This window comes from Nerophis ophidion, unplaced genomic scaffold (genome assembly GCF_033978795.1).
Source record: "Nerophis ophidion isolate RoL-2023_Sa unplaced genomic scaffold, RoL_Noph_v1.0 HiC_scaffold_67, whole genome shotgun sequence".
NCBI classification, from domain to species: Eukaryota; Metazoa; Chordata; class Actinopteri; order Syngnathiformes; family Syngnathidae; genus Nerophis; species Nerophis ophidion.
Genome location: NW_026906989.1, coordinates 19,777 through 150,000, shown reverse-complemented (window position 1 = coordinate 150,000; position 130,224 = coordinate 19,777). Strand labels below are relative to the sequence as shown.

The 130,224-nt window shown below is 38.4% G+C and overlaps 2 protein-coding genes across 4 annotated transcripts; one reads left to right on the top strand and one right to left on the bottom strand.

Annotated features, from left to right (window-relative positions):
* The first annotated feature begins 9,065 nt into the window (after positions 1 to 9,065).
* LOC133547134 (oocyte zinc finger protein XlCOF22-like) lies at positions 9,066 to 57,898 on the top strand. Of its 2 annotated transcripts, none has more exons than XM_061892958.1 (3): positions 9,066 to 9,517; positions 18,052 to 18,306; positions 57,592 to 57,898. In XM_061892958.1, exons 1-3 carry the CDS (start codon positions 9,415 to 9,417, stop codon positions 57,828 to 57,830), a joined length of 597 nt encoding a protein of 198 aa, XP_061748942.1. In that variant the 5' UTR covers positions 9,066 to 9,414; the 3' UTR covers positions 57,831 to 57,898. The 2 variants fall into 2 exon arrangements, with proteins under 2 accessions (XP_061748942.1, XP_061748941.1); XM_061892957.1 differs by lacking the exon at positions 57,592 to 57,898 and adding an exon at positions 42,465 to 47,340 and having other exon boundaries at positions 9,070 to 9,517.
* On the bottom strand, positions 54,442 to 63,456 carry LOC133547137 (gastrula zinc finger protein XlCGF52.1-like). Of its 2 annotated transcripts, none has more exons than XR_009805347.1 (2): positions 56,419 to 56,706; positions 54,442 to 55,858 (listed from the first exon to the last, which is right to left on the bottom strand). XR_009805347.1 is itself a non-coding variant. In XM_061892963.1 (2 exons), the coding sequence occupies exons 1-2, from the start codon at positions 63,141 to 63,143 to the stop codon at positions 54,753 to 54,755; spliced, it is 1,293 nt and encodes a 430-aa protein (XP_061748947.1). In that variant the 5' UTR covers positions 63,144 to 63,456; the 3' UTR covers positions 54,442 to 54,752. The 2 variants fall into 2 exon arrangements, 1 of the variants encoding a protein (XP_061748947.1); XM_061892963.1 differs by lacking the exon at positions 56,419 to 56,706 and adding an exon at positions 62,957 to 63,456.
* Between the last annotated feature and the right edge of the window lie 66,768 nt (positions 63,457 to 130,224).

Genomic DNA, 130,224 nt, shown 5'->3' with positions numbered 1-130,224 from the left:
TATATATATATATATATATGTTAAACATGTATTTAATATTTATACACTAAACATGTATTTGATATTCATATATTAAACCGTTTTTTAATTAATACTTATACACTAAACATGTAAAGGAGGAATTGGAAGTCTGGGACACTAAATAAGGCACACTTGGAAGTAATGAATTACTTTGTGTGTGCAGTTGCAGCAGAAGTCCACAGGAGGGCGCACGTTCCCTCTTCATAAGTCCGGTTCTCTCTCTCTCTCTCTCTCTCTCTCTCTCTCTCTCTCTCCCTCTCTCTCTCTCTCGCTCTCTCTCTTTCGCTCTCTCTCTCTCTCTCTCTCTCTTCTTTCCCTCTCTGTCTCTCTCTCACTCTCTCTCTCTCTATATATATTTATATATATATACATCCATCCATCCATTTTCTACCGCTTATTCCCTTTCAGGGTCGCGGGGGGCGCTGGCGCCTATCTCAGCTACAATCGGGCGGAAGGCAGGGTACACCCTGGACAAGTCGCATGTATATATATTTAATCTATATATATCAATTATTTATACACTTGTGGAGGAGGATTGTGATTAGCGCACAGTTAGAGTGGAAGTCAGCGACCCCGTCTGGGTGACTGGAGACAGTGCACCCTCAGACGGGGGCGTGGCATGTGCTGGCTGAGAGACACAGCTGTCAGATGATTAGTTGGCGCAGGTGGTACGTGTTAGACTAATCATCTGTTGTCCTTAAAAGTGAGCGGCCGAGTGCAGCAGTGGAGTTCAGACTGGAGAGACGGAGAAGTCAAGAGAACTGTGTAAGACAAAACTGAGCGACTGAAAAGTGGCTACTGACCTGTATTGCAAATTGTGGGATTGAAAACTTCTCTCAACCCGAGCAACTGGCTTCCAGCGGATCTATGTGAGTAGAAAGCTTACAACACTAAACAAGTTTTCAATATTCATATATTAAACAGTTATTTAATTAATACTCATACACCAAACATGTTTTTAATATTCATATATTAAACAGTTCAATGAGCTCAGAAATGATCATGTAGGAAGCTGGAACGCAAATGGCGCACGACTAAACTTGAGGTGCACCATCAAGCATGGAGTGATAGTTTAATAACTTATAAACGCATGCTTACCTTAGCTAAAGCTAATTTTTACTCAAATCTCATCAGCCTTAATAAAAACGATCCTAAATTTTTGTTTAGTACAGTAGCATCGCGAACCCGACAAGGGACTCCTTCCAGGAGCTCCACTCACTCGGCAAATGGCTTTATGAAGTTATTTGAAAGAACATTTAACTTACTAGAAGGGAGATTAAAGACATTGCGTCCCAGCTACAACTGGGTTCTATTAACATAGATACGACTGTGATGTTGAATTGCAAGATGGGAAAATCCAAGATGGCGCCAGTGTGTGCTGTGGCCTGTCGTCTCTCGCTGTCAGCTCTGTTTGTTTTTGTGCTGTTCACGTTTTTTGTTGTCCCTGTCAACTCACTGTTGGTGTATGATCGCCAAACGCTGTTGGATCTGTGTCCCTCTCACACGGACATGATCATCTTGGACGTTGGTTTTTCGACGTCCAAGTTAGCGTTCTCACCTGGCCGGATTCCTCCTTTCCTTTTTCGCCCACTGGCTCCTCCCACCCGGCGAAAGCGCCACCGGCGCCCCGGCAAACGTGGCGGCCAGCTGGTGAGAGTTAGGGCACTCCTGGCCCGCCTTTCCGTGGCTTCCCGAAGGAAGTATGGTCCGGTACCTGGTCTCTTCCTGCACCCGCGTTCGCTGGATCCCCCCGGGTCCTGGATTGTGCCTGTTGTCGGTCTGCAGAGGGAAGCTCGCCCGCCTCGCTCCTGCTGGCCCCGCCCCCGGAGACGCGGCGTGAATTCCCGCCACCTGCGGGCTCTGTGTCAGGCCCCACCTGGATTAGCAGCGGCCTTGGACGAGCCGGCCCCCGTTAAATTCGGTCTTGTGAACGCAAGATCCTTGACCAACAAAAAATTTATCCTGAAGGATTTATTGGTCTCCCGCGGACTGGACCTCCTCTGTTTGACAGAAACCTGGCTGAGAGTCGGTGAGTCCGCCGCTCTTAATGAACTTCTGCCTCCGGAGTGTTCCTATTTTAATTCTCCGCGGTCGTCCGGCCGAAAAGGAGGAGGATTAGCAGTGGTTTTTAAAAATGACTTTAAATGCCGTCAGATCCGCCTGCAATCCTCCTTTTCAAGCTTGGAACTATGCATGTTTGAACTGGGTCTTTCTGGTGTCGTCCTGTGTGTCGTCGTATATCCACCACCCAAATACCACAAAGACTTTATAAATGACTTTTCTCAATTTCTGGCCGAAATCCTGCCCAAATATGATCGTGTCTTAATTGTTGGATATTTTAATATTCACACCTGCTGCCCAGACGAACCTTTATCCAGGAGCTTCCTGAATGTCATTGACTCTTTTAACTTTGTACAGTCTGTGTGTGGTTCTACACATGAACGCAGGCATACACTAGACCTCGTACTGTCTTATGGTTTTATTGTTGACAATGTTGTTATTGGTGATGCGGTGTTCAGTGATCACAGTCCTGTTATGTTTCATTTAACTTTTGAACCTGATGTAAACCCGCTTGCCGTGCGTCATGCGCGTGTTATTAGGTCTGACACCGCAGCCGCCTTTTCTCCTTTGTTTACTGAGTCCATGCAGAGTATATCACACCCTGCAGACACTCAACAATTGATGTGCTCTTTTCTTTCGACATGTTCTAAGATTCTGGATAGTATAGCGCCCCTCAGAGCTATACGTCCCAAACTAAAACAGGAGCCTTGGCTCAATGAAAGCACACGCACAGCTCGGCGTGAGTGGCGAAGGGCGGAGCGCAAGTGGAAAGGGGATCACTTGGAAGTCTCCTATCAAATTTTAAAAGAAAACTGTCGAAATTATCCAAGTGTGGTTAAAGCTGAGAAAACAAAATATTTGTCAGACTTCATTTTAAATAGCATCAGTAAGCCACGTGTTCTTTTTAATACTATTAGTAATGTTCTTAAACCGAATCCAGCCACTTCACTGGAGTTGACAAGTGAAACTTGTGAAAAATTTCTCTCCTTTTTTAATCATAAGGTTGCTTCTATTCTGGCAAATCTTTCTCGTTTTCCATTAAGTTTTAATGTGGCCACTCAGTGCTCGACTGTGTTCTGTCACTTTGAGCCTGTGTCCATGCCTGAACTTACAGGAATAGTCGGCAAGCTAAAACCCTCGTCATGTCCCACAGACTCAGTCCCCCCTCGCTTTTTTAAAGAAATCTGGGACACTATTGATTTGTCTGTTAGGAACATCATCAACAGCAGCTTGATTTCTGGCTGTGTCCCCTCCCTTTGTAAAAGAGCTGTTGTTGAGCCTTTGATTAAAAAAACAGGTCTTGATCCGACAAGTTTGTCAAATTATCGGCCCATTTCCAAATTACTTTTTGTGTCAAAGATTTTGTAGAAATGTGTTCTGGCACAACTGCAGCCTTTTTTAGATGAAAATAGCACTTTAGATCCATTTCAGTCTGGATACAAAGCTTTGCACAGTACTGAATCTGCACTTTTAAAGGTTTTTAATGACTTGCTTTTAATGTCTGATTCTGGCAGCTCTGCCATTTTAGTGCTTTTAGATCTTACAGCTGCCTTTGACACAGTCCACCACACAATTCTTTTAGAGCGCCTGAGAGACTGTGTGGGTGTCAGGGGGACTGCGTCACAGTGGTTCAGATCTTACCTGTCTGAGAGGTCCTTCTCTGTCAGGCTGGGGGACGCCACCTCCTCTTCTGCCCCGCTTTACTGTGGTGTCCCCCAAGGATCTATTTTAGGCCCCATCCTGTTCGCTCTTTATCTCCTTCCTCTTGGAGATATTTTTAAGAAACATGGAGTGTTTTATCACTTTTATGCAGATGACTGCCAAATTTATATGCCGATTTCAAAAGGCCACGGCCCCCTGACACCCCTTCTTAACTGTCTATGCCACGTCAAGGCTTGGTTAGCCCAGAATTTTTTAATAATGAATGAGGGAAAAACGGAAATTTTAGTTTTTGGTCCGGCCCTCACTGACTTGGGACCATCGGACCTCATCCAAATTTACACTCCTGCGCGCGCTCTGAGGTCCGAGAGCCAGTTCCAGCTCGTGGTGCCCAAGACCAGACTTAAGACAAGGGGAGACAGGGCCTTTTCTGTGGTCGGCCCTAAGCTCTGGAACACTCTGCCCCTCCATGTCCAAACTGCTTCCACAGTGGAGTGTTTTAAGTCTCGTCTTAAATCCCACTTTTATTCTTTGGCTTTTAAAACTACGTGAGTTGTGTGGTCCTCTGTCCTCTGTTGTCCTCTGTGTTTTTTATACATTTTGATTTCTATTTTACTGTTTTAATTGCTTTTACCCTTTAAAATTGTTTTTAATCATATTTTGTTTTTATATTGTTTTTATATTGGTTTTATATTTATTTATTTTGTGTTTTTATTCAGTCATTGGTGGAACATAAAATTGTTTTTTTAATATTGTTTTTAACATGGCTGTGCAGCACTTTGGAAACGTTCTTGATGTTTAAATGTGCTATATAAATAAAGTGGATTGGATTGGATTGACAAAGATTGAGAGAAAAGTTGAGAATAAAAGTATAAAGGGGAGAAAAGGAGAGAACGAAGGTGAAAACAGATAGAAAATGAGAGAAAGAAGGTATAGAGTATGAATATTAAATACAATCAGGTGAGCAGATACCTCAGCTGGGACGAGTTATCTAATCACCTGTTTCCTTTATCAGCAGCGTTGGAAACCATGAGAGGGGCTGGCGATTGAGGAGTGAGAGCCAGACGAAGGAGATCAGGAGAAACGCATGTCATTGAGAGCTGAAAAGCTGAAAGAGACATTGAGCACAAAAATAAATTGTAAAGAAATAAAAAGTGTGTAACCACTGAACCAGGCGTGGTGTTTCCGGGGAGGGAATGGAGGATCCAGGACGAGGATCTCCACAGGGCTATATAAATAAACATTGATTGACATTGATTGATTGATATTTGTAGTTGCTCAGATGGATGGTGGATGGACTGTGTTGGTAAAGCTTGGCTTGACTGCTGCTGTGTGAGGGGTTGATAGTCTTGAGCCTGGGGGTTGAGAGTGACTGCTGGTTCCTTGGTTCTTTTTAAGTAGGAGCTCATGCCATCAGATGCTGTGTGTGAGGAAGCATGAAGGCTGGAAGCTTTTAAAACTGCTAATTTTGCATCAGCAGCTGCCAATTGAGCATGCAGGTCCATCATTTCCTTTTTCTTTCTGATTCTTTCCCTCTCCTCTTCATATTTCTTTTTGATCTTTTCCTCCTCCTCTTCCAATTTCCTTTTAATCTGTAGTGACTCTTCTTCCAATATCTTTTTTATCTTTTCCTCCTCCTCTTCCAAGGCAGCGAGGGCAGCCCTGTCGGCCTCTGCCTGTCTGCGAACTGAGGAGGTTCTAGAATTACTAGAACCAGACCGTGTGTGACTCCCATGTGATTTGTGACTTATATTACTAATGCTGTCATTTGGATTAATTTCGTTTTGGAAATCCTCCACATTTTCCAGGGTTGGTGTTTTTATCCAGGTGTTAACATGCTCAATGAATTAATGTAGATTGATTAATTTGGCTTTGTACCATATGTCGTGATTGATTTGGTCCTCTGTTGGTAGAATTGGTAGGAGGGATGTGTGTGCACTTGCGGTTTCCTTTATAACATTGAGATATTTGGTGAAAGCAGATTGCACGTCCATTTTGTCCTCTCCATTTTCCATCATTTCCATGATATGTTTCTGCATGTTGCTTGCCTTGTTTAATTTAGATCTCCTCTCCTTCTCAAGTGTTTCAATTCTGTGCATTAGGGCTTTTGGTGTCATTTTCACCGTGCGTTTTTTTTTTTACATCAGATGTTTGATCTGTGTCATACTTGCCAACCTTGAGACATCCGATTTCGGGAGGTGGGGGGTGGGGGTGGGGGGGCATCGTCGGGGTGGGGCGTGGTTAAGAGGGAAGGAGTATATTTACCGCTAGATTCATAGATTTACCAAGTCAAGTATTTCATATATATCAATCAATCAATCAATCAATCAATCAATCAATGTTTATTTATATAGCCCTAAATCACTCGTGTCTCAAAGGGCTGCACAAACCACAACACAAAACACCACATATATATATATATATATATATATATATATATATATATATATATATATATATATATATATATATATATATATATATATATATATATATATATATATATATATATATATATAAAATACACACCACTTGAATGTCAGTGTTCATTTATTTACACATTTACACACACACAACACTCATCTACTCATTGTTGAGTTTAGGGTTGAATCGTCCATCCTTTTTCTAACCATATGCATGTACAGTAGATGGCAGTATTGTCCTGTTTAAGAGTTTCACAACAATGCTGTTTGGCAGACGAACTGCTTTACGGTAGACGAAAATGGACTGCTGTTGTTGTATGTTGTTTTACCGCGCTGGGAGGACGTTAATGAAACTGCCTAAAAATAAACCCACATAAGAAACCAATAACTCGCCCTCGATCATTTTACAGTTATAACATCATTGGGCAGACACGCTCTTTATACACGTCACTCAGGTCCGCATGGAGCTGGAGGGGGCGTGGCCTCCAGCTACGCCTGAATTTCGGGAGAAAATTGTCCCAGGAGGTTTTCGGGAGAGGCGCTGAATTTCGGGAGTCTCCCGGAAAATCCAGGAGTGTTGGTAGGTATGATCTGTGTCCACCTGTTTTTCCATCTCTGCAGGTTGTGACTGATTTTCAATCATTTCTGACAGTTCAGCCTGTGAGGGTTCCATTTGACCTTTAATTGTATCACACATTGAATGCGTTACTTTTGATTCCATTAACACATGATCATGCATTTCCAAAGCATTGTATTTTCCTTTCCCAGGATCCATGATTATGCACAACCCACAATTCTAAATCAGATCAAATAAATGGAAACCTTGTTAATGTCACTCAAAACACCAAACATCAAAACCGCAATTATTCATTTGCATTTGTTCAAACCAAAACCTCACCCACGAATGGGCTTGCACAAGGAATCATAAAACACCACCTTGTATTTTAAATGTACCCACGAACTGGTTGCAATCATTCACAACATCTCCTGGAAAATACCCACTAACCACCAATGCATTGGATTTTTTGTTGCTGTCTTTGTGTGCACACACTGTTATATGGCCATATATTACATACCTTTACTTCATGCTGGCCTGTGACTTTGTTCTTGTCTTCAAAAGATTTTCTTCGAAAAGAGTTCCATATCTTTGAAAAGAGTACACAACTTCAAACAGCGCTGCTCAGCTGTCGCTCCAAAGTGATATCTGTTTGTCGAGACATTATGTATTTTGCATCTAAAGGTCGGAGGTTCTGATGATAGTGAAAGCTAAGAGATGAACAATGTCTCCCTCGTTCAGAATACGCAAATTCACACTTATTTAGTTAGTTCTCGAATAAAATTGGAGTTTTTGACCCATTTGAGAAAAATCCCTCAGAGTATTTTACTATTTCTTTTTTTTTAACTTAAGTGAAATGCTTTGAAAATAGAATGTGAGGTTACAGTGCACTTGACCTTAACATATATAATAATCATAGTTTGAGTTTGTGCCAAATTTGAGGAAAATCTATCAAATAATTCTTGAGATATGGCTTTAACAATGTGCTAAGTTAAGACAAAATAATAAAAACAAATATATAAAAAAATACCCAAGACCTGCTGTCACATTGTTTTGTTCATGTAAACATTGTTTTATACCATATTGTGTACAGATTCTAAACTGTAATGCAGTTTTTGTTGTATTTCCATTTTTCGTCATTATTCGATATTTTGATTGTTGTCAGCCATTTTGGGCCAAAGTGTTCTTTATTTTATTTTATTTCTTTACTTCCTCTTACAACAAAGTATCTGCTGAAAATTTTAATGTATAAAACATTATTGTTAAGCAAAATGTACCATGTGTATGTTCAATTTTACAGGTTGCTATTCACTTACTTTGAAGCATTTTTTTCATTTGTTTTATATGTTTCATGGTTTAAATTTAAATTAAAGTATACCAATGCTAAAATACCTGTATCAAATGTTAGGTACATGCATTAATGTCAATTTGTTAGAGAGAGTCTGTTTCCAGAATGAATGTAAATACATTTACAAGAAAAAACAGCTGCATAAGATTTTCGTTTTTTTTATCATTCCTATTTTTATACATTTATGGCTCTTAAAAAAACTGCCAGGATATTTTGCGGAGAACATTTAACCTAATGTCCACAATGGCATTGTGTAGGCAAAAAAAGAGTAGTGCCCAGACGTGGGAACGAAAATCACTTTCTAGCCACTTTTTCCTGGTTCACCTTATGGCCTATAACTAAGAGTTTCCCGCTTGTCTCCAACCTTTCCTCCATGCATTTCTGAGAGTGTGTGCCTCACCGACACTCTGCTGTTAACAGGCGGCCTTTGTCTTTTGAGGCCTCCAATAAATACTAAAACAAAAAGGTATTCTCTGAACATTTCTTCTTAAATAGATTATTACATTGTAAAACAACAGACACTTTACTTTTGTGTGTCCTTATATCCCTGCAAGATGATGTTACGTTTTGGACGCATGGCTGCAATGGTTGTGATCTCTCGAATGAAGAATTTTAGAATAGAATAGAAAGTACTTTCTTGATCCCTGGTGGAAATTCAGCACCACAGTTCGCTCACAATAGGCAATAATAATTTACACCAGTAAAACCAGCAAACCAGTGATTACAGTCTGCAAATTGTGTTGTTGTTGAATGATATTTATCAGATTTAAAGTCAAATACAGTTGATATACATGTCTGTCTATCTGTGTTGGCCCTGCGATGAGGTGGCGACCTGTCCAGGGTGTACGCCGACTTCCGCCTGAATGCAGCTGAGATAGGCTCCAGCACACCCCGCCATCCCTAAAGGGACACACAGTCGATAAAGGGATGGATGGATCATTGGTGGCCGTGATTTTTTGTGTAGACACCATGAAAACATACATTTAGATTGAATCGTTCATGACTTGCCCATCACGATGACTCGTTGGCCCCGCCCCTAAGTGACGCATGCGTGGAGGATATGTTCTTCGCAGCAAAGTCCTCCTTTACTCCACACACGCTTCTAAGCCTCGGCACATCTACTAACTACACTTTATTCATCCTCCGTGTCAGCATCAACTCCACTCGTCTCACTCAACTTTGGACATTATTGGGCCCGCTTAGATTGCTCCTTGTTTGAGCGCGCTAGTTAGCTTAGCATGCTAGTTAGCTTAGCTTGTTAGCCGCTAACAAAGAGACGCGGATTTGATCAACACATCGCTTAGTTAAGATCAAGTGTGAGTGTAAAGTGTTGTGATTGTGTGGAAATGTGTGAAAGAACCATAGCAGAGTACGAGGAGGAACTTTGTCCAACAAAAGAGGAGAAGGAGCGACCACATCAAAAACCTCAAGTTGTGTTACACAGAACAGGTTTGTTTACTTCTTACTCTCACATCTTTAGTAACTTTATATTTCATCATTAATATGACGTGTTTGATTAATAATTTATCAATAGGTGTACTCAGACACATGATTGTTATTGTGTTATTAATGTGATTATCAGACAGCAGTCATTTCCATTAGATAATGTTCAAATATAGGTGATTTGGCACACTTATAATCAAAAAAACAAAAATAATGTTGTTTTTCATCAGATATGTAGTAGTATTGTATATGTGGATGGGGGCCCTGCTTTGGAAATAATGTGTACCCCTTTCAGAGATCACATTTAGTTCCACTTCAAACATTCACATGTTGCACAATGAGATGAGATGGTATAACGTGAACAGTTCTGGAACTTTCTAACTCGGGGGAAAGAACGGGATCTCGTTGGAAGCGCGATGTATGAGCAGACGCTGTTTGGGTATAACAAAATGGTGTCTGCCAATTTAGTTTACAACTTCACTACATCAGTAGTTGTCAAACCTTTTTCACCAAGTACCAACTCAGAAAATACTTGGATTTCCAAGTACCACCATCATGAACAGCATTAAAATATAGTAGCATAGTAGGCCTTAATTATTCATTAATAACAAGGAAGACACATTATTTAACAAGTATATTTAATATTTTAGTTACTGTAACATTACACACAGTTTGAACAGTAACACAGTGTTTGCATGTTGGAAAATAAAACAATGTACATAAAAAATGAAATAATATTTGGCGTACCATTAGGTGATACCCGCGTACCACTAGTGGTACACGTACCACAGTTTTAGAATCCCTGCTCGATCGGTTCAAGAAGACATGATCAATGCCCGCGTGTGCAGAGACAAGGTCACTTCCATTTTTTTTGTTTTACGTCAGTTATGTTCCTGCATGTTGTCACTACTATAGTTTTCTTTTTTGCAATCTTTATTTGAATAACAATTTCACATAAAAGATGACATGCTGATCATTTAAAAAATTACAGAGCTCCTAAAGGGACATAGGTAAAATTTTTTTGAGATATGTATCTTGTGCGCACCAGAAACTATGATGCAGCTTCCTCAGTTGACCTCTGACCTGGTTCACAGAGATGACTAATGTTTGCGTAGAGGTGGTGGAGGAGGAGGAGGAGGAGGAGGGGGTTGCAACCATGGCTGGGGCGGAGAAGAAAGGGGAGTGGATGCAGTGAGGAGTGGGGGGTGGGGAGAACAGTACTGGTTAAACCGGTTGAAGAAGGTATTCATCTCATTGGCCCTCTCTATTGTCCCCCCTACTGCTCTGGTCTTTGTCTTGTGGCCTGTGATGGTTTTCACACCTTCCCAGACCTCCCTCATGTTGTTCTGCTCCATCTTCTTCCTGTAGCTGTCCTTAGTCTTCCTCACGCGTCCTTTCACCTCCCGCTGTGCTGCTCTCATTGCCTCCCTGTCTCCACTCCTGAAGGCAGCTTTCTTCTTGTTGAGGACAGCTTGAACCTCCTGTGTTACCCAGGGTGTGTTATTAGGGTAGCACTGAACAGTCTTAGCAGGGCAGGCCACGTCTGGCAGAAGTTGAGGTAATCCGTAGAACAGTGAGTCTGACCATCAATGTCCTCACCATGTGGAAACTGTGTTCCATTTGTCTGTCACAGAATGACATCACACTAAGATGTTCAGTGACAGTTTTCTTTAGCTATTTAGCATTTTTGTTCAGTATCAATCAATCAATCAATCAATGTTATTTATACAGCCCTAAATCACATTTGTCTCAAAGGGCAAAAAAAAGGCAGTACACATCTTCCAAACAAAGTGTTTGCGAGCGAAATTTTCTGAAATGTGTAGGTATATTCTTGCTATCGTTTACATTTTCAGAATGTATAATATTGTGTTTTAGAGAAATGCTTTGACATTCTTGTCAGGTTCAAACACCGATGACATCTATTTGACAAGACAAGAAGCAAAGAAATCAAACAGAGACAGGATTCAATTTAGCTCATGAGGAGAAACGTCTGGGCTGCAACTTTGTACAGTTTCCCACCACGCTTTAAATAAATAAATGATAAATGGGTTGTACTTGTATAGCGCTTTTCTACCTTCAAGGTACTCAAAGCGCTTTGACACTACTTCCACATTTACCCATTCACACACACATTCACACACTGATGGAGGGAGCTGCCATGCAAGGCGCCAACCAGCACCCATCAGGAGCAAGGGTGAAGTGTCTTGCTCAGGACACAACGAGGTTGGTACTAGGTGGGATTTGAACCAGTGACCCTTGGGAGAGTGCGCACGGCCACTCTCCCAATGCGCCACGCCTCCCTTTGACGAGGGAGTTCCACGCTTCCTCTTTTATTTGGGCCTTTTCTGATTACATAGCTGCAGCTGTTTTTAAAGGGATGGGGGGGGGGGTCGTAAGCAGCTTTTGCACTCGGTCGTAAACAGTTTAAAGAAATGGTCTGCTTTGTAGATCTCAGGTTAGGAAAAGGTCTTCCTGTGGCTGTCAATAGATCAAAGAAACCGACACCTCCATGTTGCATCCCATTGCAGACAGTGGAGTTTTACAAGCCTTTTGTTTGATAAGATGAAAGACAGCTTTGGTCTTCTCGCAGGGGACCTGAACTCAATGGAACACAAAGTTTTTTCATAACTTCCATCCATCCATTTTCTACCGCTTATTCCCTTTTGGGGTCGCGGGGGGCGCTGAACTCATATACAATTATTCTGAAAATTTTGTTATTATTGTTAATATCATATGGAATCAATAATTGGTCGCAGTAAAGTGGCAAATTGGGTACTTTTTAGCTCTAAAAAGGGTATTTCAACAAGTAAACAGTACAGTAAACAGTACAGTAGGTACTTGATTTTGATAGATGTAATGCTCATAATGCTCATAGGGACTGCGTGGCGTAGTGGGAGAGTGGCCGTGCGCAACCCGAGGGTCCCTGGTTCAATCCCCACCTGGTACCATCTTCGTCACGTCCGTTGTGTCCTGAGCAAGACACTTCACCCTTGCTCCTGATGGGTGCTGGTTTGGCGCCTTGCATGGCAGCTCCCTCCATCAGTGTGTGAATGTGTGTGTGAATGGGTAAATGTGGAAATAGTGTCAAAGCGCTTTGAGTACCTTGAAGGTAGAAAAGCGCTATACAAGAACAACCCACTTATTTTATCATAAGGGTATACTAGTAAACTATACAGAGATGAGATTTTTCAGTATCAAAATATTACTTGAAATCAAATTTTGGCAGCAGCAGAGTGGTTGTTTCGGTATATTTTAGCTTTGTAAAGGGTATTTCTACAAGTATACAGTACAGTAGGTACTTCCATCTTCTTCCGCTTATCCGAGATCGGGTCGCGGGGGCAGCAGCCTAAGCAGGAAAACCCAGACTTCCCTCTCCCCAGCCACTTCGTCTAGCTCTTCCCGGGGGATCCCGAGGCGTTCCCAGGCCAGCCGGGAGACATAGTCTTCCCAACGTGTCCTGGGTCTTCCCCGTGGCCTCGTACCGGTTGGACGTGCCCTAAACGGGTGGCATCCTGACCAGATGCCCAGATGCCGAACCACCTCATCTGGCTCCTCTCCATGTGGAGGAGCAGCGGCTTTACTTTGAGTTCCTCCCGAATGGCAGAGCTTCTCACCTTATCTCAGTAGGTACTTGATATATATATATATATATATATATATATATATATATATATATATATATATATATATATATATATATAATGCTCATTAGAGTATTCTAGTAAAATAAGCAGAGATGAGATGTGTCAATATCAAACTATTATTTAAAATACATTTTTGGCAGCAACAAAGTGGCCATTTCGGCAGATATTTGCTCTAAAAATAGTATTTCAACAAGTAAACAGTACAGTAGGTACTTGATATTGATATATCTGTGAATTGTGAATTATATTATATAGCGCTTTTTCTCTAGTGACTCAAAGCGCTTTACATAGTGAAACCCAATATCTAAGTTACATTCAAACCAGTGTGGGTGGCACTGGGAGCAGGTGGGTAAAGTGTCTTGCCCAAGGACACAACGGCAGTGACTAGGATGGCGGAAGCGGGAATCGAACCTGCAACCCTCAAGTTGCTGGCACGGCCACTCTACCAACCGAGCTAATGGTCATAAGGGCATTCTAGTAAAATGCGTGTGTGTAAATATGCGATGTGTAAATATCAAAATATTACATCAGATCACTTTTTGATTGAAGATTCAAGATTGTTTATTGTCATATGCACAGTTAAACAGACAATTTGCCGTACAATGAAAATCTTACTTTGCTAGTCCACCCTTCAACAAGTCACACGGTACTTAGCTAAAAATAAAAATGTATATACAAGGCACAGTAAGTAACATAACATTATTGCACATTCTGATTGACAGTCAACAGTATAAATATGGAGGTGACCTTGGGTCACAGCAGCAGTTAAAGTGTCTTTAGTGATCAACGGTGAAACGTGTCTACAGTGATGGTTCACAGTTAGGGGGTGGTCATTGTAGCTGTCTTTTGTTCAAAAAGACAAAAGTAAAGGGTTGGGGGGGAGCTGGCATTCAAAAGTTAGCATTCACAAGCCTGATGGCCTGTGGGTAAAAACTGTTTGTCTGTCTGGTAGTCCTGGATTTCAGGCTCCTGTATGGTCTGCCTGATGGTAGGAGGCTGAAGAGACTGTGTACTGTCCTTGATGATGTTGTGTGCTCTCCTGGTGGCCCTGGTAGACTACATGTCCTGTAGTGAGGGGAAGGCTGCTCCTGATATGTACTGAGCAGTTTTAATCACTCACTGGAGTGCCTTCCTGTCCTTAGCAGTGCAGTTTCCATACCAGACCGTGATTGAGCTGGTAAGGACACTCTCAACCGTACTTCTATAGAAGTCGCTGAGAATTTTGGGTGGCATGCCAACTTTTCTCAGCTTTCTTAGGAAATACAGTCACTACAGGCCTTTCTTTATTGTTTGTTGGGTGTTGTGATCCCAGGTGAGGTCCTCGCTGATGTGAGTCCCGAGGAATTTAAAGGTTTTCACCCTGTCCACCTTTGTCCCACCTATGTACATCATCTCCTTGGTCTTGTCTGTGTTCAAGGAGAGATTATTATCCTGACACCAGGCCACCAGTTCCGCTACCTCCCTTCTGTACGTAGTATCATCTGCAAACTTGATGACAGTGGTGTTTGGCAGTCGTGTGTGAAGAGGGTGTACAATAGGGGGCTCAGCACGCAGCCTTGGGGGGTCCCAATGCCTAGAACCTTTGTGCCTGATGTCTGGTTGCCGATACTGACTGACTGGGGCCGGTTTGTGAGAAAGTTCAGGACCCAGTCACAGAGAGTTGGTGTCAGACCAACAGTGAGGAGTTTAGCAGTGAGTTTTTGTGGGATGACCGTGTTAAAAGCAGAGCTGTAGTCGATGAATAATAGCCTGGCATAGGTGTCCTTGCCCTCTACGTGGGTGAGGGTGGTGTGGATGACGGGGTTGACTGCAACCTCACTGGACCGATTCTGCCGGTAGGCAAACTGTAGAGCAGGGGTCACCAACGCGGTGCTCACGGGCACCAGGTCGCCTGTTAGGACCAGATGAGTCGCCCGCTGGCCTGTTCTAAAAATAGCTCAAATGGCAGCACTTACCAGTGAGCTGCCTCTATTCTTTAAATTGTATTCATTTACTAGCAAGGTGGTCTCGCTTTGCTCGACCTTTTTAATTCTAAGAGAGACAAAACTCAAATAGAATTTGAAAATCCAAGAAAATATTTTAAAGACTTGGTATTCACTTGTTTAAATACATTCATTTATTTTTTTACTTTGCTTCTTATAACTTTCAGAAAGACAATTTTTTGAAGAAAAAAAACTACCTTAAAATTTATTTTAGGATTGTTAAACACATTCACCTTTTTACCTTTTCAATTCCTTCCTCTTCTTTCCTGTCAATTTAAATCAATGTTCAAGTATTTTTTTTTTATTGTAAGGAATAATAAATACATTTTAATATAATTCTTCATTTTAGCTTCTGTTTTTTCGACAAAGTATCCATCCATCCATTTTCTACCGCTTATTCCCTTTCGGGGTCGCAGGGGGCGCTGGCGCCTATCTCAGCTACAATCGGGCGGAAGGCAGGGTACACCCTGGACAAGTCGCCACCTCATCGCAGGGCCAACACAGATAGACAGACAACATTCACACTCACATTCACACACTAGGGACCATTTAGTGTTGCCAATCAACCTATCCCCAGGTGCATGTCTTTGGAGACAAAGTATATTAGTGAAATATTTCTTCAAACTTATTATGATTAAAATTCAGAGAAATTATTCCGGCAAATCTACAAAATCTGTAGGATCAAATTTAAATCTTATTTCAAAGTATTTTGAATTACTTTTAAAATTTTTGTTATGGAAAATCTAGAAGAAATAATGATTTGTCTTTGTTAGAAATATCGCTTGGTCCAATTTATTATATATTCTAACAAAGTGCAGATTGGATTTTAACCTATTCAAAACATGTCATCAACATTCAAAAATTAATATTAATTAGGAAAAATGACTAATGATGTTCCATAAATTATTTTTTTAAATTGTTTCAAAAAGATTCAAATTAGCTAGTTTTTCTCTTCATTTTTTTCGGTTGAATTTGGAATTTTAAAGATAAACTGTTTTTAAAAATTGTATTTTAATTTTTTTCGTGTTTTCTCCTCTTTTAAACTGTTCAATTAAGTGTTTTTTCATCATTTATTCTCTACAAAAAAAAACTTCCGTAAAAAGAAAAAACATTTACGACAAAATGATAGACAGAAATATCAATTTTTTATATATATAGATTTGTTTATTAAAGGTAATTTGAGCAAATTGGCTATTTCTGGCAATTTATTTAAGTATGTATCAAACTGGAAGCCCTTCGCATTGATCAGTACCCAAGAAGTAGCTCTTGGTTTCAAAAAGGTTGGTGACCCCTGCTGTAGAGGGTCCAGTGTGTCTGGGATGGTCTTCTTGATGTGTGACATGACTATCCTCTCGAAGCACTTCATCACTATTGGGGTGAGTTGTCTAGTATGTTTACTATTTTATTTAGGAAAAACTTTCAATAAGAATCATATGTTTAATGTACCCGAAGATTTTTTGTTAAAATGAAGCCAATAATGTACTTTTTTGTGGTCCCATTTATTTAGAGAAGTATTGAAAAGTATCAAAATACATTTTGGTATAGGTCCCGGTACTATAATATTGGTATCGGGACAACACTAGTAAGAACAGAATTCATTGGTTGATTCTTTGACCACCTTAGTAGTAATTTTTTCACTGGAGAGATTAGTCTCTACGATGCAGCTAAGATAGGTAATCTCATTTTTGTTTGTTATTATATTGTCACCCACTTTGACTGTGAAGTTATCTACTTTTCTGAGGTTAGGAATTGACCCAAAGACCTGTGTACTTGCAAGTACCGAGGCAAGTCTTATTTCGGCAGTTTGTCATTGAAAGCCTTGCTAGTCTAGGTCTTGAGGATTCTAGCTTCTCTTGTTTTGTGGCCGTTAGCCTCGGTTCTGTTCTTCATGGGTACAGAAAATGATGGAATGATCACTTAAGCCGCACACAGTTGTTCCACTCGTGGTGATCTGAGACTGGTCAGAAGTAACAAGGAGGTCTATGAAGGTTTAAAAGGACTCACTCACCCTGGTAGTTTGCTTAATGAGCTAAGTGAGACAATGTTGGTGGCACAGCTTAGTGAAGGTTTTAAAAATGGGTGCATCCTTTCAGGACATATCTGTGTTCCAGTCCCCAAGAAGTAAACCTGTATCAACATGTTTACATAAAACTCACACACTCACTAAATACATTTTATAATGTAAACAAATCTAATTAAAGTTATAATTTCACTTCCTAAATCTGACTTACAAGTATCAATAAGTGAACATAAACAATTATTTTCAATAACTAAAGTAGTCAAAACTTGAATTATTAAGGTGACTGACTTTCCTTCAGCGTGTCGTAGATGGTCTCCAATTCCTAAAGAGGAATTGTTGATGAAGATACTCCATAAAACAGCACATAGTAAAACATGTTTTTGTGAAAGTTCCTTTTGGCCCAGGCAACAAAATGACCACCAAAAAATATTTTGCATGATCACAAAAACACACCATGAATGTTTTTGCAGTGATTTTGGAATTAGATTTTTTGAATTTCCATGATATTTTAGTTATAGTAATAACTATGGCATTAAAAGAATATGTTTAAGTTTACAGATAAAGTTTAGGTGTCATAGACCGTATACACAATACAATTTTTACACACTTTACATCAGTGAAGTTAGTAATTGCTTCAATCAATGCTGCCTCGTACTTATAAAAACTTTTCAAATTGCCCCTCATCAAATTTCCAAGTCTGTTTTTGTACTCACTGTTCCACTTTTGAATTAATTTTAGGAACCAATTGGGTATTTCCTGTGTTTTTATTGTTTGTTTTGCTACACACTTTTAACACAACACACGGAAGAACACAAATAATGTAATTGTGTCAACAGTGTCAGTTCAAAACTATTTCTATTCCCTCTTGATCTTATTTACTTATTTACCCAACAGATGTCCAGCAGCCCCCTCACATTAAAGAGGAAGAGGAGAATCCACAGCCCCCTCACATTAAAGAGGAAGAGGAGAATCCACAGCCCCCCCACATGAAAGAGGAAGAGGAGGAAGTGTGGATCAGTCAGGAGGGAGAGTGTCCTGTAGGGCAGGAGGAGGCTGATGTCAGCAAGTTTCCACTGACTGTTGTCTCTGTGAAGACTGAAGAGCATGAAGACAAACCACCTGAGTCCTCACAGCTTCATCACAGTCCAAGTAAGCACAACATTTTATTCTCAGGGCATTCAATCCATCACAACTGGACTCTTCACGTTGTCTTACAAGACCTTTGTCCTCTCATCCAAGTAGGCTTCATCACTTCATGCTCATACACTTCAAGTCTTAAATCTAATCATTGGAATTTAGAGGGGAACCACACTTTTTGGGGGATTTTTTCTATTTTTCACAATCATTATGAAAGACACAACGGTTGATATATTTACACACAAAAAATCCCATTCTAACTGGGCTGGGCAATATGGCCTTTTAATAATATCTCAATATGTTCAGTCCACATCACGATACAGCATATATATGTGGATATTTTGCCTTAGCCTTGAATGAACACTTGATGCATATAATCACAGCAGTATGATGATTCTATGTGTCTACATTCAAACATTCTTCTTCATACTGCATTCATATATGCTACTTTTAAACTTTCATGAAGAGAGGGAAACCACAACTAAGTCAAATTAGCAAAAGTGTATTTATTAAACAGTTATTAAGCAGTGGCACAAACATTCATGTCATTTCCAAAGCAAAAAGTGCAAGATTGTCAGAGACATTTTAAAACAAGCTATGAGTGCACTTTTGTGCATGATGTCACTAAGATGACATAGCAAAACAACACTATATTAAAGTGCACCTGTTGTACAGAACACCACTACAATAGTTTAAAACAAATAAAGTGCACTTTTCTGCATGATGTCACACAAGATATTTCAATAAGTGTCAAATAAAAATATGCTGCATAATAGGAAATCAAATAGTGTATGTCCTTCGCTATGTGGTAGGTTCCTACGGACGTTATCTCCTTCTGTTGTTGACCAGTTTTTTCATATGGGGTTGATGTGGAAATGGTTGTATGGGCATTTTGTGGGTGTGGCACCAAACTGAGATGTTGACATGCAGAGTTTCAAGCACTCCTCATTCTCTAGCGGGTGACTTTTCAAATGATGCTACACATTAGCAGTGCTGCAACTTTTTGTAGCAACGCTTTTGCCGCATACTTGACATATTACGGTTGTCTTTTCAACATCTTCCCTTTTGAAACCAAACCACCGCCAGACAATGGACTCTGTGCTGCTTTTCTTGGGAATTAATTATTCCTTCATTTGTTACCAGACTAGCACCTTCTTTCTCTCGTATTACCACTAGCACCACCCCGTTAGCACCACAGCTAACGTTATAATGCCGCTACCTGTCTGCTCTGCGAGGGCGTATGACGTTGCACACGCGACAGTATGTGACGTATGTGAGAAGGTGCGCTTGTTTTATGTCTCTGTGAGAAGGAGAGACAAGAAAGAGTGAGAAGATGATGTAGTGTAATGCCCGCGGCTAAAAGCAACTGAGTGAGAATCTATACTCCAATACTGACAATATAGTCATTTTCTATAGCGCACAGAGACAAACCCACAATATATGGAGTATATTCCATATATCACCCAGCCCTAATTCTAACTCATAAATGTAAATAAAAGTCCACTTGCAATGGAGCCAATGGGAGGTCCTCTCTAATCATCCAAAAAACGCCAACCAAGTATTGAGTTGAGTTGAGATGAGTATGACTTTATTTGGAACATGCAAGCATACAACATGATACATCACACATGCATGTATACAACATGATACATCACACATGCATGCATACAACATGATACATCACACATGCATGCATACAACATGATACATCACACATGCACGCATACAACATGATACATCACACATGCATGTATACAACATGATACATCACACATGCACGCATACAACATGATACATCACACATGCATGTATACAACATGATACATCACACATGCATGCATACAACATGATACATCACACATGCATGCATACAACATGATACATCACACATGCACGCATACAACATGATACATCACACATGCATGCATACAACATGATACATCACACATGCACGCATACAACATGATACATCACACATGCATGTATACAACATGATACATCACACATGCATGCATACAACATGATACATCACACATGCACGCATACAACATGATACATCACACATGCATGTATACAACATGATACATCACACATGCATGCATACAACATGATACATCGCACATGCATGCATACAACATGATACATCGCACATGCATGTATACAACATGATACATCACACATGCAAGCATACAACATGATACATCACACATGCATGCATACAACATGATACATCACACATGCATGCATACAACATATACATCACACATACAACATGATACATCACACATGCATGCATACAACATGATACATCACACATGCATGCATACAACATGATACATCACACATGCATTCATACAACATGATACATCACACATACAACATGATACATCACACATGCATGTATACAACTTGATACATCACACATGCATGCATACCACATGATACATCACACATACATGCATACAACATGATACTTCACGCATACAACATGATACTTCACACATACAACATGATACATCACACATGCATGCATACAACATGATACATCACACATGCTTGCATACAACTAGATACATCACACATGCATGCATACAACATGATACACCACACATGCATGCATACAACATGATACATCACACATGCATGCATACAACATGATACATCACACATGCATGTATACAACATGATACATCACACATGCATGCATACAACATGATACATCACACATACAGCATGCATACAACATGATACATCACACATGCGTGCATACAACATGATACATCACACATGCATGTATACAACATGATACATCACACATACAACATGATACATCACACATGCATGTATACAACTTGATACATCACACATGCATGCATACCACATGATACATCACACATACATGCATACAACATGATACTTCACGCATACAACATGATACTTCACACATACAACATGATACATCACACATGCATGCATACAACATGATACATCACACATGCAAGTATACAACATGATACATCACACATGCAAGCATACAACATGATACATCCCACATGCATGAATACAACATATACATCACACATACAACATGATACATCACACATGCATGCATACAACATGATACATCACACATGCATTCATACAACATGATACATCACACATACAACATGATACATCACACATGCATGTTTACAACTTGATACATCACACATGCATGCATACCACATGATACATCACACATACATGCATACAACATGATACTTCACGCATACAACATGATACTTCACACATACAACATGATACATCACACATGCATGCATACAACATGATACATCACACATGCTTGCATACAACTAGATACATCACACATGCATGCATACAACATGATACATCACACATGCATGCATACAACATGATACATCACACATGCATGCATACAACATGATACATCACACATGCATGTATACAACATGATACATCACACATGCATGCATACAACATGATACATCACACATACAGCATGCATACAACATGATACATCACACATACAACATGATACATCACACATGCATGTATACAACATTATACATCACACATGCATGCATACAACATGATACATCACACATACATGCATACAACATGATACATCACACATACAACATGATACATCACACATGCATGCATACAACATGATACATCACACATGCTTGCATACAACATGATACATCACACATGCATGCATACAACATGATACATCACACATGCATGCATACAACATGATACATCACACATGCATGCATACAACATGATACATCACACATGCATGTATACAACATGATACATCACACATGCATGCATACAACATGATACATCACACATACAACATGATACATCACACATGCATGCATACAACATGATACATCACACATACAACATGATACATCACACATGCATGCATACAACATGATATCATGTTGTATGCATGCATGTGTGATGTATCATGTTTTATGCATGCATGTGTGATGTATCATGTTGTATACATGCATGTGTGATGTATCATGTTGTATGCATGCATGTGTGATGTATCATGCATGCATGCATACAACATGATACATCACACATGCACGCATACAACATGATACATCACACATACATGCATACAACATGATACATCACACATGCACGCATACAACATGATACATCACACATGCACGCATACAACATGATACATCACACATGCATGTATACAACATGATACATCACACATGCACGCATACAACATGATACATCACACATGCACGCATACAACATGATACATCACACATACAACATGAAACATCACACATGCAAGCATACAACATGATACATCACACATGCACGCATACAACATGATACATCACACATGCACGCATACAACATGATACATCACACATACAACATGATACATCACACATGCATGCATACAACATGATACATCACACATGCATTCATACAACATGATACATCACACATACAACATGATACATCACACATGCATGTATACAACTTGATACATCACACATGCATGCATACCACATGATACATCACACATGCATGCATACAACATGATACATCACACATGCAAGTATACAACATGATACATCACACATGCAAGCATACAACATGATACATCCCACATGCATGAATACAACATATACATCACACATACAACATGATACATCACACATGCATGCATACAACATGATACATCACACATGCATTCATACAACATGATACATCACACATACAACATGATACATCACACATGCATGTATACAACTTGATACATCACACATGCATGCATACCACATGATACATCACACATACATGCATACAACATGATACTTCACGCATACAACATGATACTTCACACATACAACATGATACATCACACATGCATGCATACAACATGATACATCACACATGCTTGCATACAACTAGATACATCACACATGCATGCATACAACATGATACATCACACATGCATGCATACAACATGATACATCACACATGCATGCATACAACATGATACATCACACATGCATGTATACAACATGATACATCACACATGCATGCATACAACATGATACATCACACATGCACGCATACAACATGATACATCACACATGCATGTATACAACATGATACATCACACATGCACGCATACAACATGATACATCACACATGCATGTATACAACATGATACATCACACATGCACGCATACAACATGATACATCACACATGCATGTATACAACATGATACATCACACATGCATGCATACAACATGATACATCACACATGCATGCATACAACATGATACATCACACATGCACGCATACAACATGATACATCACACATGCATGCATACAACATGATACATCACACATGCACGCATACAACATGATACATCACACATGCATGTATACAACATGATACATCACACATGCATGCATACAACATGATACATCACACATGCACGCATACAACATGATACATCACACATGCATGTATACAACATGATACATCACACATGCATGCATACAACATGATACATCGCACATGCATGCATACAACATGATACATCGCACATGCATGCATACAACATGATACATCACACATGCAAGCATACAACATGATACATCACACATGCAAGCATACAACATGATACATCACACATGCATGCATACAACATGATACATCACACATGCATGCATACAACATATACATCACACATACAACATGATACATCACACATGCATGCATACAACATGATACATCACACATGCATGCATACAACATGATACATCACACATGCATTCATACAACATGATACATCACACATACAACATGATACATCACACATGCATGTATACAACTTGATACATCACACATGCATGCATACCACATGATACATCACACATACATGCATACAACATGATACTTCACGCATACAACATGATACTTCACACATACAACATGATACATCACACATGCATGCATACAACATGATACATCACACATGCTTGCATACAACTAGATACATCACACATGCATGCATACAACATGATACACCACACATGCATGCATACAACATGATACATCACACATGCATGCATACAACATGATACATCACACATGCATGTATACAACATGATACATCACACATGCATGCATACAACATGATACATCACACATACAGCATGCATACAACATGATACATCACACATGCGTGCATACAACATGATACATCGCACATGCATGTATACAACATGATACATCACACATACAACATGATACATCACACATGCATGTATACAACTTGATACATCACACATGCATGCATACCACATGATACATCACACATACATGCATACAACATGATACTTCACGCATACAACATGATACTTCACACATACAACATGATACATCACACATGCATGCATACAACATGATACATCACACATGCAAGTATACAACATGATACATCACACATGCAAGCATACAACATGATACATCCCACATGCATGAATACAACATATACATCACACATACAACATGATACATCACACATGCATGCATACAACATGATACATCACACATGCATTCATACAACATGATACATCACACATACAACATGATACATCACACATGCATGTTTACAACTTGATACATCACACATGCATGCATACCACATGATACATCACACATACATGCATACAACATGATACTTCACGCATACAACATGATACTTCACACATACAACATGATACATCACACATGCATGCATACAACATGATACATCACACATGCTTGCATACAACTAGATACATCACACATGCATGCATACAACATGATACATCACACATGCATGCATACAACATGATACATCACACATGCATGCATACAACATGATACATCACACATGCATGTATACAACATGATACATCACACATGCATGCATACAACATGATACATCACACATACAGCATGCATACAACATGATACATCACACATACAACATGATACATCACACATGCATGTATACAACATTATACATCACACATGCATGCATACAACATGATACATCACACATACATGCATACAACATGATACATCACACATACAACATGATACATCACACATGCATGCATACAACATGATACATCACACATGCTTGCATACAACATGATACATCACACATGCATGCATACAACATGATACATCACACATGCATGCATACAACATGATACATCACACATGCATGCATACAACATGATACATCACACATGCATGTATACAACATGATACATCACACATGCATGCATACAACATGATACATCACACATACAACATGATACATCACACATGCATGCATACAACATGATACATCACACATACAACATGATACATCACACATGCATGCATACAACATGATATCATGTTGTATGCATGCATGTGTGATGTATCATGTTTTATGCATGCATGTGTGATGTATCATGTTGTATACATGCATGTGTGATGTATCATGTTGTATGCATGCATGTGTGATGTATCATGCATGCATGCATACAACATGATACATCACACATGCACGCATACAACATGATACATCACACATACATGCATACAACATGATACATCACACATGCACGCATACAACATGATACATCACACATGCACGCATACAACATGATACATCACACATGCATGTATACAACATGATACATCACACATGCACGCATACAACATGATACATCACACATGCACGCATACAACATGATACATCACACATACAACATGAAACATCACACATGCAAGCATACAACATGATACATCACACATGCACGCATACAACATGATACATCACACATGCACGCATACAACATGATACATCACACATACAACATGATACATCACACATGCATGCATACAACATGATACATCACACATGCATTCATACAACATGATACATCACACATACAACATGATACATCACACATGCATGTATACAACTTGATACATCACACATGCATGCATACCACATGATACATCACACATACATGCATACAACATGATACTTCACGCATACAACATGATACTTCACACATACAACATGATACATCACACATGCATGCATACAACATGATACATCACACATGCTTGCATACAACTAGATACATCACACATGCATGCATACAACATGATACATCACACATGCATGCATACAACATGATACATCACACATGCATGCATACAACATGATACATCACACATGCATGTATACAACATGATACATCACACATGCATGCATACAACATGATACATCACACATACAGCATGCATACAACATGATACATCACACATGCATGTATACAACATTATACATCACACATGCATGCATACAACATGATACATCACACATACATGCATACAACATGATACATCACACATACAACATGATACATCACACATGCATGCATACAACATGATACATCACACATGCTTGCATACAACATGATACATCACACATGCATGCATACAACATGATACATCACACATGCATGCATACAACATGATACATCACACATGCATGCATACAACATGATATATCACACATGCATGTATACAACATGATACATCACACATGCATGCATACAACATGATACATCACACATACAACATGATACATCACACATGCATGCATACAACATGATACATCACAAATACAACATGATACATCACACATGCATGCATACAACATGATATCATGTTGTATGCATGCATGTGTGATGTATCATGTTGTATGCATGCATGTGTGATGTATCATGTTGTATACATGCATTTGTGATGTATCATGTTGTATGCATGCATGTGTGATGTATCATGCATGCATTTATACAACATGATACATCACACATGCACGCATACAACATGATACATCACACATACATGCATACAACATGATACATCACACATGCACGCATACAACATGATACATCACACATGCACGCATACAACATGATACATCACACATGCACGCATACAACATGATACATCACACATGCAAGCATACAACATGATACATCACACATGCACGCATACAACATGATACATCACACATACAACATGAAACATCACACATGCACGCATACAACATGATACATCACACATGCACGCATACAACATGATACATCACACATGCACGCATACAACATGATACATCACACATGCATGTATACAACATGATATCATGTTGTATGCATGCATGTGTGATGTATCATGCATGCATGCATACAACATGATACATCACACATACATGCATACAACATGATACATCACACATGCACGCATACAACATGATACATCACACATGCACGCATACAACATGATACATCACACATGCACGCATACAACATGATACATCACACATGCACGCATACAACGTGATACATCACACATGCACGCATACAACATGATACAACATGATACATCACACATGCACGCATACAACATGATACATCACACATGCACGCATACAACATGATACATCACACATGCACGCATACAACATGATACATCACACATTCACGCATACAACGTGATACATCACACATACAACATGAAACATCACACATGCACGCATACAACATGATACATCACACATGCACGCAAACAACATGATACATCACACATGCATGTATACAACATGATATCATGTTGTATGCATGCATGTGTGATGTATCATGCATGCATGCATACAACATGATACATCACACATGCATGTATACAACATGATACATCACACATGCATGCATACAACATGATACATCGCACATGCATGCATACAACATGATACATCGCACATGCATGCATACAACATGATACATCACACATGCATGTATACAACATGATACATCACACATGCATGCATACAACATGATACATCACACATGCATGCATACAACATGATACATCACACATGCATGCATACAACATGATACATCACACATGCATGCATACAACATGATACATCACACATGCATGCATACAACATGATACATCACACATACAACATGATACATCACACATGCAAGCATACAACATGATACATCACACATGCATGCATACAACATGATACATCACACATGCAAGAATACAACATGATACATCACACATGGAAGCATACAACATGATACATAACACATGCATGTATACAACATGATACATCACACATGCATGCATACAACATGATACATCACACATGTATGTATACAACATGATACATCACACATGCAAGAATACAACATGATACATCACACATGGAAGCATACAACATGATACATAACACATGCATGTATACAACATGATACATCACACATGTATGCATACAACATGATACATCACACATACAACATGATACATCACACATACAACATGATACATCACACATGCAAGAATACAACATGATACATCACACATGGAATTATACAACATGATACATAACACATGCATGTATACAACATGATACATCACACATGCATGCATACAACATGATACATCACACATACAACATGATACATCACACATGCATGTATACAACATGATACATCACACATGCATGCATACAACATGATACATAACACATGCATGCATACAACATGATACATCACACATGCATGCATACAACATGATAGATCACACATGCATGCATACAACATGATACATCACACATGCATGCATACAACATGATACATCACACATGCATACATACAACATGATACATCACACATGCATGCATACAACATGATACATCACACATACAACATGATACATCACACATGCAAGCATACAACATGATACATCACACATGCATGCATACAACATGATACATCACACATGCAAGAATACAACATGATACATCACACATGGAAGCATACAACATGATACATAACACATGCATGTATACAACATGATACATCACACATGCTTGCATACAACATGATACATCACACATGCATGTATACAACATGATACATCACACATGCATGTATACAACATTATACATCACACATGGAAGCATACAACATGATACATAACACATGCATGTATACAACATGATACATCACACATGTATGCATACAACATGATACATCACACATACAACATGATACATCACACATACAACATGATACATCACACATGCAAGAATACAACATGATACATCACACATGGAAGCATACAACATGATACATAACACATGCATGTATACAACATGATACATCACACATGCATGCATACAACATGATACATCACACATGCATGTATACAACATGATACATCACACATGCTTGCATACAACATGATACATCACACATGCATGCATACAACATGATACATCACACATGCATGTATACAACATGATACATCACACATGCATGCATACAACATGATACATCACACATACAGCATGATACATCACACATGCAAGCATACAACATGATACATCACACATGCATGCATACAACATGATACATCACACATGCAAGAATAGAACATGATACATCACACATGCATGCATACAACATGATACATAACACATGCATGTATACAACATGATACATAACACATGCATGTATACAACATGATACATCACACATGTATGCATACAACATGATACATCACACATACAACATGATACATCACACATACAACATGATACATCACACATGCAAGAATACAACATGATACATCACACATGGAAGCATACAACATGATACATAACACATGCATGTATACAACATGATACATCACACATGCATGCATACAACATGATACATCACACATACAACATGATACATCACACATGCATGTATACAACATGATACATCACACATGCTTGCATACAACATGATACATCACACATGCATGCATACAACATGATACATCACACATGCATGTATACAACATGATACATCACACATGCATGCATACAACATGATACATCACACATACAACATGATACATCACACATGCAAGCATACAACATGATACATCACACATGCATGCATACAACATGATACATCACACATGCAAGAATAGAACATGATACATCACACATGGAAGCATACAACATGATACATAACACATGCATGTATACAACATGATACATCACACATGCATGCATACAACATGATACATCACACATGCATGTATACAACATGATACATCACACATGCAAGAATACAACATGATACATCACACATGGAAGCATACAACATGATACATAACACATGCATGTATACAACATGATACATCACACATGCATGCATACAACATGATACATCACACATACAACATGATACATCACACATGCATGTATACAACATTATACATCACACATGCATATATACAACATGATACATCACACATACAACATGATACATCACACATTCATGCATACAACATGATACATCACACATGCTTGCATACAACATGATACATCACACATGCATGCATACAACATGATACATCACACATGCATGCATACAACATGATACATCACACATGCATGCATACAACATGATACATCACACATGCATGCATACAACATGATACATCACACATGCATGCATACAACATGATACATCACACATACATGCATACAACATGATACATCACACATACATGCATACAACATGATAAATCACACATGCATGTATACAACATGATACATCACACATGCATGTGTACAACATGATACATCACACATGCATGCATACAACATGATACATCACACATGCATGCATACAACATGATACATCACACATGCATGCATACAACATGATACATCACACTTGCATGCATACAACATGATACATCACACATGCATGCATACAACATGATACATCACACATGCATGCATACAACATGATACATCACACATACATGCATACAACATGATACATCACACATACATGCATACAACATGATACATCACACATACATGCATACAACATGATACATCACACATACAACATGATACATCACACATGCATGTATACAACATGATACATCACACATGCATGCATACAACATGATACATCACACATGCATGCATACAACATGATACATCACACATGCATGCATACAACATGATACATCACACATACAACATGATACATCACACTTGCATGCATACAACATGATACATCACACATGCATGCATACAACATGATACATCACACATGCATGCATACAACATGATACATCACACTTGCATGCATACAACATGATACATCACACATGCATGCATACAACATGATACATCACACATGGATGCATACAACATGATACATCACACTTGCATGCATACAACATGATACATCACACATGCATGTATACAACATGATACATCACACATGCATGCATACAACATGATACATCACACATGCATGCATACAACATGATACATCACACATGCAAGAATAGAACATGATACATCACACATGGAAGCATACAACATGATACATAACACATGCATGTATACAACATGATACATCACACATGCATGCATACAACATGATACATCACACATGCATGTATACAACATGATACATCACACATGCAAGAATACAACATGATACATCACACATGGAAGCATACAACATGATACATAACACATGCATGTATACAACATGATACATCACACATGCATGCATACAACATGATACATCACACATACAACATGATACATCACACATGCATGTATACAACATTATACATCACACATGCATATATACAACATGATACATCACACATACAACATGATACATCACACATTCATGCATACAACATGATACATCACACATGCTTGCATACAACATGATACATCACACATGCATGCATACAACATGATACATCACACATGCATGCATACAACATGATACATCACACATGCATGCATACAACATGATACATCACACATGCATGCATACAACATGATACATCACACATGCATGCATACAACATGATACATCACACATACATGCATACAACATGATACATCACACATACATGCATACAACATGATACATCACACATGCATGTATACAACATGATACATCACACATGCATGTGTACAACATGATACATCACACATGCATGCATACAACATGATACATCACACATGCATGCATACAACATGATACATCACACATGCATGCATACAACATGATACATCACACTTGCATGCATACAACATGATACATCACACATGCATGCATACAACATGATACATCACACATGCATGCATACAACATGATACATCACACATACATGCATACAACATGATACATCACACATACATGCATACAACATGATACATCACACATACATGCATACAACATGATACATCACACATACAACATGATACATCACACATGCATGTTTACAACATGATACATCACACATGCATGCATACAACATGATACATCACACATGCATGCATACAACATGATACATCACACATGCATGCATACAACATGATACATCACACATACAACATGATACATCACACTTGCATGCATACAACATGATACATCACACATGCATGCATACAACATGATACATCACACATGCATGCATACAACATGATACATCACACTTGCATGCATACAACATGATACATCACACATGCATGCATACAACATGATACATCACACATGGATGCATACAACATGATACATCACACTTGCATGCATACAACATGATACATCACACATGCATGTATACAACATGATACATCACACATGCATGCATACAACATGATACATCACACATGCATGCATACAACATGATACATCACACATGCATGCATACAACATGATACATCACACATACAACATGATACATCACACTTGCATGCATACAACATGATACATCACACATGCATGCATACAACATGATACATCACACATGCATGCATACAACATGATACATCACACTTGCATGCATACAACATGATACATCACACATGCATGCATACAACATGATACATCACACATGCATGCATACAACATGATACATCACACATGCATGCATACAACATGATACATCACACATGCATGCATACAACATGATACATCACACATGCATGCATACAACATGATACATCACACATACATGCATACAACATGATACATCACACATACATGCATACAACATGATACATCACACATGCATGTATACAACATGATACATCACACATGCATGTGTACAACCCGATACATCACACATGCATGCATACAACATGATACATCACACATGCATGCATACAACATGATACATCACACATGCATGCATACAACATGATACATCACACTTGCATGCATACAACATGATACATCACACATGCATGCATACAACATGATACATCACACATGCATGCATACAACATGATACATCACACATACATGCATACAACATGATACATCACACATACATGCATACAACATGATACATCACACATACAACATGATACATCACACATGCATGTATACAACATGATACATCACACATGCATGCATACAACATGATACATCACACATGCATGCATACAACATGATACATCACACATGCATGCATACAACATGATACATCACACATACAACATGATACATCACACTTGCATGCATACAACATGATACATCACACATGCATGCATACAACATGATACATCACACATGCATGCATACAACATGATACATCACACTTGCATGCATACAACATGATACATCACACATGCATGCATACAACATGATACATCACACATGGATGCATACAACATGATACATCACACATGCATGCATACAACATGATACATCACACATGCATGTATACAACATGATACATCACACATGCATGCATACAACATGATACATCACACATGCATGCATACAACATGATACATCACACATGCATGCATACAACATGATACATCACACATACAACATGATACATCACACTTGCATGCATACAACATGATACATCACACATGCATGCATACAACATGATACATCACACATGCATGCATACAACATGATACATCACACTTGCATGCATACAACATGATACATCACACATGCATGCATACAACATGATACATCACACATGGATGCATACAACATGATACATCACACATGCATGCATACAACATGATACATCACACATGCATGTATACAACATGATACATCACACATGCATGTATACAACATGATACATCACACATGCATACATACAACATGATACATCACACATGCATGCATACAACATGATACATCACACATACAACATGATACATCACACTTGCATGCATACAACATGATACATCACACATGTATGCATACAACATGATACATCACACATGCATGCATACAACATGATACATCACACTTGCATGCATACAACATGATACATCACACATACATGCATACAACATGATACATCACACATGCATGCATACAACATGATACATCACACATGCATACATACAACATGATACATCACACATACAACATGATACATCACACATGCATGCATACAACATGATACATCACACATGCATGCATACAACATGATACATCACACTTGCATGCATACAACATGATACATCACACATACATGTATACAACATGATACATCACACATGCATACATACAACATGATACATCACACATGCATGCATACAACATGATACATCACACATACAACATGATACATCACACTTGCATGCATACAACATGATACATCACACATGCATGCATACAACATGATACATCACACATGCATGCATACAACATGATACATCACACATGCATGCATACAACATGATACATCACACATACATGCATACAACATGATACGTCACACATGCATGCATACAACATGATACATCACACATGCATGCATACAACATGATACATCACACATACAACATGATACATCACACATGCGTGCATACAACATGATACATCACACATGCATGCATACAACATGATACATCACACATGCATGCATACAACATGATACATCACACATGCATGCATACAACATGATACATCACACATGCATGCATACAACATGATACATCACACATGCATGCATACAACATGATACATCACACATACAACATGATACATCACACATGCATGTATACAACATGATACATCACACATGCAAGAATACAACATGATACATCACACATACAACATGATACATCACACATGCATGTATACAACATTATACATCACACATGCATATATACAACATGATACATCACACATACAACATGATACATCACACATTCATGCATACAACATGATACATCACACATGCTTGCATACAACATGATACATCACACATGCATGCATACAACATGATACATCACACATGCATGCATACAACATGATACATCACACATGCATGCATACAACATGATACATCACACATACATGCATACAACATGATACATCACACATGCATGTATACAACATGATACATCACACATGCATGTGTACAACATGATACATCACACATGCATGCATACAACATGATACATCACACATGCATGCATACAACATGATACATCACACATGCATGCATACAACATGATACATCACACTTGCATGCATACAACATGATACATCACACATGCATGCATACAACATGATACATCACACATGCATGCATACAACATGATACATCACACATACATGCATACAACATGATACATCACACATACATGCATACAACATGATACATCACACATACATGCATACAACATGATACATCACACATACAACATGATACATCACACATGCATGTATACAACATGATACATCACACATGCATGCATACAACATGATACATCACACATGCATGCATACAACATGATACATCACACATGCATGCATACAACATGATACATCACACATACAACATGATACATCACACTTGCATGCATACAACATGATACATCACACATGCATGCATACAACATGATACATCACACATGCATGCATACAACATGATACATCACACTTGCATGCATACAACATGATACATCACACATGCATGCATACAACATGATACATCACACATGGATGCATACAACATGATACATCACACTTGCATGCATACAACATGATACATCACACATGCATGTATACAACATGATACATCACACATGCATGCATACAACATGATACATCACACATGCATGCATACAACATGATACATCACACATGCATGCATACAACATGATACATCACACATACAACATGATACATCACACTTGCATGCATACAACATGATACATCACACATGCATGCATACAACATGATACATCACACATGCATGCATACAACATGATACATCACACTTGCATGCATACAACATGATACATCACACATGCATGCATACAACATGATACATCACACATGCATGCATACAACATGATACATCACACATGCATGCATACAACATGATACATCACACATGCATGCATACAACATGATACATCACACATGCATGCATACAACATGATACATCACACATACATGCATACAACATGATACATCACACATACATGCATACAACATGATACATCACACATGCATGTATACAACATGATACATCACACATGCATGTGTACAACCCGATACATCACACATGCATGCATACAACATGATACATCACACATGCATGCATACAACATGATACATCACACATGCATGCATACAACATGATACATCACACTTGCATGCATACAACATGATACATCACACATGCATGCATACAACATGATACATCACACATGCATGCATACAACATGATACATCACACATACATGCATACAACATGATACATCACACATACATGCATACAACATGATACATCACACATACATGCATACAACATGATACATCACACATACAACATGATACATCACACATGCATGTATACAACATGATACATCACACATGCATGCATACAACATGATACATCACACATGCATGCATACAACATGATACATCACACATGCATGCATACAACATGATACATCACACATACAACATGATACATCACACTTGCATGCATACAACATGATACATCACACATGCATGCATACAACATGATACATCACACATGCATGCATACAACATGATACATCACACTTGCATGCATACAACATGATACATCACACATGCATGCATACAACATGATACATCACACATGGATGCATACAACATGATACATCACACATGCATGCATACAACATGATACATCACACATGCATGTATACAACATGATACATCACACATGCATGCATACAACATGATACATCACACATGCATGCATACAACATGATACATCACACATGCATGCATACAACATGATACATCACACATACAACATGATACATCACACTTGCATGCATACAACATGATACATCACACATGCATGCATACAACATGATACATCACACATGCATGCATACAACATGATACATCACACTTGCATGCATACAACATGATACATCACACATGCATGCATACAACATGATACATCACACATGGATGCATACAACATGATACATCACACATGCATGCATACAACATGATACATCACACATGCATGTATACAACATGATACATCACACATGCATGTATACAACATGATACATCACACATGCATACATACAACATGATACATCACACATGCATGCATACAACATGATACATCACACATACAACATGATACATCACACTTGCATGCATACAACATGATACATCACACATGTATGCATACAACATGATACATCACACATGCATGCATACAACATGATACATCACACTTGCATGCATACAACATGATACATCACACATACATGCATACAACATGATACATCACACATGCATGCATACAACATGATACATCACACATGCATACATACAACATGATACATCACACATACAACATGATACATCACACATGCATGCATACAACATGATACATCACACATGCATGCATACAACATGATACATCACACTTGCATGCATACAACATGATACATCACACATACATGTATACAACATGATACATCACACATGCATACATACAACATGATACATCACACATGCATGCATACAACATGATACATCACACATACAACATGATACATCACACTTGCATGCATACAACATGATACATCACACATGCATGCATACAACATGATACATCACACATGCATGCATACAACATGATACATCACACATGCATGCATACAACATGATACATCACACATACATGCATACAACATGATACGTCACACATGCATGCATACAACATGATACATCACACATGCATGCATACAACATGATACATCACACATACAACATGATACATCACACATGCGTGCATACAACATGATACATCACACATGCATGCATACAACATGATACATCACACATGCATGCATACAACATGATACATCACACATGCATGCATACAACATGATACATCACACATACAACATGATACATCACACATGCATGTATACAACATGATACATCACACATGCAAGAATACAACATGATACATCACACATGGAAGCATACAACATGATACATAACACATGCATGTATACAACATGATACATCACACATGCATGCATACAACATGATACATCACACATACAACATGATACATCACACATGCATGTATACAACATTATACATCACACATGCATATATACAACATGATACATCACACATACAACATGATACATCACACATTCATGCATACAACATGATACATCACACATGCTTGCATACAACATGATACATCACACATGCATGCATACAACATGATACATCACACATGCATGCATACAACATGATACATCACACATGCATGCATACAACATGATACATCACACATGCATGCATACAACATGATACATCACACATGCATGCATACAACATGATACATCACACATGCATGCATACAACATGATACATCACACATACATGCATACAACATGATACATCACACATACATGCATACAACATGATACATCACACATGCATGTATACAACATGATACATCACACATGCATGTGTACAACATGATACATCACACATGCATGCATACAACATGATACATCACACATGCATGCATACAACATGATACATCACACATGCATGCATACAACATGATACATCACACTTGCATGCATACAACATGATACATCACACATGCATGCATACAACATGATACATCACACATGCATGCATACAACATGATACATCACACATACATGCATACAACATGATACATCACACATACATGCATACAACATGATACATCACACATACATGCATACAACATGATACATCACACATACAACATGATACATCACACATGCATGTATACAACATGATACATCACACATGCATGCATACAACATGATACATCACACATGCATGCATACAACATGATACATCACACATGCATGCATACAACATGATACATCACACATACAACATGATACATCACACTTGCATGCATACAACATGATACATCACACATGCATGCATACAACATGATACATCACACATGCATGCATACAACATGATACATCACACTTGCATGCATACAACATGATACATCACACATGCATGCATACAACATGATACATCACACATGCATGCATACAACATGATACATCACACATGCATGCATACAACATGATACATCACACATACAACATGATACATCACACTTGCATGCATACAACATGATACATCACACATGCATGCATACAACATGATACATCACACATGCATGCATACAACATGATACATCACACTTGCATGCATACAACATGATACATCACACATGCATGCATACAACATGATACATCACACATGGATGCATACAACATGATACATCACACATGCATGCATACAACATGATACATCACACATGCATGTATACAACATGATACATCACACATGCATGTATACAACATGATACATCACACATGCATACATACAACATGATACATCACACATGCATGCATACAACATGATACATCACACATACAACATGATACATCACACTTGCATGCATACAACATGATACATCACACATGTATGCATACAACATGATACATCACACATGCATGCATACAACATGATACATCACACTTGCATGCATACAACATGATACATCACACATACATGCATACAACATGATACATCACACATGCATGCATACAACATGATACATCACACATGCATACATACAACATGATGCATCACACATACAACATGATACATCACACATGCATGCATACAACATGATACATCACACATGCATGCATACAACATGATACATCACACTTGCATGCATACAACATGATACATCACACATACATGTATACAACATGATACATCACACATGCATACATACAACATGATACATCACACATGCATGCATACAACATGATACATCACACATACAACATGATACATCACACTTGCATGCATACAACATGATACATCACACATGCATGCATACAACATGATACATCACACATGCATGCATACAACATGATACATCACACATGCATGCATACAACATGATACATCACACATACATGCATACAACATGATACGTCACACATGCATGCATACAACATGATACATCACACATGCATGCATACAACATGATACATCACACATACAACATGATACATCACACATGCGTGCATACAACATGATACATCACACATGCATGCATACAACATGATACATCACACATGCATGCATACAACATGATACATCACACATGCATGCATACAACATGATACATCACACATGCATGCATACAACATGATACATCACACATGCATGCATACAACATGATACATCACACATACAACATGATACATCACACATGCATGCATACAACATGATACATCACACATGCATGCATACAACATGATACATCACACATGCATGCATACAACATGATACATCACACATGCATGCATACAACATGATACATCACACATACAACATGATACATCACACATACATGCATACAACATGATACATCACACATGCATGCATACAACATGATACATCACACATGGATGCATACAACATGATACAGTCAGGACAAAAAAAGCATGTTGGTTTGAGAACTTAAAAAAATCCCAGTTTTCCTGAGATTCAAACTCTTCAACATTCAAACTATTCTTATATTCATACTACATTCTGTCAACCTTTCAGTTCAGCTTCAGCATTGGAGAATTCAAACACAATTCTTTCAGGAATTTCTTCATCTACTTAATATTATTATAATAATTAAATGTAGCTTACCACATTGAATGTGTGGACTGCATGAATGATGTCTTCTCAGTTCTCACTGTAACGCAATTTGAGTGTCTAGAAACACACTAAATTAATTCAATATTACTGTTATTAATAAGGTAAACAAGTTATCTTTTGAAGGAGTAGTCAGTAATCTGATTACTTCTTCCCAGTTTAACTGTGGTGACACTATCTAAATGAAAGCAAAACAGATGTCATCTTTTTTGGACAACATGTTTGACCTCGAACAGTACAGTAGAAAATGGATGGATGGATGTTGACTATGCTCATGCTATTTTTAGTGTGACATGTCTCTAAAGATGAATGTGAAAATGACAGTAATTATTGTCCACCAGCAGGGGGAGCTCATCACTAGTACTACTGCGTGGAGGCTGCCATGTGGTACATTATTTCCTGTGTGTGTATGACTTATTCAGAGGGAGAACAGCACACTAGTATGGATTGCAGGAATTAATTTGAGGATGTTTTTATATGAATAAGGTGGATTGGATGTTAGCCTGGGAAGGCATTCCCCTGAAGGTCTTCTTCATGTGTCAGCTGGAAGTACCCTGACTGCTGTGAGGGGAAACTGATGAGATTGTGAGATCATATGTTGGTGCAGGACAATGTCTCATGTGACTGAGCAAAGCTGGACTTTTATCAAGAAAGTTTGTTTTCTCCCGTCCCGTAGATGTCGAAGAACATCTTTTTCGTGAGCAGGAAGAGGAACCACAGCCCCCCCACATTAAAGAGGAAGTTGAGACGCCACAGACCCATAATGTTAAACTGACCCTTCACATTAAAGGGCAAGTGGAGGACCCACTGAACTTACACATCAAAAATAAAGAGGAGGACCCACTGACCCCTCACATTAAACAGGAAGAGGAAGACCAAGATACGCCGCACATTAAAGAGGAAGAGGAGGACCAAGAGCCGCCGCACATTAAAGAGGAAGAGGAGGACCAAGATACGCCGCACATTAAAGAGGAAGAGGAGGACCAAGAGCCGCCGCACATTAAAGAGGAAGAGGAGGAAGAGGGCATCAGTCAGCCTAAATGGTTGGAGGAGTTCCCAGTGACTGGTGTCCCTGTGAAGAGTGAAGATGATGAGGTGAAAGGTGAAAGTGAGGAGAGGGGAGGGGGGGAGCCTCCAAGCAGCAGCTCAACACAACACATGACAACAGAAGCTGATGGAGACCACTGTGGAGGATCACAAGCAGACAAGCTCTTAGCTCCACTATCAGATAGTGAGGACACAACGTCACACTCTCCTGACACTGATGATGAAGACTCTAAAGATGATAAGACATGTCACACTGACAACACTCACTTCACATGTTCTCACTGTCACAAAACCTTTAAATACCATTGTAGTCTGAAAGTACACATAAGATCACACACTGGAGAAAAACCTTTTTCTTGTTCACTCTGTAGTAAAGGTTTTACACAACGTCAGAATTTGAAAGTACACATGAGAACACACACTGGTGAAAAACCTTTTTCTTGTTCAACCTGTGGTAAAGGTTTTACACAACGTCAAAATTTGAAAGTACACATGAAAACACACACTGGAGAAAAACCTTTTTCCTGTTCGACCTGTGGTAAAGGTTTTACAAATAGTACAGATGTGAAAACACACATGAGAACACACACTAGTGAAAAAACTTTTCCCTGTTCAATCTGTGGTAAAGGTTTTACAAGAAGTCAACATTTGAAAGTACACATGAGAACACACACTGGTGAAAAACCTTTTTCTTGTTCAATCTGTGGTAAAGGTTTTACAGAAAGTAATAATTTGAAAAGACACATGAGAACACACACTGGAGAAAAACCTTTTTCCTGTTCGACCTGTGGTAAAGGTTTTACAAATAGTACAGATGTGAAAACACACATGAGAACACACACTAGTGAAAAACCTTTTTCTTGTTCAATCTGTGGTAAAGGTTTTACAGAAAGTCAGAATGTGAAATTACACATGAGAACACACACTGGTGAAAAAACTTTTCCCTGTTCAATCTGTGGTAAAGGTTTTACAAGAAGTCAACATTTGAAAGTACACATGAGAATACACACTGGTGAAAAAGCTTTTTCTTGTTCAACCTGTGGTAAAAGTTTTACACAAAGTCAACATTTGAAAGTACACATGAGAACACACACTGGTGAAAAATCTTTTTCCTGTTCAACCTGTGGTAAAGATTTTACACAAAGTCAAAATATGAAAGTACACATGAGAACACACACTGGTGAAAAATCACATTCCTGTTGAATATGCAACAGAAACTTTTGTGACCGATCAACCCTTGTAGCACACATGAGAACACACCCAGGAGAGAAAGTGTTGAGTTGCAGTGTGTGTGGTGAAAGATTGTCTTCTAAGTAGCAGTGTAAGAAACACAAGTGTGCTGGTGAGAACAGCAGCAGCAAATGAAACTGCAGGATTTGAAATAAACTGTCCAGACTTTCATTTTGACTTTCTAACAACATCAGCACATATAACATGTGTGACATTGTTGTTTGTCCAACAATCTTTTTAATATGCTTCTACATTTATAGATTAGATAGTTGGAAATATAAAAGTATTACTTATTTGTACTTGTAATTGTTGATAATCCCATAGATTATCACCTTTATATGATATACATATGTACTGGTTCACATCTGAAACATCTTCTGGACCACTTCAGGAAGCATATTATTATTTACTTTATACATCATTTAAACAGTTGTCTTTTATACAATTTTAAAATGTGTGACTTTATGAATCATTTGTTGGGTCTCTGTAATCCATTTTATTAATCATCTTTACTACTCTCTTTTGTAATATGATGATTGTGTTGTGATTTTTTTATACTTTAACTTAATATGTATGTACTTGTTCGTTTATGCAATAAAAAGTGAGAGAAAATGGCTGAGTTGTCTGTGGAAGGATGTTTTGTTTTTACTAACATACATTTGTGGGTTAAAAAAAAATCCCCACTATTGTGTTTTAAACATTCTTTACCTTTTTTAACATCCCCAAAACAATATCAATCAAAGTTTGGAATGTCAGGCAAAAGCCAATATTGTACATCATCTCACAGAGCTTTATTTTGCATACATTCATGAAAAAAAAACGTTTAATTTGTTTCCCTATCACAGAACGAACAAGTGTTGTCTTCAATTGCAAAACAACATCTTAAAAAATATTTTAAATTTTTTCCTTAAATTAACTCCTTGGCGTTTGGAAGAATGGAAACTTTCAAATTATGAGTTTTATTTTTTTGTTCCGGAGAAAATACAATAAAGAAGAAATGGTAAATAATTAAAAAAAAAATATATATATATATATTTACTGGAATTACAATATTTTGAACAAAAGCCTTTATAATTGCTTAAAATATTGTGTCTGTTTGCAGGTCATACTTAATGAAATCTTCAAATAATAAAATACTTTATCAGTCAATAAGTGCATCAGTGACCAAATGCCTTTTTCAAACCATTGCTGTTCAAAGATGGATTTGTTTCTCATTTTAATATAAGAACAATTCCATAGTGGAGTATTGTGTGTGATGAAGTTGTGTTTGTAAATTAGTTTCCAGTACAACAACACTTGCTGGTAGGGATGGGTACTGTTCACTTCTAATTCCATGTTTTATGTGTTATATATGTCAATATATTGTGTGTTTGTATTTTGCCAACATGGTAGAATCACATGGGGCTTCACGGTGGCAGAGGGGTTAGTGCGTCTGCCTCACAATACGAAGTTCCTGCAGTCCTGGGTTCAAATCCAGGCTCGGGATCTTTCTGTGTGGAGTTTGCATGTTCTCCCCGTGACTGCGTGGGTTCCCTCCGGGTACTCCGGCTTCCTCCCACTTCCAAAAACATGCACCTGGGGATAGGTTGATTGGCAACACTAAATGGTCCCTAGTGTGTGAATGTGAGTGTGAATGTTGTCTGTCTATCTGTGTTGGCCCTGTGATGAGGTGGCGACTTGTCCAGGGTGTACCCTGCCTTCCGCCCGATTGTAGCTGAGATAGGCGCCAGCGCCCCCCGCAAAGAAAATGGATGGATGGAATTACTGTCTTTTGTAATATGATGATTGTGTTGTGATTGTTTCATATGTATGTCCCCAGACCTTTATGCAATATAAAAGTGAGAGAAAATGGCTGAATTGTTTGTGGAAGGATGGCTTTGTTTTTCAAACTTACATTCGTGGATAAAACAAAAACTCCTATTATTGTGTTTTAAACATTTTTATGGTTGTTTTTCTTTTTAACATCCCCAAAACAATATCAATATCAATCAAAGTTTGTCTTTTTAGGCAAAAGCCAATATTGTACATCATCCTACATAGATTTACTTTGCATACATTCATAAAATAAACAGTTTATTTTGTTTCCCAATCACAGAACGAACAAGTGTTGTCTTCAATTGCAATTCAATATCCTAAAAATGATTTTAAGTGGTCAATTCCGGGGTTGTTTTTTTTCCAAAATGAACCCCTTTGCCTTTGGAAGAATGGAAACTTTCAAGTTCTATTTTTTTTAATATACTATTGAAGAAATAGTAAATAATTACAAAAGATGGTATGCTGTAATTAGAATGTTTTTTACAAAAGCCTTTTATTTTTAGTAATTATTTTTATTTGCAGGTTATAGTTAATGAAATCTTCAATTCATAAAATACTTTTCTCACTCAATAAGTGCATCAGTGACCAAATGCCTTTTTCAAACCATTGCTGTACAAAGATGGATTTGTTTCTCATTTTAATATAAGAACAATTCCATAGTGGAGTATTGTGTGTGATGAAGTTGTGTTTGTAAATTAGTTTCCAGTACAACAACACTACTCTAGCCTTGACTGGAGGGCAAAGCAGGTCTAAATAGCAACCGGCCTATTGACAGTCCAGGTGTGGCCAGGTGCCAATCAGCCGCATCTGAGGGGAAACAGCTCTCAGAGAGACAAGCAGGAAACTGAACCAAAATAAGAGCGCTTACAGGAAATAAAAACAAACACAGAGGAAAAAACATAACTAAACTGTCAGTGACAAATTTGACACATTTATTAAAAAAACAAAACTTCTATTTGTTAATATGAAGGTGAAAATGTAACAAAGACCAGCATATGTTTAATTGAACTGTTTACAAAAGTTTACAATTCAGAAACTATTGATAGAAGTGTTTCATGCTTGTATAAGAAATCATATTCAACTTTATATGTTAAAACAAAATGGGAGAAGGAAGGAGGGATAACTACATCTGAGGAAGAATGGACAATAAAAAGGAGATATCAATGGACTTGTAGCAGCTCACCCAAGTGGAGAGTTTGGCTGGGAAAGTTTTATTCCACCTTCTCAGAAGTCTCAGTATGATAACAACTCCCCTGCCTGTTGGACAAATTGTGGGAATCTAAAGGCAAACCACTAGCATGTTTTCTGGGACTGCTCTGCCATAAAGGACTATTGGAAAGAGATACACCAAGCTCTACAGGATATTTTCAAATCACCCCTTGAAAGTAACATTCTGTTTTTCACACATCGCACCTCAGGATTGGCTGAAAAAAGAGAAATACTTCATGAATATCCTACTAGTGGCTTGTAAAAAGAGCATTACCAGGAAATGGATATTACAGGAGAGCCCAACTTTGAAGAAATGGATGGAAATCACAAAGGACATTTATAAAACACAGGAGATAACAGCTTTATCAAAATGATAAACTAGAGAAATGTACTTCATACTGGAAATACTGGGTTGATTATGTCACGCCACATAAGCCTGATTTTATTTTTTCCAATTCGTGATTAAACTGTTATTTTTTTTTTAAAGATGACTCCCTATATGTACATAGTTTTTTCTATTTATTTATTTACTAACTGTTCATATTCTTTCATTTTTTTTATTATTATCGTTATTATTGTTAATATTACTTTGGTTAGTTTTTTTTTCTTTTTTTGCTGATTTTCTGTGAGCGTTTTGCTGGATTTCAGCAGTTTGTTTTGTTTTCTTCATAGAAAAGTTGCTCTGGGTTTTTGTTCTTTTATCAATAAATATCCCTTTTTTCACTGCACGGTGCCACCTCGTTCTTCTGCATCTTAAAAATAACGAAATGATTGTAACTAGCATTCCCAATTTCCAGTTTTTGGTGAACTCTTGTGAAAAATCCACTCTCATGTTACTCTTTATAGTTAATTCATTTTTAAATTAATAAAATACTAACTGAGTCCTGCTGCTAGTTCACTTTTTGTGGTGTCATTTTGCTACCTGTTTAGGAAATGATATCTTCTTAAATATATAAATAATCTTCCATATTGGCAGCTATAGTGATTCATTTATTCAGCAGAGCAATACTGTTAGGAGCTGAATTAGATGGAACCCAAGGATGCAGAGACATATTGTTTGTAGACAAAATGTATTCTTTTATTCTGGGCGCAAGGAGGATGTAGCCACAAAAACATAAAGCGATGGTGGAGCACAAAAACACACCATAAAAACTACTAAGATAAATACCAAAACTAAACCAAAAGCGCTAGTAAAGACTGGGAATAATACTGACAGATAAGATAAAAAATAAAAGAGCAAAGTACAAAAATAAATCTCTAGACGAAGCTAGGAAACATACTTCAAGAATGAAGTAAAACAGAAACACAAAATTATAAACTGAAAGCGTTAGTCGGCGCTGGATAAACAGGCAAACCTGTAAGATGCACGAGCAAAAACAGGAGGGTTTAGCAAGTGAGACGAAAAGGACAGTCATGCGTGAGGAACAGCAGTAACCACAAAGTACCGGCGCTAACGGGCCGTAAGCACCCAGTTAATAAAGGCACGCTAATCTTTGATTGATTGATTGATACTTTTATTAGTAGATTGCACAGTACAGTACATATTCCGTACAATTGACCACTAAATGGTAACACCCCAATAAGTTTTTCAACTTGTTTAAGTTGGGGTCCATGTTAATCAATTCATGGTACAAATATATACTATCAGCATAATACAGTCATCACACAGGTTAATCATCATAGTATATACATTGAATTATTTACATTATTTACAATCCGGGGGTGGGATGAGGAGCTTTGGTTGATATCAGTACTTCAGTCATCAACAATTGCATCAACAGAGAAATGTGGACATTGAAACAGTGTAGGTCTTATTTAGTAGGATATGTACAGCCAGCAGAGAACATAGTGAGTTCACATAGCATAAGAACAAGTATATACATTAGAAGTACATTTGATTATTTACATTAGGTTATTTATAATCCGGGGAGATGGGATGTAAATGGAGGAGGGTATTAGGAAAGGGTTGAAGTTGCCTGGAGGTGTTGTTTTAGAGCGCTTTTGAAGGAATATAGAGATGCACTTACTTTTACACCTGTTGGGAGTGCATTCCACACTGATGTGGCATAGAAAGAGAACGAGTTAAGACCTTTGTTAGATCGGAATCTGGGTTTAACGTGGTTTGTGGAGCTCCCCCTGGTGTTGTGGTTATGGCCGTCATTTACGTTAAGGAAGAAGTTGGACATGTACTTCTGTATCAGGGAGGTGTCGCGGATTTTATAGACTAGGCTCAGTGCAAGTTGTTTTACTCTGTCCTCCACCCTGAGCCAGCCCACTTTGGAAAAGTGGGTTGGATTGAGGTGTGATCTGGGGTGGAGGTCTAGAAGTAACCGGACTAGCTTATTCTGGTATGTTTGGAGTCTAGATTTGAGGGTTTTGGAGGTGCTGGGGTACCAGGAGGTGCAAGCGTAATCGAAAAAGGGTTGAATGAGAGTTCCCGCTAGAATCCTCAAGGTGTTTTTGTTGACCAGAGAGGAGATTCTGTAGAGGAATCTCGTTCTTTGGTTGACCTTTTTGATCACCTTGGTTGCCATTTTATCACAGGAAAGATTAGCTTCTAGAATGGAACCTAGGTAGGTGATCTCATCTTTCCTGGTGATAACAATGTCACCCACTTTTATAGTGAAATCAATGACCTTCTTAAGTTTGATATGGGACCCATATAGGATGGATTCCGTTTTACCTAAGTGTATGGATAGCTTGTTGTCAGAGAGCCAGGTGCAAATATTAAGTAGTTCAGCACTGAGGATTTGTTCCACCTGTGACTTGTCCTTGCCGGATACCAGCAGGGCCGAGTCATCCACAAACAGGAAGAATTCACAGTGGCATGCTGATGGCATGTCATTTACGTATATTAGGAACAGTAAAGGTCCTAGTATACTGCCTTGGGGGACTCCACAGCTTACTGAGAGGGGAGGGGCACCTCTACCACCTGTTTCTTCCCCTCCAAGTAAGATTGCATCCAGCTTGATGAGGTTTCATCGAATCCGATTGCTCGGAGCTTATCCAACAGTATAGCGTGGTTAACGGTGTCAAAGGCCTTCTGAATGTCCAGCATGACCATGCCGCAGTATTTGCCCGCGTCCACCTCATGTTTGATGTGCTCGCTCAGATAGAGAAGGCATGTGTCAGTGGAGTGCTTAGTTCTGAAGCCGGATTGGAATTTGTACATTAGTTTATTAGTAGCAAGGTATCTATCAACCTGTTCATAAACTATTTTCTCCATTACTTTGGAAATGGAAGTGAGAATAGAAACAGGTCGGTAGTTACCAGGTTCTAATTTGCTTCCTTTTTTTATAAAGGGAGGTTACTCTTGCTATCTTGAAATCCTTGGGTAACTGGCCTTGTTTGATTGAGAGGTTTATTATATGAGTGATTATTGGGGCAATGGTGCTGGCAGAGTCCATGAGGAATCTGGAGGGGATATTGTCAAGGCCGGTGGTCTTGTTTGGGTGGAGCGCGCTCAATTTATTAAGCACCTCGTTAGCTGAGACCATTTCTAATTTGAAATTGTTGTTGACTACTCCGAGCTTTTTGTAGAAGGCTTTAATGTGTTCTACACCAAAGCGACCAGAATGTTGGGATAGCTTGTTTACGAGAGTTGTGGCTATGCTGGTGAAAAAGATGTTAAGTCTGCTTGCTACCTCCATTTTGTCATTGATATAATTTTTTTTTAAGGATTTAGTCAGGTTGTTTGTTTTATTTCTTAATTTATTGCATTGCTTTTTGAGCGTTGAAAGGAGTGATTTGAGGTTATTATTATTGGGTTGTTTATTTACTTCGGTTTTACACTTTTGGTATTCGAAATATTTTCTGTCCCTATCTTTTATGGCAGCTAATAGGTCTGGATTGATCCACGGTTCATAGCGGGCTTTGATCCTGACTGTTCTCATGGGAGCCATATTATTTAGTATCGCTAGGAACGCAGTTTTGAAGCCATCCCAAGCATCCTCAACCAGGTTGCTCGTGAGCACAGGGGACCAGTCCCACTCATCTAATTTGAGGTTGAAATTATCACTGTTGTATTTTTTAAGGGATCTGGATTGAGCTGTTATGTGGCCATTGGCTTTAGGTTTACTTATTTTGCGCGTGCAGAAGGTTATATAGTGGTCGCTAAAACCACAGATCATGACCCCACTATTTTTAATATTATGCCGGTCCGATGTGAGGATGAGATCTATGGTTGACTGGGTGGAAACACACACCCGTGTGGGGAGTGTTATTAGCTGGGAAAGAGCATGCAGATTACAGAATTTGCTGTAAGATTTGAAGACAGGCGCATCTCTGCGTTGAATATCTGTGTTCAGATCTGCAGTTATAATAATCTCCATGTTTTCTACACCAGCTAAGCACTCCTCCAGGGCACCATAGAAATCACTCTGATTAGGGGGTCTGTATACAGTCCCTATTAGTACCGGCTTAGCGTTAGTGAATTTGATTTCTGCCCACACAGATTCAAGGGTATTGTGCTTGAGATCAGAGCGAGTTAAGTATTTAATATCCTGGTGAATATACATACAAACACCACCACCATGTTTATTCCTGTCCTTTCTGATGACCGAGAAGTTTTCTATCTCTATCTCTGAATCAGAAACACTCTCATCTAATTTAGTTTCGGAGAAACACAGGATATTTACCTTATTTTTGGGGAACATTTCTCTGATTTGGTCGAGTTTATTTCCAGAGAGGCTGTTCACATTAAGATGGATGATGTGTAGCCCACCGGAACCAAAGACAACATCAGAGTCCGTTGGAGAGAAGTACTGTCCAGAAGATGGAGGGGTGTTGGTTGTTATTGAGGTTTCTGTGGCAAGACTTGGGGGAGGAAGAGAGGGAGAGTGGCCTATTGTTCGTCGTCCAGGTGATGGGGGAGCGGTGTGGTTGAAGAGGGGGAGGGGGGGCCAGGTAGGAGTGGTGGGGGTAGATGTGCTTTTCGCGGGTTTTGGTGAGGTTGAGAACAAAGACCATGGATCCACGAAGAGACCCCCGAAACCTGTGTAGGCTGTGGGGGGTCCAGGTGACGCGGTGATGACCCTCAAGGTTTCAGGAGAAGTTAGGAGGACCTCCGCGCTGCCGACTTTAATGGTGGCCAGGGAGTCGTCAGAAGCCGTTACGCCGTCCGCCGCTGAGCCGCTGTCTGAGCAGTCTTCCTCCATCTCTGGGCCGCCAACCGCACCGATGTTCGGGGTGAAGTCCTCCGTCGTGCCGCCGACCGCTGGATCGCAGGTGAGCTCGTGTGATGGTGAACAAGTAGGAGCTGGCGTAGGTGGACAGCTAATGTTTTTAGCATAGCTCCGACGAGGTCCCGCAGCTACGCTAGCTTCCTCGGCGTCGTTAGCAACAACATTGCTAGGCTTCGCCTTCGACTGTGGATGAGAGAGAGAGTCAATCTGATGTGCAAACAACATCATGAAACTTCAGTATACCACAAATACAACTTGCTTCCGACAAAAAAGTATACACAATTGCTGTCTTCCTCGCTGATGAAACATGATAGCAACATGCATCTGCTAGCTCAGGATCGCCCCCACTTCTCAGTGTGGTGAGTTGGAGTATCAATCAATCAATCAATGTTTACTTATATAGCCCTAAATCACTAGTGTCTCAAAGGGCTGCACAAACCACCACGACATCCTCGGTAGGCCCACATAAGGGCAAGGAAAACTCACACCCAGTGGGACATTGGTGACAATAATGACTATGAGAACCTTGGAGAGGAGGAAAGCAATGGATGTCGAGCGGGTCTAACATGATACTGTGAAAGTTCAATCCATAATGGATCCAACACAGTCGCGAGAGTCCAGTCCAAAGCGGATCCAACACAGCAATACAGTGCTGAAATCTGTATTTTAAAGGCCTACTGAAAGCCACTACTAGCGACCACACAGTCTGATAGTTTATATATCAATGATGAAATATTAACATTGCAACACATGCCAATACGGCTGCTTTAGTTTACTAAATTGCATTTTTAAATTTCCCGGGAGTTTCTTCTTGAAAACGTTGCGTAATGATGACGTGTACGCAAGACGTCACAGGTTTTTAGGAAGTATGAGCGCTGCACACACACACAGCTAAAAGTTGTCTGCTTTAACAGCATAATTACACAGTATTTTGGACATCTGTGATGCTGAATCTTTTGTGATTTGTTCAATTAATATTGGAGAAGTCAAAGTAGAAAGATGGAGGAGGGAAGCTTTAGCCTTTAGCCACACAAACACACAGTGATTCCTTGTTTGAAATTCCCGGAGGTGAAGCTTTCCTATGGATCACAGCGGTCAAGAGAACATGGATCCCGACCAAATGTCAACCAGCAGTTTTGGGTGAGAAAATTGTGGTAAAAAGTCGCCACTTACCGGAGATCAGTTGAGCTTGTGCCATCCATACAGCTGCCGTCGACTTCCTTCAAACACTGGCCTCAAGACACCCGTGGACACACCCCTCTGACTATCAGGTAATATTAAACTCACTAAAACACTAGCAACACAATAGAAAGATAAGGGATTTCCCAGGTTTATCCTGATAAATGTGTCTAAAAACATCAGAATCCGTCCCAATGCAATCGCCTTTTTTTTTAAACTTGATTTATTTATTTTTTTTCTAGTCCGTCGCTATCAATATCCTCAAACACAAATCTTTCATCCTCGCTCAAACTAATGGGGACATTGTCGTTTTCTCGGTCCAAATAGCTCTTTTTATTGGAGGCTCCGATTAAAAACAATGTGAGGATGTGAGGAGCCATCACACGGGTGACGTCATCGTCTGCGACTTCCGGTAGTGGCAAGGCTTTTCTATTAGCGACCAAAAGTTGCGAACTTTATCGTGGATGTTCTCTACTAAATCCTTTCAGCAAAAATATGGCAATATCGCGAAATGATCAAGTATGACACATAGAATGGACCTGCTATCCCCGTTTAAATAAGAGCATCTCATTTCAGTAGGCCTTTAGGTCTTATAATCAAGGAATAATGAGGTCAGACTGATATTAGAACATTAATGCTAAGGTTTCATCCAGTAGTGGACCGGTTATGTCTGATGATGATGATGATGATGAAGATGTATCTGTGCAAGTGAACAATTGGATCCACAAGGGACAACAACCCTTTCCACAGACTACACACACATCATAAACATCGATCTTCAAAACCTTCAACAATATATTTGAAGAAGACTTTAGAGTTGAAAGTGAAGATGTGAGGTGAAATAAGTACAAATGCAGCAATAAAAACAAGCAACTCCACTCACGATGGCTCTAAAGTTCAGTGATGTGTTGCTAACTTCAGACTTTTTCTTCTTTGTTGATGTTTTGCAGGAGTTAACATCCATGATGTAATAATGCTGCTCAGTCCACATTTTGTTAACAATTTTATTCATTCATTCTTTTAATTGGATAATAACATCAATAAAAATGCAATGGAAGAAAATGTGTGAACAAAAAACAACTGTAAATAATAAGAAAGAAGTTCTCTCTTTAACAATGAGAAAATAAAATAAAATAGTACATGATATTCAATAAATGCACACAACTTAAAAAGTAATTCCAGAACAACATAGAATAACAGTAGAAGATGAGAGGCACTACTACATAAAACATCAAATATACATTCATATTAAACATGCTGTGTTTTAAAGTACATTTAGCACAATCACTGCTTAAGTGTTTTTAAATCCCTGCAGCTTCCATGACTGTTACACACTTGTGTTTACTGACCTTATTCTTAACCCTGAATGTTTTAGCGCACACAGTGCAACTAAACGGTTTCTCTCCAGTGTGTGTTCTCATGTGTCTGGTCATGACAAGATTTGTGGAGAAACTCTTCTTACAAACAGGGCAAGTAAAAGGTTTCTCTCCAGTATGTGTTCTCATGTGCGTGGACATGTTAAGCTTTCTGGAAAACCTCTTCTTACAAAGAGAGCAAGTAAAAGGTTTCTCTCCAGTGTGTGTTCTCATGTGTCTTTTCATTTGCTCATTTATGGAGAATCTTTTGGGACACACTGAGCATGGAAAAGGTTTCTCTCCAGTGTGTCTTCTCATGTGTGTGGTCATGTGTTGCTTTCTAGAGAAACTCTTCTTACAAACAGAGCAAGGAAAAGGTTTCTCTCCAGTGTGTGTTCTCATGTGTCTGGTCATGGCAGACTTAATGGAGAAACTCTTCTTACAAACAGAGCAAGTAAAATGTTTCTCTCCAGTGTGTGTTCTCATGTGTGTGGTCATGTGTTGCTTTGTGGAGAAACTTTTTTTACAAACAGAGCAAGTAAAAGGTTTCTCTCCAGTATGTATTCTCTTGTGTCTTATAAAATCAGTCTTCAGTCTAAATGATTTCCCACATTGAGAGCAGTCAAAGTGTTTGTTGTTAGTGTGATGTCTTGTATCACCTTTACAGTCATTTTTACTCTCCAAAGGTTTTTGGATGTGGTCACTGTGATCAGAAGAGTGTGACATCGTCTGGTCCATGTCTGACAGTGGAGCAAAGATGCTGTCTGGTTCTGACTTTATATCTTCACAATGCTCTCCATCAGCTTCTGTGATGTGTTGACTTACAAGCTCCGCCCCTCTGTTCTCCTCACTTTGACTGTGATGAAGCTGTAAGGACTGAGCTTCATCTTCATCATTATCCTCCACCAACCTTTGAAGCTGATCCCACAGTTCCTCCTCTTCCTCTTTAATGTGGGAGGGGGCCTGTAGCTCCTTCTGTCCCACACTGGAGCTCCACTCCTGCTGCTTGGAGGGAATCTCTTCATGACTCTCTGCTGACACCTGCTGGACGTCTGCAGAACATAAAACACAAATGAGGTGTTACTGTATTGAAGTTTGCAGTATTCAAACTATTCACATGTGAGCTAGGCCAAACAGACAGTGATGGGCAAGCGACCTGGAAAATGTAGTAAGCTAAGCTACAAGTTACTCTCCATTAAATGTAGCTAAACTATCCTCAGAGAATTGTAGCAAGCTACACTACACGCTACACTGCAAAAGTAGCTTGCCACATCAAAGCTACATTTAACAGCATTTCTATCTATTGGCCCACATGTATAATGTCAGTGTTAATGTAACTGAGAGTGTACACATGGACCCAGTGAGAGAACTACATGTCTTCAACTCATCACTGAGCTTGTTCCACCATTTAACTCCTAAAACTGTGATCCATTTGCATTTTATATTCCTTCTTACTTTACCTATTTCAAAAATCAATATCCCCCGTAAATGATAGTTTTCTCCTCTTAATTGAAATAACCTAAGAATACAAGCTGGAAGACTTTTGCTGTAAACATTTCCACAAACTTCAACACAATATGTTAAATATGGAAAAATAAAAGAATAATATAACTGTGGAGAGGGGCGTGGCCTACGCGTTCCCTGCGGGCGGGGCGTGTGCAGGGGCCGGCCAGGAAGCAGCATACAGGTGAGCAGATACCTCAGCTGGAGCGAGTGATCCAATCACCTGTTCCCTTTATCAGCAGCGTTGGAAATCTTGAGGGGAAAGATGATGAGAGTGACGGAGAGAGAAAGACACAGACGGCGAGATACAGTGAACAAACTGGAGAGCACTGGACTGATGCAGTTGCATGTACTGCCATCAATAAAAGTGTAAATCACTGAGACCGAGTGTGGTGATTCCAGCCAAACAACGGGGGATCCGGGACAGAGACCTTCCACAGTGGCGCTCAACTAAGGAAGAATCCAGGAAAGATGTCGGCACCAACCCCCCTGGAAGCGCTTGGACAAGTGCTGGCGCAAGTATCAGCAGCAAGTCAGCAACAATCGCGACTGTTAAAACGCTAATGGACAAGGCGGAAGCGGGAGGGATGTCAGCCATGAAACGCATGGTAGAGGGGGAGGATCCTCAAACATTCCTGGACATGTTCGAGGCGACAGCGACGTCAAACAGGTGGCCGGAAGAAGAGTGGGGAGCAAAACTGCTGCCGCTCCTGGTGGGGGAGGCGCAGCGGGTGGTGTTGAGTCTCCCGGCATCTGCCCGCCTGCAATACACCAACCTCCGTTAAGCCATCCTGGACCGGATCGGCAGCAGCCCCGGGGATCACAGACGCAGATTTAGAGCGATGACGCTGGAGCCAGAGGACCGACCGTTCGTGTTCGCCTACCGGCTGAGGGACGCAGCGACCCGGTGGCTTCGGCCCAATGGACAGGATCCAGGTGTGCTGGAAAGCATCGTTTTGGAGCGGTTCCTGGACGCCATCCCAGCTAGGACATCAGCGTGGGTGAGATACCACAGCCCCCCGAGCGTAAAAGCAGCGGTGAGGTTGGCGGATGAACACCTAGCAGTGCAGAGGGAGGCAACCCCGAGGAAGGCCGCAGGATCCACCCCCCGCGATGGGGGGGTGTGGAGAGGGCCAGATCACCCGGGCATAAAGACCAGGTTTTCCCGGTGGCCACACAAACACTTACACACACACACACACACACGCACGCACGCATACACACACACACCACAAACGTTGGGACACGGGTTAACAATAAATCTGATGTGTGCATGTTGCAGGTTCCCAGTGCTGCGGCGAGAGGGCTTCCCTCGCAGAGGGCACCTCAACTTCCAGGGCTGGTGTGCTGGGGGTGCAGACAACCCGGTCACGTGCGCAGGGATTGCTCCATGATGGAGGTGGGGCAGGCAATGCGGGTTGTCGAGCCACCAGCACCCGCCCCCGATCCAGGAGAGACATACTACGTCCCGGTAAGAGTACAAGGGGGTACATATCGGGCGATGATGGACTCGGGCTGTAAGCCGTCCCTGATCCACCAAAACCTGGTTCGACCCGATGGCTGAACATTTGGGGTATGACAAGACACTTAATTGGGTCATGGTCCAATTTTATTGGCCAGGCCTCCGGGCGGATGTGCGCTGGTGGTGCGCAGCCTGGCCGGACTGCCAGCTGGTGAATCCAGCGGCCACCCCACGGGCATCGTTACGCCCATTATCGCTCATAGAGGTTCCATTCGAGAGAATTGGCATGGACCTCATCGTACCATTTCACCCGAGTACATCGCTTTGTTTTACCTCAACGCGGTATCCCGAAGCAAAGCCTTTGCGCCCTATCTCCGCCAAAAGTGTAGCGCAAGCACTGTTTCAGGTCATCTCCCAAGATGGAATCCCAAAAGAGATTCTGACTGATCGGGGCACGTCCTTTATGTCACGCACCATAAAAGAACTGTACGGATTATTGGGGGTAAAAGCGATCCGCACCAGCGTGTACCTGCCACAAACGGATGGACTGGTGGAGAGATTGAATAAAACGCTGAAAACAATGAGCCGTAAGTTTATGCACAAGAACAAACAGATTTGGGTTGAATGGTTGGATCCCCTTATGTTTGCGATGCAGGAGGTACCCCAGGCCTCACTTGGTTTTGCACCGTGTGAGTTATTGTACGGCCGGAGGCCTCGCGGGGTTTTGGACATCATTAAAGAAAGCTGGGAGGAGGGTCCAAGCTCCAGCAAAAATTAGTTACAGTACGTCCTTGACATGCGAGCAAAACTCCACCAGGTGGGGCACTTGTCACGCGGGAATTTACTCCGTGCCCAAGAGCGTCAGCGGCGCACATATAACCGGGGAACCCAACTGCATAAATTTACACCGGGAGAGAAAGTGCTTGTATTGCTTCCAACTTCAAGCTCTAAATTACTTGCAAAGTAAGCAATTTGTCGAAAAGCTTTAGAACAACATTTCTCAACGAGCTATGGCAAGGAATTTAGGGATTTTACCATCTACGGTCCGTAAAATCATCAAAAGGTTCAGAGAATCTGGAGAAATCACTGCACGTAAGCGATGATATTACGGACCTTTGATCCCTCAGGTGGTACTGCATCAAAAACCCACATCAGTGTGTAAAGGATATCACCACATGGGCTCAGGAACACGTCAGTAAACCACTGTCAGTAACTACAGTTGGTCGCTACATCTATAAGTGCAAGTTAAAACTCTACTATGCTACGCAAAACCCATTTATCAACAATACCCAGAAACACCGCCGGCTAAGCTGGGCCCGAGATCATCTAAGATGGACTGATGCAAAGTGCAAAAGTCTTCTGTGGTCTGACGAGTCCACATTTCAAATTATATTTGGAAACTGTGGATGTGGTGTCCTCCGGAACAAAGAGGAAAATAACCATCCGATTCTTATAGGTGCAAAGTTGGAAAGCCAGCATGTGTGATGGTATGGGGGTGCATTAGTGCCCAAGGCATGGGTAACTTACACATGTGTGATGGTATGGGGGTGCATTAGTGCCCAAGGCATGGGTAACTTACACATGTGTGATGGTATGGGGGTGTATTAGTGCCCAAGACATGGGTAACTTACACATCTGTGAAGGCACCATTAATGCTGAATGGTCCATACAGGTTTTGGAGCAACATATGTTGTCATCCAAGCAACGTTATCATGGACGCCCCTGCTTATTTCAGCAAGACAATGCCAAGCCACGTGTTATAACAGCGTTGCTTCGTAGTAAAACAGTGCAGGTACTTTCCTGGCCCGCCTGCAGTCCAGACCTGTCTCCCATGGAAAATGTGTGGCGCATTATGAAGTGTAAAATACGACAGAGGAGATCCCGGACTGTTGAAGGACTGAAGAACGGGGAAATAATTCTACTTTCAAAGCTTCAACAATTAGTTTCCCAAACGTTTGTTGAGTGTTGTTAAAAGAAAAGGTGATGTAACACAGTGGTGAACATGCCCTTTCCCAACTACTTTGGCACGTGTTGCAGCCATGAAATTCTAAGTTAATTATTATTTGCAAAAAAAAAATAAAGTTTGTGAGTGTGAACATCAAACATCTTGTCTTTGTAGTGCATTCAATTGAATATTGGTTTAAAATTATTTGCAAATCATTGTATTCTGTTTATATTTACATCTAACACAATTCCCCAACTCATATGGAAACGGAGTGTGTACACTGTAACAACACCATGATGTCATAACTCTTCAATGTTGACTTACACGCCCACACGCACACACACACACACACGCACGCACGCACGCACACAGACACACACACACACACACACACACACACACACAGAACATCAAAGGATAGATGTTACCATTTGTGGTTTCACAGAACATTTTGGCATCTATATTACTTACACGAGTGTTTTTCAACCACTGTGCCGTGAGATACAGTCTGCTGTGCCGTGGGAGATTATCTAATTTCACGTATTTGGGTTAAAAATATTTTTTGCAAAGCAGTAATTATAGTCTGCAAATGATGTGTTGTTGTTGAGTGTCTGCTATCTAGAGCTCGGCAGAGTAACCGTGCAATACTCTTCCATATCAGTAGGTGGCAGCTGGTTGCTAATTGCTTTGTAGATGTCGGGAACCGCGAGAAGGCAGCTTGCAGGTCAAAAGGTACCTAATGCTTAAACCCAGAATAAACCAAAGGTGAGTGCCCCTAAGAAAAGGCATTGAAGCTAGGGGATGGCTATTCAGAACAAAGCTAAAACTGAACTGGCTACAAGGTAAACAAAAACAGAATGCTGGACAACAGCAAAGACTTACTGTGGAACAAAGACGGCGCCCACAATGTACATCCCAACATGACATGACAATCAACAATGTCCCCACAAAGAAAGAAAAAAAAAATATTCTTGATTGCTAAAACAAAGTAGATGCGGGAAATATCGCTCAAAGGAAGACATGAAACTGCTACAGGAAAATACCAAAAAAAGAGAAAAAGACACCAAAATAGGAGCCAAAGACAAGAACTAAAACACTACACACAGGAAAACAGCAAAAAAAACTCAGAATAAGTCACGGCACGGTGTGACAGGTACACCTACTTTGAGACAAGAACTATATTGATGCATGCTTGGTTATGCTTTAAAGTCATATCCAACAATTGTGACGACTTTTTACTGTCAACTGAGGTTTATTTTTTAATGATTTCTGCTGGTGGTGTGCCTCCTGATATTTTCAACACAAAAATTGTGCCTTGGCTCAAAAAAGGTTGAAAAACACTGACTTACACTATCTTATTATATTGAATCTATATTCAATGATAGCTAGCGTTAGATCAGGGGTCTTCAACCCGCGGCTCTGGAGCCACATGAGGTTCTTTCATGCCTCCGTCGTGGCTCCCTTTGGCTTTGAAACCGAATGTCAACAAATAATGGTTACTTGATCTATTCTATTTCATTTGATTTAGTTAGTTCATTTAAATTTTACAGTTGTAATTTTGGAGAGTTCTGGGATCTTGTCATAGGAAAATAAAACCCATGTGAATATATTGTGGATGTAAATGTATGTCACAGCCCTTATGCGACATCTCTTGCTGCCATGCAATTGTATTGTTTTTAGCGGTCAACCCCTAGCAATGACAGATCAACAAAGATAGATATTTTATTTACTTACATTTTTATAAATTTGCTGTTTTTATTGATGACCAAGTAGTTGTTTTTAGTCAAATGAATATTCCACAGTTTTATGCCTTCAGAACATTGGAATGAGTTGATTTTTTAATTTCAATTCATTATTGAGGGAAGGAAGAGTGTATTTTGTTTCTAATATTCAAAATAATTTGATGATTTGCTTTGTTATACCCAGAGATAAATCAAATAAGTGTTTGATTTCATAAATCCTATAACACACGTGTAACACAACTATAAGTGGTGTTATCATCGTTTTAGGAATCTAACAGAGTTTGTGGCTCTAGGTGGGTTTTATTTGGGGGGAAACGGGCTAAAATGTCTCTTTGTATGCTGAAGGTTGCCGACCCCTGCGTTAGGTCAACACACAAAGCTAATGTGCGTGCACATGTTTTGCATGTGTGGAGTTACATCATTTTGTGCTAAAAGCCATATTCTGCTTTCATGAATAAATGTTTGCCTTTTAGACCTTGTGTTAACATTATCTGATTTTTTACCTAATTTAAACAAATCACCGTTCCTGGGGACTGACTCCATTGAAAACCTATCAGCGTCACTTCTCATTCTGGCATGTGTATGCGTGGCATTATGATCAGTAATGGACATGCATGTGCTGTCAGTCATGTTATGTTACTGATACATGCTAGTGGACTATACTTTTATAGTATTACTTGGCTATAAAAAGCTGAATGAGGTCTTATTAGTATGAGTGCACATGTGTGTTACTGTATATTGTTGTTTGAGTGCTGATATTATAATTAATATTTAGAACACTTCATATTACTTCAATTTTTTTTCTGAGTTACTTACTAAATGTTTTCATTTAATAGCACCAGTGCCCGAGTGAAAAAGCAAAGCGTACATCCCTAGTTATCACTGAAAGTATATTCTATCATGATAACAACAACATGACTGCAAAGTGTTAGTTGCTTCTCTCGGACTGTTTCTGTGTACGTGCACACGCTCCCAGTGTGTGTACGAGACAGCAGTAAGTGACTAGCATGCACTAATTCCCAACCATTTTTATTCTATATAATTATCAATCCATCCATTTTCTACCGCTTGTCCCTTTCGGGGTCGCCGGAGCCTTTCTCAGTTAGTCATTGTGAAAGATAATGGACATTTAAAAATATGTATACATTCTGTTAAACCACGAATAGTAACATAAGCAAGTCAGGGATGATCTAGTTATATTGTTTTGTAGGAAAAAAAAAAAAAAGTAATTTTAAGCAAGTTGCGAACGGACACTTTAGTGCTTGCTGTCATTATGATTTGCTGACTACCTCTGTAACAAAACCTAGGAATGTTTTCTGTTGATTACCCATGTTCTTCTTTATTTACATTACTCTGTTCCATGAATCTTCTTTCATTTGCATGCCGGAGTGTTTACTTTCACTTGACAAGGCTACTCCACTCACATAATAAATGTCATTGTCTTGTTAACAATCAAATATAAAGTTAGTAAAGATGTGAGAGTAAGAAGTCAACAAACCTGTTCTGTGTAACACAACTTGATGTTTCTTGAAAACAGCGTCCAGTAGTTGATTGTTCTCCTCCTTTGTTCTAGAAAGTTCCGCCTGGTATTCTGCTATCGTTCTTTCTAACACTACAAATATTTCTTCAACGGCAGCAGTTAGTCGCTGATCCACCAACGCTCTCAACATTTGTAATGTAGACATTTTCACACAATCACAACACTTTACTCTCACACTTGATCTCTACTTAGCGATGTGTTGATAACTTCTGTGTCTTCTGTTAGCAGCTAACAAGCTAAGCTAACTAGCCAGCTAAGCTAACTAACAAGCAAAGATAGCACGAGAAGCGGCACAGTGCTTCTAGCGCATCCAGACCACTTTATCCTCTACTAAAGAATCAAATATGTATTTTATACGACGTGAATATTATAAACTGGAGAACAAATAATAAGACTGACTTATTAGCGTCCTGCTCGCGGCTTTCTGCGTCGATGTGCTAGCGTTGTGTCGGTCGCGAACGATTCGTTCGATTGAACGAAGCATACATCTTCTTCTTCTTCTTTTGTTTTTATGGCGGTTGGCAAGCAACCTTGTGGTGTGCATTAGCGCCACCTACTGTAATGGAGTGTGGACCGAGGTGGATCCCTACTCTATATTCTTTTATTCAACCCAGTGTTTTTTTAAATATGTGTATATTGCTTTATATCCTATGTTTTCTGAATGCAATCCTAATATACTTCCCACTTCTAACCTAATATTTTCTTTTGCTAACTTATTTTCCCGTATTTCTCTTTCTCTATTATATTTCCTACATTGTATTAAAACATGGTCAACATTCTCTATCTGGTGGCAAAAATCACACAGTCCTGTATTATGTTTCCAATCAATTTTAGTGAACTATTTAGATATGTATGTCCTAATCTCATTCTAGTAATAATGTCTTCTTCCTTCCAATTCTATTCCTCCTCTCATGACACCTACTTTCCTCTGGACTTTGTAATACTCTCTTCCTTTTGTTTCCTTATTCCAATTATCCTGCCACTTTTTATTGTGTTCTATCTTAATGATGCTCTTCACTTCTTCTTTACTGTGCTTCATCTCCATGTTTACTTCTGTTTTAGTGCTTGCTTGTTTTGCGTATCTATCAGCTAACTCATTCCCCACAACTCCTACATGAGCAGGAACCCAGAGAAATTTTACCACCAGAGGTGGGTAGAGTAGCAAGAAATTGTACTCAAGTAAGAGTACTGTTACTTTAGAGATTTATTACTCAAGTAAAAGTAAGGAGTAGTCACCCAAATATTTACTTGAGTAAAAGTAAAAAGTATGTTGTGAAAAAAACTACTCAAGTACTGAGTAACTGATGAGTAACCTGTTTGTTTAATGATTACGGCAACAAATAATGCACAAAAACATAAAAATAGCAATGAGCAAATTCAGAGACAGGAATATCTCTTAAGCAACTAAAACAATATTATATATTAAATAATAGTACATTAAAATAAAATTAAAAAATGGCACATTGAGCCACAATAACTTAACAGCACCATAGCCTCAGTAGGCATTCATTGATTTGATTGATTGATTGGTACTTTTATTAGTAGATTGCACAGTACAGTACATATTCCGTACAATTGACCACTAAATGGTAACACCCAAATAAGTTTTTCATCCTCAATCAATTATTTAATAAATGACCAAGTCGAGGTGATATATCTCATATATACATATACATACACACACATATCATTTATACACACACATATCATACATACACACACAAACCATTTATACACACACATATCATATATATATATATATATATATATATATATATATATATATATATATATATATATATACATACATTTATATATACAGTATATAATCTATATTTATTCATTTTGCCGTTTTTGTTCACATGTTGAAGGTGTTTTAATGAATATACATGCATGTTTAACATATAGATTCCTATCTTTCATGAAAAACAAGAATATAAGTTGGTGTATTACCTGATTCTGATGACTTGCATTGATTGGAATCAGACGTCCAAGTTTTCAAATGGAGGAGAAAAAAAGTTCCTCTTTTCTGTCTAATACCACATGAAAGTCGTTGGTTTTTGGCATCTTATTTGTCCAGCTTCCATATTCGTTTTTATACACTTTACAAGAAATACATTGGCGGCAATCTCCTTATCTTGCTAGCTTGTTTGCGCTGGCTTTCGGAGACTCTTATTTTGTTAATGCAGGCGCGATGGAGCGGCGCTTTTATTGTGAAGACAGGAACTGTGCGATCAGTCTTTAGGCTTTTGACGGGAAGTACGGTTGAAATAAAAAGTGTCATTTTTCCTTTAAACTTTTGATTGATTGATTGAAACTTGTATTAGTAGATTGCACAGTACAGTACATATTCCGTACAATTGACCACTAAATGGTAACACCCCAATAAGTTTGTCAAAACGTTTAACGTGTGACGGTCATGTGACCGCCTGGCTCTGTTTGATTGGTCCAACGTCACCAGTGACTGCATGTGATTGGTGAAACGCAGGCATGCGTAGTTCCTACTTTGAAGCTCTGTCATTAACCAAAATAAACATTAATAGATCGATAAAAAAAGTAGCGAGTAGCGAGCTGAATGTAGATAAATGGAACAGAGTAAAAGTAGCGTTTCTTCTCTATAAATATACTCAAGTAAAAGTAAAAGTATGTTGCATAAAAACTACTCATAGAAGTACAATTTATCCCAAAAGTTACTCAAGTAAATGTAACGGAGTAAATGTAGCGCGTTACTACCCACCTCTGGTTACCACACCTCCCGCTTTATTTATTCTGTAGATTGCATGAACTATTTCATAAACTATATGAAACAGTGTCATCAAACTAATGTCATTCATATCTTGATTTGATTTAAATGTATAAATTATTTTATAACTATCTACCATAACCCTTTTCCTCTTATCAACATTTTCCTCGTTTTCGTGCACTCTTTTAGCACTCGACTTTCCTTCATGACCTCCTCTCCCCTTCTTTCCTCGCTCCCCTCTAGTCCTATCCATGTCCATACCTTCCTCATACATCCCGTCACTATCCCCTTCCATCTCCATCCAGTCACACTACAGCTTATGCTTAACCGTCAAAACAAATATAGATGTTAAGGTGTTTGAGCTTAACAGAGTTCTTTATGCGTGCACATGAACGACACTTTCAACGAGTCTTGAACATCAACTTCCTCTCACCGAGGAGACTTTTATTCTCTTCTTCTGTTGAACACACAACTGCTTCTGTGTTAAACACTACACAGTTCCAGAGCGCCCTCAAGGGGATAACATGCGCTACAACATCCTAGCTCTATAACAGTCACTGAGTAAGAGCGTGGATATATACAATCTTAACACCCCCACTCGCTATTAGCTCACTGTGTTAAACAATATTTCAAGAACATTTTCCATCATCCTGTTTTGTTAGGATTTATCCTTCAAGTCTTCATCCCAACATGCCAAACATATTCTGTGAGAAACATTTCAACTTCTGTTTAGTAGCTGGTTTTGTCAGAATAACAGCAACCATTTGTTCTGTAGGACAATATTCCAGTATTACCCTACCAGTAGCAACAATGTCTCTTGTGAAGTGGTATTTCACATCAATGTGTTTGCATCTTTGTCTGTTAACAGGATTTTTAGTGAGTGCAATCGTACCCTGATTGTCTTCGTACACTTTTGTTTTAACATATTGATAGTTATCAAGTCCTTTTAGTAGCTGTTCAATGTAAAGACACTCCTGTATAGCTGAAGCTAAAGAAATGTATTCTGCTTCACAAGTAGAAAGAGCTACTGTTGGTTGTTTTCTTGTCTTCCATGAAATGAATGAACTGCCTCCACACAAAGTTGCACAATAGCCTGATGTGCTACGTCTGTCTGTTTCATTTGATGCCCAACTTGCATCACAGTAAACTGTCAGACCGAGTCTTTCAGTTACATTCTTCTTGAAGTGAAGTCCTTGTTCTGATGTACCTTTTAGGTATCTGAATACATGTTTCCCTGTATTCCAATGTTCCATAGTAGGTTCATTAAAGTGTTGAGATAGTTTACTCACAACAAAGCTTATGTCAGGTCGAGTGCATGTTGATAAGTAAATTAAACTTCCCACTGCTTCTCTGTACTGTCTTGGTTGTTTCAACTTTTCAACATTTTCTGCATAATCAAGTTTTGGTTCACAAGGAGTTTCTCTTGGTTTACAATTTTCCATATCAAACCTTTGTAAAACCGTTTTCAGATATCTCTCTTGTGACATTTTGACTAGTCCATGTGTTTGTTCAAAGTCTATTCCTAAGAAATGTTTTAGGGTTCCCAAATCCTTCATTTTGAATCTCTGAGTTAACATTCTTTTTACATCCTGCATTGATTTTTCACTTGAGGTAGCTAAAATAAGGTCATCTACCCAAATAATAAGAATTACCTTTTGACCATATTTTTCTCTTGTATATACACAATGATCTGCATCATTTTGCACAAAGTCATTTCCACATAAATGAGTGTGTAGCACTGTATTCCAGTTTCTGCCCGACTGTTTGAGTCCATACAATGATTTGTTTAGTTTACATACCAGTTTTTCACCAGTGTTAGAGTTTTTCTCGTAACCTTGTGGTTGTTCTAAATAGATTTCGCAGTCGATGGGTGCGTGTAGATACGCGGTCTTCACGTCCATTTGATGTAAGATTAAGTCCTCCTGTGCCGCCTTCTGCATGACAATTCTTACACTTAACATGTCAGCTGTCGGTGAAAACGTCTCGTCGTAATCAGTTCCTGCTCTCTGGTCGTATCCTTTAGCAACAAATCTTGCCTTAAATTTATTAGATCCGTCTATGTCTGTTTTGAGTGCATAAACCCACTTAGCTTTTAAAGCTCGCTTAGCTGGTGGTAAGTCAGTCAACTGGAATGTGTCATTTTCCACTAGTGACTTCATCTCCTCATTCATGGCGTTTTTCCAGTGCATTGACTCGAATGATAACACGGCTTCCTGATAAGTTTCTGGAATGTCACAAACTGCTCGATAACAGAAATCAACGCATGTTTGTAATCTGTCCAATGAATCATCAGTCTCATAATCTTGTAAATAAGATGGCTTTTGTTTTACTCTGAATGGATTCTTTCTGATTTCTGTTTCGGCATTTGCCGCTGACTGTTCCACATCTTCCTGCTCATTTAAATCCTCAGTTTTGTTTTCAGGTTGAACTCTGTCCTCATTCTTCTGGTCACTGTCACAGACTGCATTGTCTCTGTTTCCAATGTCATGTCCTGCGTATGGCTCTAAAGTTTGTGTCTCCCTCTCTACACTCATTTTGGTTGCGAATTTCACCAATCTGATCTTTTGGACTTTTTCCATTTCTGGATAATATACAAGGAATGCTGGGCTGTTTTTATCATATCCTATGAAAATGCCCTGTTCACTTTTGGAGTCTAGTTTTCCTTTTTCTTGTTTGTAACTAAAACATGTAGACCCAAATGTTTGCATTTGTGACACATTTGGAAGTAACTCATATGCTGTTTTCTTTATCCGTCTATTGTAGCACCTGTTTCTAACATGAGCTGCTGTTTGAATGGCATAGTTCCACAAATAGTTTGGTAGTTTGCTTTCTATCAGTAAGCATCTAGCCATGTCAAACAGTGTTTGCCATCCTCTCTCTGCTGTGCCATTTTGGTGTGGCGAATAAGGTGCTGACGTCTCATGTCTTATTTTGTTCTTTGTTAGTAACATTTGGAACTCTCTGTTTGTAAACTCAGTGCCGTTGTCTGAACGTATACACTTTACATCTCCAAAGGGTGCTACATCTGCTAAGAACTTTTCTGTTGCAGTAACTGTATCACTTTTTGACTTAAGGAAATATACTAATACAGCACCTGAATAGTCATCTGTGAAACATTGTGCGTATTTGTGTCCTTCTATGCTCTCAGTTTTCATTAGTCCTGCTAGGTCTGTATGGATTAACTCCAGGGGTTTATTTGCTTTAGCATCTAGCTCCCTATTTCTCGTTTGGGTAAACTTGCCTTTTGTACATATGTCACACATCTGATCCGGCTTAACATTTCCCTTAATTACCATACCTTTGACCACAGTTTGGAGTTTGATTACATCGTCATAGTTGTAGTGTCCTAGAATCTCGTGCCATGTTTGTACGTCATGACAAACTTTACACTGATCTTCATTTGCATCAACAGTTGGTAGATAATACAGCTTCTCATGTTCGTGTATTTTAAATCTGTTACCATCTTTAGTGATCATGTGGCTCTGTCCTTTCTTGAAAGTTATGGTTGCTCCTCCGTCGGCTGCTCTCGCCACTGAAAAGATGTTGTGGGGATAGGAGGGCATGTACAGAGCGTTTTGTAGTTGTGCCCTGTGCTGTCGTCCATTGCTGTCCATTAGATGTATCGTAGCTGTTCCTCTTCCTTGGGCCATTCCACTGCATCTTGTCCCATCAGCTAGTTCCACTGAATGAGTCTCTGGCTGAAAAGTGTTGTCAAAGCTTGTAAAGTTATTCACATCATTTACAATGTGGGATGTCGCTCCTGCATCCACCATAATGCCTTTCATCTTTATTTTGGGTGCTGACTCACTTTCTTCTTGTGCTGCTTTGAAGAGGTAATCACTGGAATGTTCATCAGTAACCTTTCTGACATTGTCTCGTTTATCTTTCTTTTTGCATATGGTTTCTTGGTGTGTGTTGCTCTTACAAAAGTTGCACCACACTTTTCGGATACAATTTCTTGCTCTGTGTCCTTTTAATCCACATTTGAAACATGTCAGATCTTCATCTCCACTTCTACTTTGAGTGCTGCTGGTGTACGTCTTCTGGATATTTCTATCCTGTTTTGTGAACATTTTCATCACATTGTCTGTTGGCTCAGCAGTACTAATTTTCTCTGACTCTTCGTAAATACGTAATCTCCTTTTGAAATCTGTAAATGTCACATTGTCTTCGTTTTGTGTTACATGTACAGCTAATGGCTTGTAAGCGTCAGGAAGTCCTCCAAGAATCATGGCTATGATCAGACTATCACTGAGAGTCTCACCGGCATCACAAAATGCTGTAATCAGGTTTTCTGCTCTGATGATGTAGTCCGTAGTCGACTCTCTATCTGCTTTCCGTAGTTTTGTCAAGGACGTGTACAGGTTGATTATTCGTGGCTTGCTTTTTCCTGAGTAGTGCTCCCTCAGCATTTTCAGTGCTTTCCTTCCATCGTATGTAGCATCATGTCTAATAGGGACGGCGTGGCGCAGTGGAAGAGTGGCCGTGCGCAACCCGAGGGTCCCTGGTTCAAATCCCACCTAGTACCAACCTCATCACGTCCGTTGTGTCCTGAGCAAGACACTTCACCCTTGCTCCTGATGGGTGCTGGTTGGCGCCTTGCCTGGCAGCTCCCTCCATCAGTGTGTGAATGTGTGTGTGAATGTGGAAGTAGTGTCAAAGCGCTTTGAGTACCTTGAAGGTAGAAAAGCGCTATACAAGTACAACCCATTTAATTAAAGACAGGCTTTTATCATCGATCAACCTTATGAGCTCTGCATAGCAGTCTGGATTCTTTATTCTGTCCGCTGCTGCTTGCTCTTCTCCAACTGGTTCATTTAGAACAGTGTCTTTCAACTTTAAAATATGTAAGTGTCCCAAAAACCTTGCTTCCCAAAGGTCATACTTGCTTTCGGATCCATCGAAGTACAGTGGCGGGGATACTGCTCCAGTAGTACGAGCCGCCATTTTTGTTCAAGCTCCGCACTTTAGCACTGTGCTATGCTAATTAGCTCAAACTTTGCCGCGGTTACTTCTTCTTCGAGAGTACACGCTACTTCATTGGCTAAAGTCCCTTTAATGCTCCGTGTAATACTTCACGTTTGCATTACCTTTATCCTTGGTCAAGTAGTTCTCCTCTGTTAGCTCAAGTCCACACCTGCAAACTTCCTTGGCTTCTGTGTCCGTGCGTCGACTCAACGCTACCTTGCCTTGTTTGCTTGAGTTGGCTGGAATCACTGCGGTTCCTGGAATTACTGCGGTTCCTGGGGTTGCTGCAGTTCCTGGCGTTCCTGGGGTTGCTGGGCCCATAACCTGTTAAGGTGTTTGAGCTTAACAGAGTTCTTTATGCGTGCACATGAACGACACTTTCAACGAGTCTTGAACATCAACGTTCTCTCACCGAGGAGACTTTTATTCTCTTCTTCTGTTGAACACACAACTGCTTCTGTGTTAAACACTACACAGTACCAGAGCGCCCTCAAGGGGATAACATGCGCTACAACATCCTACCTCTATAACACAGTCACTGAGTAAGAGCGTGGATATATACAATCTTAACAAACCTCAAATCAAACATAGTATGACGACGGCGTGGCACAGTGGGATAGAGTGGCCGTGCGCAACCCGAGGGTCCCTGGTTCAAATCCCACCTAGTACCAACCTTGTCACGTCCGTTGTGTCCTGAGCAAGACACTTCACCCTTGCTCCTGATGTGTGCTGGTTGGCGCCTTGCATGGCAGCTCCCTCCGTCAGTGTGTGAATGTGTGTGTGAATGGGTAAATGTGGAAGTAATGTCAAAGCGCTTTGAGTACCTTGAAGGTAGAAAAGCGCTGTGGGCGGCATAGCTCGGTTGGTAGAGCGGCCGTGCCAGCAACTTGAGGGTTGCAGGTTCGATTCCCGCTTGCGCCATCCTAGTCACTGCCGTTGTGTCCTTGGGCAAGACACTTTACCCACCTGCTCCCAGTGCCACCCACACTGGTTTAAATGTAACTTAGATATTGGGTTTCACTATGTAAAGCGCTTTGAGTCACTTGAGAAAAGCGCTGTATAAATATAATTCACTTCACAAGTACAACCCATTTATTTATTTATTTATGACCATGACTCCCTGAGCAGCTGATGGTTTCTTTGACTACGTAAATGTTCAATCAGGTATGCGTGATGTTATGTTTAACACAATGCAATAGCTAACAGTGAAAAGCTGACACGGTCACAAGTAGGGACAATAGGCTAGTGAAAACATTCCTGTTAACTATCTGAATAATGATAATAAAACAAATCCTACCTTTATGACAACATGCACTTTGCTGTGAGACTCCCTCCTTTTGATTCCTTTTGTCGCTGGCAATGTAAACGACGTCGACAATGGCCGCCATTCTCTTCACTTCTAATTTGTACACTAGTAGTGTACAAGTCCTGCCCTTTTCTGGCTACGAAACGCTCACTGAAGAAAATACCCCTAGAGTCAGCGAGAGCGGGGGAGGATGATGACTCACCGGCAGACTACACGGCAACTGACCCCGGAACGGCAAAGACGATGAGAATGATGATCAACAAGATACCTGAGCCTATAATACCTACTCCAGGATTTGAGCTCCGGAATTGCAGGTGTGGCTGGACCAAGGTAACATCCTATGCAGGCCTAAGAAGACACTAAGGCTTGAAAAAGTGTTTGATGCCAGAGCAAAAGGAACCTCGCATTGACCGCTACTTCTTACGAAGCAAGTCGAATAAGTCGAATGAAGTCCAGCAGCAGGACCAAAACCAAAGTCTGCAGGACATCAATCTCCTTGCTCAGGCTGGGGATGAGGAACAAAGCATAGTGGTGCCCGACCTGTCACAGCCTGCAACAGAGACTAAGATGCAAGGACAAAAGCCAAAAATCTTGTGGCCAAAATCCTGTGAGAAAAGAGAGTGGGAGACAATTGACACAGACATCAGCAAACTCCTCGGACAACTAAAGGGAACTGCAATCAGAAAGCTGGAGAGAATGGGAGACCTAATTTACAGCTATGGTGTGAAGCGGTATGGAACAGCAGAGAGAACAAAAAGGATAGTTACACCGACAAAGTCCAGGAGACAGCAGGAGATTGAACGGTTAGTCAGGGAAAGAAGACTGCTGAAAAAACAATGGAAAAGATCTCCAGAGGAGGAAAAAGAGGGAATTAACCTTCTACAGGCAGACATTAGGAACAGACTGTCAACCTTGAGGAGAGCTGAGAATCTGAGAAGGAGGCGTAAAATGAAGGAGAGAACTAAATCAAACTTCTTCAAAGACCCCTTCAAGTTTGCAAAAAGCCTTTTTACAAAGGACAAAAGTGGCAAACTCATAACATCAAAGAAAGACCTCGAAGCTTACCTCAAATAGAACCACACTGACACCCAGCGGAGCGGACCAAAAACTCTCCCACCTGATATGCCACCAATAGAGTCCCCAGAACACCAACTGGACACTAACCCTCCAAAGTGGAGTGAGGTGGAGAGAATTGTACGACGAGCTAGAGCGGCATCCTCTCCTGGGCCCAATGGAATTCCATACCGATTTTATAAGAAAACTCCAGAGGTTTTACACTTTCTATGGAGGCTGATGAAGGTGGTGTGGCAGAAACAAGCAATTCCAACCGCATGGCGGAGGGCAGGAGGCATCCTGATCCCCAAGGACAAGGACTCTGTGGACATCAGCCAGTTTCGCCAAATCAGCCTTCTCAATGTTGAAGACAAAATCTTCTTCAGTGTAGTGGCTCACAGGCTGTCCACCTACCTGGAAAAGAACCAATACATTGACACTGCGGTGCAAAAAGCAGGGATTCCAGGGTTCTCGGGGTGCCTGGAGCACACGAACATGATATGGAGTCAAATTCAAGCTGCCAAGAAGGGTGGAAGAGACCTCCATGTTGTGTTCTTGGACCTAGCAAATGCCTTTGGGTCAGTTCCTCATGATCTCCTCTGGGTGGCATTCCACTATTTCAGTGTCCCGGATTCCATAACTGGTCTTGTCAAAGCCTATTTCCAGGACCTACAGCTATGCCTGACAACTGGTGGGTGTACCACAGCATGGCAGCGACTCGAAATAGGAATAATGGCAGGGTGTACCATCTCACCTCTTGCTTTTACAATGGCTATGGAGGTCATCATCCGGGCCTCTAAGTGGGTGGTAGGAGGTCAAAAGATTAAATCCGGTCTTCGTCTTCCCCCCATCAGAGCCTATATGGATGATATGACCATCCTCACCACAACCAAGGCGTGTGCTAGGCGGCTGCTGAACAAACTGCAAGAAAACATCCAGTGGGCCCGGATGGAAATAAAACCAAGCAAGTCCAGAAGCATCTCAGTGGTGAAGGGGAAGCTGATGGAACATCGATTCTGTGTGGGTGAGGAGGCTATACCAACAGTGTCTGAGAAGCCTGTCAAGAGTCTTGGGCGTTGGTATCATGCCACCCTCAAGGACACGGGGCAGGTGGGCCAGCTCAAGCAGGATACTATGACTGGCCTTGAAAACATCGATAAGACCATGCTCCCTGGCCGGTTGAAGCTGTGGTGCCTCCAATTTGGGTTGCTACCCAGGCTTTTGTGGCCTCTGACCATCTATGACGTACCAACCACAAAGGTAGAAAAGTTGGAGAGGATGGTTAGTGCATTTGCTAGGAAGTGGCTGGGTCTTCCCAAATGCTTCAGTAACATCGGACTGTATGGAAGCGGTGTTCTGGAGCTTCCTGTTTCCAGCCTAGTAGAGGAGTTTAAGTGTGCAAAGGTAAGGCTGGAAATGACGCTAACAGAGTCTCGTGACCCATGCGTTGCCCAAACAGCTCCTACCTTGGTGACCGGAAGGAAATGGACTGCAGCGGCAGCTACTCTGCAAGCAAAGGAGGATCTTAGGCACAGAGACATCATTGGCCTCGTGCAGCAGGGAAGAGGAGGCCTTGGCCTTAGTGAGAGCAGACCGGTGTGGCATAATGCGGCTCCAGCTCAGCGACGACGACTGGTTGTAGAGGAGGTACGTCGGCATGAGCAGGCAGCAAGATGTGCAAAGGCTATCTCACAAGTTAAGCAAGGACAGTGGATGAGCTGGGAAGGAGTCGAGAGGAGAAGGCTCTCATGGAGGGAGCTGTTGGGCATGGAGGCAGTTCACATCAGCTTCATCTTACGCTCCACTTATGATGTCCTTCCCTCCACCTCCAACCTCAAACAGTGGTATGGAGAGGACCCTACATGCCCCCTCTGTCCATCTCCAGCTAACCTCAAACACATTCTCGTTGGCTGCAAGACAAGTCTGTCACAAGGGCGCTACATCTGGCGGCACAACCAGGTTCTGAAGTGCCTAGCAGCCACGTTAGAGGCCAGAAGAGCGAAGATCAATGCCCTGCCCCCGCCAAAAGTACATCCTACAGCCACAAGAGAGTTCATCCGAGAAGGTGCAGAGTCCACCAGACATAGGCCAGCTCGGAAGGGCTCGTGACTGGAAAATGGCGGTGGATCTTGATCAAAAGCTCTGCTTTCCTTCAGAGATAGCCATGTCAAACCTCAGACCAGACATTGTGCTCTGGTCCTCCTCACTGCGTATTGTGTATATAATAGAACTCACGGTTCCCTGGGAGGCTGCTGTGGAGGAGGCATTCGAACGCAAAAGCCTTAAGTACACCAAACTGGCAGCTGATGCTGAGCAGAATGGATTGAAAGCCAAGGTCTGCCCAGTGGAAGTTGGCTGCAGAGGTTTTGTGGGCCAGACAACAATCAGGCTGCTTAAGGACATCGGATTTCGTGGCCAAACCCTGCGAAACACCATCAAAGCCCTCTCAGGAGCAGCAGAGACAGCCAGTCGGTGGCTGTGGGTGAAGAGGAGAGACACCATCTGGGGATGTACTAAGACCTACATCACATAATGGTTAAAAGCAGAGGGGGGCTCACCTGGGACGCCAGGTGTTGCCGATGAGCCCTCTGGAGGTGTCGTGGGCCTATCATTGAAACGCCGGTGAAGGAGGGTGCCCACCTGATGACCCCAATGAAGCTGACAACCATTACCCTCCCTCCTCTCTGCCCCCCATCTTGCAATCCCACCCAACCAGGTCTAACACCACAACCGCTCTGAGGCAGCGCTGAAGGAGGTAGCCTATTATTTCCACTCTACTCAGGTTATTTTGTATCATGGGATTGTTCTATCTAGTCCTAAAATTGAACTGATAGTAGTTAATTGGAGTTGTTCACGTTGCCTCGTGTGCTGGAGCTGGCTACCTAACGTGATACGTTCGGAGTTGAAAAATTGTGTCCTACTTCTGAGCCGACGTCAGTGTCGCCACCATATCACGTGACACATAACATCGCGGGAGAAAGTTTTCAGGAGGCGTTCCTTGTCTATGGTTCCTTTGTAGTGTGAGACAGCGCGGTCTGTGACTGCAACCGGCTCGCCAACGCCCCTTCACAGCGGAATGGTTCCAATTGGTTATATATCGGCTATTTATATGATGTGAGGTCTTGTTAATAGGCCTGCACCAATACAAACATAGAATGATAGTACAAATATAATAAGAAAACAATGTCAACTTCCCGGATTTATCCACATACACAAGGAACCAAATAACGATAGTGTTTGAACATTTTGGATGTCTTGTACACCTATACCCTGATCACAAATTCAGTTTACGCACCTCTTATTTCAACCACCTCCTGTAACTTGAAGTCATGTTTCTCTTTCAAATAGTTTACATCTTTAGTGTATGTATTTTAATTAAACAACTGTTTAATGTATAAATAATAAATACCTGTTTAGTGTATAAATATTAAATACATGTTTGGTGTATGAATATGAAATACCTGTTTAATGCATGAATAGCAAATACATGTTTAGTGTATGAATATTAAAAACATATTTATAGTATAAATATTAAATACATGTTTCGTGTATGAATATTAAAAACATATTTATGGTATGAATATTAAATACATGTTTAGTGTATAAATATTAAAAACATTTTTATAGTATAAATATTAAATACATGGCCATGGATGACGTACTGGCTGTGCAGAGTCGGGACCCAGGATGGACCGCTTGTCTGTGTATCGGCTGGGGACATCCCTGCGCTGCTGATCCTCCTCCGCTTGGGATGATTTCCTGCTGGCTCCGCTGTGAACGGGACTCTCGCTGCTGTGTTGAATCTGCTTTGGACTGGACTCTTGCGACTGTGTTGGATCCATTATGGATTGAACTTTCACAGTATCATGTTAGACCCGCTCGACATCCATTGCTTTCCTCCTCTCCAAGGTTCTCATAGTCATCATTGTCACCGACGTCCCACTGGGTCATTATTGTCACCGATGTCCCACTGGGTGTGAGTTTTCCTTGCCCTTATGTGGGCCTACCGAGAATGTCATAGTGGTTTGTGCAGCCCTTTGAGACACTAGTGATTTAGGGCTATATAAGTAAACATTGATTGATTGATTGATTGTGTATGAATATTAAAAAAATATTTATAGTATGAATATCAAAATACATGTTTGGTGTATAAATATTAAATACATGTTTGGTGTATAAATATTAAATACATGTTTAGTGTATGAATATTAAAAACATATTTATGGTATGAATATTAAATACATGTTCATGGTATGAATATTAAATATATGTTTAATGCATGAATATTAAATAATGTACGTGTTTAGTGTATTAATATTAAAACATATTTATAGTATAAATATTAAATACATGTTTAGTGTATGAATAAACACATGTTTATAGTATGAATATTAAATACATGTTTAGTGTATGAATATAAGTGTATAGGAAACCAAACTTATGTAAAAAAAAAAAAAAAAGAATAAAAAAGGAAAAAGGCCGATAGGGCTGATCGATAAAACGACATCAATAATTATCGCCAAAGATCAATTAAAAAAATATTATTTCTGAAAAAATCCCTAAAGGGCTGGGCCGTTAAACTATATCAATTTAATAGCATGACACATACAGAGAAAAAAAATGAAAAAAATGGAAACAAGCCGATACGGCTGAGCGATAGAACGATGTCAATATATATTGCAAAAGACATCAAATCGAAATCAATTGAAAGAATAATAATTTGAAAAAAAAAAACAATAGGGCTGGGCTGTAAAACAATACAATATATATAATGATAGACAAATAACTTATGTTAAAAAAAATAGTAAAATGGCCAATAGGGCTGGCCGATAAAACTAGACACATAACTTATGTGGGGGGAGGGGAGGGGGGAGAGGGAGAGAGAGCGAGAGAGAGAGAGCGAAAGAGAACCAGACTTATGATGAGGGAACGTGTGCCCTCCTGTGGACTTCTGCTGCAACTGCACACACAAATAAATTCATTACTTCCAAGTGTGCCTTATTTAGTGTCCCAGACTTCCAATTCCTCCTTTACATGTTTAGTGTATAAGTATTAATTAAACAACTCTTTAATATATGAATATTAAAAACTTAATTAGTGCATATATATTAAATACATGTTTAGCGTATAAATTAAATATATATATATATATATATATATATATATATATATATATATATATATATATATATTAATATAAATAGAGAGAGAGAGAGAGAGAGAGAGAGAGAGAGAGCCTTATTTAGTGTCCCAGACTTCCAATTCCTCCTTTACATGTTTAGTGTATAAGTATTAATTAAACAAATGTTTAATATATGAATATTTAAAACTTGTTTAGTGTATAAGTATTAAGCAATCAACTGTTTAATATATGAATATTAAAAACGTGTTTAGTGTATGGATATTTAATACATGTTTGGTGTATAAATATAAGTGTGTGAGAAACCTAACTTATGTAAAAAAAAAAAAATGAAAACAAATAAAAATAAAAAAAGGAAAAAGGTCGATCAATCAATCAATCAATAAATGTTTATTTATATAGCCCTAAATCACAAATGTCTCAAAGGACTGCACAAACCACTAAGACTACGACATCCTCGGAAGAACCCACATAAGGGCAAGGAGAACTCACACCCAGTGGGACGCCAGTGACAATGATGACTATGAGAACCTTGAAGAGGACCTCATATGTGGGCAACGATTACATTTTGTACCAACTGTAATGGGGAGACCCGAAAATAATGCGTCACAGTCGTCGAGAGGAGACGTAACAAACGCATGGATAATGATCTCAGCGTCTTTAGTGGACAAAATGGACTGATTTTTAGCGATATTACAGAGATGAAAGAAGGCCGTTTTAGTAACGCTTTTAATGTGTGACTCAAAGGAGAGAGTTGGGTCAAAGATAACACCCAGATTCTTTACCGTGTCGCCTTGTTTAATTGTTTGGTTGTCAAATGTTAGAGTTGTATTATTAAATAGAGGTCGGTGTCTAGCAGGACCGATAATCAGCATTTCCGTTTTTTTTGGCGTTGAGTTGCAAAAAGTTAGCGGACATCCATTGTTTAATTTCATTAAGACACGCCTGCAGCTGACTACAATCCGGCGTGTTGGTCAGCTTTAGGGGCATGTAGAGTTGGGTGTCATCAGCATAACAGTGAAAGCTAATACCGTATTTGCGTATGACGTCACCTAGCGGCAGCATGTAGATGCTGAAGAGTGCAGGGCCAAGGACCGAACCCTGGGGAACTCCACACGTAACCTTAACGTAGTCCGAGGTCACATTGTTATGGGAGACACACTGCATCCTATCAGTAAGATAAGAGTTAAACCAAGACAGGGCTAAGTCTGACATACCAATTCGTGTTTTGATACGTTCTAATAAAATATTATGATCGACGGTATCGAAAGCAGTGCTAAGATCGAGGAGCAGCAACATAGATGACACATCAAAATCCATCGTTAGCAATAGATCATTAGTCATTTTTGCGAGGGCTGTCTCAGTAGAGTGATTTGCCCTGAAACCGGATTGAAAGGTTTCACATAGATTGTTAGACGCTAAGTGTTCATTTAGCTGCTCTGCAACAATTCTTTCGAGGATTTTCGAAATAAAGGGAAGGTGAGACACCGGTTGGTAGTTTACCATGAGGTCTGGATCGAGGTTAGGTCTTTTAAGGAGAGGATGAATAACCGCTTTTTTGAATGCTAGGGGAACAGTGCCCGAGGAAAGTGATAAGTTTAAAATATTTAGCTCTGATGGACCTAATAATACAAAGAGCTCCTTGATCAGTTTCCCAGGAAGTGGGTCAAGTAAACATGTTGTTTGTTTTATTCCATTTAGACGGTGTAACAATTCTTCTAATGTTATTTCATCAAAATGAGAGAAACTGTTTTGGATATTTGCGGTATCCGCCGTATATACAGTCGTATCTGTAGGGCTTGGCGATAAAACAATATCAATATTAATCGCAAAACATCAATTAGAAAAAAAAAAAAAAATTCCGAAAAAATCTCTAAAGGGCTGGGCCGTTAAACCAGTGGTTCTCAACCTTTTTTCAGTGATGTACCCCCTGTGAACATTTTTTTAATTCAAGTACCCCCTAATCAGAGCAAAGCATTTTTGGTTGAAAAGATAAAAAATAAAGAAGTAAAACAAAGCACTATGTCATAACTTTCTGATTTATTAAATTGTATAACAGTGCAAAATGTTGCTCATTTTGTAGTGGTCTTCCCTGAACTATTTGGAAAAAAGATATAAAAATAACTAAAAACTTGTTGAAAAATAAACAAGTGATTCAATTAAGATTTCTCCACATAGAAGTAATCATCAACTTAAAGTGCCCTCTTTGGGGATTGTAATAGAGATACATCTGGATTCATCAACTTACTTCTAAACATTTCTTCACAGAAAAAGACGAAAAAGACATCTTTAACATCAATATTTATGGAACATGTCCACAAAAAATCTAGCTGTCAACACTGAATGTTGCATTGTTGTATTTCTTTTCACACTTTATGAACTTACATTCATATTTTGTTGAAGTATTATTCAATAAATATATTGATAAAAATGTTTTGAATTGTTGCTTTTTTTTTAGAATAGTTTAAAAAAATGTCACGTAGCCCTTGTCATACCTTCAAGTACCCCCAGGGGGTACACGTACCCCCATTTGAGAACCACTGCATTAAACTATGTCAATAGATTAAAAATAGATGTCAATAGATTAAAAAAAAAATGGAAAAAAATGGACAAAAGCCGATACGGCTGGGCGATTAAAAAATGTCACTACATATATTGCAAAAGACATCAAATCGAAATCAAATTTAAAAAAAAGTAATTTGAAAAAAAAAAAAGATATAGGGCTGGGCTGTAAAACAATACAATATATATAATGATAGACACATAACTGATGTTAAAAGAAATAATAAAATGGCCAATAGGGATGGCCGATAAAACCAAACAAGAGAAAGAGAGAGAAAGAGAGAGCGAGAGAGAGTGAGAGTGAGAGAGACACAGAGAGAGAGAGAGAGAGAGAGAGCGAGAGAGAGAGAGAGACCAGACTTATGAAGAGGGAATGTGCGCCCTCCTGTGGACTTCTGCTGCAACTGCACACACAAATAAATTAATTACTTCCAAGTATTCCGTCCTACGTGTCTGTGTCCGTGACGTAAACAAGTTGACAGATAGTTAACATGAAGATCCCAAAGAAATGGATGAAAGAGTCCAGGCCTTTTATCTTTAAGAAGCTTTAGTGATTTTCACAGAGAATGCACTTTTCCTTTCTTCTTATCTAATTGGTCATTTCTTTCTTTGTTTTCTCTTTTTCTTGTATTGATTTTGTTTTCGTTTTGGTTATCTTTTTTGTTTGTAAAACTGTATAAAGAGACACAAAATATATGTCAAATAAACACTACTAAGTAACAACATATCCATACATTTTTGCTGCATAACAAGTTTTCACTCACACACACACACACACACACACACACACACACACACACACACACACACACACACACACACACACACACACACACACACACACACACACACACACACACACACACACACACACACACACAGAGCCCATACAATAGCATGTAAACAGTGCTCATAAATGTATGTAAATAGTCCTAACACTCAAAGCCACACATGAATAAGATGTACATATGGAATGCTTGTAAACGACACAGGATAATATAGATGATATACTGAAGAGGAGAGACACAAACATTCTTTAGAGGAGTGAGCTAGCGAGCAAAGAAGCTAAATGCTAAGTAGCAACAAGCTAAAACAGGAGAACAAGCTATCTCCACACAGTACTATTTTTTTACATTTACACGCACACACAACATCTTCATGTTACTCATAAAAGACACAAGACTTACAGACAATGTTTCCAAGGCACTTCGTGGAAGAAACAACAAACTTTAAGCGCTGAATCACGTAAATACGTCTCGTGTGTAAACAAGTGAGCGTCAGACTGTCAGACGCAGACTTCCGGATACCAGAGGAAGGAGCAACTCCAATGAATAGGTACAGAGCTAACTGCTAGGCATCTCTGCCTGCCGCACCTCCTCCAGTGCACTTGGAGGTCAGCTGCAGGGTCGTCAGCTGGTGCCACCGTTCACTGATGTTTCGCCCCCAAGCCAGGACACCTGGCGGTGGATACGCGGGGACGTCTCCTCCCTGCAACTGACCTCACTGGGGTGTTGAGCCCCAAGTGTTGTCCCTCCTTCTTAGCCACATCCAGAAACTTGCCTTCTCTGCCTCCTCTGCCAACTCCTTGGTGGCCTTCCTCAGGCTGGAACCGGTTATTCCCGCCGCACGCAGGAGCCGGGTTGCAGAGCCTCCTACGAAGCCCCTGCATCCAATCTCCACGGGGTGAATGGACGCAGACCAGCCTCCCCCCTTGCAGTCCTCTGCTAGGTCGCTGTACTTTGACCTTTTGAACTCATGTGCTACTGGTATTCCCTCCTCCCATGGCACGGTTAGTTCAATGATGAGGACTTTCTTAGCAGCTGAGGACCACATCACAACGTCTGGTCTTAGCGTTGTCTGTATTACCTCAGTTGGGAAGACTAGCTGCTTGTCCAGGTCTACGCGCATCTCCCAGCCCTTACCAGGGGTAAGCAGAAGTGATGATTTTCCCTTCTCTGTCTTCTGTCCTACCTCACCTGCTTTGATAAAAGTGATGTTTGGCCAATGGGGATCTGTGGCGTTGTTTGCCCCGACACATGGCAAGGTCCCAACTTAATACCGAATAATGTTACGTCACACCAAGTGTGCCTTATTTAGTGTCCCAGACTTCCAATTTCTCCTTTACATGTTTAGTGTATAAGTATTAATTAAACAACTGTTTAATATATGAATATTAAATACATGTTTAGCGTATAAATTAAATATATGTTTAGTCTACACATATTTAATACGTTTGGTGGATGAATATCACATTCATGTTTAGTGTATGAATGACCAGATTTATCGGGCGCAAGGCGGGGTACACCCTGGACAAGCTGAGATAGGCGCCAGCGCCCCCCGCGATCCCAAAAGGGAATAAGTGGTAGAAAATGGATGGATTGATGACCAGACTTATGAAGAGGGAATGTGCGCCCTCCTGTGGACTTCTGCTCCAATTGCACACAAATAATTTAATTATTCCGAGTGTGCCTTATTTAGAGAACGATAAATACATGTTTACTGTATGAATATTAATAATATGATTAGTATATGAATATCAAATATATGTTTAGTGTATGAATATTAAATATATGATTAGTATATGAATATAGAATACATTTTTAGTGTATAAATAGTAAATGCAGGCTGAGTGTATGAATATTAAAGGCCTACTGAAAGCCACTACTACCGACCACACAGTCTGATAGTTTATATATCAATGATGAAATATTAACATTGCAACACATGCCAATACGGCCTTTTTAGTTTACTAAATTGCAATTTTAAATTTTGCCTGTGACGTCACAAATTGTAGCGGATATTTTGATCCAGTACCGATCCCAGCTAAAAGTCGTCTGTTTAATCGCATAATTACACGATGTTATGGACATCTGTGTTCCTGAATCCTTTGCAATTTGTTTATTTAATAATGGAGACATCAAAGAAGAAAGATGTAGGTGGGAAGCGGTGTATTGTGGCTGCCTTTAGCAACACAAACACAGTCGGTGTTTCCTTGTTTACATTCCCGAAGGTGAAGCTTTACTATGGAACAGAGCGGTCAAGCGAATATGGTTCCCTACCACATGTCAACCGGCAGGTTTTGGTGAAAAAATGGTGGCAATAAGTTGGTTCTTACCGTGGACATGAGCGGAGAGTTTGCGTCGTTCTTCCTGTAGCTGCGGACTCTCTTGCCTCCTCCCAACAGCCGCCCCCGACTGTCGGATGCTTACACCGTGGAGGAGGGGAAAAAAAAAATCTCAGTCCAGCTGCCTTGCCTCGTCGAGAAACGTGGCTTCCCACAGAGACACTGGCGGTCACCACACCCATGGCCACACCCCTCCGACTTTCAGGTATGACCATTTAATCTCACTAAAACACTAGTAACACATTAAGCTGATAAGGGATTTTCCAGAATTCTCCTAGTGTAACAAACAGTTCAGGGTGTCCTAAATTAACAGAGAGTGTGAGGAGGAGGAGGCGGGGTTTTGTCCTTTCAGAGTTGCCGTGGGGCTGTGACGTAGGGTGTGTGATTGTAGAGAGAGAAGTGTAAAGGAGTTCCCGGACCTGCTCTAATGTCTCCTGTTTATTATTTTATCATATAAGTACACTGTATAGGCCAACCCAGGACACTCGGCTACACTAGTAAATGTGTCTAATAACATCTGAATCGCTCCCACTGCCCTTGTCTTTTTTTTTTCTAGTCCTTCACACTCACTTTCCTCATCCACAAATCTTTCATCCTCGCTCAAATTAATGGTGAAATTGTCGCTTTCTCGGTCCGAATAGCTCTTGCTGCTGGTGGCCATGATTTTAAACAATGTTCAGATGTGAGGAGCTCCACAACCCTTGACGTCACGCGCACATCGTCTGCTACTTCCGGTACAGGCAAGGCTTTTTTATTAGCGACCAAAAGTTGCGAACTTTATGGTGGATGTTCTCTACTAAATCCTTTCAGCAGAAATATGGCAATATCGCGAAATGATCAAGTATGACACATAGAATGGACCAGCTATCCCTGTTTGAATAAGAACATCTCATTTCAGTAGGCCTTTAAATTTTGTTATGGTTTTTTGGGGGGAGGGGGGGGGGGGCGGGCTGTTTGGGCCGTCATCTTTGGGAAATTAACAAAAATAATGGTTTGACCTTTAGGGCAGACAATATATATATGATGTATGCAGATATGATGTAATGGATAAGAAAGTCTGATGCTGGATGTCAATAATTATAATAATAATAATAATACTAATATCTAAATGAAATAGTAGTAGTTGTATTGATTTAGGTAGTAGTGACTTCTGTCATGCGGACTGTAGCCTCCACATGAGAGAGAAGTGAGAAGAAGATTGTGTGAATCCTGCCTTCCAGTCCCAGTGTGCTGACATGACACTAGATTGCTTCTCCCTCATTATCCAGCCTGTCAATCTTGGCTCAGCTCATTTCTGACACTCCATTTGTCACATCTGGCAAATTTTGTTCACATTTTGTTCGTGTTTTCCGCTGTTTAATGTTTGAATTCCTGTCCTGTGCTTTTATTTTGGTGGCTCTCCCAGTTTTGTACGTGTTTTCCCGTGGCAGCTTCACTTCTGTCCCCGAGCATTTCCCCTCACCTTTTTTCTGTTTGCAATCAAGACTATTTCAATTGATCCTCTTGCTACCTTTGTTGTTCAAGGGTGACGCGCGACTTTTCTTTTTGATAGCAAGCTCTGGTACGCACGTACTTTGTGGACGCCGTCTGCTCCACTTTTCCTGTGAGTGTTTTGCTAGGTTTCAGCAGTTTGTTTTGTTTTCTTCATAGGTCCCTGTTGCTCTCGGTGTTTGTTCTTTTATCAATAAATATCCCCTTTTTTTTTACTGCACGGTGCCACCTCGTTCTTCTGCATCTTAAAAATCACTAAAGGATTTTAACTCCCATTCCCAATTTCCAGGTTTTGGTGAACTCTTGTGAAATATCCACTGTCATGTTACTCTTTATCGTTAATCAATTAGTAAATTAAGAAAATATTTAATGAGTCCTGCTGCTAGTTTACTTTTTGTGGTGTCATTTTGCTACCTGTTAAGGAAAGTATTTATTCTTAAATATATAAATAATCCTCCATATTGGCAGCCATAGTGATTCATTTATTCAGCGGAGCAATGAAACTTGGATCCGACAAAAAAGTAAACACAAATGCTGTCTTCCTCGCTGATAAAACATGATAGCAACATGCATCTGCTAGGTCATGATCGCCCCCACTTCTCAGTGTGGCGAGTTGGAGTACTACAAGAGGCACTCTAATAAAGTGCTTGTAGGGGAACATTATCAGCAGACCTATGTAAGCGTCAATATATACCTTGATGTTGCAGAAAAAAGACCATATATTTTTTTAACCGATTTCCGAACTCTAAATGGGTGAATTTTGGCAAATCAAACGCCTTTCTCTTTATCGCTCTTGGAGCGATGACGTCAGAGTGTGACATCACATAGTTAATAAAGCCGCCATTTTCATTTTCTCAAACACATTACAAACACCGGCTCTCAGCTCTGTTATTTTCTGTTTCTTCGACTATTTTCTGGAACCTTGGAGACATCATGCCTCGTCAGTGTGTTGTCGGAGGGTGTAACAACACTAACAGGGAGGGATTCAAGTTGCACCACTGGCCCAAAGATGCAAAAGTGGCAAGAAATTGGACGAAATTGGTTCAAAATACGAGGGTGTGGGGAAAGCCGACGAAATGGTCAGTTGTTTGTTCCGCACACTTTACCGACGAAAGCTATGCTACTACAGAGATGGCAAGATTGTGTGGATATCCTGCGACACTCAAAGCAGATGCATTTCCAACGATAAAGTCAACGAAATCTTCCGCCAGACCCCCATTGAATGTGTCGGAGTATCTGCACATTTTACCGGCGGTGCTAAGACAGACATGGCACAGAGATGTATGGATAACCTGCAGATGAATTTTGCAACGATAAAGTCAACGAAATCACAAAGGTGAGTTTTGTTGATGTTGTTGACTCATGTGCTAATCAGACGTATTTGGTCGGGGCGTGACTGCCAGCTAATTGATGCTATCATGCTATGCTAATCGATGCTAACATGCTATTTACCGGCAGTGCTAAAGCAGACATGGCACAGAGATGTATGGATAACCTGCAGATGCATTTGCAACTACAAAGTCAACGAAATCACAAAGGTGAGTTTTGTTGATGTTGTTGACTTATGTGCTAGTCAGACGTATTTGGTCGCGGCGTGACTGCCAGCTAATTGATGCTAACATGCTATGCTAATCGATGCTAACATGCTATTTACCGGCAGTGCTAAAGCAGACATGGCACAGAGATGTATGGATAACCTGCAGATGCATTTGCAACTATAATGTCAACGAAATCACAAAGGTGAGTTTTGTTGATGTTGTTGACTTATGTGCTAGTCAGACGTATTTGGTCGCGGCGTGACTGCCAGCTAATTGATGCTAACATGCTACGCTAATCGATGCTAACATGCTATTTACCAGCAGTACTAAAGCAGACATGGCACAGAGATGTATCAATAACCTGCAGATGAATTTGCAACTATAAAGTCAACGAAATCACAAAGGTGAGTTTTGTTGATGTTGACTGCCAGCTAATCGATGTTAACAAACTATGCTAATCGATGCTAACATGCTATCTACCAGTATTGTCATGGCACAGAGATGTATGAATAACCTGCAGATGCATTTGCAACTATATTACGTTTCCTTCAACCCACATTTAATGCGAAAAAAACACTTACCAATCGACGGATTTAAGTTGCTCCAGTGTCAAAAGATGCAAAAGTCCTGATCGTTTGGTCCGCACATTTTACCGGCGATGCTAACGCAGCTATTCGGCCATGCTATGGCTATGAATAGCTTCAATAGCTATTCGCTCAATAGCTTCAGTTTCTTCTTCAATAGTTTCATACTCAAGCCATCCGTTTCAATACATGCGTAATCTGTTGATTCGCTAAAGCCACTGAAATCCGAGTCTGAATCCGAGCTAATGTCGCTATATCTTGCTGTGGTATCTGCCATTGTTTGTTTACATTGGCAGCACTGTAAGACGTCACAGGGAAATGGATAGTGTCTTCGCACAGAGCGAAAATAAGGCACTTTAAAGCTTTTTTTTGAGGGATATTCTGGGACCAGTAAAATTTTGAAAAAAACTTCAACAAAATACAACAAGCCACTGGGAACTGATTTTTATTGTTTTTAACCCTTGTGAAATTGTGATATTGTTCTCCTTAAAGGTTGAATTGGGGGTTAAATCACCATAAATGATTCCCGGGCGCGGCATCGCTGCTGCCCACTGCTCCCCTCACTTCCCAGGGGGTGATCAAGGGTGATGGATCAAATGCAGAGAATAATTTCGCCACATCTAGTATGTGTGTGACAATCATTGGTACTTTAACTTTAACAGTAAAAGATAAGAAGCACTACATACAACATCTAATATAAATTTATATTAAACATGCTGTGTTCTTAAAGTACATTTAGCACATTCACTTTTTAAGTTTTTTTTAATTCCCTGCAGCTTCCATGACTGTTACACACTTGTGTCTACTGACCTGATTCTTAAGCCCGAACTTTATAGCACACACAGTGCAACTAAATGGTTTCTCTCCAGTGTGTGTTCTCATGTGTGTGGTCATGTCACACTTTCTGGGGAAACTCTTCTTACAAACAAGGCAAGGAAAAAGTTTCTCTCCAGTATGTGTTCTCATGTGTGTGGTCAAGTGTTGCTTTTTGGAGAAACTCTTCTTACAAACAGAGCAAGTAAAAGGTTTCTCTCCAGTGTGTGTTCTCATGTGATCGGTCATGGTAAGCTTTCTGGAGAAACTCTTCTCACAAACAGAGCAAGTAAAAGGTTTCTCTCCAGTGTGTGTTCTCATGTGTGAGGTCATGGCAGACTTAACGGAGAAACTCTTCTTACAAACAGAGCAAGCAAAAGGTTTCTCTCCAGTGTGTGTTCTCATGTGTGTGATCATGTGTTGCTTTGTGAAGAAACCTTTCTTACAAACAGAGCAAGTAAAAGGTTTATCACCAGTATGTATCCTCATGTGTAATAGCATATCATTCTTAGTGTTGACTTTTTTAGCACAAACTGAGCAAGCAAAAGGTTTTTCTCCAGTGTGTGTTCTCATGTGTGTGGTCATGTGATTATTTCTGGAGAAACTCTTCTTACAAACAGAGCAAGCAAAAGGTTTCTCTCCAGTGTGTGTTCTCATGTGTCTGGTCATGTCAATCCTTCTAGAGAAACTCTTCTTACAAAAAGTGCAAGTAAAAGGTTTCTCTCCAGTGTGTGTTCTCATGTGTGTGGTCATATCAAGCTTTGTGGAGAAACTCTTCTTACAAACCGAGCAAGTAAAAGGTTTCTCTCCAGTATGTATTCTCATATGTACTGTAAAATTACTCTTGTGTCTAAATGATTTCCCACATTCAGAGCAGTCAAAGTGTTTGTTGTTAGTGTGATGTCTCGTATCACCTTTAGAGTCATTTTTACTCTTCAAAGGTTTTTGGATGTGGTCACTGTGATCAGAAGAGTCTGACATCATGTGGTCCATGTCTGACAGTGGAGCAAAGATGCTGTCTGGATTTGACTTTATATCTTCACAATGCTCTCCATCAGCTTCTGTGATGTGTTGACTTACAAGCTCCACCCCTCTGTTTTCCTCACTTTGACTGTGATGAAGCTGTAAGGACTGAGCTTCATCTTCATCATGAAGCTGCTCCTCTTTAATGTGGGAGGGGTCCTGTAGCTCCTTCTGTCCCACACTGGAGCTCCACTCCTGCTGCTTGGAGGGAATATCTTCATGACTCTCTGCTGACACCTGCTGGACGTCTGCAGAACATAAAACACAAATGAGGTGTTACTGTATAGAAGTTTGCAGTATTCAAACTATTCACATGTGAGCTAGGCCAAACAGACAGTGATGGGCAAGCGACCTGGAAAATGTAGTAAGCTAAGCTACACGTTACTCTCCATTAAATGTAGCTAAGCTATCCTCAGAGAATTGTAGCAAGCTACACTACACGCTACACTGCAAAAGCAGCGTAAAAATACCCATCATCTCAAACAGGTAAATTCCCAAACAAAATGAAAATAGCTAAAGTTGCACCAATTTATAAGACTGGAGACAAACACCAATTTACAAATTATAGACCTCTTACTTTACTTCCAATATTTTCTAAAATCATTGAAAAATTGTCCAATAACAGATTAGAGAGTTCCACAAACCAACATAGAATATTAGATGAGAACCAATATGTATACAGAGCTAATATTTCAACTTCGATGGCTGTAATAGAAAAGACAGAAGAAATGACCAATGCAATAGATAGTAAAAAAAATATGCGGCAGCAGTGTTTATGGATCTAAGTAAAGCATTTCACACACTTAAACACAATATTTTAATCAAAGAACTAGAACGGTATAGCATCAGAGGGTTGGTCTTAAACTGGATTAGAAGTTATTTAACAACAGGAAACAATACGTGAAGCTAGAAGAACACACCTCTGCAACACTAAATATATCCTGTGGTGTACCTCAGGGATCAATACTAGGACCAAAATGGTTCAATCTTTATATAAATGACATTTGTAAAGTTATAAAATATTTAAAATTAGTATTATTTGCGGATGATACGAAAAAACTAAAATAATGCTTTTTGGCAACAGTAGAAGGGAAAGTCAAACACAATTATAAATAGGCCGAATAGAAATTAAAAGAGTAAATGAAACCAAATTTCTAGGTAAAATGATTTATGATAAAATGAACTGGAAATCTCATATAAAAAATATACAACATAAAGTAGCAAGAAACACGGCAATAATGAATGAAGCAAAACATGTTCTGGACTAAAAATCACTTCATATTCTCTACTGCTCACTAATGTTACCATATCTGAGTTATTGTGCAGAAAAATGAGGAAATAACTACAAAAGTACACTTCATTTACTAACTGTGTTACAAAAAAGATCAGTTAGAACAGGGGTGTCAAACTCAAATACAGAGTGGGCCAAAATTTTAAACTGAGCAAAGCTGCGGGCCAAGGTTGAACAAATTAACCTTTTAACAGGGACCCAAACAAGTTTTACATTGAACATTGAACAAGGATTATATAACTTTATAGTGACATGCAGAATCGAGTTTCAAATAATAATAATAATAATCAAAAAGTATCAATAGCATATTAAATAAAAATTTAATAAAAAATTAATGCCTGTTTTCTATTTGCAGCCTTCTGAGGTATATTGTATATTGTAGCGTCCCGGAAGAGTTAGTGCTGCAAAGGGTTCTGGGTATTTGCACTGTTGTGTTTATGTTGTGTTACAGTGTGGATGTTTTCCCGAAATGTGTTTGTCATTATTGTTTGGTGTGAGTTCACAGTGTGGCGCATATTTGTACCAGTGTTAAAGTTGTTTATACGGCCACCCTCAGTGTGACCTGTATGGCTGTTGACCAAGTATGCCTTGCATTCACTTATGTGTGTGTAATAGCCGCACATGTTATGTGACTGCGCCAGCACGCTGTTTCTGTGTAGGAAAAGCAGACATGACAAAAGTTCTAGAGGACGCTAAAGGCAGTGCCTACAATATCCCCAATATTGTTTTCCGGGTGGAAATTGGGAGAAATTCGGGGAAATGGTTGGCCCCTGGAGATATTTGGGAGGGGCACTGAAATTTTTGAGTCTCCTGAGAAAATTGGGAGGGTTGGCAAGTATGAGTATTAGCGGTGAATGCCAGTGTGCCAGCCCTAATGTTAATTTGATATTGCCTCAAGGGCCAAATGAAATTTGGCCCACAGGCCAGAGTTTGACACCCATGAGTTAGAATAATACATCATGTTGGATATAGAGAACATACAAACCCTTTATTTATTCAATCAAAAATACTGAAATTCCACAACATAGTGAATTTGCAAACAGCTAAAATTATACACAAAGCAAACTATAACCTGCTAGCCAAGAATATACAACAATTATTCTCAAAAAAAAAGAGGAGAAAGATAATCTTAGAGAAAAATGTAATTTAAAACATGTGTACGCACGTACAACACTTAAGACCTTCAGTATATCAGGATGTGGAATTAAATGATGGAATGGATTAAGCAAAGCAATCAAACAATGTACTAATATCATCCACTTCAAGAAACTCTTCAAACTGGAAGTGTTTACAAAGTAGAAAGAAGAAGAACCATGATAATAAACATTCTGAATTTATCTCATCAATCCATTCATTTTCTAGATAATCTTACTCATCTCACCATATGAAATGTAACTTACTTCACAGAGTATTATTTGTTTATTTTTATTGTGATTACTTATGGAGTATTTTGTCGATAAATTAAGAACTGGAAGTGAACAAAAGTTTTAGCAACTGTTATGTAAAAGAAAAAGAGTAGGATTAAATAAGCTCTGCTTCTTCCTACTCCTTTTCCAACATGTTGAAAAGACAAAGTAGAAATTGTAATGTATCATGTTGTATGTGTGATATATCATGTTGTATGTGTGATGTATCATGTTGTATGTGTGATGTATCATGTTGTATGTGTGATGTATCATGTTGTATGTGTGATGTATCATGTTGTATGTGTGATGTATCATGTTGTATGTATGTGTGAGGTATTATATTGTATGTGTGATGTATCATGTTGTATGTGTGATGTATCATGTTGTATGTGTGATATATCATGTTGTATGTGTGATGTATCATGTTGTATGTGTGATGTATCATGTTGTATGTGTGATGTATCATGTTGTATGCATGTATGTGTGATGTATCATGTTGTATGCATGCACGTGTGATGTATCATGTTGTATGTGTGATGTATCATGTTGTATACATGCATGTGTGATGTATCATGTTGTATGTGTGATGTATCATGTTGTATGCATGCATGTGTGATGTATCATGTTGTATGCATGTGTGATGTATCATGTTGTATGCATGTGTGATGTATCATGTTGTATGCATGCATGTGTGATGTATCATGTTGTATGTGTGATGTATCATGTTGTATGTGTGATGTATCATGTTGTATGTGTGATGTATCATGTTGTATGCATGTGTGATGTATCATGTTGTATGTGTGATGTATCATGTTGTATGTGTGATGTATCATGTTGTATGTGTGATGTATCATGTTGTATGCATGTGTGATGTATCATGTTGTATGTGTGATGTATCATGTTGTATGCACGTGTGATGTATCATGTTGTATGCATGTGTGATGTATCATGTTGTATGTGTGATGTATCATGTTGTATGTGTGATGTATCATGTTGTATGTGTGATGTATCATGTTGTATGTGTGATGTATCATGTTGTATGCATGTTTGTGTGATGTATCATGTTGTATGCATGCATGTGTGAGGTATCATGTTGTATGCACGCATGTGTGATGTATCATGTTGTATGCACGCATGTGTGATGTATCATGTTGTATGCATGTATGTGTGATGTATCATGTTGTATGCATGCATGTGTGATGTATCATGTTGTATGTGTGATGTGTGATGTATCATGTTGTATGCATGCATGTGTGATGTATCATGTTGTATGCATGCATGTGTGATGTATCATGTTGTATGCATGCATGTGTGATGTATCATGTTGTATGCATGTATGTGTGATGTATCATGTTGTATGCATAAATGTGTGATGTATCATGTTGTATGCATGCATGTGTGATGTATCATGTTGTATGCATGCATGTGTGATGTATCATGTTGTATGTGTGATGTATCATGTTGTATACATGCATGTGTGATGTATCATGTTGTATGCATGCATGTGTGATGTATCATGTTGTATGTATGTGTGATGTATCATGTTGTATATGTGATGTATCATGTTGTATACATGCATGTGTGATGTATCATGTTGTATGCATGCATGTGTGATGTATCATGTTGTATGTATGTGTGATGTATCATGTTGTATGTGTGATGTATCATGTTGTATGTGTGATTTTTCATGTTGTATGTGTGATGTATCATGTTGTATGTGTGATGTATCAATTTGTATGTGTGATGTATCATGTTGTATGCATGTATGTGTGATGTATCATGTTGTATGCATGTATGTGTGATGTATCATGTTGTATGCATGCATGTGTGATGTATCATGTTGTATGCATGCATGTGTGATGTATCAAGTTGTATGTGTGATGTATCATGTTGTATGTGTGATGTATCATGTTGTATGTGTGATGTATCATGTTGTATACATGCATGTGTGATGTATCATGTTGTATGTGTGATGTATCATGTTGTATGTGTGATGTATCATGTTGTATGTGTGATGTATCATGTTGTATGTGTGATGTATCATGTTGTATGTGTGATGTATCATGTTGTATGTGTGATGTATCATGTTGTATGTGTGATATATCATGTTGTATGTGTGATGTATCATGTTGTATGTGTGATGTATCATGTTGTATGTGTGATGTATCATGTTGTATGCATGTATGTGTGATGTATCATGTTGTATGCATGCACGTGTGGTGTATCATGTTGTATGTGTGATGTATCATGTTGTATACATGCATGTGTGATGTATCATGTTGTATGTGTGATGTATCATGTTGTATGCATGCATGTGTGATGTATCATGTTGTATGCATGTGTGATGTATCATGTTGTATGCATGTGTGATGTATCATGTTGTATGCATGTATGTGTGATGTATCATGTTGTATGTGTGATGTATCATGTTGTATGCATGCATGTGTGATGTATCATGTTGTATGTATGTGTGATGTATCATGTTGTATGTGTGATGTATCATGTTGTATGTGTGATGTATCATGTTGTATGTGTGATATATCATGTTGTATGTGTGATGTATCATGTTGTATGTGTGATGTATCATGTTGTATGTGTGATGTATCATGTTGTATGCATGTATGTGTGATGTATCATGTTGTATGCATGCACGTGTGATGTATCATGTTGTATGTGTGATGTATCATGTTGTATACATGCATGTGTGATGTATCATGTTGTATGTGTGATGTATCATGTTGTATGCATGCATGTGTGATGTATCATGTTGTATGCATGTGTGATGTATCATGTTGTATGTGTGATGTATCATGTTGTATGTGTGATGTATCATGTTGTATGTGTGATGTATCATGTTGTATGCATGTGTGATGTATCATGTTGTATGTGTGATGTATCATGTTGTATGTGTGATGTATCATGTTGTATGTGTGATGTATCATGTTGTATGTGTGATGTATCATGTTGTATGCATGTGTGATGTATCATGTTGTATGTGTGATGTATCATGTTGTATGCACGTGTGATGTATCATGTTGTATGCATGTGTGATGTATCATGTTGTATGTGTGATGTATCATGTTGTATGTGTGATGTATCATGTTGTATGTGTGATGTATCATGTTGTATGTGTGATGTATCATGTTGTATGCATGTTTGTGTGATGTATCATGTTGTATGCATGCATGTGTGAGGTATCATGTTGTATGCACGCATGTGTGATGTATCATGTTGTATGCACGCATGTGTGATGTATCATGTTGTATGCATGTATGTGTGATGTATCATGTTGTATGCATGCATGTGTGATGTATCATGTTGTATGTGTGATGTGTGATGTATCATGTTGTATGCATGCATGTGTGATGTATCATGTTGTATGCATGCATGTGTGATGTATCATGTTGTATGCATGCATGTGTGATGTATCATGTTGTATGCATGTATGTGTGATGTATCATGTTGTATGCATAAATGTGTGATGTATCATGTTGTATGCATGCATGTGTGATGTATCATGTTGTATGTGTGATGTATCATGTTGTATACATGCATGTGTGATGTATCATGTTGTATGCATGCATGTGTGATGTATCATGTTGTATGTATGTGTGATGTATCATGTTGTATATGTGATGTATCATGTTGTATACATGCATGTGTGATGTATCATGTTGTATGCATGCATGTGTGATGTATCATGTTGTATGTATGTGTGATGTATCATGTTGTATGTGTGATGTATCATGTTGTATGTGTGATTTTTCATGTTGTATGTGTGATGTATCATGTTGTATGTGTGATGTATCAATTTGTATGTGTGATGTATCATGTTGTATGCATGTATGTGTGATGTATCATGTTGTATGCATGCATGTGTGATGTATCATGTTGTATGCATGCATGTGTGATGTATCATGTTGTATGCATGCATGTGTGATGTATCAAGTTGTATGTGTGATGTATCATGTATGTGTGATGTATCATGTTGTATGTGTGATGTATCATGTTGTATACATGCATGTGTGATGTATCATGTTGTATGCATGCATGTGTGATGTATCATGTTGTATGTGTGATGTATCATGTTGTATGTGTGATGTATCATGTTGTATGTGTGATGTATCATGTTGTATGTGTGATGTATCATGTTGTATGTGTGATGTATCATGTTGTATGTGTGATGTATCATGTTGTATGTGTGATGTATCATGTTGTATGTGTGATGTATCATGTTGTATGTGTGATGTATCATGTTGTATGCATGTATGTGTGATGTATCATGTTGTATGCATGCACGTGTGGTGTATCATGTTGTATGTGTGATGTATCATGTTGTATACATGCATGTGTGATGTATCATGTTGTATGTGTGATGTATCATGTTGTATGCATGCATGTGTGATGTATCATGTTGTATGCATGTGTGATGTATCATGTTGTATGCATGTGTGATGTATCATGTTGTATGCATGTATGTGTGATGTATCATGTTGTATGTGTGATGTATCATGTTGTATGCATGCATGTGTGATGTATCATGTTGTATGTATGTGTGATGTATCATGTTGTATGTGTGATGTATCATGTTGTATGTGTGATGTATCATGTTGTATGTGTGATATATCATGTTGTATGTGTGATGTATCATGTTGTATGTGTGATGTATCATGTTGTATGTGTGATGTATCATGTTGTATGCATGTATGTGTGATGTATCATGTTGTATGCATGCACGTGTGATGTATCATGTTGTATGTGTGATGTATCATGTTGTATACATGCATGTGTGATGTATCATGTTGTATGTGTGATGTATCATGTTGTATGCATGCATGTGTGATGTATCATGTTGTATGCATGTGTGATGTATCATGTTGTATGCATGTGTGATGTATCATGTTGTATGCATGCATGTGTGATGTATCATGTTGTATGTGTGATGTATCATGTTGTATGTGTGATGTATCATGTTGTATGTGTGATGTATCATGTTGTATGTGTGATGTATCATGTTGTATGCATGTGTGATGTATCATGTTGTATGTGTGATGTATCATGTTGTATGTGTGATGTATCATGTTGTATGTGTGATGTATCATGTTGTATGTGTGATGTATCATGTTGTATGCATGTGTGATGTATCATGTTGTATGTGTGATGTATCATGTTGTATGCACGTGTGATGTATCATGTTGTATGCATGTGTGATGTATCATGTTGTATGTGTGATGTATCATGTTGTATGTGTGATGTATCATGTTGTATGTGTGATGTATCATGTTGTATGTGTGATGTATCATGTTGTATGCATGTTTGTGTGATGTATCATGTTGTATGCATGCATGTGTGAGGTATCATGTTGTATGCACGCATGTGTGATGTATCATGTTGTATGCACGCATGTGTGATGTATCATGTTGTATGCATGTATGTGTGATGTATCATGTTGTATGCATGCATGTGTGATGTATCATGTTGTATGTGTGATGTGTGATGTATCATGTTGTATGCATGCATGTGTGATGTATCATGTTGTATGCATGCATGTGTGATGTATCATGTTGTATGCATGCATGTGTGATGTATCATGTTGTATGCATGTATGTGTGATGTATCATGTTGTATGCATAAATGTGTGATGTATCATGTTGTATGCATGCATGTGTGATGTATCATGTTGTATGCATGCATGTGTGATGTATCATGTTGTATGTGTGATGTATCATGTTGTATACATGCATGTGTGATGTATCATGTTGTATGCATGCATGTGTGATGTATCATGTTGTATGTATGTGTGATGTATCATGTTGTATATGTGATGTATCATGTTGTATACATGCATGTGTGATGTATCATGTTGTATGCATGCATGTGTGATGTATCATGTTGTATGTATGTGTGATGTATCATGTTGTATGTGTGATGTATCATGTTGTATGTGTGATTTTTCATGTTGTATGTGTGATGTATCATGTTGTATGTGTGATGTATCAATTTGTATGTGTGATGTATCATGTTGTATGCATGTATGTGTGATGTATCATGTTGTATGCATGCATGTGTGATGTATCATGTTGTATGCATGCATGTGTGATGTATCATGTTGTATGCATGCATGTGTGATGTATCAAGTTGTATGTGTGATGTATCATGTTGTATGTGTGATGTATCATGTTGTATGTGTGATGTATCATGTTGTATACATGCATGTGTGATGTATCATGTTGTATGCATGCATGTGTGATGTATCATGTTGTATGTGTGATGTATCATGTTGTATGTGTGATGTATCATGTTGTATGTGTGATGTATCATGTTGTATGTGTGATGTATCATGTTGTATGTGTGATATATCATGTTGTATGTGTGATGTATCATGTTGTATGTGTGATGTATCATGTTGTATGTGTGATGTATCATGTTGTATGCATGTATGTGTGATGTATCATGTTGTATGCATGCACGTGTGGTGTATCATGTTGTATGTGTGATGTATCATGTTGTATACATGCATGTGTGATGTATCATGTTGTATGTGTGATGTATCATGTTGTATGCATGCATGTGTGATGTATCATGTTGTATGCATGTGTGATGTATCATGTTGTATGCATGTGTGATGTATCATGTTGTATGCATGTATGTGTGATGTATCATGTTGTATGTGTGATGTATCATGTTGTATGCATGCATGTGTGATGTATCATGTTGTATGTATGTGTGATGTATCATGTTGTATGTGTGATGTATCATGTTGTATGTGTGATGTATCATGTTGTATGTGTGATATATCATGTTGTATGTGTGATGTATCATGTTGTATGTGTGATGTATCATGTTGTATGTGTGATGTATCATGTTGTATGCATGTATGTGTGATGTATCATGTTGTATGCATGCACGTGTGATGTATCATGTTGTATGTGTGATGTATCATGTTGTATACATGCATGTGTGATGTATCATGTTGTATGTGTGATGTATCATGTTGTATGCATGCATGTGTGATGTATCATGTTGTATGCATGTGTGATGTATCATGTTGTATGTGTGATGTATCATGTTGTATGTGTGATGTATCATGTTGTATGTGTGATGTATCATGTTGTATGCATGTGTGATGTATCATGTTGTATGTGTGATGTATCATGTTGTATGTGTGATGTATCATGTTGTATGTGTGATGTATCATGTTGTATGTGTGATGTATCATGTTGTATGCATGTGTGATGTATCATGTTGTATGTGTGATGTATCATGTTGTATGCACGTGTGATGTATCATGTTGTATGCATGTGTGATGTATCATGTTGTATGTGTGATGTATCATGTTGTATGTGTGATGTATCATGTTGTATGTGTGATGTATCATGTTGTATGTGTGATGTATCATGTTGTATGCATGTTTGTGTGATGTATCATGTTGTATGCATGCATGTGTGAGGTATCATGTTGTATGCACGCATGTGTGATGTATCATGTTGTATGCACGCATGTGTGATGTATCATGTTGTATGCATGTATGTGTGATGTATCATGTTGTATGCATGCATGTGTGATGTATCATGTTGTATGTGTGATGTGTGATGTATCATGTTGTATGCATGCATGTGTGATGTATCATGTTGTATGCATGCATGTGTGATGTATCATGTTGTATGCATGCATGTGTGATGTATCATGTTGTATGCATGTATGTGTGATGTATCATGTTGTATGCATAAATGTGTGATGTATCATGTTGTATGCATGCATGTGTGATGTATCATGTTGTATGTGTGATGTATCATGTTGTATACATGCATGTGTGATGTATCATGTTGTATGCATGCATGTGTGATGTATCATGTTGTATGTATGTGTGATGTATCATGTTGTATATGTGATGTATCATGTTGTATACATGCATGTGTGATGTATCATGTTGTATGCATGCATGTGTGATGTATCATGTTGTATGTATGTGTGATGTATCATGTTGTATGTGTGATGTATCATGTTGTATGTGTGATTTTTCATGTTGTATGTGTGATGTATCATGTTGTATGTGTGATGTATCAATTTGTATGTGTGATGTATCATGTTGTATGCATGTATGTGTGATGTATCATGTTGTATGCATGCATGTGTGATGTATCATGTTGTATGCATGCATGTGTGATGTATCATGTTGTATGCATGCATGTGTGATGTATCAAGTTGTATGTGTGATGTATCATGTATGTGTGATGTATCATGTTGTATGTGTGATGTATCATGTTGTATACATGCATGTGTGATGTATCATGTTGTATGCATGCATGTGTGATGTATCATGTTGTATGTGTGATGTATCATGTTGTATGTGTGATGTATCATGTTGTATGTGTGATGTATCATGTTGTATGTGTGATGTATCATGTTGTATGTGTGATGTATCATGTTGTATGTGTGATGTATCATGTTGTATGTGTGATGTATCATGTTGTATGCATGTATGTGTGATGTATCATGTTGTATGCATGCACGTGTGGTGTATCATGTTGTATGTGTGATGTATCATGTTGTATACATGCATGTGTGATGTATCATGTTGTATGTGTGATGTATCATGTTGTATGCATGCATGTGTGATGTATCATGTTGTATGCATGTGTGATGTATCATGTTGTATGCATGTGTGATGTATCATGTTGTATGCATGTATGTGTGATGTATCATGTTGTATGTGTGATGTATCATGTTGTATGCATGCATGTGTGATGTATCATGTTGTATGTATGTGTGATGTATCATGTTGTATGTGTGATGTATCATGTTGTATGTGTGATGTATCATGTTGTATGTGTGATATATCATGTTGTATGTGTGATGTATCATGTTGTATGTGTGATGTATCATGTTGTATGTGTGATGTATCATGTTGTATGCATGTATGTGTGATGTATCATGTTGTATGCATGCACGTGTGATGTATCATGTTGTATGTGTGATGTATCATGTTGTATACATGCATGTGTGATGTATCATGTTGTATGTGTGATGTATCATGTTGTATGCATGCATGTGTGATGTATCATGTTGTATGCATGTGTGATGTATCATGTTGTATGCATGTGTGATGTATCATGTTGTATGCATGCATGTGTGATGTATCATGTTGTATGTGTGATGTATCATGTTGTATGTGTGATGTATCATGTTGTATGTGTGATGTATCATGTTGTATGTGTGATGTATCATGTTGTATGCATGTGTGATGTATCATGTTGTATGTGTGATGTATCATGTTGTATGTGTGATGTATCATGTTGTATGTGTGATGTATCATGTTGTATGTGTGATGTATCATGTTGTATGCATGTGTGATGTATCATGTTGTATGTGTGATGTATCATGTTGTATGCACGTGTGATGTATCATGTTGTATGCATGTGTGATGTATCATGTTGTATGTGTGATGTATCATGTTGTATGTGTGATGTATCATGTTGTATGTGTGATGTATCATGTTGTATGTGTGATGTATCATGTTGTATGCATGTTTGTGTGATGTATCATGTTGTATGCATGCATGTGTGAGGTATCATGTTGTATGCACGCATGTGTGATGTATCATGTTGTATGCACGCATGTGTGATGTATCATGTTGTATGCATGTATGTGTGATGTATCATGTTGTATGCATGCATGTGTGATGTATCATGTTGTATGTGTGATGTGTGATGTATCATGTTGTATGCATGCATGTGTGATGTATCATGTTGTATGCATGCATGTGTGATGTATCATGTTGTATGCATGCATGTGTGATGTATCATGTTGTATGCATGTATGTGTGATGTATCATGTTGTATGCATAAATGTGTGATGTATCATGTTGTATGCATGCATGTGTGATGTATCATGTTGTATGCATGCATGTGTGATGTATCATGTTGTATGTGTGATGTATCATGTTGTATACATGCATGTGTGATGTATCATGTTGTATGCATGCATGTGTGATGTATCATGTTGTATGTATGTGTGATGTATCATGTTGTATATGTGATGTATCATGTTGTATACATGCATGTGTGATGTATCATGTTGTATGCATGCATGTGTGATGTATCATGTTGTATGTATGTGTGATGTATCATGTTGTATGTGTGATGTATCATGTTGTATGTGTGATTTTTCATGTTGTATGTGTGATGTATCATGTTGTATGTGTGATGTATCAATTTGTATGTGTGATGTATCATGTTGTATGCATGTATGTGTGATGTATCATGTTGTATGCATGCATGTGTGATGTATCATGTTGTATGCATGCATGTGTGATGTATCATGTTGTATGCATGCATGTGTGATGTATCATGTTGTATGCATGCATGTGTGATGTATCAAGTTGTATGTGTGATGTATCATGTTGTATGTGTGATGTATCATGTTGTATGTGTGATGTATCATGTTGTATGCATGCATGTGTGATGTATCATGTTGTATGTGTGATGTATCATGTTGTATGTGTGATGTATCATGTTGTATGTGTGATGTATCATGTTGTATGTGTGATGTATCATGTTGTATGTGTGATATATCATGTTGTATGTGTGATGTATCATGTTGTATGTGTGATGTATCATGTTGTATGTGTGATGTATCATGTTGTATGCATGTATGTGTGATGTATCATGTTGTATGCATGCACGTGTGGTGTATCATGTTGTATGTGTGATGTATCATGTTGTATACATGCATGTGTGATGTATCATGTTGTATGTGTGATGTATCATGTTGTATGCATGCATGTGTGATGTATCATGTTGTATGCATGTGTGATGTATCATGTTGTATGCATGCATGTGTGATGTATCATGTTGTATGTGTGATGTATCATGTTGTATGTGTGATGTATCATGTTGTATGTGTGATGTATCATGTTGTATGTGTGATGTATCATGTTGTATGCATGTGTGATGTATCATGTTGTATGTGTGATGTATCATGTTGTATGTGTGATGTATCATGTTGTATGTGTGATGTATCATGTTGTATGTGTGATGTATCATGTTGTATGCATGTGTGATGTATCATGTTGTATGTGTGATGTATCATGTTGTATGCACGTGTGATGTATCATGTTGTATGCATGTGTGATGTATCATGTTGTATGTGTGATGTATCATGTTGTATGTGTGATGTATCATGTTGTATGTGTGATGTATCATGTTGTATGTGTGATGTATCATGTTGTATGCATGTTTGTGTGATGTATCATGTTGTATGCATGCATGTGTGATGTATCATGTTGTATGCATGCATGTGTGAGGTATCATGTTGTATGCACGCATGTGTGATGTATCATGTTGTATGCACGCATGTGTGATGTATCATGTTGTATGCATGTATGTGTGATGTATCATGTTGTATGCATGCATGTGTGATGTATCATGTTGTATGCATGCATGTGTGATGTATCATGTTGTATGCATGCATGTGTGATGTATCATGTTGTATGCATGCATGTGTGATGTATCATGTTGTATGCATGCATGTGTGATGTATCATGTTGTATGCATGTATGTGTGATGTATCATGTTGTATGCATAAATGTGTGATGTATCATGTTGTATGCATGCATGTGTGATGTATCATGTTGTATGCATGCATGTGTGATGTATCATGTTGTATGTGTGATGTATCATGTTGTATACATGCATGTGTGATGTATCATGTTGTATGCATGCATGTGTGATGTATCATGTTGTATGTATGTGTGATGTATCATGTTGTATGTGTGATGTATCATGTTGTATACATGCATGTGTGATGTATCATGTTGTATGCATGCATGTGTGATGTATCATGTTGTATGTATGTGTGATGTATCATGTTGTATGTGTAATGTATCATGTTGTATGTGTGATGTATCATGTTGTATGTGTGATTTTTCATGTTGTATGTGTGATGTATCATGTTGTATGTGTGATGTATCATGTTGTATGCATGTTTGTGTGATGTATCATGTTGTATGCATGCATGTGTGAGGTATCATGTTGTATGCACGCATGTGTGATGTATCATGTTGTATGCACGCATGTGTGATGTATCATGTTGTATGTATGTGTGATGTATCATGTTGTATGTGTGATATATCATGTTGTATGTGTGATGTATCATGTTGTATGTGTGATGTATCATGTTGTATGTGTGATGTATCATGTTGTATGCATGTATGTGTGATGTATCATGTTGTATGCATGCACGTGTGATGTATCATGTTGTATGTGTGATGTATCATGTTGTATACATGCATGTGTGATGTATCATGTTGTATGTGTGATGTATCATGTTGTATGCATGCATGTGTGATGTATCATGTTGTATGCATGTGTGATGTATCATGTTGTATGCATGTGTGATGTATCATGTTGTATGTGTGATGTATCATGTTGTATGTGTGATGTATCATGTTGTATGTGTGATGTATCATGTTGTATGTGTGATGTATCATGTTGTATGTGTGATGTATCATGTTGTATGCATGTGTGATGTATCATGTTGTATGTGTGATGTATCATGTTGTATGTGTGATGTATCATGTTGTATGTGTGATGTATCATGTTGTATGCATGTGTGATGTATCATGTTGTATGTGTGATGTATCATGTTGTATGCACGTGTGATGTATCATGTTGTATGCATGTGTGATGTATCATGTTGTATGTGTGATGTATCATGTTGTATGTGTGATGTATCATGTTGTATGTGTGATGTATCATGTTGTATGTGTGATGTATCATGTTGTATGCATGTTTGTGTGATGTATCATGTTGTATGCATGCATGTGTGAGGTATCATGTTGTATGCACGCATGTGTGATGTATCATGTTGTATGCACGCATGTGTGATGTATCATGTTGTATGCATGTATGTGTGATGTATCATGTTGTATGCATGCATGTGTGATGTATCATGTTGTATGTGTGATGTGTGATGTATCATGTTGTATGCATGCATGTGTGATGTATCATGTTGTATGCATGCATGTGTGATGTATCATGTTGTATGCATGCATGTGTGATGTATCATGTTGTATGCATGTATGTGTGATGTATCATGTTGTATGCATAAATGTGTGATGTATCATGTTGTATGCATGCATGTGTGATGTATCATGTTGTATGCATGCATGTGTGATGTATCATGTTGTATGTGTGATGTATCATGTTGTATACATGCATGTGTGATGTATCATGTTGTATGCATGCATGTGTGATGTATCAAGTTGTATGTATGTGTGATGTATCATGTTGTATATGTGATGTATCATGTTGTATACATGCATGTGTGATGTATCATGTTGTATGCATGCATGTGTGATGTATCATGTTGTATGTATGTGTGATGTATCATGTTGTATGTGTGATGTATCATGTTGTATGTGTGATTTTTCATGTTGTATGTGTGATGTATCATGTTGTATGTGTGATGTATCAATTTGTATGTGTGATGTATCATGTTGTATGCATGTATGTGTGATGTATCATGTTGTATGCATGCATGTGTGATGTATCATGTTGTATGCATGCATGTGTGATGTATCATGTTGTATGCATGCATGTGTGATGTATCAAGTTGTATGTGTGATGTATCATGTTGTATGTGTGATGTATCATGTTGTATGTGTGATGTATCATGTTGTATGCATGCATGTGTGATGTATCATGTTGTATGTGTGATGTATCATGTTGTATGTGTGATGTATCATGTTGTATGTGTGATGTATCATGTTGTATGTGTGATGTATCATGTTGTATGTGTGATATATCATGTTGTATGTGTGATGTATCATGTTGTATGTGTGATGTATCATGTTGTATGTGTGATGTATCATGTTGTATGCATGTATGTGTGATGTATCATGTTGTATGCATGCACGTGTGGTGTATCATGTTGTATGTGTGATGTATCATGTTGTATACATGCATGTGTGATGTATCATGTTGTATGTGTGATGTATCATGTTGTATGCATGCATGTGTGATGTATCATGTTGTATGCATGTGTGATGTATCATGTTGTATGCATGTGTGATGTATCATGTTGTATGCATGCATGTGTGATGTATCATGTTGTATGTGTGATGTATCATGTTGTATGTGTGATGTATCATGTTGTATGTGTGATGTATCATGTTGTATGTGTGATGTATCATGTTGTATGCATGTGTGATGTATCATGTTGTATGTGTGATGTATCATGTTGTATGTGTGATGTATCATGTTGTATGTGTGATGTATCATGTTGTATGTGTGATGTATCATGTTGTATGCATGTGTGATGTATCATGTTGTATGTGTGATGTATCATGTTGTATGCACGTGTGATGTATCATGTTGTATGCATGTGTGATGTATCATGTTGTATGTGTGATGTATCATGTTGTATGTGTGATGTATCATGTTGTATGTGTGATGTATCATGTTGTATGTGTGATGTATCATGTTGTATGCATGTTTGTGTGATGTATCATGTTGTATGCATGCATGTGTGATGTATCATGTTGTATGCATGCATGTGTGAGGTATCATGTTGTATGCACGCATGTGTGATGTATCATGTTGTATGCACGCATGTGTGATGTATCATGTTGTATGCATGTATGTGTGATGTATCATGTTGTATGCATGCATGTGTGATGTATCATGTTGTATGCATGCATGTGTGATGTATCATGTTGTATGCATGCATGTGTGATGTATCATGTTGTATGCATGCATGTGTGATGTATCATGTTGTATGCATGCATGTGTGATGTATCATGTTGTATGCATGTATGTGTGATGTATCATGTTGTATGCATAAATGTGTGATGTATCATGTTGTATGCATGCATGTGTGATGTATCATGTTGTATGCATGCATGTGTGATGTATCATGTTGTATGTGTGATGTATCATGTTGTATACATGCATGTGTGATGTATCATGTTGTATGCATGCATGTGTGATGTATCATGTTGTATGTATGTGTGATGTATCATGTTGTATGTGTGATGTATCATGTTGTATACATGCATGTGTGATGTATCATGTTGTATGCATGCATGTGTGATGTATCATGTTGTATGTATGTGTGATGTATCATGTTGTATGTGTAATGTATCATGTTGTATGTGTGATGTATCATGTTGTATGTGTGATTTTTCATGTTGTATGTGTGATGTATCATGTTGTATGTGTGATGTATCATGTTGTATGCATGTTTGTGTGATGTATCATGTTGTATGCATGCATGTGTGAGGTATCATGTTGTATGCACGCATGTGTGATGTATCATGTTGTATGCACGCATGTGTGATGTATCATGTTGTATGCATGTATGTGTGATGTATCATGTTGTATGCATGCATGTGTGATGTATCATGTTGTATGCATGCATGTGTGATGTATCATGTTGTATGCATGCATGTGTGATGTATCATGTTGTATGCATGCATGTGTGATGTATCATGTTGTATGCATGCATGTGTGATGTATCATGTTGTATGCATGTATGTGTGATGTATCATGTTGTATGCATAAATGTGTGATGTATCATGTTGTATGCATGCATGTGTGATGTATCATGTTGTATGCATGCATGTGTGATGTATCATGTTGTATGTGTGATGTATCATGTTGTATACATGCATGTGTGATGTATCATGTTGTATGCATGCATGTGTGATGTATCATGTTGTATGTATGTGTGATGTATCATGTTGTATGTGTGATGTATCATGTTGTATACATGCATGTGTGATGTATCATGTTGTATGCATGCATGTGTGATGTATCATGTTGTATGTATGTGTGATGTATCATGTTGTATGTGTGATGTATCATGTTGTATGTGTGATGTATCATGTTGTATGTGTGATTTTTCATGTTGTATGTGTGATGTATCATGTTGTATGTGTGATGTATCAATTTGTATGTGTGATGTATCATGTTGTATGCATGTATGTGTGATGTATCATGTTGTATGCATGCATGTGTGATGTATCATGTTGTATGCATGCATGTGTGATGTATCATGTTGTATGCATGCATGTGTGATGTATCAAGTTGTATGTGTGATGTATCATGTTGTATGTGTGATGTATCATGTTGTATACATGCATGTGTGATGTATCATGTTGTATGCATGCATGTGTGATGTATCATGTTGTATGTGTGATGTATCATGTTGTATGTGTGATGTATCATGTTGTATGTGTGATGTATCATGTTGTATGTGTGATGTATCATGTTGTATGTGTGATGTATCATGTTGTATGCATGTGTGATGTATCATGTTGTATGTGTGATGTATCATGTTGTATGTGTGATGTATCATGTTGTATGTGTGATGTATCATGTTGTATGTGTGATGTATCATGTTGTATGCATGTGTGATGTATCATGTTGTATGTGTGATGTATCATGTTGTATGCACGTGTGATGTATCATGTTGTATGCATGTGTGATGTATCATGTTGTATGTGTGATGTATCATGTTGTATGTGTGATGTATCATGTTGTATGTGTGATGTATCATGTTGTATGTGTGATGTATCATGTTGTATGCATGTTTGTGTGATGTATCATGTTGTATGTGTGCATGTGTGATGTATCATGTTGTATGCATGCATGTGTGATGTATCATGTTGTATGCATGCATGTGTAATGTATCATGTTGTATGCATGTATGTGTGATGTATCATGTTGTATGCATGCATGTGTGATGTATCATGTTGTATGCATGCATGTGTGATGTATCATGTTGTATGCATGCATGTGTGATGTATCATGTTGTATGCATGTATGTGTGATGTATCATGTTGTATAAATAAATGTGTGATGTATCATGTTGTATGCATGCATGTGTGATGTATCATGTTGTATGCATGCATGTGTGATGTATCATGTTGTATGCATGTATGTGTGATGTATCATGTTTTATAGATGCATGTGCGATGTATCATGTTGTATGTGTGATGTATCATGTTGTATGCATGCATGTGTGATGTATCATGTTGCATGTGTGATGTATCATGTTGTATGCATGCATGTGTGATGTATCATGTTGTATGTATGTGTGATGTATCATGTTGTATGTGTGATGTATCATGTTGTATGTGTGATGTATCATGTTGTATGTGTGATTTTTCATGTTGTATGTGTGATGTATCATGTTGTATGTGTGATGTATCAATTTGTATGTGTGATGTATCATGTTGTATGCATGTATGTGTGATGTATCATGTTGTATGCATGCATGTGTGATGTATCATGTTGTATGCATGCATGTGTGATGTATCATGTTGTATGTGTGATGTATCATGTTGTATGCATGCATGTGTGATGTATCAAGTTGTATGTGTGATGTATCATGTTGTATGTGTGATGTATCATGTTGTATGTGTGATGTATCATGTTGTATGTGTGATGTATCATGTTGTATGTGTGATGTATCATGTTGTATGTGTGATGTATCATGTTATATGCATGTTTGTGTGATGTATCATGTTGTATGCATGCATGTGTGATGTATCATGTTGTATGCATGCATGTGTGATGTATCATGTTGTATGCATGTATGTGTGATGTATCATGTTGTATGCATGCATGTGTGATGTATCATGTTGTATGTGTGATGTATCATGTTGTATGTGTGATGTATCATGTTGTATGTGTGATGTATCATGTTGTATGTGTGATGTATCATGTTGTATGTGTGATGTATCATATTGTATGTGTAATGTATCATGTTGTATGTGTGATGTATCATGTTGTATGTGTGATGTATCATGTTGTATGTGTGATGTATCATGTTGTATGCATGTATGTGTGATGTATCATGTTGTATGCATGCATGTGTGATGTATCATGTTGTATGCATGCATGTGTGATGTATCATGTTGTATGCATGTATGTGTGATGTATCATGTTGTATGCATGCATGTGTGATGTATCATGTTGTATGCATGCATGTGTGATGTATCATGTTGTATGCATGCATGTGTGATGTATCATGTTGTATGTATGTGTGATGTATCATGTTGTATGTGTGATGTATCATGTTGTATGTGTGATGTATCATGTTGTATGTGTGATTTTTCATGTTGTATGTGTGATGTATCATGTTGTATGTGTGATGTATCAATTTGTATGTGTGATGTATCATGTTGTATGCATGTATGTGTGATGTATCATGTTGTATACATGCATGTGTGATGTATCATGTTGTATGCATGCATGTGTGATGTATCATGTTGTATGTGTGATGTATCATGTTGTATGCATGCATGTGTGATGTATCAAGTTGTATGTGTGATGTATCATGTTGTATGTGTGATGTATCATGTTGTATACATGCATGTGTGATGTATCATGTTGTATGCATGCATGTGTGATGTATCATGTTGTATGTGTGATGTATCATGTTGTATGTGTGATGTATCATGTTGTATGTGTGATGTATCATGTTGTATGTGTGATGTATCATGTTGTATGTGTGATGTATCATGTTGTATGTGTGATGTATCATGTTGTATGTGTGATGTATCATGTTGTATGTGTGATGTATCATGTTGTATGCATGTGTGATGTATCATGTTGTATGTGTGATGTATCATGTTGTATGCACGTGTGATGTATCATGTTGTATGCACGTGTGATGTATCATGTTGTATGTGTGATGTATCATGTTGTATGTGTGATGTATCATGTTGTATGTGTGATGTATCATGTTGTATGCATGTTTGTGTGATGTATCATGTTGTATGCATGCATGTGTGATGTATCATGTTGTATGCATGCATGTGTGATGTATCATGTTGTATGCATGCATGTGTGATGTATCATGTTGTATGCATGCATGTGTGATGTATCATGTTGTATGCATGCATGTGTGATGTATCATGTTGTATGCATGCATGTGTGATGTATCATGTTGTATGCATGCATGTGTGATGTATCATGTTGTATGCATGCATGTGTGATGTATCATGTTGTATGCATGCATGTGTGATGTATCATGTTGTATGTATGTGTGATGTATCATGTATGTGTGATGTATCATGTTGTATGTGTGATGTATCATGTTGTATGTGTGATTTTTCATGTTGTATGTGTGATGTATCATGTTGTATGTGTGATGTATCAATTTGTATGTGTGATGTATCATGTTGTATGCATGTATGTGTGATGTATCATGTTGTATGCATGCATGTGTGATGTATCATGTTGTATGCATGCATGTGTGATGTATCATGTTGTATGTGTGATGTATCATGTTGTATGCATGCATGTGTGATGTATCAAGTTGTATGTGTGATGTATCATGTTGTGTGTGATGTATCATGTTGTATACATGCATGTGTGATGTATCATGTTGTATGCATGCATGTGTGATGTATCATGTTGTATGTGTGATGTATCATGTTGTATGTGTGATGTATCATGTTGTATGTGTGATGTATCATGTTGTATGTGTGATGTATCATGTTGTATGTGTGATGTATCATGTTGTTTGTGTGATGTATCATGTTGTATGCATGCATGTGTGATGTATCATGTTGTATGCATGCATGTGTGATGTATCATGTTGTATGCATGCATGTGTGATGTATCAAGTTGTATGTGTGATGTATCATGTTGTATGTGTGATGTATCATGTTGTATGTGTGATGTATCATGTTGTATACATGCATGTGTGATGTATCATGTTGTATGCATGCATGTGTGATGTATCATGTTGTATGTGTGATGTATCATGTTGTATGTGTGATGTATCATGTTGTATGTGTGATGTATCATGTTGTATGTGTGATATATCATGTTGTATGTGTGATGTATCATGTTGTATGTGTGATGTATCATGTTGTATGTGTGATGTATCATGTTGTATGCATGTATGTGTGATGTATCATGTTGTATGCATGCACGTGTGGTGTATCATGTTGTATGTGTGATGTATCATGTTGTATACATGCATGTGTGATGTATCATGTTGTATGTGTGATGTATCATGTTGTATGCATGCATGTGTGATGTATCATGTTGTATGCATGTGTGATGTATCATGTTGTATGCATGTGTGATGTATCATGTTGTATGCATGTATGTGTGATGTATCATGTTGTATGTGTGATGTATCATGTTGTATGCATGCATGTGTGATGTATCATGTTGTATGTATGTGTGATGTATCATGTTGTATGTGTGATGTATCATGTTGTATGTGTGATGTATCATGTTGTATGTGTGATATATCATGTTGTATGTGTGATGTATCATGTTGTATGTGTGATGTATCATGTTGTATGTGTGATGTATCATGTTGTATGCATGTATGTGTGATGTATCATGTTGTATGCATGCACGTGTGATGTATCATGTTGTATGTGTGATGTATCATGTTGTATACATGCATGTGTGATGTATCATGTTGTATGTGTGATGTATCATGTTGTATGCATGCATGTGTGATGTATCATGTTGTATGCATGTGTGATGTATCATGTTGTATGTGTGATGTATCATGTTGTATGTGTGATGTATCATGTTGTATGTGTGATGTATCATGTTGTATGCATGTGTGATGTATCATGTTGTATGTGTGATGTATCATGTTGTATGTGTGATGTATCATGTTGTATGTGTGATGTATCATGTTGTATGTGTGATGTATCATGTTGTATGCATGTGTGATGTATCATGTTGTATGTGTGATGTATCATGTTGTATGCACGTGTGATGTATCATGTTGTATGCATGTGTGATGTATCATGTTGTATGTGTGATGTATCATGTTGTATGTGTGATGTATCATGTTGTATGTGTGATGTATCATGTTGTATGTGTGATGTATCATGTTGTATGCATGTTTGTGTGATGTATCATGTTGTATGCATGCATGTGTGAGGTATCATGTTGTATGCACGCATGTGTGATGTATCATGTTGTATGCACGCATGTGTGATGTATCATGTTGTATGCATGTATGTGTGATGTATCATGTTGTATGCATGCATGTGTGATGTATCATGTTGTATGTGTGATGTGTGATGTATCATGTTGTATGCATGCATGTGTGATGTATCATGTTGTATGCATGCATGTGTGATGTATCATGTTGTATGCATGCATGTGTGATGTATCATGTTGTATGCATGTATGTGTGATGTATCATGTTGTATGCATAAATGTGTGATGTATCATGTTGTATGCATGCATGTGTGATGTATCATGTTGTATGTGTGATGTATCATGTTGTATACATGCATGTGTGATGTATCATGTTGTATGCATGCATGTGTGATGTATCATGTTGTATGTATGTGTGATGTATCATGTTGTATATGTGATGTATCATGTTGTATACATGCATGTGTGATGTATCATGTTGTATGCATGCATGTGTGATGTATCATGTTGTATGTATGTGTGATGTATCATGTTGTATGTGTGATGTATCATGTTGTATGTGTGATTTTTCATGTTGTATGTGTGATGTATCATGTTGTATGTGTGATGTATCAATTTGTATGTGTGATGTATCATGTTGTATGCATGTATGTGTGATGTATCATGTTGTATGCATGCATGTGTGATGTATCATGTTGTATGCATGCATGTGTGATGTATCATGTTGTATGCATGCATGTGTGATGTATCAAGTTGTATGTGTGATGTATCATGTATGTGTGATGTATCATGTTGTATGTGTGATGTATCATGTTGTATACATGCATGTGTGATGTATCATGTTGTATGCATGCATGTGTGATGTATCATGTTGTATGTGTGATGTATCATGTTGTATGTGTGATGTATCATGTTGTATGTGTGATGTATCATGTTGTATGTGTGATGTATCATGTTGTATGTGTGATGTATCATGTTGTATGTGTGATGTATCATGTTGTATGTGTGATGTATCATGTTGTATGTGTGATGTATCATGTTGTATGCATGTATGTGTGATGTATCATGTTGTATGCATGCAAGTGTGGTGTATCATGTTGTATGTGTGATGTATCATGTTGTATACATGCATGTGTGATGTATCATGTTGTATGTGTGATGTATCATGTTGTATGCATGCATGTGTGATGTATCATGTTGTATGCATGTGTGATGTATCATGTTGTATGCATGTGTGATGTATCATGTTGTATGCATGTATGTGTGATGTATCATGTTGTATGTGTGATGTATCATGTTGTATGCATGCATGTGTGATGTATCATGTTGTATGTATGTGTGATGTATCATGTTGTATGTGTGATGTATCATGTTGTATGTGTGATGTATCATGTTGTATGTGTGATATATCATGTTGTATGTGTGATGTATCATGTTGTATGTGTGATGTATCATGTTGTATGTGTGATGTATCATGTTGTATGCATGTATGTGTGATGTATCATGTTGTATGCATGCACGTGTGATGTATCATGTTGTATGTGTGATGTATCATGTTGTATACATGCATGTGTGATGTATCATGTTGTATGTGTGATGTATCATGTTGTATGCATGCATGTGTGATGTATCATGTTGTATGCATGTGTGATGTATCATGTTGTATGCATGTGTGATGTATCATGTTGTATGCATGCATGTGTGATGTATCATGTTGTATGTGTGATGTATCATGTTGTATGTGTGATGTATCATGTTGTATGTGTGATGTATCATGTTGTATGTGTGATGTATCATGTTGTATGCATGTGTGATGTATCATGTTGTATGTGTGATGTATCATGTTGTATGTGTGATGTATCATGTTGTATGTGTGATGTATCATGTTGTATGTGTGATGTATCATGTTGTATGCATGTGTGATGTATCATGTTGTATGTGTGATGTATCATGTTGTATGCACGTGTGATGTATCATGTTGTATGCATGTGTGATGTATCATGTTGTATGTGTGATGTATCATGTTGTATGTGTGATGTATCATGTTGTATGTGTGATGTATCATGTTGTATGTGTGATGTATCATGTTGTATGCATGTTTGTGTGATGTATCATGTTGTATGCATGCATGTGTGAGGTATCATGTTGTATGCACGCATGTGTGATGTATCATATTGTATGCACGCATGTGTGATGTATCATGTTGTATGCATGTATGTGTGATGTATCATGTTGTATGCATGCATGTGTGATGTATCATGTTGTATGTGTGATGTGTGATGTATCATGTTGTATGCATGCATGTGTGATGTATCATGTTGTATGCATGCATGTGTGATGTATCATGTTGTATGCATGCATGTGTGATGTATCATGTTGTATGCATGTATGTGTGATGTATCATGTTGTATGCATAAATGTGTGATGTATCATGTTGTATGCATGCATGTGTGATGTATCATGTTGTATGCATGCATGTGTGATGTATCATGTTGTATGTGTGATGTATCATGTTGTATACATGCATGTGTGATGTATCATGTTGTATGCATGCATGTGTGATGTATCATGTTGTATGTATGTGTGATGTATCATGTTGTATATGTGATGTATCATGTTGTATACATGCATGTGTGATGTATCATGTTGTATGCATGCATGTGTGATGTATCATGTTGTATGTATGTGTGATGTATCATGTTGTATGTGTGATGTATCATGTTGTATGTGTGATTTTTCATGTTGTATGTGTGATGTATCATGTTGTATGTGTGATGTATCAATTTGTATGTGTGATGTATCATGTTGTATGCATGTATGTGTGATGTATCATGTTGTATGCATGCATGTGTGATGTATCATGTTGTATGCATGCATGTGTGATGTATCATGTTGTATGCATGCATGTGTGATGTATCATGTTGTATGCATGCATGTGTGATGTATCAAGTTGTATGTGTGATGTATCATGTTGTATGTGTGATGTATCATGTTGTATGTGTGATGTATCATGTTGTATGCATGCATGTGTGATGTATCATGTTGTATGTGTGATGTATCATGTTGTATGTGTGATGTATCATGTTGTATGTGTGATGTATCATGTTGTATGTGTGATGTATCATGTTGTATGTGTGATATATCATGTTGTATGTGTGATGTATCATGTTGTATGTGTGATGTATCATGTTGTATGTGTGATGTATCATGTTGTATGCATGTATGTGTGATGTATCATGTTGTATGCATGCACGTGTGGTGTATCATGTTGTATGTGTGATGTATCATGTTGTATACATGCATGTGTGATGTATCATGTTGTATGTGTGATGTATCATGTTGTATGCATGCATGTGTGATGTATCATGTTGTATGCATGTGTGATGTATCATGTTGTATGCATGTGTGATGTATCATGTTGTATGCATGCATGTGTGATGTATCATGTTGTATGTGTGATGTATCATGTTGTATGTGTGATGTATCATGTTGTATGTGTGATGTATCATGTTGTATGTGTGATGTATCATGTTGTATGCATGTGTGATGTATCATGTTGTATGTGTGATGTATCATGTTGTATGTGTGATGTATCATGTTGTATGTGTGATGTATCATGTTGTATGTGTGATGTATCATGTTGTATGCATGTGTGATGTATCATGTTGTATGTGTGATGTATCATGTTGTATGCACGTGTGATGTATTATGTTGTATGCATGTGTGATGTATCATGTTGTATGTGTGATGTATCATGTTGTATGTGTGATGTATCATGTTGTATGTGTGATGTATCATGTTGTATGTGTGATGTATCATGTTGTATGCATGTTTGTGTGATGTATCATGTTGTATGCATGCATGTGTGATGTATCATGTTGTATGCATGCATGTGTGAGGTATCATGTTGTATGCACGCATGTGTGATGTATCATGTTGTATGCACGCATGTGTGATGTATCATGTTGTATGCATGTATGTGTGATGTATCATGTTGTATGCATGCATGTGTGATGTATCATGTTGTATGCATGCATGTGTGATGTATCATGTTGTATGCATGCATGTGTGATGTATCATGTTGTATGCATGCATGTGTGATGTATCATGTTGTATGCATGCATGTGTGATGTATCATGTTGTATGCATGTATGTGTGATGTATCATGTTGTATGCATAAATGTGTGATGTATCATGTTGTATGCATGCATGTGTGATGTATCATGTTGTATGCATGCATGTGTGATGTATCATGTTGTATGTGTGATGTATCATGTTGTATACATGCATGTGTGATGTATCATGTTGTATGCATGCATGTGTGATGTATCATGTTGTATGTATGTGTGATGTATCATGTTGTATGTGTGATGTATCATGTTGTATACATGCATGTGTGATGTATCATGTTGTATGCATGCATGTGTGATGTATCATGTTGTATGTATGTGTGATGTATCATGTTGTATGTGTAATGTATCATGTTGTATGTGTGATGTATCATGTTGTATGTGTGATTTTTCATGTTGTATGTGTGATGTATCATGTTGTATGTGTGATGTATCATGTTGTATGCATGTTTGTGTGATGTATCATGTTGTATGCATGCATGTGTGAGGTATCATGTTGTATGCACGCATGTGTGATGTATCATGTTGTATGCACGCATGTGTGATGTATCATGTTGTATGTATGTGTGATGTATCATGTTGTATGTGTGATATATCATGTTGTATGTGTGATGTATCATGTTGTATGTGTGATGTATCATGTTGTATGTGTGATGTATCATGTTGTATGCATGTATGTGTGATGTATCATGTTGTATGCATGCACGTGTGATGTATCATGTTGTATGTGTGATGTATCATGTTGTATACATGCATGTGTGATGTATCATGTTGTATGTGTGATGTATCATGTTGTATGCATGCATGTGTGATGTATCATGTTGTATGCATGTGTGATGTATCATGTTGTATGCATGTGTGATGTATCATGTTGTATGTGTGATGTATCATGTTGTATGTGTGATGTATCATGTTGTATGTGTGATGTATCATGTTGTATGTGTGATGTATCATGTTGTATGTGTGATGTATCATGTTGTATGCATGTGTGATGTATCATGTTGTATGTGTGATGTATCATGTTGTATGTGTGATGTATCATGTTGTATGTGTGATGTATCATGTTGTATGTGTGATGTATCATGTTGTATGCATGTGTGATGTATCATGTTGTATGTGTGATGTATCATGTTGTATGCACGTGTGATGTATCATGTTGTATGCATGTGTGATGTATCATGTTGTATGTGTGATGTATCATGTTGTATGTGTGATGTATCATGTTGTATGTGTGATGTATCATGTTGTATGTGTGATGTATCATGTTGTATGCATGTTTGTGTGATGTATCATGTTGTATGCATGCATGTGTGAGGTATCATGTTGTATGCACGCATGTGTGATGTATCATGTTGTATGCACGCATGTGTGATGTATCATGTTGTATGCATGTATGTGTGATGTATCATGTTGTATGCATGCATGTGTGATGTATCATGTTGTATGTGTGATGTGTGATGTATCATGTTGTATGCATGCATGTGTGATGTATCATGTTGTATGCATGCATGTGTGATGTATCATGTTGTATGCATGCATGTGTGATGTATCATGTTGTATGCATGTATGTGTGATGTATCATGTTGTATGCATAAATGTGTGATGTATCATGTTGTATGCATGCATGTGTGATGTATCATGTTGTATGCATGCATGTGTGATGTATCATGTTGTATGTGTGATGTATCATGTTGTATACATGCATGTGTGATGTATCATGTTGTATGCATGCATGTGTGATGTATCATGTTGTATGTATGTGTGATGTATCATGTTGTATATGTGATGTATCATGTTGTATACATGCATGTGTGATGTATCATGTTGTATGCATGCATGTGTGATGTATCATGTTGTATGTATGTGTGATGTATCATGTTGTATGTGTGATGTATCATGTTGTATGTGTGATTTTTCATGTTGTATGTGTGATGTATCATGTTGTATGTGTGATGTATCAATTTGTATGTGTGATGTATCATGTTGTATGCATGTATGTGTGATGTATCATGTTGTATGCATGCATGTGTGATGTATCATGTTGTATGCATGCATGTGTGATGTATCATGTTGTATGCATGCATGTGTGATGTATCAAGTTGTATGTGTGATGTATCATGTTGTATGTGTGATGTATCATGTTGTATGTGTGATGTATCATGTTGTATGCATGCATGTGTGATGTATCATGTTGTATGTGTGATGTATCATGTTGTATGTGTGATGTATCATGTTGTATGTGTGATGTATCATGTTGTATGTGTGATGTATCATGTTGTATGTGTGATATATCATGTTGTATGTGTGATGTATCATGTTGTATGTGTGATGTATCATGTTGTATGTGTGATGTATCATGTTGTATGCATGTATGTGTGATGTATCATGTTGTATGCATGCACGTGTGGTGTATCATGTTGTATGTGTGATGTATCATGTTGTATACATGCATGTGTGATGTATCATGTTGTATGTGTGATGTATCATGTTGTATGCATGCATGTGTGATGTATCATGTTGTAGGCATGTGTGATGTATCATGTTGTATGCATGTGTGATGTATCATGTTGTATGCATGCATGTGTGATGTATCATGTTGTATGTGTGATGTATCATGTTGTATGTGTGATGTATCATGTTGTATGTGTGATGTATCATGTTGTATGTGTGATGTATCATGTTGTATGCATGTGTGATGTATCATGTTGTATGTGTGATGTATCATGTTGTATGTGTGATGTATCATGTTGTATGTGTGATGTATCATGTTGTATGTGTGATGTATCATGTTGTATGCATGTGTGATGTATCATGTTGTATGTGTGATGTATCATGTTGTATGCACGTGTGATGTATCATGTTGTATGCATGTGTGATGTATCATGTTGTATGTGTGATGTATCATGTTGTATGTGTGATGTATCATGTTGTATGTGTGATGTATCATGTTGTATGTGTGATGTATCATGTTGTATGCATGTTTGTGTGATGTATCATGTTGTATGCATGCATGTGTGATGTATCATGTTGTATGCATGCATGTGTGAGGTATCATGTTGTATGCACGCATGTGTGATGTATCATGTTGTATGCACGCATGTGTGATGTATCATGTTGTATGCATGTATGTGTGATGTATCATGTTGTATGCATGCATGTGTGATGTATCATGTTGTATGCATGCATGTGTGATGTATCATGTTGTATGCATGCATGTGTGATGTATCATGTTGTATGCATGCATGTGTGATGTATCATGTTGTATGCATGCATGTGTGATGTATCATGTTGTATGCATGTATGTGTGATGTATCATGTTGTATGCATAAATGTGTGATGTATCATGTTGTATGCATGCATGTGTGATGTATCATGTTGTATGCATGCATGTGTGATGTATCATGTTGTATGTGTGATGTATCATGTTGTATACATGCATGTGTGATGTATCATGTTGTATGCATGCATGTGTGATGTATCATGTTGTATGTATGTGTGATGTATCATGTTGTATGTGTGATGTATCATGTTGTATACATGCATGTGTGATGTATCATGTTGTATGCATGCATGTGTGATGTATCATGTTGTATGTATGTGTGATGTATCATGTTGTATGTGTAATGTATCATGTTGTATGTGTGATGTATCATGTTGTATGTGTGATTTTTCATGTTGTATGTGTGATGTATCATGTTGTATGTGTGATGTATCATGTTGTATGCATGTTTGTGTGATGTATCATGTTGTATGCATGCATGTGTGAGGTATCATGTTGTATGCACGCATGTGTGATGTATCATGTTGTATGCACGCATGTGTGATGTATCATGTTGTATGCATGTATGTGTGATGTATCATGTTGTATGCATGCATGTGTGATGTATCATGTTGTATGCATGCATGTGTGATGTATCATGTTGTATGCATGCATGTGTGATGTATCATGTTGTATGCATGCATGTGTGATGTATCATGTTGTATGCATGCATGTGTGATGTATCATGTTGTATGCATGTATGTGTGATGTATCATGTTGTATGCATAAATGTGTGATGTATCATGTTGTATGCATGCATGTGTGATGTATCATGTTGTATGCATGCATGTGTGATGTATCATGTTGTATGTGTGATGTATCATGTTGTATACATGCATGTGTGATGTATCATGTTGTATGCATGCATGTGTGATGTATCATGTTGTATGTATGTGTGATGTATCATGTTGTATGTGTGATGTATCATGTTGTATACATGCATGTGTGATGTATCATGTTGTATGCATGCATGTGTGATGTATCATGTTGTATGTATGTGTGATGTATCATGTTGTATGTGTGATGTATCATGTTGTATGTGTGATGTATCATGTTGTATGTGTGATTTTTCATGTTGTATGTGTGATGTATCATGTTGTATGTGTGATGTATCAATTTGTATGTGTGATGTATCATGTTGTATGCATGTATGTGTGATGTATCATGTTGTATGCATGCATGTGTGATGTATCATGTTGTATGCATGCATGTGTGATGTATCATGTTGTATGCATGCATGTGTGATGTATCAAGTTGTATGTGTGATGTATCATGTTGTATGTGTGATGTATCATGTTGTATACATGCATGTGTGATGTATCATGTTGTATGCATGCATGTGTGATGTATCATGTTGTATGTGTGATGTATCATGTTGTATGTGTGATGTATCATGTTGTATGTGTGATGTATCATGTTGTATGTGTGATGTATCATGTTGTATGTGTGATGTATCATGTTGTATGCATGTGTGATGTATCATGTTGTATGTGTGATGTATCATGTTGTATGTGTGATGTATCATGTTGTATGTGTGATGTATCATGTTGTATGTGTGATGTATCATGTTGTATGCATGTGTGATGTATCATGTTGTATGTGTGATGTATCATGTTGTATGCACGTGTGATGTATCATGTTGTATGCATGTGTGATGTATCATGTTGTATGTGTGATGTATCATGTTGTATGTGTGATGTATCATGTTGTATGTGTGATGTATCATGTTGTATGTGTGATGTATCATGTTGTATGCATGTTTGTGTGATGTATCATGTTGTATGTGTGCATGTGTGATGTATCATGTTGTATGCATGCATGTGTGATGTATCATGTTGTATGCATGCATGTGTAATGTATCATGTTGTATGCATGTATGTGTGATGTATCATGTTGTATGCATGCATGTGTGATGTATCATGTTGTATGCATGCATGTGTGATGTATCATGTTGTATGCATGCATGTGTGATGTATCATGTTGTATGCATGTATGTGTGATGTATCATGTTGTATAAATAAATGTGTGATGTATCATGTTGTATGCATGCATGTGTGATGTATCATGTTGTATGCATGCATGTGTGATGTATCATGTTGTATGCATGTATGTGTGATGTATCATGTTTTATAGATGCATGTGCGATGTATCATGTTGTATGTGTGATGTATCATGTTGTATGCATGCATGTGTGATGTATCATGTTGCATGTGTGATGTATCATGTTGTATGCATGCATGTGTGATGTATCATGTTGTATGTATGTGTGATGTATCATGTTGTATGTGTGATGTATCATGTTGTATGTGTGATGTATCATGTTGTATGTGTGATTTTTCATGTTGTATGTGTGATGTATCATGTTGTATGTGTGATGTATCAATTTGTATGTGTGATGTATCATGTTGTATGCATGTATGTGTGATGTATCATGTTGTATGCATGCATGTGTGATGTATCATGTTGTATGCATGCATGTGTGATGTATCATGTTGTATGTGTGATGTATCATGTTGTATGCATGCATGTGTGATGTATCAAGTTGTATGTGTGATGTATCATGTTGTATGTGTGATGTATCATGTTGTATGTGTGATGTATCATGTTGTATGTGTGATGTATCATGTTGTATGTGTGATGTATCATGTTGTATGTGTGATGTATCATGTTATATGCATGTTTGTGTGATGTATCATGTTGTATGCATGCATGTGTGATGTATCATGTTGTATGCATGCATGTGTGATGTATCATGTTGTATGCATGTATGTGTGATGTATCATGTTGTATGCATGCATGTGTGATGTATCATGTTGTATGTGTGATGTATCATGTTGTATGTGTGATGTATCATGTTGTATGTGTGATGTATCATGTTGTATGTGTGATGTATCATGTTGTATGTGTGATGTATCATATTGTATGTGTAATGTATCATGTTGTATGTGTGATGTATCATGTTGTATGTGTGATGTATCATGTTGTATGTGTGATGTATCATGTTGTATGCATGTATGTGTGATGTATCATGTTGTATGCATGCATGTGTGATGTATCATGTTGTATGCATGCATGTGTGATGTATCATGTTGTATGCATGTATGTGTGATGTATCATGTTGTATGCATGCATGTGTGATGTATCATGTTGTATGCATGCATGTGTGATGTATCATGTTGTATGCATGCATGTGTGATGTATCATGTTGTATGTATGTGTGATGTATCATGTTGTATGTGTGATGTATCATGTTGTATGTGTGATGTATCATGTTGTATGTGTGATTTTTCATGTTGTATGTGTGATGTATCATGTTGTATGTGTGATGTATCAATTTGTATGTGTGATGTATCATGTTGTATGCATGTATGTGTGATGTATCATGTTGTATACATGCATGTGTGATGTATCATGTTGTATGCATGCATGTGTGATGTATCATGTTGTATGTGTGATGTATCATGTTGTATGCATGCATGTGTGATGTATCAAGTTGTATGTGTGATGTATCATGTTGTATACATGCATGTGTGATGTATCATGTTGTATGCATGCATGTGTGATGTATCATGTTGTATGTGTGATGTATCATGTTGTATGTGTGATGTATCATGTTGTATGTGTGATGTATCATGTTGTATGTGTGATGTATCATGTTGTATGTGTGATGTATCATGTTGTATGTGTGATGTATCATGTTGTATGTGTGATGTATCATGTTGTATGTGTGATGTATCATGTTGTATGTGTGATGTATCATGTTGTATGCATGTGTGATGTATCATGTTGTATGTGTGATGTATCATGTTGTATGCACGTGTGATGTATCATGTTGTATGCACGTGTGATGTATCATGTTGTATGTGTGATGTATCATGTTGTATGTGTGATGTATCATGTTGTATGTGTGATGTATCATGTTGTATGCATGTTTGTGTGATGTATCATGTTGTATGCATGCATGTGTGATGTATCATGTTGTATGCATGCATGTGTGATGTATCATGTTGTATGCATGCATGTGTGATGTATCATGTTGTATGCATGCATGTGTGATGTATCATGTTGTATGCATGCATGTGTGATGTATCATGTTGTATGCATGCATGTGTGATGTATCATGTTGTATGCATGCATGTGTGATGTATCATGTTGTATGCATGCATGTGTGATGTATCATGTTGTATGCATGCATGTGTGATGTATCATGTTGTATGTATGTGTGATGTATCATGTATGTGTGATGTATCATGTTGTATGTGTGATGTATCATGTTGTATGTGTGATTTTTCATGTTGTATGTGTGATGTATCATGTTGTATGTGTGATGTATCAATTTGTATGTGTGATGTATCATGTTGTATGCATGTATGTGTGATGTATCATGTTGTATGCATGCATGTGTGATGTATCATGTTGTATGCATGCATGTGTGATGTATCATGTTGTATGTGTGATGTATCATGTTGTATGCATGCATGTGTGATGTATCAAGTTGTATGTGTGATGTATCATGTTGTGTGTGATGTATCATGTTGTATACATGCATGTGTGATGTATCATGTTGTATGCATGCATGTGTGATGTATCATGTTGTATGTGTGATGTATCATGTTGTATGTGTGATGTATCATGTTGTATGTGTGATGTATCATGTTGTATGTGTGATGTATCATGTTGTATGTGTGATGTATCATGTTGTATGTGTGATGTATCATGTTGTATGCATGTGTGATGTATCATGTTGTATGTGTGATGTATCATGTTGTATGTGTGATGTATCATGTTGTATGCATGTGTGATGTATCATGTTGTATGTGTGATGTATCATGTTGTATGCACGTGTGATGTATCATGTTGTATGCATGTGTGATGTATCATGTTGTATGTGTGATGTATCATGTTGTATGTGTGATGTATCATGTTGTATGTGTGATGTATCATGTTGTATGCATGCATGTGTGATGTATCATGTTGTATGCATGCATGTGTGATGTATCATGTTGTATGCATGCATGTGTGATGTATCATGTTGTATGCATGTATGTGTGATGTATCATGTTGTATGCATAAATGTGTGATGTATCATGTTGTATATATGCATGTGTGATGTATCATGTTGTATGCATGCATGTGCGATGTATCATGTTGTATGTGTGATGTATCATGTTGTATGCATGCATGTGTGATGTATCATGTTGTATGTGTGATGTATCATGTTGTATACATGCATGTGTGATGTATCATGTTGTATGCATGCATGTGTGATGTATCATGTTGTATGTATGTGTGATGTATCATGTTGTATGTGTGATGTATCATGTTGTATGTGTGATGTATCATGTTGTATGTGTGATTTTTCATGTTGTATGTGTGATGTATCATGTTGTATGTGTGATGTATCAATTTGTATGTGTGATGTATCATGTTGTATGCATGTATGTGTGATGTATCATGTTGTATGCATGCATGTGTGATGTATTATGTTGTATGCATGCATGTGTGATGTATCATGTTGTATGTGTGATGTATCATGTTGTATGCATGCATGTGTGATGTATCAAGTTGTATGTGTGATGTATCATGTTGTATGTGTGATGTATCATGTTGTATGTGTGATGTATCATGTTGTATGTGTGATGTATCATGTTATATGCATGTTTGTGTGATGTATCATGTTGTATGCATGCATGTGTGATGTATCATGTTGTATGCATGCATGTGTGATGTATCATGTTGTATGCATGCATGTGTGATGTATCATGTTGTATGCATGCATGTGTGATGTATCATGTTGTATGCATGCATGTGTGATGTATCATGTTGTATGCATGCATGTGTGATGTATCATGTTGTATGTGTGATGTATCATGTTGTATGTGTGATGTATCATGTTGTATGTGTGATGTATCATGTTGTATGTGTGATGTATCATATTGTATGTGTAATGTATCATGTTGTATGTGTGATGTATCATGTTGTATGTGTGATGTATCATGTTGTATGTGTGATGTATCATGTTGTATGCATGCATGTGTGATGTATCATGTTGTATGCATGCAGGTGTGATGTATCATGTTGTATGCATGCATGTGTGATGTATCATGTTGTATGCATGCATGTGTGATGTATCATGTTGTATGCATATATGTGTGATGTATCATGTTGTATGCATGCATGTGTGATGTATCATGTTGTATGCATGCATGTGTGATGTATCATGTTGTATGCATGCATGTGTGATGTATCATGTTGTATGCATGCATGTGTGATGTATCATGTTGTATGCATGCATGTGTGATGTATCATGTTGTATGCATGCATGTGTGATGTATCATGTTGTATGCATGCATGTGTGATGTATCATGTTGTATGCATGCATGTGTGATGTATCATGTTGTATACATGCATGTGTGATGTATCATGTTGTATGCATGCATGTGTGATGTATCATGTTGTATGCATGTGTGATGTATCATGTTGTATGTGTGATGTATCATGTTGTATGTGTGATGTATCATGTTGTATGTGTGATGTATCATGTTGTATGTGTGATGTATCATGTTGTATGTGTGATGTATCATGTTGTATGCATGTGTGATGTATCATGTTGTATGTGTGATGTATCATGTTGTATGTGTGATGTATCATGTTGTATGTGTGATGTATCATGTTGTATGTGTGATGTATCATGTTGTATGTGTGATGTATCATGTTGTATGCATGTTTGTGTGATGTATCATGTTGTATGCATGCATGTGTGATGTATCATGTTGTATGCATGCATGTGTGATGTATCATGTTGTATGCATGCATGTGTGATGTATCATGTTGTCTGCATGTATGTGTGATGTATCATGTTGTATGCATGCATGTGTGATGTATCATGTTGTATGCATGCATGTGTGATGTATCATGTTGTATGCATGCATGTGTGATGTATCATGTTGTATGCATGTATGTGTGATGTATCATGTTGTATGCATGCATGTGTGATGTATCATGTTGTATGCATGCATGTGTGATGTATCATGTTGTATGCATGCGTGTGTGATGTATCATGTTGTATGCATGCATGTGTGATGTATCATGTTGTATGCATGCATGTGTGATGTATCATGTTGTATGCATGCATGTGTGATGTATCATGTTGTATGCATGTATGTGTGATGTATCATGTTGTATGCATGTATGTGTGATGTATCATGTTGTATACATGCATGTGTGATGTATCATGTTGTATGTGTGATGTATCATGTTGTATGCATGCATGTGTGATGTATCATGGTTTATGTGTGATGTATCATGTTGTATGCATGCATGTGTGATGTATCATGTTGTACGCATGTATGTGTGATGTATCATGTTGTATACATGCATGTGTGATGTATCATGTTGTATGCATGCATGTGTGATGTATCATGTTGTATGTGTGATGTATCATGTTGTATGCATGCATGTGTGATGTATCATGTTGTATACATGCATGTGTGATGTATCATGTTGTATGCATGCATGTGTGATGTATCATGCTGTATGCATGCATGTGTGATGTATCATGTTGTATGCATGCATGTGTGATGTATCATGTTGTATGTCTGAAGTATCATGTTGTATGCATGCATGTGTGATGGATCATGTTGTATGCATGCATGTGTGATGTATCATGTTGTATGCATGCATGTGTGATGTATCATGTTGTATGCATGCATGTGTGATGTATCATGTTGTATGCATGCATGTGTGATGTATCATGTTGTATGCATGCATGTGTGATGTATCATGTTGTATGCATGTATGTGTGATGTATCATGTTGTATACATGCATGTGTGATGTATCATGTTGTATGTGTGATGTATCATGTTGTATGCATGCATGTGTGATGTATCATGTTGTATACATGCATGTGTGATGTATCATGTTGTATGCATGCATGTGTGATGTATCATGTTGTATGCATGCATGTGTGATGTATCATGTTGTATGCATGCATGTGTGATGTGTCATGCTGTATGCATGCATGTGTGATGTATCATGTTGTATGTGTGATGTATCATGTTGTATGTCTGATGTATCATGTTGTATGCATGCATGTGTGATGGATCATGTTGTATGCATGCATGTGTGGTGTATCATGTTGTATGCATGCATGTGTGATGTATCATGTTGTATGTGTGATGTATCATGTTGTATGCATGCATGTGTGATGTATCATGTTGTATGCATGCATGTGTGATGTATCATTTTGTATGCATGTATGTGTGATGTATCATGTTGTATACATGCATGTGTGATGTATCATGTTGTATGCATGCATGTGTGATGTATCATGTTGTATGTGTGATGTATCATGTTGTATGCATGCATGTGTGATGTATCATGTTGTATACATGCATGTGTGATGTATCATGTTGTATGCATGCATGTGTGATGTATCATGTTGTATGTGTGATGTATCATGTTGTATGTGTGATGTATCATGTTGTATGTGTGATGTATCATGTTGTATGTGTGATGTATCATGTTGTATGTGTGATGTATCATGTTGTATGTGTGATGTATCATGTTGTATGTGTGATGTATCATGTTGTATGTGTGATGTATCATGTTGTATGCATGTGTGATGTATCATGTTGTATGTGTGATGTATCATGTTGTATGCACGTGTGATGTATCATGTTGTATGCACGTGTGATGTATCATGTTGTATGCATGTGTGATGTATCATGTTGTATGTGTGATGTATCATGTTGTATGTGTGATGTATCATGTTGTATGTGTGATGTATCATGTTGTATGTGTGATGTATCATGTTGTATGCATGTTTGTGTGATGTATCATGTTGTATGCATGCATGTGTGATGTATCATGTTGTATGCATGCATGTGTGATGTATCATGTTGTATGCATGCATGTGTGATGTATCATGTTGTATGCATGCATGTGTGATGTATCATGTTGTATGCATGCATGTGTGATGTATCATGTTGTATGCATGCATGTGTGATGTATCATGTTGTATGCATGCATGTGTGATGTATCATGTTGTATGTATGTGTGATGTATCATGTATGTGTGATGTATCATGTTGTATGTGTGATGTATCATGTTGTATGTGTGATTTTTCATGTTGTATGTGTGATGTATCATGTTGTATGTGTGATGTATCAATTTGTATGTGTGATGTATCATGTTGTATGCATGTATGTGTGATGTATCATGTTGTATGCATGCATGTGTGATGTATCATGTTGTATGCATGCATGTGTGATGTATCATGTTGTATGTGTGATGTATCATGTTGTATGCATGCATGTGTGATGTATCAAGTTGTATGTGTGATGTATCATGTTGTATGTGTGATGTATCATGTTGTATACATGCATGTGTGATGTATCATGTTGTATGCATGCATGTGTGATGTATCATGTTGTATCTGTGATGTATCATGTTGTATGTGTGATGTATCATGTTGTATGTGTGATGTATCATGTTGTATGTGTGATGTATCGTGTTGTATGTGTGATGTATCATGTTGTATGTGTGATGTATCATGTTGTATGCATGTGTGATGTATCATGTTGTATGTGTGATGTATCATGTTGTATGTGTGATGTATCATGTTGTATGCATGTGTGATGTATCATGTTGTATGTGTGATGTATCATGTTGTATGCACGTGTGATGTATCATGTTGTATGCATGTGTGATGTATCATGTTGTATGTGTGATGTATCATGTTGTATGTGTGATGTATCATGTTGTATGTGTGATGTATCATGTTGTATGTGTGATGTATCA

What these genes read in the sequence shown, in the direction of transcription:
- LOC133547134 (XM_061892957.1), top strand. Translation starts at nt 9,415, where the DNA reads ATGTGTGAAAGAACCATAGCAGAGTACGAGGAGGAACTTTGTCCAACA. An exon ending in AGTTGTGTTACACAGAACAG is followed by an intron (nt 9,518 to 18,051) that starts GTTTGTTTACTT and finishes TTTACCCAACAG; the next exon opens with ATGTCCAGCAGCCCCCTCAC. An exon ending in ACAGCTTCATCACAGTCCAA is followed by an intron (nt 18,307 to 42,464) that starts GTAAGCACAACA and finishes CCCGTCCCGTAG; the next exon opens with ATGTCGAAGAACATCTTTTT.
- LOC133547137 (XM_061892963.1), bottom strand. Translation starts at nt 63,143, where the DNA reads ATGTCTACATTACAAATGTTGAGAGCGTTGGTGGATCAGCGACTAACT. An exon ending in AGTTGTGTTACACAGAACAG is followed by an intron (nt 55,859 to 62,956) that starts GTTTGTTGACTT and finishes TATGTTCTGCAG; the next exon opens with ACGTCCAGCAGGTGTCAGCA.